Source organism: Rousettus aegyptiacus, unplaced genomic scaffold (genome assembly GCF_014176215.1).
Source record: "Rousettus aegyptiacus isolate mRouAeg1 unplaced genomic scaffold, mRouAeg1.p scaffold_m13_p_1, whole genome shotgun sequence".
Classification (NCBI taxonomy): Eukaryota; Metazoa; Chordata; class Mammalia; order Chiroptera; family Pteropodidae; genus Rousettus; species Rousettus aegyptiacus.
In genome coordinates this window covers 52,892,019-52,996,949 of record NW_023416284.1, presented here as the reverse complement: position 1 = coordinate 52,996,949, position 104,931 = coordinate 52,892,019, and the positions used below count along the sequence as shown (strand labels likewise).

The 104,931-nt window shown below is 32.3% G+C and overlaps 1 protein-coding gene across 1 annotated transcript; it reads left to right on the top strand.

Annotated features, from left to right (window-relative positions):
- Nucleotides 1-11,236: 11,236 nt before the first annotated feature.
- On the top strand, nucleotides 11,237-104,716 carry PIGK (phosphatidylinositol glycan anchor biosynthesis class K). Its single transcript, XM_016151056.2, has 11 exons — nucleotides 11,237-11,372; nucleotides 14,637-14,690; nucleotides 18,761-18,852; nucleotides 40,258-40,393; nucleotides 42,093-42,204; nucleotides 44,721-44,817; nucleotides 46,952-47,069; nucleotides 47,751-47,861; nucleotides 52,211-52,383; nucleotides 74,324-74,408; nucleotides 104,220-104,716. The coding sequence occupies exons 1-11, from the start codon at nucleotides 11,280-11,282 to the stop codon at nucleotides 104,334-104,336; spliced, it is 1,188 nt and encodes a 395-aa protein (XP_016006542.1). The 5' UTR covers nucleotides 11,237-11,279; the 3' UTR covers nucleotides 104,337-104,716.
- Nucleotides 104,717-104,931: the final 215 nt, after the last annotated feature.

The window sequence follows — 104,931 nt, the reverse complement described above, 5'->3', positions numbered from 1 at the left end:
CCTGCTCAGTGAAACCTTCCCTGACTCTTCATAATAATAATTATAACAATACTAAAAATAATGACAGCCTTTAAACTTAGTGAGTACTTACCATATGCCAACCACAGTGTTAAACATTTCACATTTATTGTCTCATTTAATCTTTTTAACGACTCTATGAGATAGGGCTAATGTTAGTCTCCATTATACAAATGGAGAAACTGGAGTTAAAGAATTGTTCATTAGAGTTAACGATTTCTCTGTACGCTGGTAGAACTTTAGATATACCTTGATTATAGCTCTAAATCCCTGTTACTCTAGTATTTATTCAAGTGACTGCTGTCTCCCTCCTGGCCTGCAGGATGAGCCTATTGCAACTAACAACTGACTGTGTTATTCATTTTTTTTTTTCTTTATCTGTGAGGCTCACTGTGATGACTGTCACATGGTAGTTAGTCAGCAAGTGCTTGAACTGTGTCTTCACTAAGGTGTCCAAAATCAGTTTTAGACAACTTTCTTTAATTATATATAGATTTTTTTAAATTCTCAAACTCGGCTTAAAATTGCCTTATTTACTTTTATTTGAAATAATTATAAATCTCCTTTAAAGAAGGAATAAGAAAATGAGAGATTCACATGGGGGCATTAATATTTGTTTTACTTATTTGAAAATCAACTTAGATCTTAAATAATAAAAAGCTTTAACTGTAAAAATAAATGTAAACAAAGCATTTATATTCATTTCATTGTACTGACACAAAAGAAGTAAAAGTACATTTTATTTTGATTAAATTTTTTGTGATACCGCTATTCCTAATGATACCTTTAAGAACTGAAGTAATTTTTGTTTTGTATTTTCTTGAAACAATAAGATGAAGCTATAGAGATTTACTGACATAATATCCCTACATATCTTTCACTGATAGGTACTCTCTATTCAAAACAATTTATCTCTGATTGGCAAGGAAGCTTTGTAACCACACATGAAAATATTGGGCTTTTTCATCAGAACTGACAGATAAAATTAGAAATTATATGAAAAATCTAGTTTATGTGAAAATTTTAGTTAATTGCCAGAATATGTCATTACAGAGAGATGTCTGGCAATGTGAATTATAACTTAACTCTATTTATTCTACTATTCCCATGGATATATATATATATATATATATATATATATATATATAACCTCAGAACTATTAAATTGAAATTTGGAAAGATTTCCTTAAAGTTATGTGAAAACCAAGAATATTGAAAATAAATTATTTTATTGAGTAAGTGAAACTTAGGAAGGCAGTGGAAGTAAATTTTGCAGCGCAGTTGCAAATCAGACGACCAGAGTAATTTTTGTCTCCACAGACCTGCAGTTTGGTGTTCTATTAATGTAAGCAGAGAACAAACTAGAGAACTTGCTGGGGGCGGGGAATGGGGTTGGCTATAGGGGAGAAGAAGAAGAAAATATTTATAACTAACATTAATTAAGTATATATTATGTATCAGACACTGAGCTAAGGCATATATATGTAATATTTCAAGAAGTAGGTATTATTATTATATCCATTTTACATATGAGAAAATCAAAGTATAGAAGAACTATATAACTTTCCCTAGGAGACATAGCTAATAATGTCTAGCTGAGACCAAAAACCAAGCAGTTCTGACTCCATTAACTACACTTTAAACCACTATGTCAACATGACAGACTCATGAGGCCACAAGGTAGGCTCTAGAGGTTCTATGTTCAGTTTAGCCTGCATGAATAGTAATTCATGGTGATTATAGGTAAGATTGTTAAGTTCAACTTAAGAAATTTGACAAATAGGAAGTTGAGAAAAGCATTTCTAGTTGAGACTGATCACTGTTGGTCCTGGGGACCTTGGAAGGGGTTCCACTTTTTAGGTATGTTCCTTAGACAAAAAGAAAATTAAATAAAGAAATAGAAAGATTAAGGTGTACATATGGAATTTGTGGCAATCGAAGAGGTCTTACTGCAAAAATCATTTATAAAGATACATTCTACAATATTCTCAAAAGTCTGCAGAAGAAGTAGTTCACAGCCTCCTAAAAAATATTATGGTCATGAATTTCTCTCTGAGGTCTAACCTAAACCTATCAAACTGAAATCTAAACCCCTAATTTCCTTAAGTATAAATGATGACTATTTGCTCATTCACATACACTCAAGGAAACTATATAAAGTGCTGAATATAACTCTGCAGGGACACAGTGACAGTTGAACAAATTCAGGGTCATTACAGAGAAGAATTTTTAAGCTAGTGGAAAATTCTGAGTCTTAAATAATTTCTCAGTTGTTGATGAATCTGTCAAGTATTGATATAGAGCTAACATTAAAGGTCTAGGTAATGATTAGCATGTGTTGATTATCTATGTCCTTTAACTTTTCCCTATGGCTGACTATCCATATAATTGTTCTTATTTGCAATTAAAATTTATCCAACTTGCTATTTATTAGCTGATGTGGTTAAAAATGTTTGTTAGTAAATTAAAACAACTCTTAAGATAAATTTATATATCATACATAGAATCGTTTTAAAATGCCCTCTTTCACTTTCTTTGACATGCCATGTCACTTTCAGATTAATTCACTGAATTTGGCCCTTGCCAATCGTCTTTCTTTGTTTTGTAACAATAATATAATCTCTTCTTTTTATTGATGTTATTTTATTTTTTTAATGGACTTTATTTCTTAGAGAAGTTTTAGGGTCACAGCAAAATAAAGTGGAAACTACAGAGTTCTCATATATACTCTGCCCCCATGCCTTATACATACAACCGCTAACACTACTGATATTCCACACCACAGTGATACATTTGTTACAACTGATAAACCTATATTAACACATCATTATTACCCAAAGTCCATAGTTTACATTAGGGTTCACTCTCAGTGTTGTACATTCTATGGATTTGGACAAATGTATAATGACATGTATCCACCATTGCAATATCATATAGAATGGTTTCACTGCTCAAAAAATCCTCCGTGCTCTGCCTATTCATCCCTCCCCCTCACCAACCCCTGCTCAGTCCTTACTACTGATCTTTTTTATAATCTCTTTAGCTTTGCCTTTTTCTGAATGTTGTAAAGTTGGAATAATTTCTTGATTGTATGTAGCTTTTTCAGATTGGCTTCTTTTAATTAATAATATACATTTAAGTTTCTTCCATGTCTTTTCATGGCTTGCTAGCGCATTTCTTTTATGTTCCATTGTCTAGATGGACCATGTCTAGATGGTTCATTTATCCACTTACCTGCTGAAGAACACAGTTGCTTCAAGTTTTGGCAATTATAAATAAAGTTGCTATAAAGATCTATATGCATGTTTTTGTGTGGACATAAGCCTTCAACCCATTTGGGTAAATACCAAGGTGCACAACTGCTGGATTACATAGTAATTTGTAAGAAACTTCCAAATTGTCTTCCTGTACCATTTTGTGTTCCCACCAGGAATATATGAGAGTTTCTGCTGCTCCACATTCTAGACAGCTTTGGTGTTGTCAGTGTTTGGATTTGGGCCATTCTAGTAGCTGCGGTGTAGTGGTAGCTTGTTATTGTTTAATTTGCATTTCCCTAATGACATACGATGTTGAACATCTTTTTATATGCTTATTTGCCATCTGTATATCTTTTTCTGGTAAGGTGTCTTTTGCATATTTTAAAAATCTGATTGTTCATTTTCTTATAGCTGAGTTTTTGAGTTCTTTGTATATTTTAGATAACACTCCTTTATCAGATGTGTCTTTTAGAAATATTTTCTATTTTATTTTTTAAAATATAAAACTTTCATGATTTCTATAGTTAGTCTTTCCCCCAGTTAGTATCCTTCATTATTTAAATTTCTTTGAAACTTCATTATTTATACATTTATTCAAAATACATTTATTGAGCACTATTTAGTATGTCCTGTCATGGGACCACGAGATGAATAAGGCATGGTCCTTGGCCTCAAAGATAACATAACAATTGCTATAATAAAAATATATATAGGGTGTAATGGCAGCAAAAGATAGTTGTGACTTCTGGAAAAGGTAGAGTCAAATGAATAACAACAAAAATAGAAATAATAAGATCTGAGATTTATTTATTAAGCACTTACTTTGTACCTGGTACTATAGACAAGAGTTTTACATCCGCAATCATATTTAAAGTTCGCAATAACCCTGTCAAGTATGTCTATTTTAATCTTATTTAATTAAGGATTTCTGTTCATTGATAGACCACATGGACAAAGTTGAAAGAACAGAAGAAGAACATGTCTGAAATATCTAAAACCAATAAAGGATTAAATATCTGTCCTTCATAAGGAACTCCTGAAAAACAAACAAGGAAAAGATAGAAAACACAACTTTATAATGGGCAAAGACAATTTATAAAAGAGGAAATCCTAAAGGTTAGCATGTGTATGAAGACATGCTCAAAAGTATTATTACTCAGAGAAATACATATTAAAACAATGAGCCATTACTTAACCCCTATTAGAATTAAAAAAACAAACAAACAAAAAAAAAGAGAAATGCCGGTCGTCGGGCATAGGAATCCTCATGCACTGCTGGTGGCAGTTTAGATAGAGCATCCATTTCAGAGAGAAATGGCTCTGTTTCATCAAATTAAATATGCATACACTTTGCCCCAGTGATTCTCTCCCTTCTTTGCTTATAGAACCCTAGCTTTTTTTTCTAAATGCAATGTTACCAGCTGGGTATGGCGAAGAGGTGCTCAGTACAAACAGTGATTGATCTTGGCTAGATTCACCAACCCTGTGCTCCTTTGTTAGGTTTGGAAATGGGCATGTGATCAAGCCCTGGACAATCATATATAAGGGGATATATGTTAGGAGGTTACTAAGATTGTCTTCTTTAATACACGATAATATGACATTTGGAGCTTCAGCAGCCATTCTGCTACCATGAGAAACAAATCAGAATCTTGAAGCCAATATGCTGAGACAGTGGAACAGGAGGACCCTTGGTCTTTGGAGACATCATCGAATTTGCAAACCAACTTCGAAACCATCTTTCAGTGGACTACTTATCTTACCAGATAATTTAATATCATTTTAGTTTAAATCACTTTTAGTTGGACTATCTGTTGTTTTTGGGGAAAATCATCTTCACTAATACTGTGCTCAAATGTTTATCGAATGAATAAATACTGATTGCTCTAATCATCACAAAACAAACTGTTCTTCATTGACTCTATTTCTCTAAGAAATTAAAGAAGTGGAAGAAATAATAAATGCTGATAGTACAATATTAAAAATATTGCTTGGTTATGAAAATAGCTACCTTCGATCCTGTATTAGTTTCCTAGGGTTACCTTAACAAATTACCACAAAATAAGTGGCTAAAACAACAGAAATTTACTCTCACGTTTTTGGAGGCTAGAAATTAGACATCGAAGTGATGGCAGGACAGTGGTTCCTCTGAAAACCCTAGGGAAGAATTCTTCCTAGCCTCTTCCTAGCTTCTGGTGGCTCCCAGCAATCCTTGATGTTCTTTGGCTTGTAGTTGTATCACTGCACTCACTATCTTATGTGACTTTCTTCTCTCTATGTGCTCTGCTCTTCTTATAAGGACAAAATTTATTAGATTTAGGGGTTCACTCTCACCTTGTATGATCTCATTTTAATCCTTATCATAATTAAATCTGAAAAACTCCTTTTCAAATAAAGTCACATTCTGAGGTTTCCGGTGTTCAAGAATTTTGGGAGGACACTATTCAATCCACTAGAGATCTCAGACATTTGATTTATTTCATCTTTAGCAGAAATATCTGAACTTTAAATCTTCCATGTTTATGATATTCTCATTGATATCTTTATATTTTCTTTCATTTGCATTTTAGCTAGTAAAAATCTTTTGCAAATAAAACTTCTCATTCTGTCATTATTATTATAAGTCAAATCTACATTGTGACACATTATTTGTTGAACATAGGCACATTTATGCTGATTCTCATTAAAAGACATTACCACTCAAAATGTTTCAGACACACAGGTATACTCAGAAGCAAGCAATCTAACAAACAAATAAAGAAAATTGATAACATTTTACTTCTTTAGCAATTTTGGTGGCAAAAGTATTTATTCTCTCTATTTTCCTTCCTTTGGGTTTTTCTCAAAGATGTTAATCCTTAACTATGAACATCAAGACATAGTTATTATAGAGATATTATTTTCCCCCTACCCATCTGTAGGTAATCGTAAATTATGGTTTAGAAAATTACTATTTATCTAGAAATTGTAACAGAAGATTCTAATATTGAGAAATTTGGAATTCTTATTTCTTATTATATAGTTATTTCATTTATAAATTCCTTTGAGAAAAATTCCTTTGGTGGTATATTCTGTGTTGATTTCAGAATAAATTTTGTCCTTTTTTCATACGTGTTCCTTAATTTTAATCTGATAAAAAGAGAACTTCAACTGGCAAAGAAACTAGGTTTTATTTCCCTCAAAGTCAATGTTAAGTGCATTTCATAAGCTCTTCTTGATAGATTGACTACCAAATGGTAATAAACCTAATAGTTTCCTAATGTAAACTTTTGACAAGAAGACTATTTAACCATTATTTTGTTTTACATTTTTGTCCAGTGACTTCAATTTATTAACTTAAATATTTCATTTAACTGAAGCATTCAAGAGAGAGAAATGTTTGATCATTAAATTAAATTTGGCTAAATCAAGCAGAGCGAGCATACCATTTCCAGTACTGAGCAGCTGCTGCTACTAGATATAAAGAGAGGGAAGAATGTCAGTTATTTCTTTAAAAAAACACTAAAAGTATTCATTACTTATGATAATAAAAGTGATATGTGCTCTTTTTAGAAAATTAAGAAAATTTATTTCTCATCTCAAATTAATCCAAAAAGGATTAATTCCCATTTATCCTTTAGTTCTAAGCTGAAGTTTCTCAGGAAAGCATTCCCTGACTAGTTAGGTCGCCCTAGTATATAACGATGTCACCTGTACTCCTTTCTTGAACTTATTGCAATATAATTAGTTAATAATTTGTGTAAATACCTACTTAATATCTGCCTTCCGATTATGTCTAATTTCCATGAGGGCAGGGATTGTGTCTATCTTATTCCCATCTGTATTCTCAGTTCCTAGCATATTCTCTAGCACAGAGTGTGTGTTCAATAAATAACTGTTGAAAATAGAATGTCCACAATCTCAATACTCAGGACTAAAAACTGATAACATTAAAAAAAAAAAACAATAAAAACTTGAAACATTCGAAATGTCCATCAACACAGTATTGGTTAGATCTATGATGGATGGTACAGCCACTAAATGAAGTGAGGGAAAGCTGACTGTGTTAAGTGTGGGTGGATTGTACTTTCCAAAAAGTGAATATTATATGCCAATATAAACATTTTTGCCTTGATGGATGAATCCAATAAACCAATGAAGATGGTAATCTTTGGGAAGAGAGGCTGTAAGTAAGGACTGAGGAGAGCTGTACATTTAATTTTATATTGTACAAAATTATTTTATTCTTTACGTATTGTATTGTATTTTTGCTTTAAAAATGTTAACTAGAATTATCTGAGTTGTGGTATAGTGCCATATTTGTTGTCCTCATCATACATTTTGTTATTAAGCCAAATAAACATTTTGTTTAAAAAACTAATAAGATTTTAGTTAGAGTCCTTCTTATTTTAGTCTATTTTTTATATGGTTGAGAAGTTACTCCATACACATTTTTCTATAGTGTCTTTTCACATAGTATTATCTACTTTTTCTTTTAATGATTATTTATTTTCACCTAAGATGATATTTAAATCCATGATAAAACAGAAAGTTGAAGTAACAATGAAGAATGGGGAATAAAGTCCTCTAAAACCAGTCTTCATTCTCAGATCTCCAGGGAACACCACTGCTACCACTGTAAGTACTCATAGAAGTTTCCAATTGCTGCTGTAACAAATTAACAACCTCAGTGGCTTAAAACAAAACAGATTATTTACAGTTCTGGAGGACAGAAGTCCAAAATGGGTTAATAGACCTGAGTTTCTTTTGAAAAGTACTAGGGAGAGAATCCAGTTCCTTGCCTTTGCCAGCTCCTTGACTGGTGGCCCCTCATCACTCTGAACACTGCTTCTGTCATCACTTCTTCTCTTCGCTCACCCTCCTCTTATAAAAACCCCTGTGATCATACGCACACCTAGATAATTCAACATAATCTCCCTAACTCAAGATCCTTAATCTCATTAGCAAAGTCTTTTTTTTTTTTTGGGGGGGGGGGTCATGTTAGGTAACACAGTCACAAGTCATGTTAGGTAACACAGTCACAAGTCATGTACCCTGCTAGCAATTTTCTATAAAACGTACAACTCCTCCATTTGCTCTACTCCATTCCAGTATTTTCCTAAGAGAGGCCTTTCAGGATGTCCTACACTTTACTAAAGATGAAATAGTTAAAATATTTATTAAATGTTCTTGAGGCTTCAGAAAATCTCACAAAATGCTTAATGAATAAAAGCAATATGCAATGAAATAAAAATCAGTTAAATACAATCAGTTGCACTTATAGGAAATTCTCAGCTCATGGAGACTTGAACTTTATCAATTAACTTTGTACCAAGAGAAGCAGTGGTTTCTTGATTGACAAGGGAGGATTACACTACTAATGAGATACAGAATTTTATATCACTAAAGCATGCAACATGACTTTCTGTCCAGGTCATAATAATATTTTAATGACAACACAAGATTTCCAAAAATCAGACTTAGAAGGGCAGTTGTTCTACTCTTGAATTGGAGCAATGTTATTATGAGTTATTTCTGAAGCTAATGAGAAGGTCGTGGGATGGAAATTGATTACAGCATAACAACTATTATTAAATGGCTCACTGGAAGAAGAGAAGAAAAATATTTGAGATCAAACGAAAATGGAATTTAAAGTGGTCCAATATCAAAATCAGTACTAGGAAATGATACAAATTCACCAGAAAGAAAGCACTTTTGCTTTAATTGCTTTTTAATTTTGTATTTTATTATATATTTAATTTCATTTTATTAAATTTTATCTTGCTCAAAGGAACATTTTGATTGTTAGATATAAAATGTTTCCTCTGTTTGCTCTTCGTTGTAGCAAACAGACTTGCCTGTAGCAATTAAACTATATAATATAAAGCAAATTGCAAAATCTCTCAGGGGCCATGTTCTGATCCTGATTAAATTTATCATTTTTACTCATTTTATTTTGTGTCAACATTTATGTAGTATTCACAAAATATTTATAATAAGTTTATCAAAGTTTGTCTTCCAAATGAGCTGGGTAAATATTTAAGCCAGACCCTGCTTGTATATAAATCCTAAATCTGCTTTAGTTCCTATGATTCTTAGATTAAAAAAAAAAAAATGGCTCTACTAAGCATTCAGTTGTACAAGTTAAATATCCGAAAGTTATCCTTGAAACTTTCCTCTCTCCTACTTCCCAAATATAATCCATCAACATGTTCTGTTGGTTGTAATCTTCAAATTCTCTTTGGTTCTCTCCATTTTTCATCATCTCTACTCTTACCACTCTGGTCCAGGCTACCATTACCTGAATTGGAGCAATGACCTTGCAAATACTCTACCTGCAGTCATTCTCCTCACTGGAGCCAGTATGAGCTTTGTCATCCTGAGGCTTCCATGACATGACGCTCAAGGCTTTGGAGGGAGGTGGCTCCTGCTTGGCAATGCACTTTCAACTCACAGCACTCTTTTGTTCTTTGAAATGGAAGCACAAAGTCATTCAAAAAGTTTCCCTAATAAGCCCACCTCCTTTCTGTTACATGTTCTTTGCAAGAGCTATTTCTTCTGCCTTGAAAACTCTTCCTTCCCCTCCATCTTTGTCTCATTAATCCACCAATTTCATCTCTATTTTCTTACAAGGTTGGGTCCACCACTAGGAACTCCCTTGTTAGACTTTGCCATCTGCTTAAATGCTTCTATTATTAGTGCTTGCCTCCCTTATTTTATAAGCTCCATGAGGACTGGACTTTTTTTGCTCTCTCTTCTTTTGCTGTGACTAGCACAATGCCTGGTACATAATTGGTGCTTAATTAATATCCACTGAGTGAATGAATATAGCACAATGGTCTTCCTGGTGCAGGAAGGAGGAGAGAGAAAAAAGAGAATGAAAAAGAAGAAATAGTAGGGGTATAGGTAAGTGGAGAGAGCAAAAATAAAGTGATCTAACAGTTAATAGAATCAATGTTATTATTTGATTGACGAACAATAATAAAAACAGCATGGAGAGACTTTATGGTGCTTATTGCGATGGTATGCATAAAAACTTTTATTAGAGAAACCACGATGTGTGTGATTTTGATCTGATAATCAAATGCTTGTTTTCTTTTTCAGTTGCTAGGTCAATTATTCACTTAATGCATAACTGAATTGAATTTTAGTCTAAATGCTGACTCTGGTTATGAAAAAAAATTATGCAAAGAAAATAATTCAACAAATGTAAAAAGCCAAGTGCACGAAGATACTCTTTATAGTATTATTTTATAGTAAAGCTTAGTAACTTTATATTGTCCAATAGAAGGGCAATTTCTTTAGCCGAGGAATCAATATGGGGTGGAATTCAATATTACCATTCAATGTTAAAATTATGAAGCTTATGAAGCAGCATAAACACGTTTATGTCATGCTATATGAAAAGCATAACTTAAAACTGAATGCATATGATGGACATAATGGAACGAATTACATGTACTTATTAAATCCTCATCATCTTTGAAATAAGCTTAGCTCCACAATTACAGAAGAAACAAAAATGTAATTTCTTCATATTCATACTTTCAATAATAGACTCCAAACCTGTTGCAGCACCCACCCATCTTCCTAGCTGCAGTCGATCAATTAATCATCTTTTTGTGCCGAAACGCTTGCTCTTCCCACACATGCTTCAAAGAATTGGCAGCACTACGCAAAAAAGGAGGTAGCTTCTGAGAGTTTATGGGGTCACAGGTATTTCTTCCTCACCTTTCAAAAAAAATTTCAACGTTATATCTACTTTACAATGAAAGAACTGAAAACGCAGTTAAAGAATTGAGGGCCTCCCTATCTTGTCCCAGCTAACCCGAAAACTGCAACTCTCCGGCAGCACTTACTTCTAAAGGCTGGCGAGATACCAGCCTCACGGAGGTGGGGCTGGCGTCGCAAAAAAAAAAAAAAACAAAAAAAAAACCCAACCAAACCGCACACGCAAAACCCGCCGCGCTGCTTTACGGCACTCGCTCCGCCCCGCCCAGGTGCAGGAAAACGAAGCCGGCAAAAATGGTCGCCACCTATATTCTGAGCCAGGGTGTGAGTGCATTTGCAGTGCTGTTGCTCTTGTCCTTCGACAGCTTGGCCACTAGCCAGATCGAGGTAGGAGTCAGGTCCTTTGAACGACAGGGCCCTGGGAGGACAGCTTTGTTGTGACTGTGAGCTCCCCAGCAGATGTCTGATGCAAAAGCGAAGGGAAGCTTGGAGTTATCAGCCTCTTACTAGTCAGACTAGTCTGTGGGGAGGGTATTACAAGGGGTCTGAATAGGACAGTTTCGGTCTGTTTCAGCCTTTTAAAATGACGAATTAAAAGAATCAAATTCCGGGACACGGAGAGGTAGGAGACCCGATCCTTTGCTCCGACAAATGTGCAGTCCCTAGCTGGTGAAATGTGAACAGAATGCAGCACTTAACTTTTCTATTATTAAATTACAACGCTTCCCTTTGATAGGAGTCAGGTGGATACGGTGTTTTATTTTTGACTTACAGCACTTTCAGGCCTTTTTAAAGCCTTTACTATCTCCTGTACTCTGATAATACCTTAGTCCAATTCAACACTGTTGATCTCTAGCATCATTTTCAGGCCTGCATATAGATCTGGCTGAGGGATCAGTATGATCCGCAGATATTTGAAAATCTGTGTCCAGAGTTTTATCTTCCATCTATCCTATCTCCTATGAGGTTGCTCCTTCGATAGAAACCTGAAGTTTTTAAAAGTAAAGCCTTTTATCCCACATTTGAATTAAAACTAAATTCTATGCTCTGAACTTTTAAAATTGATTTTACCTCTGGTTCCACTGGTTTAATGCAGGCCTGGTCATTTCTTATGTAGACTGTTGTAATAACTCATCTTGTTTCCCCGAGGTTTCTAAACTCCCTCACGTAGATGCTAGATTAGTTTTCATAAAATCTAAACCTGTTTAGTTTATTCTCTGATTGAATCTTTTCAATGCTTTTCCATTGCATACAGAATAAAGTTAACATTATGATCTAGTCTCTGCCTACTTTTCCAGTCTTCATATTGGAGTCCATTCTCCCCACCATCTCAGTAGGTTGAGCTTGGATCAGTGGACTCCGAACTTTTTGAATACACACAACACCAGTTTAAAAAAATATTGAGGAAACACTCTCTATATATTCATGAATTGCTGCTGATTTATATATTTAATATTTATAAAGTATATTTTTAGATAATGCGAATAGAAATTCTGTTTTCCTCCTTTATTCTCGTGGATTATCTTGTATACTTCGTTTTGGATATCATTTCTCTGTTTTGATCATTGCTGTGCTTTTTCACATTACCTTGTTTTATACCTCTTTGTTCTGTTTACTAAGATGCAGTAAAAGCATAACCTCTATAGAACCTTTCCCTATCTCTTTTCTTTTACTATTATAATTTGTACATTAAGCTAGCATAGCACTCATTTTATAACCATGTATGCTTTGTCCTGTTATTCCATTGTCTTTCACTTAGAGTGCAATAGCTCCCTAACTAGTCTGCCTCAAGTCATTTTTCCAGTGTTCTCCAAGCTGTATCCAGAGTAGCATTTAAAAATACAAATCTGATCATGTCACCTATATACGTCTTAATATTGCTTTAAAGATGAAGAACACAATCTTCATTCTGACCCATAAACAAGGCCCTGCATACTTTGGCCCCTGCTTACACCTCCAGTTCTCTCTTTCTTTCAAACTTTTAGTCGCGCTAATCTTTCAGTGTCTTAAAACCTTTAAGCTCCCATCTGTCATTAGGGCCCATATTTCCTCTGAAATTATCTTCCCTCTTCTTTTCATCTTTTGGATCATAACCCTAATGCCCATACCCCTCACTCCCAGATCAGGTCATTCCCCTATGTTATACTTTGTCCTTAGCTGCTTAATGTGTGTCTATCAAATTGGATAGTAACTTCTTTGAAGGCAAGTAGTATGATTGTTTTGCCCATCATTGTATTCTGAGCACTCAAGACCATGACTGGCACATGGTGCCTAATGAATGTGATGAATGAATGAATGATATATTGTAGTGTAAGTGTTTGCATGCTTATCTTCTTTATTGAACTTGGGATTCTTGAGAGAAAGCAGCATGCTTTTCAATGATTTTTGTATTACTGTACATTAGATCGTACCTGGCACTTAATAAGTTCTCTACTAACTATATTTAGAATGAATTAGTAACTTTGCAGTGCCTATATTGTCAACAAACACAAATTTCACTTAAGTCTTAATGAAAAAAGAATTTTGGAGTTGAAAGGGACATTAAAGATTATTGGGTCAACTCTTTTTCTACATGAGGAAAGTCAAGTCTAAAGAGCTAAATGACTTAACCCAGTCTCGTAGTCAGCTGACTGATATGACCTGGGCTAAAACTCAGGTCTTTAAATTCCTAAACCAGTGCTTTATCACTGTATAGTACATTGCTTTCTTAGCATCTAGGCAGCTGTTAAGGTTAAAAATATATATGTGTGTGGGTGCGGGTGTGTGGGTATATGGATGACACCCACACATTTGAGTGAATTTTTCACTTCATTTTCCCTGAGATTTTCTCGTCAGCTGAAAATTAATATAGCTAAAAATTGTTATGTAATCACTAGATTCCAGTCACCCTTCCTACATTCTGTGAGTCAGGTAATATTATCATTTCGTTGATGGGGAAATGGAGGCACAGAGAAGTTAAGCAGTTTTCCTAAATTTATACAGCTAGTAAGTAATAGAGCCCAGATTTGAATCCAGGCAGTTTGCTCTAGTAATTAATACTGCTTGGGAACAGATTTGAAGTCATTTTGGTTTATATTCATTATTTTAATATATAACCAAAATCATGTTTATTAGGTATCTGTATGGTATTGGATGCTAGGGTTTTTAATGTTCCATGTTGGCAAATATAATTCAGACTTACTTTAATAGATTAGTGAAATGGTACATGGCAGTATGTTAGGGAATGTGTTCAATAGAATATATTGGTGAGTTCAGTATAATTGGAAGCATCCAGCACAGAAAACAAACGAATGCGAATGAAATTTCAACTAGAAGGGTGTTAATTGTTAAATATAGAATCAATATATGGAATAAGTTATGAATAATTTGAAGACCGAAATTGTTCAGTCTGGAAAACTAGGAAGAACTGTCTGAGACAAAATCTTTAAGAACAAACAGCTCCTCATCAGAATAATGCCCATCCCCAACAAAAAAATAAGCTCTTTATAGTCTTTCATAAGGTTAAATACTAGAATCTTTATAAATGAACATAGTGATGATTTATTGTTATTATAACTATAAAAACTCCATGAATCTTATGTGTCTTTTATAAGTCTTTATTCTGGGAAATGTGGCTTTCTTCTAATCTTTTCGCTATTATTTGACTGACAGGATCAAACAGAACAGTTCTTTAGAAGTGGCCACACAAACAACTGGGCAGTTTTGGTAAGTATATTCTGCAAAGGAATACCATACTGTTCACCTTAGAATTGTGTCTGAGAAATTTCGTGTGAATCAAATTTTTGAAACTAAAATTTATTTTTTTATATCTTATAATAGAAATTCTGTATTTTGATATATTTTAAATTGACTATATTAACTTGTAATGTTCTTTTCCTAAAGTATATCTGTCAAGCGGCGATGTGTTAATAACTAAAATAAGAAACTAGGGGTGCTATTTTATAAAATGTAAAGTTATTTAATTGATAGAAAGTAATTGTATTTCTTGTTTATAACATTAGTTTATAGGTACTCTCTAGGCTGTTTTATTTTTCTTAAATAGTTTTTTTCTCTTTATAAAAATAGATGTTCATTGTAGAAAATTCAAATTATACAGAAACACTTAGAAGAAGGCAGAGATAAGGTTTTGTTATGTGGATTTCACCTCAGTTGAAAAAAAAAAGACAGGAAAAATGTCTTTAAGTCCCATATGCCAGAATCAACATTTTGGTGAACATTCTTCTAACCTCTCTTTTCATATGTAAGCACAAAGATATATGATTTTATATAACTGGGATCATATTATATGTGCTATTTTATATCCCCATAGCAGGATATCTTGGGGAATCTTTCCCTAAAAGTAGATATGGTGATACATGATCTTTTCCAAAGGCTATTTTGTTTTCTCTTTTATAAATGTTCTGTAATCACCAGTTATGGGCATTTAGAGTTTAATTTTTGCATTATTTTAAATAGGGCTATGTTGGACGTCCTCATACGTACGTCTTTGTGAACTTGACTCATTTTAGGATAAATTCGTAGGTATAAGGCTGTGAAGTCATGGAGCATAATTGTTCTCTAGAAATGCTGTACCTCTATTTCTAATCCCGAGTCAACTGTTTGATATTGATTTTTATCTTTTTTGCTTGACTTCTGGGCAACATATTTTGTTTTAACCTGCATTGTTTTGATTTTTAGTGAGGTTTGCTTATTGGCCCTTTCCCCCACCCCCACTTTTTCTTTGTGTTGGTGTGAATTATCATCTTTAATTTATCTGGATTCATAAATTTGTATTTATAATTCCCCAAGTAGAATACATGTAATCAATTTTGTTTTTCTCATGCTTGGAAAGTATTTGGATAATAGTTTCACTACTAGCAATTCATTTAATGATATTTATTTACAAGATTAGAAGATAAATAAATTTGACTTAAAAAATATATAAAAGGGCTATCTGGAAGAAAGGATGAGGAAATAAAGAGGCAAGAAAGGAAGCTGATTTTTGTGAAAAATGAAGGAAGCAAAGTATTTTAGTCAGTAATTCTTGTAAGAAAAGGAAGAAAATTGGGGAACATGAATTTTAAGACTAGCAGGGAATATATAGGAAGTAGGTAGAGGAATTCAACTAAAGGTGTAGAAGAAACATGTACAACTATAATTAACTTTACTAAAATTGAATGTTTGAGGACTTGTAAGTTTATTGAGAATAGTTTCATGAAAGTATATAATTATCTATGGGTTGCTAGAAGTAAATATAGAGTAATTATAGCTGCTACATGTATTTGTATTCACATAATTTTATTGTGATTAAATAGAACAGTATGACATGGGTTTATAGCTCATTTTCTTGTTCTCTAGGAAAGAACACCTTCTATATGCTACCCCTCACAAGATATCTTATGAAAGAATTGAACAAAAGCTACCCAAGATGAGACAGATTCAGTGACCACTTAAGAGTGGGGAAAACTATCGAGGCAGGCTATGATTTACCAATTTGAGAGGATAACTTGCACTACAAGAAACTAAGGGCTCTTCCATGATTAATATCTCTATGGGAATTCTTAAAACAGTAACTGCCTGTGTACAGACAACTAACTGCCAAAGGACTCATCCCTTAGAATAAGAGCTTGTTTGCTTGTACCATATACACATTAAAGCCTTCCTTTTTCTGGGACACCTCTAAGCAAGTCTCTCTCCAACATCAGTAACATGGGTTTCAGATGAGATATAGAGGTGAAAAATAATTATTACTGAGCATTTCACAATAACTGTAGTTTTCATATTTTGTACAATATTTTATACCATATGACTGGAGATAAATGAAATAACCCTTTGCTCTTTTAATATGGCTGAGAAAGCTTTTGCCACCAGAGGGAGATAGAAGGAAAATTGGATTCTATTTTAGTCTAAGAATTTACTTGGAATAAAACTTTTTTGCCTCTGTTTAATTAACAAAAGTTATAAAGATAATTCATACTCATGGTTTAAAAAAGTACAGTGTAGAAGGCTGGAAAATGAAAAGTTATCTTACTCCTTTTTGACCCCCATTTTATTCTCTATAATTACTATTACCAGTTTCTTTGTATCCTTTTAGAAATTTCCAATCCATATAATTACATTTGTGTCTACTCCTCCCTTCTTTTAAAAAGAGGAATGGATCCTACCACATGTTCATGTACAACTTGCTTTTTTTTTGTATTCCATTCAGTGAATATGTGATCACTTAAATTGGTATTTCCTTGTCTCTTTTTTCCACCTTAATATCATGTTTTGTAAATTGCTGGTGAAAATGAGGGCAGTTTCTTAGGTTTATGCTAATTAAATATTATAATAGATGACAAAAGCCTTTTGAGTATAGTAAAATACACTGAATATATTGTCTTTTATTATGACTAATTCAGACATCACTTATACTGCTCCAGTTTATAAATTTCTGCTCAAGTTAAGGAACCTGTAGATTCTTTGCTGATGGGTAGTGATTTTGTTTCTAGCTTTTGGTTTTGATTTTTGCTAATACAGGCCGTGTTATGGCGAAAATCCTCGAGTACATATTTTTGCATACTTAGATGAGCTAAATCAAAAGATGAGGACATTTTTAAACTTGACACAGGTTGCATATTACCCTCTTAGAAGGTTTATATTAATTTACATTCCCACCAGTAGGATATGAGTATTTATTCTTCTGCATTCTTGCCAATAATATGAATTGTTGGACTTTCAGATACTTATCAATTTGATTTTGTTTTTAAATTATGACAGAAGTTGAACATCTTTAAGAGTTTTATTGTCCATTTTTAATACTCTTGTTATGAAATGCTTGCTCTCATCCTTTGCTCATTTTTGAAAATTGAGTTCATCTTTTCCTTATAATTATTTTAAGTTTTTCATTTTGGTTATGATTTTGTGGTATTTGTTACATTTTATGTAGTCAGAAATTTTAGTCTTTTCCTTATTGGAGTCCAGGTTGAAAAGTCATTTTAATGAAAAATGCTGTAGTTCCTTTCTACTGTCATTATACTTAGTATCCACAGAGGCAAGTGATAGGGGATAGGAGGGTACTTGGTGGGTAAATAGTCAAGAGGGCTGACTTTTGAGGCCTGGTGTTAGATTTTCCAAGTACCTTTGATATCATTTTTAGGAATATTTTTAAAAATTCCATTTCGTGTCATTTTAGAACTTTTATTCTCTATATCAAATATAGAAAAATAATTGCAGAACATTCTGGTGAAGTTTCTTTTTGTTAAGTATAAAACTAGTTTGAAATGTTTTTAGTTTTCTATTCAGTTCAACAGCTTCTTTATAATGCATCTCTTATGTACATATAAAACTGTTTTGTATATTATGTTTTAGTCTCTATACTACATTTTTCACAACCGAAATTAGTAAGCAATCTAGAGTGAAAGGAATATTATATAACCCAAGGTAGCTAATTTTCTTTTCTGTGAAGAGATTATGGGCATCATCTTTGATTTTAAAGAATTTAATCTTTTCGAAAACAGGAAATTATAGAAACACATAAATTGAGAGTAACTAAATTGATTCAGTATTTGACTGAATTTTCGAAGGTTTGTTTTCTCTTAAGTTGAATGGTCTTTTTATTTAATACTAGTTATAAAAGACTTTCTCTAGAGAGATTGGTTTTATTGACAATTCTTTATGTACTTTACTGTTTCTAAGCCTGAATTATGGTAAATGCTTTCTTTGGGCATCTCTATAGCCTACCTAAAAAGAAATAATTGTATAACTTTGTGGCTTATCTTGATTCATAAAAGTAATATATTTGTTTTAATACTTAGGTGTGTACATCCCGATTCTGGTTTAATTATCGACATGTTGCAAATACTCTTTCTGTTTATAGAAGTGTGAAGAGGCTAGGTATTCCTGACAGGTAAGAATTCTTAATAAAGCTTAACTCTAAATCTCAAAAGTCACCCTAAGATGATTGTTATTACATTTGTTTATTTTGTGTCGCTTTTGAAAAAGATAAGGAAACCTGATTTGAAGTTTTTTTATTGTTGTTAGAACATACTGTTGTGTATAAAGCAGCTATTATTTAAGACCATAATGACAAATTTTATAAAACATCAATCAATACTAAGGTAAAAAGATTTGATAAGTATAATTTTTTAGTGTCAATTACTTAATCATAAAATGCCTCAGTCTGTGTTTTTAATTGCAGGCAACAGAAGACGATTCTGACTGATTCAAATAGAAAAGGAATTTATGGAAAGCATATTGATTAGTATACCAAACTGATGGAAGTCTGTAGCTTTAAGTAGTCAGGAGCGAGGAAGACTACGTAGCAGGGAAGACATATCTAAAAATCATGGCTTAAAACCAGTCCAATGACAATAAAGCAGCCATGAATTGCTGAAGGCTAGACTCTGTCAGGTACTGCATAGCTGTCAGGTACTGCATAGCTGCTACTGTTGCCTTTGGAATTTTTCTTTTTAAATTTATTTTTATTATGGGGACATTGGTTAATGAAATCCAGTAAATTTCAGGTGTATAGTATAACAGTAAGACATATATATATTGCATTTTGTGTTCACCACCCATAGTTAGATTTCTTTCTGTCACCACATATTTGACCCTTTTATCCCATCTTCCTCCTCCCCTCCCCCTACCCTCTGGTAACCACTAAGTCTATTGTTCATATCCATGAGTTGTCTGTGGAAACTTAATGTTGGTATTGCTGCCTGCTGCCTAAATCCAGTCTTTGCTGTCTCAGTTTCTTATTGTCTCTAGATCTTAATTTAGAGCCCTTGATGGGTTGTCATATTGGCAGAGCATAGGTTAAATTCTCTGCTGTGGTGGTGGTGGTGGGGGAGGGGTTGGGGTAGTGACAGGAAGAACTATATGTCATTGCTAGCTTCCAAATAGGAAAGTGGGCCCAGCCTTCTACGAAGACTCAAAGTGGGTTATTTCCTCATTACTTGAGGGAATTCAGGTACTAGGCAGAACCTCCACACCTTCACCCCCAGATATATGTCCTTTGGTTTGCCAGATACCATAGATCTGTTTTTATACTACCAAAGCAGTTATAGAAGAAACTGCAGTCAATTTAGTGTTTAGGTTAGATGTATTTAGTCCTATGTTCCTCTCTACCTTTGAGACAGTGTAGAGAGAGCTTTGCAGTCAAACAGATCTGAGTTTGAAATCTGGATTTAGTGGTGATTTTGGTTAAGGTACTTGGTCACACTTAGCCTGTTTTCTTAGCTATTACATTGTAATAATAGTACCTTCTTTGCAAGATTCAGGTACTTGCAATAAACAGTAAATAGAGATCTGTATAAAGTGCTGCAGGAGCAGAAAGGCAGCAGTGAATGATTTAGGAAACAAACATATTTCGTGTAAAATGATCATTGTAGCCTGAGAACTGACAAGAACTATAATTTAATTCCTGTATTTCAAATAGAAATCAAGGCAACTCAATAATATTGCCATTTAAAAAAAAATACATTAAGTCTCAGAAAGGATGATTTGTTATATCAACTATACAGATATTATTCTTATGATTAGCCAATTATTATAATTTATCAGTTGGTTCTCCTCAAATAGGTCTATATGGTTAATCCTTTGGTTTTTAACTGTCGTTGCTTCTATACCCTATGTTTTCCTCCAGGGAGCTACTTTGTTTGATCTTTAAGTTATTAGGAAATGTTTAAATGGTTTAAGTAAGATTTAGATGGACTTTTTAGAACTAGGCTATAACTATTGGATGTATTTTATATATTATAATTAGTAGATTTGTCCGTAGGTTTCTGAAGAATGTTCTTTAAAAGCTTATTCTTGTTTTAAATGATTTACAGAGTATGTCTGTTTATAAAGTATTTGTTGGGGAATGAATTGGGGATTTAAACAGTTGGTGATTTAAACCATTTGTTATTTAATAAACAAAATCAAAGAAAAGATTCTATTTTTTTTTTTTTTTTACCTTAGTATGGTTAATATTCCTCTTGTTGGTGACATGTCCCACTTTACTCCTACTTAGGATTACTTTTTTCAGAAAGTAAAAAATTATTATGAAATAACAGTTTTGAAACTTAAGATTAGTTTTCAGTTTTAAAGCTTGAATTTCAAAATATAATTTGAATTTATTTTATACATTATGGAACGTTTTTAAGCTAAGACAACATTATCATAACTTCTGCCGTATTCCAGATATGTATCCTGAGAAAAATGATTGGACATTACATTTAATAACAAGTATGGGTAGAGCTCTGGTTTAAAAAAAATTGTTTGCTTTTTTAAAGGAGCATCTTACTTTTATCTTGAAATGCCAAGTATTTGTATTTAATTTTTCTAAACGTTTCAATAAGAAATTATTAGTTCATGTTACAAATAATTTACTAAAATACATGTCACAGGTGATTGTCTTTTTGGAAGTTCACATCAATTCCATAGATCCCTTTTGAAATGTCACATTAGTTACATTACTGCTCTTGTTCTCATTTTTTTCTGCTTTCTGTCTGTATTTTACACACTCCAACCACACTAAGCTATTCTCTCTGCCTGGAATGGTTGTCTTTACTTCTAGCTCAGTGCTACCTAAACCTGGCTGTGATTCTGAATCCCTTGTACATGTTGAAAGTACTGATTTCTCAGCTTCACCTCTGGAGATTCTAATTTACTAAATCTAAAGTGAGCCGCATTCATTAGTTCTATATGTTGTTCTGATGCACAATCAAATTTAGGAAGCACAGCTTTAACTTTTACCTGACCTTTCAAATTCATCTTAATACATCTTCAAAAAAACATTTCCTGACCCACTTTTTTGCTTTTATGGTATCCTGGGTATACTTTGATTACAACATGAGAATACTAATTTAGTGTGTCTTCTTATTAGATTATAAACTGAAAGAGAACCAGGATTACATTTTATTTTTGTACTTCCGACATCTAGCATGGTACCTGGCACATAGTAGATGCTCAGTAGGTATTGGACAAACATGTGAACTGGAAATACTTTATCAATTAGGCAAAACAACACAAGTTTGTACTTTAAAAGTGAAAACAAGTATATTGCAGAAATTGTGTTAGTCTAGTTTTTAGCAAATGTTAATCTGATATAAAAGATATTTTAGTAAGTAGGGAAATTGGATTTTAATGATTGCTGGGGAAAAAAAATATGCTCATAAGACCTTCATAATTGCTCTCCAGCCTGATTATTATCATTTTCATACCTGAGTTCCATGGAGGACAGGTGTCTTGTACTTTGTGCCCATGCTTTCTGTAACCTTACCCAACCTCAGAGATTTTGTTTTTATTTGCTTGGTTTTAGCTTCCTGATACATTTCTCTATTTTTAGGAAATTTTCTGCTCTCAAATAACCACTGTTTCGCTATCTCAAATATGCTTGATATGCCTAAAATGAGAAAGAGAAAAGGCATTAGCAGGGGTTACATTTTGAAGTTAGTACGTGAGGCAAAAATTGGGCTAAAATTATTCTCAAGAGTTTCTATAATAGCACATAAAGTACGATATAGTATTGTCTTTCATCAAGTCTAATAGTCATTTTTTCTTCCAGTGCTAGAGCAGATTATTATTTTCTTTGATGGAGCACCGATGAAGTGGTTTACTTAGGATTAGGGGACATATTATATGAAAAAATCTATATATATCTTTAATACTAGAATCTTGGTGCCCATGCTGTGAGAGGTATATGGGAATTGAGACTGAGGGAATGTAGAATCATAGTTCCCATCTCATGTTTACTTTGGAAAATATACATTGAGTATTAGGGTGGGTGAGATCTGTCTGTCTGTCTCTCTTTTACTTTTTAAAATGTCTTACCTCTACTACAATTTGGGTCAATGGTAAGTTTTTGTAATTATTTCCATCTGATAAACTGTTTCTATAATTAAACCCAGCAGCTTTCTTAACTCTATTTTTTTCTTACTCTATATTTTAATTGTTATGTGAGATTAATATTCCTAATTTAAACCTTTCATTCTTTATCTCCCCTTATTCATAAACTCTAATGTATGCAGAATAAAGTTCAAATCCCTCATGCTGGTACTCAAGGCTTTTGAAGTCTGGTTCCGGATGAGTTATTTTGATCATTTAATTTCTGTCAGTTTATTTCAATCCAGTCAGTTTTTTCTTGTAAGTCCGTGTATTGGCCTTTGGCATTGCTTACACTGATCCTTCCACCTATAGTTCTTTCCTTCCTCCCTGCTTTCCAGTTTTCCTGTCTAAATTCAGTCCACGCATTCCTTAAAGCTTTCTCGGTCCTTCCTGCATAAATAATATTTTATTTACACTTCTGTCATGGCACCTTTTTGTACTGTTTGTATTCCTCACAGTGCATTCTTTGGTATATTGTGCAGAGCTGAATGAATGAATAAATGAATGAATAGTATACTAAAGACCCCTAGCTAAGTGGAACCTTGTTGGTCTAGGCTAGAAAAGAAATATTTATGAATACTGCTAATTTATATGCTTTTAAAAATCTTTCTCAAACTGCACTGAGCTAAAAGTGCTTTATAATTGATTTTATAAACTATTCCCTGATTCCTGCGTTAGTGATCCAATGGGTGGGGTGATATTATCAGGGAACTCTAAATTCACTTCTTTCTAACAGATAGAAAAAGTCCATGAGAGACTTGCATGAGACAAGTTAACTTCAACTTTACTTTTTTCCTACCTTCCTATCATCCTCAGGATGAACTTTTTTTGATTCTTTTGTCCCTTTTAACTTTTCTCAAGTAATAAATATTAGAATTAGAAGTTTGAATTCTGGTATTTAAAATTACATTGGTAATACAGCTTTTGACTATTGTTCTTTATGTTGATGTGGATTAGATCTTATTCGTAAGAGGGCATTTTCTAACATGGAGCATAAATAAAATATTTGACGAATTTTCCCGTATACTTTCTTTTACAATAATACAGAGAATGGAGTCGTTATTATGGTTCTTTGAAAATGCTTGTGGCTTTTTTTCCATGAGGTCAGCCAAAATGGACCCTTGTTTCTGGCCTCCTCATTTACTTGCCCTTAACAAATGATCAGTATCCACCATAATTCAGGCACTATGTTAGGGATTTTATAATGAATTATTTCATTTATTCTTTGAGGTCTTTATGACAGATTGTATTTTTCCTATTTTACATATTAAAAATGGTTACTCAGAATGGTTAAATGAGTTACTTAAGATCCATTAAAAGTACCATTAAATAATAGAACCAGAATTTGAATTCATATCTTTTGATTTTATGGCTGGAGCATTTCTATTATATCATAGCTATCTCCTCCTAAGAAATTAGAAGTTAGCATTTATATAGTATTTATAATTAGAGAATTCCTTTAATAATATCTCATTTTATTCTAATGGCAGTCATACAGACATTGGTATAATTTTGCATGTGGATCATTTAATACCTTATTAGATTCAAAAATGCATATCTACATGTTGAATGTAGTGTTGGGTTGTTATGAAGATAGTTAATATTAATTTAATAAATATAAGGAATGCCTCTCAATGATACCATTTTCTTATTTTTTCCATAGTTTTTACTGTTGTCTAAGTCTTCATTATTTCATGTTTCATGTACTTATGCTTCTGTACTTTATAATGTTTGTAACTGCAATACATGCTTCTGTACTCGGCAGCTTTGTAGCTGTTTATTCCATCTCTAGTCTCTTTCCCCCTCCAACTCATCCTACACACAGCTGTTCGAAATATCTTTCTCAGACACTTTCATTTTGTCACTCCCACGATCAAAAACCTGCAGTGACTCTGTTGCCTCTCGAAAAAATCCAAAATCTTCAACCAGCCTTAGGTCTTTTAACTATTGCTTTGTTAATTTCAACTTACTATGTTCATTTTTTTTTGTTATGACATCTACACAACATTTACGCTCTCTCACTTACATAAATATATATATATATATATATATATAACCATTTATTTCATCTAGAACCCTTGGAATATTCTCTGTGCTCTCCTTTTCTACCTATATATCTTTCTTTCCTTTGTATCACTATGTAGAACTTTGAAGACTACTCTGTATGGGGTGGTCACTGAGCGATTTTTTTAGACCATTACTCTTAATTTTTAACATTTTCTAAATAACTATATATTAAAAATTTTACTTTATTGCTATTTTTATTTTGTGATTTTTGCCTTATTTTTTATGAACAAAAGGACTGGAACTAGTTAATGTGCTTTGTAAATAATTTGCAATATATTATTGCAGTTATTGTCAATATTAACTCATGCTATTGAATGTTCTAATTCTTGTGTCACTTCTCAATAGTTTTTTTCTTATATATTTCATAAAAATGTAAATAATAATGTTTGACTGTGGATACTTTAGGTATTCTGAACAATCTGTCATCAGTTGTCACATTGGCAACTGATCTGTCTGCCACTCCACATGATGTTCCTAATCATTTAATATTATAAATTCAGTGTGTAATATCTTGAATAGGGAAATATTTAAAATAGTTAAGAATTTGAAATATGGGGGAGAATGATGACAAGGTAAAAGGAGCATTTTGGCCACTGCTATTATGCTCTAATGTTTAGATAACAAATAGAGCCCATTTGCAAGACTAAGAAGATGATGAAGGGTTTTAAAGAGCAAAGGGGAAATTTCTTTACAGATTTATAAATAGGCAGGAAGGTTTTGGGGTGCTGAAAAAGCCAGAGGCTTATTTCTTCATCAGTACCACAGTGTCTTCATTACCGACCGTGTCCTCATATCTGGTGACTTGTTTTCTTTATAATCGTCAGTGCTGAGCTTACCGAGAAAGGAAGGTTTCGGTGGCGAGATGTCCAGTTGGAAGAATGCACAGGGGGCCCTAATGAGAATGAAATGACAAGCACCAACTTTATTGTGGGGAGCAGCATGCTTCCATTGCAGGAAGTGCAGTTCTGTTTCAGGGAATGTTCTTCTGCTTCTGCTTCCCTCGGCTCCCCGGAGGACTGTATGGGCTCAACACATATCAGAGTACAATAGTGGCATTCAGCCACACATGTGTGATACAATAAGCTGAATTATGTTTACATATTTTAGGTGCAAGCGCCCTACTACACTAATGTAACATTCTAAATCCATGGTCCTATTCCTACCCGTGAGCCTGGATCACAGTCAGACCTGAGACCAGCCATTGTCTTGGCTCTTCTTGGGTCTCGTTTTTCTGTACTAAGTTTATAATCAGTTTGTCAAATTCCTAAAGCCTTGTTGGGATTTTGATTTGCATCACAGTAAGTTTTAAATTAATTTAGAGAGAATAGGCTTTTTTATGGTATTCAGTCTTTCAATTTATGAATAATACATATCTCTAATTATGTTTAACAGCTTTCAGCTAAGTTTTATAATTTTTAATTTTTCTCCATAAACATTTTTAGTAGAATTTTTAGTTGTCATATTTTTTGTTGATATTGTAAAAGATACTTTTTAAAATATGCATTTTCTTCTATTGTGTATGCAGTTTTGTATATTATTCTGGTAACTTGCAGATCTCTCATTAATTTTAATAATTCTCTTTTTGGCAGCCAGAAAATCTACAAACAATGATAGCTTTCTTCTCTTCAAATATTTGTACCATAAAACATTTTTGTAATTCTTCAAAAGTTCATATTTGAAAAATTTGAGATAAAAATTGTCTTTAAAGTCCTCAGAATTAGTGGTCCAGAGAAATCCTTTATTTTACACATGAGAAAAATGTGTTCCTGAGAGATAAAGTGATATTTAAGGGTAGCAGCTGTGTGGTGGCAGACTTAACGCTGGAGCCTTGGTATGACGATTATATTATACTATGTTGCCCAATTATCAGTATAAATAAGTGAATTATTAAAGAAGGCCAAGTGAAAGCAATTAATTAAAAATAAAATAAATGTCGATATACCTTATGAAGTTCATGTTTGCATGATAATATACTTGATATACTATGGTAAACAATAATCTAACAATGTTACCAGAATTATAGTAGCCTATCTTCAGAGTTTTCTCTATAATAAACTTCTTTAAAGTTGTCCATCTTTTTCAGTTTGAAGATAACTCAAAATTATTTTTATTTTCACTCTGGTACCTCCAAAAAAATGAACCTGTTAGCATTTTATATCTAGTATTTATGTCAGAATGTGCAGTAACTTCGTTTCCTGAGTATATGATGGCCTTGTTAAAAAGCCTTGTCAAATGATTATTTTGAAGTTAATTATAAACCAATTTAAATTCAGGTTGCTTCAAAGGGTTGTGTAAATGTGAGGAAATCACAATTTAGATGGAAGGTAAGTCAGCATAGTGTTTGAGTACAAGCTCTCAGTAAACCTGTCTCTATTTGAAGATGTCATGATATTATATATAGAAAATCCTAAGGACTCTACCCAAACTAGTAAATGAATTCTGTAAAGATGCAGGATGCAAAATCAATATACAAAAATATATTATTGCATTTCTATAAACTAATAAACTATCAGAAAGAGAAATTACTGTCATCAAACAATAAAATATTCCAGGACTAAATTTAACCAAGAAAGTGAAAGACTTGTGTACTGAAAACTATAAGATATTAATGAAAGAAATTGAAGACACACATAAATGTAAAGATATTCCATGTTCACGGATTTGAAAAATTACTACCCAAAGCAACCTACAGATTCAATGCAATCCCTATCAAAATCGCTAATCATCTGAGACATGTAAATCAAAACCATAGGGAGGTATCACTTCCCACTTGTTAGAATGGCTATTATCAAAAAGACAAGGTAGCAAGTGTTGGCTAGGATGTGGAGAAAAGCAAACTCTTGTGCACTCTTGGTGGAAATGGAAATTGGTGCAGCCACTGTGGAAAGCAGTGTGGAAGTTCCTCAAAAAATTAAAAATAGAACAACTATATATTCTAGCAGTTTTTACTTCTGGATATTTATATGAAGGAACTGAAAACACTAACTCAAAAAATTATATACACCCTCATGTTCATCTCAATATTATTTACAATAACCAAGACATGGAAACAACCTAAGTGTCTATAGACAGATGAATGGGTAAAGAAAATGTGAAAAAAAATGGAATATTATTCAACCATAAAAGGAAGGAATCCTGCCACTTGTGACAACATGGATGGACATCAAGGGCATTATCCTAAGTGAAATTAGTCAGAGAGAGACAATTGCTATATATATGATTTCACTTGTGTGTGGAATCTAAAAAAACTAAACTCATAGATACAGAGAATAGGTTGGTGGTTACCAGAGGCGAGGATGGGTGAAATGGGTGAAGGTGGTCAAAAGGTACAAACTTTCACTTATAAGGTTAATAGGTCCTGGAGATAAAGTGCACAGCATGGTGGCTTTACAAAGTACAAACTCTAGAGTCAGACATTAGTTTAAATCCTGATTCTGTTATTGAGTTTGACCAGACCGTAAAGTCTAGTCTAACTTCAGGAATGAACAGGAATGATGACTTGACTTTATGTTGCTTTTGCTTTATATTGCTACCAAATGAACAAAGAAGCAAAGCAAAAGATATGTGAGATAAGGATATGGGTAAGTGGCTACAGCTCCCTCCACTTCTCTCCTTTTTCACCATGTCCTTACATATTTTACTTCCTACTGCATCATCAGGCCTTTGGTAAACCTAGAAATTATCCTGAGAATGTCACTGCTAATTTTTTTTTTTTTTTAATCTTGGTCATATTTTTGAATCTCTCTTAGTTTTAGTGTCTTTGTCTATAAGATGGGGAAACAGTACTTACATGGGGTAAACCTTGTTGGTTAATCAGTCTGGTTGGGCATAATTCCCAGCTCTCTTTTCCCTTGCATCATTCCACAGTCTCTTGAATTAGCCTGTCATGTTTTCTCATTACTTTTACTGCATTGGTCCAGCATCAAGTGACTTGTCGTTTTTTAGTGATTCTAAATCTTAGTTTTATTATTACTGTGACAATTTTAATTACTAGAAGAAAGGTCATAAAAAGGTAGAGGTTTGTAAGTTGAGCTATTTTTAGTCATGAGTTGCCTGCGTATAGACTAGACAGGAGTAATATGCCTGTTAGTAGGAAAAGGAGAAAGAAGCCGATGTTTGCAATAATAGGTGAGTCATGTTAGTGACAAAACAATGGAATCCATAACGTCCCACAGATTTTTATTACTGATGTATCTGAAACTGCTTTTGAGTTCTAGTCTCTGTAAGGCTATATTCTTGAATGTCCGTAAAATTGTGTGCTATTCTAATACTCATCCTCCTTATTTAAACTAGCTTTAGTGATTCCTTGCAATTAAGAAAGGCTGACTAGAATAAGTATTATGGTTTTGATAAAGGGTTATGGAAGCCTGTTTTTTTTACAAAAGAACTTTTTTTTTCACTCTGTAACTTTGTTCCCTTGGGTGTCTGAGAAAGGTAGGCCAACATTACTTATCGTAAAAATATTCCTTTATTGATTAGATAACTGCAATGATGAGGATAAATAAAACATAAATACTTGAGGAGAAAACCTTCCTTTGAGCTTCTCTGAGTGTAGTGGTTCTTGTAACTGGGCTTTTTCCTTTTAGGGACCCTGAAAACTATGTCTATGGAGTTATCGCATAAGATATTGACTCCAATGGGGCATGAGGCTTCTAAGCCAAAAATGAGTAGAAGTCTCATTCTCTCATACCTGAGTTGTCACCCGAAGGATCAAAGAGAACAGCTTGAGAGGATCACAGACACATACATACACTCAGGCTATACTATCAGCTACAGTCTGTTAGACTTGAGAGAGAAAGGTCTGGACAGCTGTGTGTATTGCTGTATAGATTGTTGTGAGGGTACTCCTATGAAGAGGAATGCCTAATGCTGCCTGTATTAGTTTCTTATTGCTGCTGTAACAAATTGCTACAAATTTAGTGGCTTAAAATAATACCGATTAGTTCTGGAGACCATAAATCCAAAATGGTCATTGGGTCTGCATTGCTCTGAAAGCTCTAAGGGAAAATCCATTTTCTTGCCTTTTCCAGCTTCTAGAGGCTGTCTGCTTTCCTTGGTTCACACTTTTTTTTTCATTTTGAAAGCCAGCAGCATAGCAACTTCAGTGACTCTTCTGTTTGTCACATGTCTTTTTTCCCCTCTGTTTCTGCTGTCACATTGCCTTCTCCGACTCTGACCCTCTTGTCTTTTATAAGAACCCTTATGTTTACATTGGGCCTACCTAGATAATCCAGGACAATTTCCCTATCTCAAGAGTCTTAATTTAGTCACATCTGCAAAGTTCCTTTTAACCTTTAAAAGTAACAGTCACAGGTTCTGGGAATTAGGATATGGATGTCTTTGGGGACCATCTTTAAGTCTACCATGCTGTTTTGCTGGCAGATATTATTTGCTGTTCTATATCCTTCTAACTGAATTTGATGCCAGGTGTGATCATCTTTTGAGTTTGAATGTTTAATGGAGCCTGCCATATCTGCTGGGTGTGGCAGAGAAGGAGTATTTGGAATGCTGAAAAAGTGAGGAATCACGGAACCCAAGAGGAATTTAACAAGAGAATAGCCAACAATGTTAAATACAGAAATGCCATACAAGAAGTGCGCTCGGTTTCTTTGATATCAGGTAAATAAAATTGTGATTATAGTAGCTTGAAGAGTTAATGAGAAGCAAATAAATAGAAAAAAATGACTGGAGGATGTTGACTGAGAAAGAAAAAAGAAGCATAGACTGTGGAGACTTAGAACCAAGACAGATTTTTGATTTTGAGACAGAAGGAATTTATAAGTTGGGGGAAGAGATCAAAAAAGAGGAAGAGTAAAAACAGAAAAAGAGGGAATAAAATGAATTTGAGGCTTCTTAGTAACTGCATTAACTCCTCTATGATAGATTTTTTCTAAACTAGGTTGAAAAATATTAGGGAACTAAAAAAAGGAACCTGATGCATTCAAGGTCATATGACTTAGGATAGGTGCTAGGTTGGTCTGAAAAAGAAGGAAGACAATTAGTGGAGAGTGAGTAGAAAACAAACTAATTTAATTTACTTCTTTTCTTCCTTTTGTTCTCTTTTTCTTCTTTCCTTCACTTTTCCATGAATAAATATGTCCTGAGGGCCTGTGGTGTTTAGAATATACTTTCCAATTTATATAATTTCAATTGAAATGGGGATATAAGGAAGAGAAAATGTGAGGGGAGTAAATATAGTCTCCAAGAAAAAACATGAGTGCTTGGGTGGTGGCAACCTCAAAATGAGTTGGCCTCAACTTGACATTTCAACATGGAAAGTGCTGATAGGAATAAATATTTCTAAGAAAGTTCTGAGGACTTGTAATAGAGAATTGATAAAAATGATGTTGTAATTCTGTCATTTATATCTGACTGTTTTAGGGGTGTTAAAAGAAAAATGATTAACATTTTAAAATTAGTTTTATTACTTTGGGGAAAAGATATTTCACAGTGTTATATTAATAGTTCTAAGAATTTGACTTAAGTATAAATGGGCGGTTACTCAATTTATTAAAAATGTACTCTGACATTAAATCCTTATTCCCGCCCATTAACTTATATTTAAGATAATATCTATGTCCAAGGCTTCAAATTATGAAATTCAGATGTTATTTTAGAAAGCAAAATGTATATTAAGCAGAACTTAATTTATCTAAACTGTCAATTTTTCTCCACCATGCTGGAAGCAAAGGACAATCAAAGCTCAGCTGTCAATTTTTCACCACCCCACTAGAAGCAAAGGACAGTCAGATAAGATCTTATTAGGAAGCTTGTTCTACAACTATATTTTAGGGTTTATTCTGGGAAAATAAAATCTAACTTAATTTCCTGCTCTTCATCTCATTCTATCTATATTTTTATGTTAAATAAAAATAGATATCCAAGTGTTAGCTTTGATATACTGATAAAAATTGTTGTTTAGTAGATTATATTTATTCAAGAAAGTTAGATATTACCTTTTTTTTGCATTTCATTATTTTTTTAGATTTATTTAGTTAGTTTAGCTCTTGCATTACGTTTTTATAAGCTGGTGAACATTGACAAATTTATTTCTCCTAGAGAACTACAACACATTATAAGATCATATAAATATGTGGTTGAATTTACAGTGCACATGACCATTTACTCAATTATATAATAAATTATCAATTATCCCAATATTGAGTTACACAGCTCAAGAGGCAAATAAAAATTAGATATCTGATCATTTATTAGCAGGTCACTTCTTTTTTTTTTTTTTAGTTTGCAAGGGAGATTGGGAAGAGAAGGGAAAAAAAGCACACTTCAAACAAAAATAATAGCTTGTTAATAACATCTAATAGGTATGGAAAAAGAATGAGAACTTAAAAAATTTTATGATTAAGAATTGTTTTAGCTACAATAAGAAAACTTCTCTGCCTTTAAAAATTATTAAATTAAGGAGCTTTTTGTACATATTCTGCACAAGACAGAAGCAATATCTTACAACACTACTTAATAGCCCCCTCCTTCCTTTTAAGGCCCTCCCCTGTTAAGTTGCACCCAAAAGTGCAAATGTTAAATTACCTCTGAAGATTTTTTTTTTTTTTTTTGGCCTGGACATGTTAAAGATGTGCTTCTTCTGTACACTAGATTTTCAAAATAGATATTTTTCACAATAGCATAAAAGGTTTATAGAAAGACATTAATCACTTTTCAACTTGGTTGAAAAATCTAATAAAAATCAATGGTTGTGTAAACCCAATATATACTGGAATGAATGTTCTGTTTTCAGTGTTTAAAAATGACTGAAGGAATAAATCATGTAAGATCTAGAGTGTTCATAGTTCTTAAAGTTTTAGTTTTATGATACTAGAATTATACAAGTATTATACCAGATATATTGGTATTTAATCTAAATTTCTAATGTATTGATAAGATTCTGGCATGGGAATAGACTTAAAGAAGACTTTTAATTCAATACTGCATGATTTCAGTAAAGGTAAACTGGTGCAAATGATAAGCAGATTTTAAATGCTGAATGGCACGAATCTTTTGCTAAGTGTCTAAATGGATTGATTGTAACCCAAACATAGAGGTTCTGTCAATCATCTAACCTGATAAAACTGCTTTTCAGTGTAGCTATAAAAGCTTCATTAGACTTATTCACCAAGCTAATTTCTTGACTAATATGTACAAAAAAATTAGGTCATGTCTGACAACATCAGGCACCCTAGTTTTGTTGGTCATTAAAGTCTTTGCAGCACAGATACATTTTAGAGGAATACTCCCCTAAATATTAAAGTTGCTTGATGTTAAAGCTCCATGCTACTTTGGTCTTGTGATTTTGCTACATCTTTGTGTTTCATTCCACTTTTTATTAATGCTAGGGTAATAAGCATTGGAGCTCTCTCAAGGCTGCAGCATAATAAATGGCAGTACAGCAATCATGTTCTTCATAAAACTTGATTTTTTTCCAAGACTTAACCAGTCATCAGCAATCCATTTGGATGGTGGTGCACCTTTATCAAAGGCCAGTCAAGAAAATGGATGCTTCCATTTCTATAGACCAATGCCATGCATTGCCTCATATGCTCTTTCTATTGTGGTAACTCCATACTTTTTAAGTTTCTCAATAACGGTTTAAGGTCTCATTAGTTGTATTGTGCATAAAAAGAAATATCATGTATTTGAATGTAATTTCATGCAAGTTGGGTAGTTCATTCACGCCATGTTAATTTAGTTACAGAATACTAGGGTTATGCAAGAATTTAAAAATTTGGATACAGAAATGATGTAAAGAAATTTCAGCATACGCCACTTGAAATTCTCAGTGTTTGAGTATGAAGTTCAGAGTAATGGGAAATGAAATGAACCTCCTAACAAGAAGCAGATCTTCAGTCTAGTTATATTGAGCAATAAAAAGAAAGTGCACCTCATATAGGCTTACCTCATCTAGGTCAGAACTGGAAAATGCTGTGCATATTTCAATTCAATGCTTCTGTATACAGGTTAACTTCTCTTATGTGGCTTCTCGGTGGAATAGTAATGAATTTCTACAGTTCTCTTGTCCTCTTAAAGATCGTGCTGTGCTTGGCAGTAATTTTCATTGTCCTTCAGAAACTCCATAAATTTGTGATGGAAAAAAGCAATATGGGTACGCATTGAAAATTATGGCTTCATCATTCACTGGGTACCAGGGCGGCAGCGACGTAGGCGGCAGTGGCTGTGGCTACAAGACGGGTCCACGGTGACATTTGCAGGGAAGGCAGTGCAGGTATTGACAGATGCACCAGGCTGGTATTGGCTTTTGAAAGAGAATTGCTATTAGAATATTCCCTTCCCCAAGCATTCTTAGTCAGATTTTATTGCAATTAAAAAAAGATTTTAGGAAAATTTTTTAGTTTTTTTTTTAAAGGTGAAAACAGACTTAAAATCTATAGCTCTAAAATAAAATGATTTTTTAATTTAAAATTTAAGAAATATTTGTAATGAAGTTGAAAGCATAAATTTCATTGAACCATGGAAAATGGAAATACTAAGATGAGGTTTTTATGAGGAAAAGTGATGTCCTTTTAGAATTTGCTGATGTGAGTATAGAAATTATTAAAGGTTTTCTTTGGCTCTGTTCACTGCTTGGGAGTATAGTGAAAGGCAATGTATTCCATTCTGCCAAGGAATATAATAATGGATAGAAAGTGTGTGGACTCTGAAATCAAATTTCAACTCTGCTTACCAGCTGTGCAGCTTTGAGCAAATAATCAGATCTCCCTGAATTTACTTATCTTTAGAATGGAGTTAATAATAGTTTTCACAGGATTGGTTTGATTTACTGAGAATTAAGTGTCTGAGATGACTGGCACAGTGCCTGTCCCACAATAAACTCAACAAATATTTGTTTACAGCATCCTTTACCCCACCTCATTCTTTCTAGCATATTGTGGCTGCATTTTGAATACCAGTAATCACCTCTCTGTTAGAACTGGAAGAAATATTAAGTTTCTTATTCAGAACTCTGCCTTCCTTTTTATTTTTAATTTGCTTGTCTACTAAAATTCTGTATTCAAATGTTTTTGCAAGTTCTACGGTATTTTTTAACCAAAATTTAAACCAATTTTCTCTTTCACTCTCTGAAAATGAAGTATAGTAGTTAATTCTGTAATCTTACTTTGTTTCATTTTTCCATAATTTCTAATCTTTTTCCTCCATAATGTTATTGAAATGTGGAATCTAAATTTGGTAATTTGGATAAAATATTATAGTAAATGCCTGTACGCTTTAATATGGAATGGTTATATTCATGTCAATGACACAGTTATATTGCTTTAAAAAATAAATTATTGAATTACATTTAATTGAAATTTATTATTATTTTCCAGTTAATTACTCTTTCATTTTGTCTGTGAGAGTCTACATTTGATATTTTTCCTTTTATTTGTCCTAGTTGACTTTTATATGTGATATATCAAGATTTAAAAGAATTATTCTATGTATTTTGACAAAAATAGGTTACACTACATCGATAGCATTCATTAATGCAGCATTCTGTATTTTGACTCTTTCTATGAGCATTTCCAAAATGTTTGAGAAATATAGTAACTTGTAATTTTGGTAATGCACAGATTTGAATTCCAAGCTTTGAAGCTGATGTGCTTAAGTAGCTTAGTGGGAAGTTGAGCAGTAGAAAATAGGGAAAGAGAGATGAAAAACTTGTCTGTCTACACTAATTTTAGCTATCACAGCAAAGGGTGGAGCATCTCTGTCGCTTGCCACCTCCCCTGTTATAGGAAGAGTGGTTAATATTGAGGGGTGTTCAGAAGCAGTGAAGATTTAGGTATAGGCTATAGGTGAAGGTACAAATGGTCGAGAGTGAAAATGGCAGGTCGTGTGGCTGAAAAGACCTGTTGAGAGAAGGGCCAGAAGTAGGATATAATCCCAGTGCCTTTCTGTAGAAGAGCCAGGGGCTTTGGGGAATTGATTGGAGACTGTCTAGAATGCTAGTCTCTGTATTTCTTTGAAGTTCTCTTCTTAGACTTTTTTCATTTAAATGGGAACTTAACATTTTCAGTTATATCATACTATGTTTAAAGGAGAAATTATATACTCTAGTGCTTTTCTTCAATTTCAGAGTTTTTAAGGTCTCTGGATGGTTCCATTTAGAATCTCAGAGGTCTATTTTATATCAGTTATATGCCATAAATATTAAACAGTAATAATGGGTTTATGCATTGAACTTAATCATCCAAGTTGATTGAATTATCAATATAAAACAGAAACCTCATTAAATCCTTTCAGATGCCAGTTCTCATACTTTCAGGGCAATACAGAATTGTTAAAAGCCTATGCTCATGTCAGACAAACTGGGTTTGAATCCAAACTCCACTTCTTACTAGCTGTGTGACCTGGGACATGTTACTGGACTTTTGTGTGCTTCATTGTAATAACTTGTAAAATAGGGATGATGATAATATATATTTTGGAAAGTGTATGGGATATGCTAATAAAGTGCTTATTTTAACTAGTGCAGTGCTTTAGATATACCAAATGCACAATATATGTTAGTTATCATCTTATTATTCTAAACCACATGTAGCTTTAAATGTATGAGTCTGTAGCTAGTTAGCTAACTAGCTCTACCCTTATGTAACATGTCTACTGCTGTTTACTTCCTGTCTCTGCAGTTTTTTGAGTTTTATTTCTAATAATATAAGTAAAAAATACTTGGTATCATCTAGTCTAGTAATGCCAGTTGTTTGACATTTGACAGGTTGAAAGTAATTCAGAAAATCTTGATGGTGTAGCTCCTGTGGCTAACAGATTTGTTTTGATTAGTTTCATAGTGTATTAGTGGTGAGATTTATTAACTTAGAGATTCCTCAAGGCATGGGAAAACAAAAGTGACACCTATGAGCAGAAACTCTGAGATTTAAGGCCCTCAAACATCCTCATGATTCTCAAATCTGTTTTAATTTTAGCTACTATTCTATCCTGGATGGTGATAATGAAGGTAAGCATGGTGATCCTAGTTTTGGTAGCTAAAGGTGCTCTGAGGTAGTATTAGCTGATTAGTAGCATGGCTATAGAATGTATAGCAATTTTAATTTTAAGTGAACAGTTTAAAAATGTTTTAACTAAACTAATTTATTTAAATTTCATTCAGTGAGGAATTTTTATTAAGTAATATCAAGTCTACTGTAAATGAAAAGTTACGCTGTTTTGAAATTTCACACTCTAATGGTCTATGGTGGTAAATTATTATTTATCTATTTAAAATGTTTTTTTTTTTTTTTTTTAACTCATTGGTTTCTGGTTCTTGATTGGGCCAAGGAAGAATTTCAGAGAGGTGGGTAGAGGGCCTAGTGATCCTGAAGCAGGACTTACCTATTCGGTCAATGTTTGGCAAACATGATAATGGGAAAGTATTTATTTTAGGTCAGTTCCCCCCACATATATATTTTTTTTGACATTTTGAATTTTCATTTTTATATTTATGATCTTTAAAATGTATATAAGTTTGATCAAAGTATTCTCTTTACATTAAACACCAAAGGAAATATTAGCAGTTTCTTTATGTTTGTATTTTATCTAAAAAAGGGATGAAATAATGCTTCACTAATATTTATTATGTTTAAATTAGCAAATACATATAATTTAGAAATTAGTAGATATGTATGGGTGTGTCCTTATGTACTTTTTTACTGGAGTGAATGATTTAAAAATGTGAAAACTACTAAAAGAAATGTGAAAACTAATTATAAAATAACCACTGTATTGTTTGGATTCAAACCTGGTTTGAACTTTATACGAATTTAGTGCTTACTTTTCTTTCGGTTTTGTGTTGAGAGAAGGCCATATGACCATATACTTTGTTGTGTGATGTAGGTTTTGCAGGGGCTTGAATCAAGTGTGAAAGTTGAGTCATCACACATGGTAGTGTAGGTCTGCCAAACTGTAAGAATATCATATTCTTGAATTGATTGGATATATTTGAGGGATTTTTATCTTTTAATAAGATACTAAGCAACTTCCTATCATTTATAGGGATATAGTAGTGTGTCTTCAGTGTAGATTGTTTTGGTCTTAATTTCAGCAGTGATTTGATACCCATTCAGTGAATACTTAAATAATTGCCGTGATGCTAACCTGATATTCAAGAGAAAAAGACGCTTTAAGGAATCAGCAAGTTAGATCTCATGGTAACTGGTGTTGAAAGAACGTTTACTGGCAAAGCATTAGTTAAATATAAAATCTGCATTTTTTATGACATACTTTTTTGAACAGACTTTATATATCATCGAATTATATTGTGAGAATGTCAAAATATAAAAAAAAAATGAGGTATAGAGCGAGTCCTGATACTGTCTTTCTCCAGTTAAATATAAAAAATGAGGTATAGAGCGAGTCCTGATACTGTCTTTCTCCAGTTAAATATAACCATAGATTTAATTTTAGCAAAATAACATCATCCTTCAAATGTAATTAATGTTTTTGAAGTATTATTAGTTCAGTAGTTTTATTAGCATTTAATTTATAATTTTACATTTATAGTTTTACAAGAACTGTAAGCCTAAGGAGTTTACTTTCAGTTGTCTATTTAAATATCATTATACAAATAATGACCAATTGAGAATTTATTTTTCTCCATAAAACAGTTCTGAACATTTTTTAAGTTTTAGAAACAGTGAATATGTGGTTGGACTTCTAAACCTTTGAAATTCAGCCTGTTTCCTGTCCTGTTTCTCATTTATTATCCACAAATATGAATTTGTTATGCTATATTGATTATCTTAGCAGAAGGTTATAGTACTTACATTGAGGCTCAAAATTATCTGTAAGAAAACCTTAAACAACTAATATTGTGTGTCAGTTCAGTCTTGTTTAATAGTGGCTTGTAACAAAAAAAGATAAGATTAATAATAATTTAATGTAATCATCTTTATTAAAAAGAGAAGATATATTTTCCATTTTAAGAGGAATAACTTTCACCATTCTGTGAGTATGAATCACTGACAGCTGAACATCTGATCTTTGAATGAGGCAGGGTTGGAACCCTTTCAAAATAGAAATCTAGCCAATTTTCAAGAAAATCACAATGTTTCAGTTTTGAACTTTAATGTATTTGGAACATATGCAGCAGAACATTTTCTTCTTGCAATCTCCTGCCAAACTAATTACATATGCCACATTAATTTTTCCCTTATGTTTGGGAAGCTCGAGTAAATGGTAGAATAAAGAATGGCCTGATTCATGTTCAACAGTTTTAATGGTAAGATCAAGACAAGAAGTATTTAAGTGAAATTTTGTAATTTTCTCTCAAAGAAAATATGTGCAAAAATGAAAATGTTTCATTCACTCAATGAATATTTATTGAATACCTTCTACATGTCATATTCTATTACTAAGCCCAAGTGTTACAATGGTGAACTAGATAGATAAAGCCCCTGCCCTCAGAGAGAGCTTATATCCTAATGGAGGATGTGGTGGGAGTTGATGGGGATTTCAGATTTATAAATGATTCATAGAAAATAAAACTCGTAATGAGAGTAGAGTACTTTAGCTGAGATAGCTGAGATTGGAATGGTACAAATATTTGGGAGGAGAGATGTCTAAATTTCGTCAGTAGCAATAAAGTGGGAAAGGCTTGGCATATTCTTAGAACAGAAGGGGGGCCAGAATGGAAGGAACATAGTGAACATGGGTGGTAGGGGCCGAAGTAAGAGGTAAGTGGAGACCATATTAACTGAGCTTTTTAGACCATGTAAGGAGTTTCGATTTCCTTCTAATTATAATAGAGCATCTTTTTTAGTGTGAAAGTCTAATGATTTGACTTACTTAAGAAAGATCACCCTGGTGGCTATAAGGAACGTGAACTATAAAAAGGTGAGAATGGAAGCAAGAAGCTAAGTAGGGAGTCATTCTAGCATCTAGTCAAGAGATGATGGGACCTGGTGCTAGGGAGATGAAATGTAGCCAGTGAAGAGTGATCCGATTGGAGATGTGTTCCTGTAGTACTCTGATTGCATATTTTTATACTTAAGCATATGTGATTCTGAAAGTTAAATTCTTTTAATGTGTACCTTGTAAATCCTGAGAATGTAAAAATATTACTAATTTAAAAAATGTTTGGGAAGGACAGTATAGCTACTTCAGCTTCCTTTCACTATATGGGAAAAAATTTAAGTTAGTAACTTCAAATTCTGCAGATAGATTCATGCCAGATTGCTCTTATTCCTCCACTTTAAAACTTATACTACATAGAGATATGAAAAACTAAAATTCTTTTAAATATGTACTCTATTTTGAGTTACTTTTAAAGAAGAATGAATGTAATTGCTCCATGATATAAATAAAATGTATCTGTTTTTAACTTTTTGATTTTCTGTCAATAATATATTTTCTGGAATTTTTCTATTTCTAGTCACATTGTTCTGATGCTTGCAGATGATATGGCATGCAACCCTAGGAATCCCAAACCAGCTACAGTGTTTAGTCACAAGAATATGGAACTAAACGTATACGGAGATGATGTGGAAGTAGATTATAGAAGTTATGAGGTAAATTGTTTAATAGCAACATTTTTGAAATGTAGTTATTGTTGCTTTTAAGCTTTAAAATAGTGTTAGAATAAAATAGTCTTACTTTTTTCCTTTAAATATTGTACATAATTGTTACTGAAGCCTTGATATAATTTTGTCTGTGGAGTTCATATTAAGGAAACAATATTTAAGTAAAATTATCACACAACCATTTTTTATATATCTATCTAGGTTAAAACAATTTTATCTTGGTATTTATGAGTATTTTAGTGAGGTTACATATATCAAATTTCTTTTGTAGTAAATGTATTGTTTTTCATAGTTGCTCTAAATTTCAAAATTTATATTTTTAGTAAATATATTAATTGTGGAAAAATTAAAATGACTAACAAAAAACTCAACCATATTTTCACTATTTAGAGGTAACCACTTTTAATATACTTCTAGTGCTTTTAGGCATATATGATTAAAAATAAAAATGTAAATTTGAAAAATAGCATTTTACTATATTTTCTCCCTTTGAAACTTCATTTAAAATTTAATAAATTTTGACTATGTTTAAAATTTGAAGTCTTCCTTGATAATTCTCCTTTTACCCAGCCTATCAAAAGTAAGACGTAGTGTCTTGTATTCTCAGACTTGTTTAGAAGTAATTTTAAAAGCATATCTGTCTTCTCTCAGGCTGTAAGCTTTTTGAGGGTATGGCTTATATCTTTTGTATCTCATATCTAGCAGGTACCTATAGCCTTTTGAAGGCATTAAGAAATGTTTGTTCCATGATTAACTGTATATAATTATTGGACTTTTTACTCACTTATTCAGTCATAATAAAATACAGATCAAAAATTTCCCTTCCTTGTTAGCCAGCAAGAAGTCCTATTAAAACAGCATTTTGCTGTCTTATGGGAAAAATGTAAACCAGCAGTTTATATACATACACACACACCCATTTACATATTCTCAATCTAGAGAAAAGTCCAAGAAAGCTAGAGAGATTATCTGCTTTTTAAATTTAGATCTGTATAATTTAATCTTAAATTAACATTACATTCCCTGTGACTTTGAATTTGCTTTCAAAGAATCTTAGAGGTCCAGAAATTTAGGTTTGGGAAATATGGTTTAAAGTGTTAGGAATATTTTATATGTTAAAGGTACCCCTAGTGAAATTTAAGTAACAAGATGCATTAAAAATCAAAGGTAATTTGGGGATTATTTATGGACCTATAATTATAGTTTTATTTTTATGATTTATTGTGGACCTACATTTCATGGTTAAGCTAGAATTGACTAAATAATTGCACAGATTAATTGTAGTAGTTATGTAGCTGAATTTATTTACAAATTTCTGTATTTTTTTATCTTCCTAAAGAGTTGCATATGAAAACAGATCTATAATTTTTAAGTTTTGGGCAATATTTTGCATAATATCTAAAGTTTTAAATTTAGAATGAACTTTTTTTCCCCAAGGCTGTTGTTATTAATTCTTAGGTTTTTTTTTTTTTTTTTTTTTTTTTTTTTTTTAAGGGAACCAAAGTTACTTTGAGATATATATTTAAATAAATATATTTTAGTTGAGTTAAATTTCCCTTTGTGTTTTATTTTCAGTTTATGCTGATAATACATAGAGAAAGAAGACAGAATATTTTGGGAAGTTAAAAAAAATTATCGGGTTTTCCCAAGTTCTTTTTTATCTGAGTCTCTTTTTTTTTTTTTCTAGGTAACTGTGGAGAATTTTTTACGGGTATTAACTGGGAGGATCCCACCTAGTACTCCTCGGTCAAAACGTCTTCTTTCTGATGATAGGAGCAATATTCTTATTTATATGACAGGTAATTTCAGAATTTAGATATTTAATAATAGAATGTATTACTACTCTTTTCAAAAAGAAATCTGCATGAAATTTAAACACCTTATATGATATTTGGTTAATTTATTTGTTATATAGTTCTCTTTTCTCATAATATATAATTTCTTAAAATGATATTTGAAGACAGTATAACATTTTGTGTTATTCTTTAGTTTATCTCCATTCTTTTTATTATTACCCTGGTAAAGTTTATTTCCTTTTACTTAGTATCTTGCTAGAGCCTCTTTCCTTCAATTTTATCAGCCTTCTGTTAAATATCCTGCTAAGGTAGTTAATAGAAATTGAAAATCTGTGACTCATTTACTTAAAACTTTACAGTGGTTTCCCATTGATTGGATGTCAAATTTTAGCGTGCATACGGATTACCAGAATGCAAATATTTAGGCCATTTCCTAAAATTCTGATTTAATATTGGTCCAATGTTGGGCTTTTAAAATGGCACTTTAAATATACTTCTCAGATATGCATTGCAGTAGTCTTTTGTCTATACTTTAAGGACTATTGGAGATGAAGTCCTCCATAATATTTAGTATGTTATATGCAATATATAATGTATATACTTTAGTTATATTATTGCTTATTTAATTTTAGTTTATACTTTTTCCAATTCCTTTCCATGCATTTGACTGTTTCTGTCCTCCATAAGTTGATAACCAATTGCCTTTGCTTATGGACGTCTTCTCAGTTCACTTTGCTTACCTCTTTTTCCTTATCTTTTTAGTCTTAGCTCAGCAGTCACTTTCTTCAATGATTTTCCTAAGTCTAGGGTGACCTGTGTTTCCAGCTGCTTGGGACAGTCCTGGTTTATACCTTTTGTCCCAGTGTAATTATTAATAGTGCCTCCTTCCTCCCTCAGAAGTTTCCTAGTATGTATAATACATTTTATAATTGCCCTAAAACATTTCTCATCTCTTTGGCTGGTGTAGGCTCTCCTCTTTGAACTCTGATGTTAATCTGTCGTTTCTATCTTAGTATTTAACTTATTACCTTTTCATCTGGATATTCATTGACTTTGAACTCCAAGATGTCATTGATAATGTTTTTCATCTTTTTATCACCAGTGCGTGGTCTTATAGTAATATTCAGTAAATATGAATGTTTATCAAGTGATATTTAAAATTTTTTTTCAGGGGACATTTCATTCAACTAATGATAAAACGAGTGTCAATGATTCTTGGATGTCACACAGCAGGACAATTACTGACTCCTACTTAGTGATTTACTTTTATTTATCTAACATGTTGTATTTATTCACAGCTTTTGTTTTAAAATTCAATCAGCTTACAAGCTTTGTAAACTAACTCAGCAGAGTTAATGTGGTTAGATAGTTATAAGAAATTTTCAAGCTTTCAGGGCAAATAAGATGAAATAGAGTCTTATAACTAAATAGAGTCTTATAACATTTACTACCTGGCCCTTTACAGAAAAAGTTTGCTAAACCAGGGAAGAGAAAGGAAGGCTGATAATTGCGGTAATATAATAAAAATGATAATAGCTAATATTGAGACTTACTGTATATAAGGCAATATTCTAAATCACTGCGTGTAATTCATGTCATCCTCACAGCAACCCAGAGATTTAGGTGCTAATACTCAGAGCTGTCATGTGTGGTTGTGTGGGTTGTGTACTGTGCATAAGTATGTGGGTAGGGAGGTAAGTGGGAGCTAAAATCTAGTATATGTTTACACTTCACTAGACTGTGTGCCTTGCCACAGAGTTGTCTAATGGAAGGGAGAAACATTTTTAAACCCACAGAGACATAGCCACTAACCACATTTGAGCTCACAAGACTTGTATTCAGAGAGGGCATTGAAATAGATTTTCTGCTTTGCTAACTAGTGGGAAGTATCTTTTGAAAGTCTGCACAAAGGATCTATATAGGAATGCTAATGGTGGTGTAGCTGACACATTATTTTGCAGTTGAGGAAACTGAGACATAGAAAGATTAATTTGTTTAAGATAACACAGTCATTAAGTGGAAAAGCTAGCATTTGAATCCAGACAGACTGGTTCTATCATGCATTCTAAAAGTCACAATATTCTGGTCAGCTGTTTTGGGACAGTTTTGATGGTAGTAAAAACATCAATTTTTAAGTGAGAACTGCACTTCCTAGTAGTATAGCATTCCAAGTATAATACTAGCACACCATGGGACTAGCTAGTGTCTTTAACTTCTTTCTCACTTGAGAAATTTTTATCTATGGAAACTTGCTTCTGGCTTTAATGGAACCAGTAAAGAAATATGAACGATAGAACAAATTTTAAAGCAATTATATCTACTTTTTTACACAGTCTATCATTATTCTCTTTCTAATTGACATAATGGAAAATTAAATTTGTTTTCTTAACATTTTTTACTTTAGAGTATAACATAAATGATATTAAAAATTGCCATGAGTTAAGTAAATATTTACATCTGGATGTATGCCATTTACATTAAAAATGTGTCTATTTGATCTTTTTGACTCTTCCTGCAAGGACATGGTGGAAATGGTTTCTTGAAATTTCAAGATTCTGAAGAAATTACCAACATAGAGCTTGCAGATGCTTTTGAACAAATGTGGCAGAAAAGACGGTAATTAGCAAATGACTGCTTTTCATTAAGATAAATTAGTACCTAATTTTTCCATGGTTAGTAGATTTGTAGATCTCATTTTTTTGAGATTTTAACTTATTCGATTGATTTCTTCTACCCTTTTAGATTTCTTGTTCTGCTGAGGGGAATTGTTTTTAAAAGGAAAACATAAGGTTTTTAAAGAGCATGTAAAATAACTTTTTAGGATCATATTTTTTGTTATTTAACATCCTTTCTGGAGGAAATAAGAATCTTACTAACCAACTTTCCCATTATTTGGGGAGATTGTGAATATACATTTATTTTCCAACTTGTACCTATACTTATTTTTTGCATGTTTTCTGGCCCCCAATATGGTAGCAATACATTATTTATTCTTTGGAAAAAAGTGTCAAAATTACGATTAGTATAAAATTTGTAACAACTTACATTGAGGATGGTAAATTGTTAGTAATCCAATGGTAAGCACCCCTTTCATTAAAAATTGTCATATGAACTTAAGTGAATTTAAAATAGCAATATAATTGCTCTTCACTTGATTACCTACAATAAACACCTATGTGTTACCTTCTAAACATTATGGTGCAGAGAGGAATATGAGGCTTCTTCTGCCTTCAAAGAGTTTAAAGTATAGTGAAAAAGAGAAATATGTATATAACGATGCTACAAATGAAATATTATAAATATTGAACTATAAGCATAAGCAGAATGTTTGGAAGTGTTGAGGAAGATTTTTTAAGGTACTGGTTTCATCTTATTCATAGCTTACATTAATCGAATGCATGGTACTGAGCACTATGTTTTACATGTATTGTCTCATTTAATTTTAATAATTCTATGAGGTAGATACTTTAATTATTGTCAATTTTACAAATGAGTAAATTGAGGTAAACAGATTAATTAACTTGCCAGACTTTACACAGCTAGAAAGCACCAGTACTAGGCTTCATGCCCAAGTAGTACAATCCCAGAGCTTACTCTCATTGTTTTACTCTACTGCGGCTCATAACCTTAGATATTTCTGATCCTTAGGGACCTCCACAGAGTTTGTCTCTGAATAAATGTGTCTTCTATCACCTGCTCAGATATTATGGTTCAAGATTACATGTTTTGTTTTTTTTTCCCTAGGTGCATTTTTAGCTACTTTCCTAGATCCTATCCTGTGCCTGAGAAAACTTCAGGAAAACTTATCTGCTCCCTACTTTCACTTTTTCTAACCAAGCAGCTCATTCTATAATATAGAGCTTATTATGTTAATTCTTTCACTTAAAAAATACTTTTGGTAACTTCCTCAAATTTATAGGATGAGGTTCAGACTTTAAATGGGATGCTTTACAGATTGACCTCACGCTACCTTTTTGAAACTAATTTCTCTCTATTTCCCTAAATTACTCTAAATCTTAGCTATATGGTACTATTCCCTTTTTCCCAAACGTTTATATTTATTCACATTTAGGTGCCTTATTTAGTATACACTTTTTCTTTAGCTGGAATGTTCTGTTCCTTTCTTTGTCATATAAAATAACACTCACTCTTCATTGCCTATGTCAGATACCACTTTTTCCTGACCTGCCTTTCTTTACAGTTCCTTTCGTTGCTTTCTCAGTGCTCTTTGACTTTGTTAGACTCTTAAGCTCTGTGAGGGCAGGGACTGTTATATTCCCAGCTTAGTGCCAGGCACATTGTAGGCTCCAATAAATATTTGTAACACTTATTACATAGTTTATGTGTCTGTCTTCCAGTTACATTTAAATTCGTTGAGTTTGGTGACTAAATCACATATATGTATTTTTTTCTGACTACAGCTCAGTTTCTAGGACAGCATGCGTTCCAAATACATGTTTGTTGAATTCGGTATTCATTTGGATTCCCAAGGGAGGAGGAAAGAGTTGGGGCAGCCACTTTGTGGCACAACCACCACTCTCTTTTGAGGTGGTTTTCTAGGACAGGATTATGCCTTTAATAGTTCTAATGTCAAATTTGTATTGAGGATTCTACTGAAAAGTCTCAAATTTTTAACCAAAGAAATGACTAAGATATGACTTCAACATCTTATGGAAGTATTGTAAAAATGTTAGTCAGTGTATGATTAACAACATGATTCATGTCAAGGATATTACCATTTCTCTTTCAGCTACAATGAACTACTGTTTATTATTGATACATGTCAAGGGGCTTCCATGTACGAGCGATTTTATTCTCCTAACATAATGGCTTTAGCTAGTAGCCAAGTGGGAGAAGACTCACTTTCGGTAGGTGCGTTTTTCCCATTTGTAAACTGCATTGACTTTGGAATGTGTAGCTATTTCTCAAATTGTTTATGTGTTCTCTGGGTGTATCTGTTATTTCGTACTTTAAAAAATTTTTATAATGATGATATTTGTTATAGCATTGCTTGGCTTTTACAAAAAATTATTGAGGTTTACTTGACGTACAACATTATATTGGTTTTAGATATGTTTTGATATTTGTGTACATTGTGAAATGATTGCCCCAATAAGACTAGTTAACATCTGTCACCATATATAGTTTTAGAATTAGAATTTTTTCTTGGGATGAGAACTCTTAAGATGTGCTCTCTTAGCAACTTTCATAGATGCAGTGCAGTATTATTAACTATTTTTGCCATGCTGTACATTACATCCCCATGGCTTACTTATTTTTTAACGGTTTGTACCTTTTGACTCTCTTTACTCATTTGCCCACACCGCTTTCTTCAACCATCAATATAGTCTCTATATCTATTACCTCATTTTGTTTTGCTTTTTTTTTGATTCCACATATAAGTCAGATGATTTAGTATTTGTCTTTCTCTGACTTATTTTACTTAGCATAATGCCCACAGATTCCATCCATGGTGTCTCAGATGTCAAGATTTCATTCTTTTTTATGACTGAATACTATGTCATTATATATGCTTTGCTTTTTTATAGCACCAACCTGATCCTGCAGTTGGAGTTCACCTTATGGATAGATACACATTTTATGTCTTGGAATTTTTGGAAGAAATTAATCCAGCTAGCCAAACTAATATGAATGACCTTGTAAGTATTTGCTCGATTTGATTATAGCACTTAATTATGCTAATCTAAACAGATAAGCAAAAGTCTGTTATTCCTTGTACTATGAGGATACTATGCCATATGTTGAGTGGTGGCCTTTTAAAACTGTTTTGAGTCTTCCTTTACAGTGGTATCTCTTTCTTTACTATAAGAGACTTAAAGCTTTAGCCCAGTTAATTCGTTATTCCTTGAGGTACTTTTATGTTGTCATTCATTTGGTCATTTTTTTTTTTTTTTTTTACCAGAAATGTTCTTTTTCTAGATTCACATATTGAAATTCTACCTATTCCTCAGGAGTCAAATCAAAGCCTGCCTCCTCCAGGAAGTCTTCCCAAATTTTTCCCTGTTGGGATTTACGTTAAGATAAATAAAGCTTTTCAGAGCTTTTTCTTTCATACCATTTATCATAACTTGTCTTTTTTTTTTTTTTTAACTTACTAATTTAATGTCTTCCTCACTTAGTGGGAAGTTCTCGGAGGAAAGGGATCCTCTCTTCCATATTTTTGTGCATCCTACAACTTCTTATATAGTATATTCATATGGCTTGTTGAATTTAGCTCAACTTTTTTTCCTGACTCTTCTGTGCTGATTGTATCTTTTAAAATCTACTTTGAAGTTGCTGTTGAAAGTAGACATAATAAAAAGCTTGAAGCAACAATTCTAGATTGGATTATTACTGTGTATAATGACTTTTACTATTTTTCCCATTAATTTATGCCTTCATTCATTCACCAATATTTTTTGAGTTTTCGCTAAGTGCTAGGCACTCACTATATCCTAGTGAAAGAGGCAGACACTGTCATTCTGGAGCTTCAGAATGAAGGGGGAGCCGAGCAGACAGTTCTCTGGACTTTAGCACACTAGCCTAGCAGCTTTGCACTGACCTCTTGTTATATAAAAACCTTTCAGATAAATATTTATGAAAGGGGTTCTTTTGCAAAATTCTGACAACTACTGGTATAAGCTATCAAATTTGATAACAGAACTGCTTACCAATTACATTTTAAGGTTGTATATTTGATGTTTCTTAAATCTTAATAAGAATTTGAATATTAAAACAAAACTTGTGATAATGTGCTGCTTTAACTATAAGAAAATTATAGTCACCTAAATTTGAGTTACTTTAATTTTAAAATTGATTCCCGTTTTTGGATCATACATTATATATTTTATATTTTACGTAATGCATGATGTGCTTTTTCAAAAGTTTACCATAAATGCATTTCACACTTAAATGTCTAACAGATTAAAAAATACTTCTTTCATCGACATTATTTAGGAAGGACTGAGGAAACTAATGTTTTCTTATTGATCTCAACTGCTATTTGGTTTCTTTAAGTTTAGTTGGTATACAATATCATTATTAGTTTCAGGTGTATAATATAGTGATCCAACATTTTTATGGCTCACAATGTGATCACCCCACTAATTCTATTAATTATTTGTCACCATGCAAACTTATCAAAGTATTATCAGTGATGCTCCCCTTCATCTTTTTCACCCATCCCCCTGCCCTCCTCCCCAACCATCCCTTTGGTCTCTGTTTCTATGAATCTTTGTTTTGTTTGTTCATTAGTTTTGTTTTTTTTAAGGTGCCACATATAAATGAAACCATATGGTATTTATCTTTCTCTCTATCTGACTTATTTCACTTAGCATAATACCCTCTAGGTCCATCCATGTTGTTGCAAATAGCAAGATTTCATTATTTTTTATTACTGTGTAATATTTAGTTTTTAATAAACGTTCCTCACTAATATCTTATCTGACCTTCCCACTCCATTTTTAAAATTGAATTTTAATTAGATGATGATTATTTTAATCTTGTTCAGTAAGAACAACCCATTTCCTTGAATAGTGCAATGATTTGATATATCTTTAGATACTGTGTAATAATACCAACTGTATGTTGGAGTATGTGTATATAATAACATTTATTGAGTATCAGCTGTATTCAGAATACTGTATTAGGTGCTACATGAGCAAAAAAATTGGAAGACTTGATTTTTAGCCCCTTAAAAATTTACAGTGTCATTGGTTAACAGTTGAGCATATTTATAGAGTATTACTCGTTATGTGAGGTGTCTGGATCCTCCAGGTAATGTTCTTCCTCTCTGAACATATAGCTCTTGCTGTATACCTTTACCTTTTAATATTACTCTGTAAGTGTTTATAAATAATTGTGATGTTCCCTTGAGGCCTTGAGCTTCTTAAATAAGAGATATAAGCACCATGATTCATGCATCTTACTTCTCACAGAAGTTAATTATGTATAGTAACTGGTTTTACTATATAATTACTATATATACAGTAATTGTACATACAGATAGATGTTCAGTGAATATTTATTGAATGAATGAAGGACATGAGAACAATGCACACTTATATGGCTCCTTTGAATACAGTGGAATTAGTGATTAAAATTTTTCTTGGGTAAGGTGGATTTTCAGGTTTGAAAGAAGAGAAGTATAGCATACTCTAGGAAAATGGAATACCTGTAGAGGAACAGAAGTTGGATGATCCTTATCTTTGATAATAAACACGTAACCTGGCCAGAATGTGGGGATTCTGTAAGTGAAGGAGATTATTGAAAATTAAGCTAAGTAATTGCAGGATCTGTGAGTCATTTTGTTGTTGAGGTTAAGGAAATCAGATCAGTATCATAACATTCTTGAAGGAAAGAATGGCTTCATAGGAAGTGAAAATATGATTATTTTAGCAGCAAAGAAGAAGATAATATTCAGTATTTCTCAAGCTCATTTGCCTGTGCGTTTCTTGCTTTCATCTATTGGTACCTAATAAAGCCCATCAAATCACCCATACAGGAATGCCTTCAATATACCTAGGACTTCAGTCTAATTCTTGGTTTATTTTATTTTTTATTTTGTCTCTTCATCTTTTTGTCCTTCCTGTTTGGCATTTCACTTTCTTAAACTTCTCCCCCAACTTTTCCTTTCTTAGCTTTTTAATTTATATTCTGATCTCTTCTTTTTATTTTTTTAAATTGCTTTCCTGAACCAGGAAGACTGTGATGTTAGGCAAATGACTTAATCTCTTTGAGCCTTAGTTTGAAGTAGATATGATAATTTTTATAAACCTCAAAGCTATTGGTAAGTTTAAATGAGAATATCTACAGTGCTTAGCACAGTGCTTGGAACACTGTTTCATAAATTATAGCTGTTCTGCTCTTCCCCACCCCTCTATTGTCTTGTTGATTACCTATTCAGATGGTCTTGTCTCCACTGCTGGACTACTTCTGTGGGCCTTGGGCCCTTACTAGCAGGCCTGTAATGGTTTTCTTCATATATCCTGTGCTTCTGTCAAACTAGGTTATTTCCTTACACATCTCTGCAGCTGTTCCTTTTTTGGGGGATGTGCTTATTTCCCATCTGTAATCTTTCTTTTCCTTCAGAAAATAGCTTAAATCCTATTCCCTTTTTTTTAATCTTATCCTCAAACTGTGAGTTTATCCTTTTCTGAATTAGAATCTGTCACCTTTTTTTCTACCTTATTATGTTTATTCATCTCTAATTAGACTTTAAGCCTTGAGGACAGTGTCATGTCTTATCAATTTTTGTATCCTCTGGAAGGTAACAGTATGAAGTATGTGTAATAGATACTTTTTATGCTTTGCTGAGTGAATAAATATGTGTCTGTCCTTGGTAATTCACCGATGTGGAATATCAGGGGTAAGATAAAATTGTTTTGAGATCTGTGTAATGATGAAATCATGTTTTCAGACTATATCCTTTGGAGCACTGGTGTCTGGAGGTGCCTTAGGTTTATTTTCGTCATGGATAAATGAATTAAGTGATTTGTTTTATAGAATGGTGTAGATAGGTTCACAGCAGAAGAGGATATCTAATGGGGAGGCTATGCTTCAACTTCATGTGTTTCGGAGCAGTTGTTTTCATCTCTTTTACATATTGGACTACCATGTAATATTTTATTCAAATTTAAAGTTTAAATGAAGGATCAGGTTTACAAGATGTTTAAAAAACCACTCTAGTAAAACACCCCGTTAAGATGGATATAGATGTAGAAAAAAGCAATTCTTTCGTCATAGTGCTTGCATGGAATTTTTGTAGCATATTATTTTAAAAAGTGAATGTTTTTTCCCACCCTAGCCAGCTTCCCTTTTTATCACCTGTTCTAATGTCTCTTGTCTACTATGAGAATGAGTCTTTTATGTTTAGAATCAGTAGCTTCTTTGGGTTGGGAGAGCTTTAAAAATATACTACATTCTACTATATTGTATTACTGGATTTATTAAAAGTTGTGTGTGTATATGTATGCTTGTGTGTATTTATTATTGTTATGTAATTTTTTAGTTTCAGGTGTGTCCTAAAAGTCTATGTGTGTCTACTCCTGGACATCGCACTGATCTTTTTCAGAGGGATCCTAAAAATGTCCTGATAACTGATTTCTTTGGAAGTGTACGGAAAGTGGAAATTACAACAGAAACTATTAGTTTGCAACCAGATTTAGGAATCATGGAAAGCAGGTATTCATTTTAGATTATAATTTGAATAGAATATTCTAGTTTCATAATTTGTACGTGTTTGTATAACAAGAGTAAGAGATGAAAGCTGGTGTTTGTAAATGAAATTACATATTTCTACCTAACCTTCACTTTATGTACACCATATGCTTTTCAGATTTATGGGTAAAAGCTATACATATCAGTAAGAAGCTAAGATCATGATTAGGATTATATTATAACTCCAAAATACAATATTTGTAGTAGTGTGATTTGAGACTTGCTGAAAAGGACTGAAAGTTTTCTCGTAACTAGCAGTCTCAGAGCTGTACTTCTCTGTCAATAGAGGTGTATATAATGGTTCAGAAGACCTTCATGAAAAGGCAGGTATGTGAATGTTTCAGACAATACTCTAGTGAGTGTGTATGCTGTCACCTATTGCAGTAGAAACTATGGAATGATATGACATTGAAACAGAAGTTGGCAGCTGGGCAATTAGTGTGTAATAAAGGCCCTTGGAATCTGGCAGATGCTAAGCAGATAAACATGAAAAGGGGAAGTGTATGCCAAAAGAATATAGGTGCCAAATACCTACTTCAGATCATTACACAATGCTTTCATGTTCAGAATTTCTTTGGGCTCCAGAAATCTGATTCGTTGTCTGACTGCCATATATTTTGCTTCCTGAAGTCTGGGTTTTGTGAGCCAGGTTCAGTAATATCTCTTGTTTTTCTCTAGTGGGCATATATTCTTTTAATGTGGAACAGTTTACCTGGGGCTGTTGTAAACTTGGAGTGACCCTCCCTACATTGATAGGTGCCACTGTTTAGGATTTGTTTTGGGGGTTCTTGGTAATTCATAAGGGAAAGGAATGAGAGCAAGGTATGAGCCAGGTACTCCCTTCTTGGGAAGTAGATTGTGCATGAGTGGGCAGTGAGTGTGCAAGCATGTACATGTGTGTAGGGGTGTGTGTGTATACAGAGAGAGAGAGATTGAGAAAAATTGGTTGATTTGGGGGTATTTGAATTTTAGAAATATTTATAATATTCCATTTTTTCTCTGTAAACATTTTTAAAGGCAAAATACTTTGTTAATTTTAAATAGTGTCACAGTTAATAGCCACTTCCTTGAAATATGTAGATGATATGTTTCACTATGTATTAAACTTTGTTATTTGTGATTGTCTAATGCTATCTATTGGAAACTTATATTTCAGGGAACTTTTATGAATTGCCAAATGGCAACATATAAATTAGTCTTAATTTTGAAATATTCAAAGACATAATTTGTCTTATGAATGTTTTAGGAATAAATTCAAGAACTAGCTGAAAATGCAGTTCTTACAAAGATTTAAAATTGATATTATTAGTTATTTTCTATTCTGGATATTCAAGGCCTCGGATTTTTTATTTTCCAATTTCCTATAGTTATTGGCTTAAAAAAATTTTTTTTTTCCTTAAGACAGCAGATATCCTACAGATATCCTACAACAATATCACTTTTACTTATTATTTAAATACTGACTTTCAAGTTTTACATTTGTAAAATAGCTAAACTATACCTTAATACTTGGCAACTAAAATTAAAACTGAGCTATTATATGTGTTTTACCAAATTCTTTTTGTAATTTCCCTTGAAGTTCAGCCTGTAAGTGCTGATATACCTTCTTTTAACCATCTGAATACTGCATTAATTTTCTTTATAGACAAGGACCATCTTTATACTTCTGTACATATTTTTCGTTCTCTCTACCTAACAAAATATTAAATATATAATACTTGTACAATAAAAATGATTTCAGTGGAATTCTACTAAATTTTGTTATCTATTCTGGAAGTATTGAATATCGTCTCATAAATTATCTCCATTATTTCAGATGCAAAAACAGTTGGTGCTGAGGAGTATCTTAATTTACCTTTAATTGAGGAGAAAATTATTTTAAGCATCAAAGCCAGGTACCAGTCACTGTTGAATTAGAGCACCCTCTAGTGTTTGTAAATACATTTTATTAAGAATATTGCTTACAGATGGTTTCATGATTACAGGTATAAGTTATCTAATTAATTTAGAATTAAGTTCCCAGCATGCTCCAGGAATTCTTAGATGGATGCTAAAAATACTATCTCATACATAGGTGCTATTTATAGGCAATCGTGAGTGCCAATGTTTGTTTTGAGAAAAATATGAGAGATCAGATATTACAAAAACCATTTTATTAAGGAAGTTATGGGCTAGAATGTATATATCATTTTTTAGATCTTAGGTTTAAAATATCAATACAGTCACTGCTTAAAATTGGCAGTTGTGCTTTTTAAAATATCATTTTTTACATTAATTAGGGAAACAATTGACCGATTTGTTTAGACTGTTTATATTTCATATTTTGTGTACTAGAGTATACTAGACTAAAACCAGATATGATGAACTTTAGTACATAAAATCGAAGTAGCTAAATGAAATAATTGTTTTTATGTCTTCTGAAACTTAGCTATTGAGTAAGGAAAATATAGTCATATAGTTACTAACAACACTTCGTTTCTGCATAGGTCTTACTAATTGTGTTATTAATTTATTTGCAAGAACAAATGAAGTAAAATAAGGGCTGACTGTTATAATCCTGGCTTATGTAATTTGAGTATAAATTGCTTTATCCGAGTATAGATAGATTGACTTTTGATAAGTATGCAGACAAATAAACAGCCTGCCCTCCTGAAAAAGTTGGGCTTTCTAGAATCTAGTAATAAGTTTGTGTCAGAATTATTCAGATTACCAGTTTTGTGTCTTTACCGTATAGGGAAAATAGCCTTCAGCTTATAGAGGTAAAAATATAGGCACATTTTAGTATTACAAAATGTAGAAGTCTAAATTCTGCAGGCATTACCCAAGAAAAAAATGGAATCCAGTTTTTTATATATGAGTAAGCTGAGGCTGAGAAAGGTTAAGAAACCTGCCTAAAGTCACATATCTAATAAATGATAGAGCAAAGATGTGAATCTAGGAATGCCTCATACTTCTAAATGTATTATATTTATTATATTATATTATATTATATTATATTATATTATATTATATTATATTATATTATATTATATTATATATTATTCTTTTAGAATTTATCCTGAGTTACTTGGTTAGTTTTCTTTTAAAAGGATATAAAATAAAAATGATAGTTCAATGAATTATCACAAAGTAACTACTCATGTTACTGCCAGAAAGAGAAATAGAACAGTGCTGGTACCTGGAAGCTTCCCCAAGTCTTAGTTAGGCCCCTTCCCAATCTCTATCCTCTTATTCTCCCTCAAAGTTAACCACAGTTCTTTTATGGAATTTATTTTCTTGCTCATTTTAGTTATATCACCTAATTGGATATTCCTAAACATTGTTTTAATTCTTTTGCTTATATTATGATTTTGGAATACATTTATGTTTTAGTGTGCAATTTTTTATGTTGTTGTGTGGTTCAATTTTTTTGAGTCTTTAAAAATTGAGGTATAATTTACTTATAGTAAAATCACCCTTTTTAGTATACAGTTCTGAGTTTTGGAAAATGCATACACTTGGATAATCACTATGCCGATGTATCACCACCAGAAATACCCTTGTGCCCCTTTTTATCTAATTCCTCCTCCATATCCCTGGAAACCACTGATCTGTTTTCTGTCCCTATGGTTGTCATATAGATGGAATCATACATTCTGTACCCTTTAGAGTTTGGCTTCTTTTACTGGCGTAATGCATCTCAGATTCATTCCTTTTGTCACATGTATCTGTAGTTCGTTCCTCTTTATTGCTGATCATGCAATACAGTTTATCCGTTCATCGATTGAAGAATGTTTTTGTCCTCCAGTTTTTGGCAATTATAAATAAAGCCACTATAAACATTTGCATACAAACATGAGTTTTCATTTCATTCGAGTTAAATAACCGAAGAGTAGATTTGCTGGGTCATGTGGAAGTGCTTGTTTAACTTTATAAGAAACTTCCAAACCATTTCTTATAGTCATTATACCATTTTGCATTTCTAGAAATAGTTGTTCCACATCCTTAATTACACTTGGTATTGTCTTTTTAATTTTAGCTATTCTGATCATCTCATTATAATTTAAATTGTATATCCCTGATGACTACGGATGTTGAGCATTATTTCATGTGTTCATTGGCCATTCATACATGTTTCACTAAGTGTCTATTTAAGTCTTTTGCTCATTTAAAAAAATAGATTACTTCTTTCCTTACTAAATTGTAAGATTTCTTTATATATCTTGGATATAAGGTCTTTGTCAGATATATATGTTGGAAGTATTTTTTCTAAGTCTTTGTCTTGCCTTTCATTTTCTTAATGTTTTTTTTTTTAAGAATAGGTGATTTAATGTTGATAACGTTCATTTATTAGTTTTTTCTTTATACCTAATGCCCTTGTGCAAGGATTCTTAACCTTAACTCAGGGTCACCAGGACTTTCTTTTATTATCTTCTAGGAGTTTTATAGTTTTTGCTTTTATGTTTAGGTCTGTGACTTATTTTGAATTAATTTTTTAGCATAGCGTTAGGTAGGGGTTGAGGTTCATTGTTTTTCAAAATAGATATCAAGTTATTCTAGCATCATTTATTGAAAAGATTGAATTATGTCAGTGCCTTTGTCAAAAATCACGTGACCATATAAGTGTGGGTCTATTTTTGGACTCTCTTCTGATGCATTGAACTACATGTCTGTTTTTACCAGTATTACACTCTCTTGATTGGTTCTTTTGAGTATTCTAGATCCTTTGCATTTTCAGATTTTAAAATTAGCTTGTCAATTTCTAAAAAAAAAAAAGAGCCCCTGGAATTTTGATTGGGATCGAATCGACTCCATATATTAATTTGAGGCATATGTATACCTTATCAATATTGAGTCCTCTGATTCATGAACATATCTCTACATTTATTTAGATCTCCTATAATTTCTCTCTTTTTTTGTAATTTTCAGTGTACATGTCTTTTACAAGTTTCATTAAATTTATTTCTAAGTATTTTTGTTTTTGATGTTATTTTAAGTGAAATTTTAAAATTTTATTTCCCTTTTTTGCTCAAAAATAGAAGTGCACTTAATTTTTATATTGACGGTATTGTGGGATCTTATTGATTCTATTGTTGATTAATTCAATCCCAATTAAAATCTCAGCAGGCTTTTTTCTTTTCTTTTCTTTTTTTTTAGAAATTGACAAACTGATTCCAAAATTTATGTGGAAATGTAAAAGACCTACTGTAGTATTCGTTATGTTGTTGAACATAAGAATTCTAGTCTCTATTTATAATGTTTACTAAGAAATTAAATCAAAATTTGAATGTACATAATTAGTAAAAACATCTGTTTGGAGTTGGGCAAAATAGATTGTGAGAAATATGAAACTTTGTGATCAAACTATTCAGTGAAAGTCATGCATAGTAAATTGATATGTTTATGAAACTTTATGAGCCAAAGATTTACCAAAGTGGTTTTTTACAGTAGTAGATAGAATTTCTCTCCTACTAGTCTACATATTACTGTATTTTTCAAAGTGATCAATTTATTCATCATATAATTCTGTATTAAGTATCTCATTTGGCCATTTGTTTTACATTGTTATTTATAATTGTTAGTCACTTCAGTTATTTGGGTATTCAGGATTGCATTAAAGTGGACTTTCAGAGCATTAATTAGATGTGACTATTTGATTTATAAAGATACCAACACTGATAAATTATCCATTTTCTTATTTTACATACTCCTAAAGTTCTCATTGTTATAGTTTTAAAGTAATGTGTTGATCATTTCATGGGCATTTTTCTTTAAAAGCAATTTATTTCACTACCTAAAATTAACAAAAAAAATTCATTGAATTGGTTTATAACTTTTAAGAAATCAGTGTATATAAGTATAGCAGAATATAGTACTATATTCCTTTGTATAAGTAAAACCTTTCTGAATATAAATTAGTAAATATTATGTTTACCAGGAATAGTGATTTCCATCTAGTGTTTATTAATATTTAAAACTATATTAAAGCAAACTTAATTTCAATTTAAACACTAAACATGTGGAATATAAATTTTTTAAATTGTGAAAAATATAAAAATGATATAGTATTATTTATAAAATAGAATATTAGAACTTAATCTGTTGGAATTGTTAGGGAATAAAGTTTTGAATTACATGGAAAAGTAGATTATGGGACTGTTAAAGTTTCTTTTAACTCTTTGATTCTGTGTTCTGTGACTCTTGGTCTGCTTACTAATTGTAATATTATTGCTCTACTCCACTAATTTAAGCTTTAATGTTCTAAATGAGTTAAATCAATTTTATGTCTATTACTCCTCACATTACAGAGGATAGTATAGCATAATAATCAAAGTTAGGGTCATTGGAATGAACTTCTGAATTTAGAACCTCTTTCATTTACCAGTTGTGTAACTTTGGGCAAACTGCTTGACTTCTTTGCTTCTCAGTTTCCTCATCTATAAAATGAGAATGATAGTGCCATTTTATGTTATTGAGAGAATTTTTATTATTTTTATTTTAAAGCTCTTAGTTATGTGTTTCAAATATAGTAGTGCGCTCAATAAATGTTCAGCGTTATCGAGAGAACATATTATGTACTAATAAAAATTATTGCTAGAGCCCCAGTTTTATTATATTTTTGGCCATTTGCAAAATTATTATTCTGCTTTTATTAATCTAGTGTTAGAAAGTAGTTTTTTCTTATCTGGAGGTTTCTCATTTGGAATACTACCAAGAATTGGGAAATTGTATTTTACCAGAAGATGGCAGTAGAATTACATATTTGTACACATGAGACAAATCATATTTTTTTTAATGCTGAAAATTCAAAGTAGATTGTACCACCATGTAAATTATGATATTTGTTTCTTCAGGTCACTGACAGGAGAAAAAGACTTTTAATACTGAATTGTCAAGTTTAAAAAAAGGTGGTAAAAATTTCTCTATCTCTATAATTTGTTTTGCTTTAATAAACCTAATAAACTTTGATTATGAAATTGGTCAATCTACAGGATCTTTTTGAATTGCTACTCTTCAGCTATATTTTAACAAATAGTTTGCATGTTTTTAAATACTTAAGAAATTGAAGGATCAAAAAATTTTGTTTGCATGAAGATTATTTATAATTAATTAATAATAAAGATAAAGCAGTTGTTATTTATAATTTATCAGTGAGGAAAACTTGATTCAATTAAAAATTGATTCATGTACAACACTTTAGGGTTGTAACTATTAGAGAAAGCAAAAGGCAGAAGACATATTAATAATATAAATCTGTAATCCCATTTCAGAAGTTGTCTTTTTTGTGGAAATCATGGTATGCTTTGTCACCTGATTTTCAAGTATTCTATAGGTGAGGTTTTGCCAAATTGTCCCTCCTAGCGCTAGAAGGAAACTTGAAGGCAATATGGTAACAATAGAAAGAGTGTGGAGGTGAATGGATTTGCTTTAAATTTTGGTTTAGTTTCTTGCATTGTGTTTTCAGGTATATTACGTTATATCTCTGAAATTCAGATGTTGTTTCTGTAAAAGGGTGATCTACTCTCTAACTTTAGAGTTATTGTGAGGATGGGGAAATGTATATAAAATGAGCATACTTGTCAATGTGTTTTTAAGAGCATGCCATGTAAAATTCATCACATCCATACCAATGTCTCTCCTAAAATGCAAAAGGTATGCTGGGAGTGTTAACATCTTTATATGGTGTACTGCAGCTCTATTTATATAGCTTGATTTGCATTTTTATCAACCATGCCACATATTGCCCATTCTGACAGGAATTATTGTTAGTTTGGCCTTCTCATACTTACCCATGTAGTTGATTTTTTAAAAACTTGACTTCAGGACTTTATGCTTATTTCATTGTATTTTCATCTTACCAATAAATATCTTATAAGTATTAATTATTATAATCTGTCAGTCTTTTATAATACTCATTCTGATATAATGTTAGTGTTAAAACTATCTATAGATTTTATTGTAGGGGGTAAAAATGAACTGGGAAAATGACAGGGCCCGAGGTCTTTGCTAGCTGTATCCTTCCTGATTGATATCACTTTCGGGCATAGCCGTTTAAGTGTATTGGAATCCTATGGTTTTCTCAGGGCTAATCAATAATTTGAAATTTCATGACGAATTATTTTTAATAAAGCCAAACTGTACCTAAAATATCAAGCAAAGTCATTTATGTGAGTTTTCATTAGATCGATATAGTAAATTGTAATTAAAGTGTATTTTTCTACAAATGTGATAGATAAATTCTAGCAAGGGGGCAGGCAATTAAAATGCTTATTTTAAAATTAATTTTCTCATAAGAATAAAGAACAATCAGGAGACCAAAATGAATTATGTTCAACTTTGGCCATGTCCTGGTAATATAAATAGTAATTAAATATTTATACGAGAAAGGGAACATATGTTTCTTCATGAAACAAATATTTATTGACTAATTCTATTATTCTCCATCTTTCTCTGTTTGAAATTCATGTCATAAATTCTTGTCATACTCAGTAATATTCTAAGACTACATGTGATGAAATTGTCACATATTATTCTGTAAGTACTTTCACTAAGGGAAGCATACCGCTAATATTGTTATGGAATGTCTTTTTTTCAGGGAGATTGATCAACCTCATTTTAAATTAACTACAATATTAAGAGCCTGTCTTTGTTCTTCAGCTGATGGGATTAGTTTCTAATATTAATTAATATTTTCCAACATGATTTCTTAAAAGTGAAAACAAATTAAAATTAACAAAATAGAAGTATTAAAAGGATATGATCTCAAAATACCTGAATTTGTCACATGATAACTAAATGTGGATACTGGCTGAAAATTACTTTGTTTCACACTGTGATTAATGGACCCAGTTTAGATGGTCTGAAGGACTTTGCCAGAGATTCAGATACTTAGCAGTTTAAACAGTGTTGTATTAAAATTAGTACATCTAATTTTTAAAATGTTTGTTTCTTGATACTAAAGAAAGGTGTGTGTGCGTGCGTGTGTGTGTGTGTGTGTGTGTGTGTAGAGAGAGAGAGACAATGGAGGAGGAACATAGTATTTTAGGTTGTTATTAGGTGAATTAAGGATGACATACTTTATTTAGGACAATCCATTGTACTTTTGCTTTAAGGTATTGAGACTGGTAGTAATGAGCTATATGATGAGACATAGATTATGAGTACAGGCAATCTCTGGCTTAGAGCTACCACCCTCAATTTCTGCTCCTTGCAATAGAAGGAGTTGTAACTGCTCTAACTGCTTTGCCTAAACACGATGTAAACATTTAAAATCTTTAATCTAATGATCAGGAAAGCTCTAACTTAGGCTTTAAATATAACTGATGTTCATCACACTTTCTCTTTAGTATGATAAAACACTGTAATATATATCTTCTAAGTCATAGAAAATGATTAAAATATGTCTTGTATGATTTTAATGTTAAGGGTAGTTTTTCTTTCTAATTCTTTGAAAATTAAGCACAGTAAAATGATACATATTCAGAAAATTGGTAACTTTAATAATAAAGAGTACATGAAAGTTGCCAGTGAGTCGGCTGTGAATATGAGAAGTCCCATTTTTACCTTAGACGTTAAAACACAACTTGACTTTAATGTTCTTTGACATTTATAGTTTAAAATTTCATTAGAGGGAAACATTTCTGAATAAAAGAATACCCTGTAATATTCAGAGTTAGGTGTCACATTTCACTTTTTCCAGAACAAGAAATTTAAATGAGTTAGAGAGGTGGTTTGAGTTAATAATAAAGAGCAGTCAGTTGACTTCACTTTGAAATTGTTGCTGACTGGCCACCAAGAAAGTAGTTGTGTGGCGACGAACAATATATTGTTTAATGAATGGCATTTCTGGCTTTTTTCAGATGGAAATAGAAGTGGTGGCACCCCCTCATTCAGTAGAAGGGACTGCACAAGTTCAACTTCCTATAATGTGTCTAGATAGTTGCAGCTGGTGTTCCAAACATGCACCTTCCTTAAGCAGTTGGCCATAAGCTCAGATTCTTTGTCTCTGTATAAAAAGAGTATCTATGAGTGAGATCCCTTTCCTAGAGCCAGCCCATGATATGTCCAGGAGTACCTTGATCCATACATTCCTTTTTGTGGGGACTATGTACTTTATCCTGCTGTAGGCCATTTTGTCTGTGAGGCAGAAAGTATTTGCAGGAGCCCATTGCTGAACAGTGGCTCTTAATAGGAAGCTTTACTTTCCTTAATAATAGGGAAATCTCTTGGAGACAAACATATAAGGGGCTAAAACCCAAGTGGCAGGTAAACATGGAAGGCCAGGCTCCCTAAGTGATAATTATTGATACAGAAATCTAGAGTTTTGAGTTAGAATGGCTTTGTGTGAGGGCCAGGACAAAAGGCTGTGGTCCATTTGTGGGTAGTTGGGCTTAAGAAAATTACTGTCAGCTTAAAATTGGTTACCTACTTAAACTGTCATTAAAGAATAAATAAAAAATGAGGATGTTTTCAAACATACAAAAGCTGAGTGTGTTTCGAATTCGTTTACCCTTAATTAAACAATATCTAAAAGGATACACTTATTGAAGAAGGTAAAGAGTGGAAGAGAGGTTAGTATACAAGGAAGAATCCTGTGCTCTTAAATTAGTAAGATATGAGTAAGTTTAAGCAAACACTGAGTCTCTCTTATAATTATGATAATATGATGACTATGGTAATTGGGGTAATAAGATAAAGTACTAATGTATTTAATAACAGTATTATATAAGGAGAGGACATGATTGGTTTTAACATATTAGGAGTTTTTAATGTGTGGGGAAGAGTAGTAAGTTTTAATATTTTCAGACAGCATGGTATGCGTACATTTTACATTTTTAGAGTGACCATTAAATGAATAGAAGTAGAGGAAATAAGATGAAAAATGGTACAGGAGAAAAATTGGAATTAAAAAAAGTAATGAAACAGCAAATTCTTGGAATAAATAAAAATCAATGGAAATTTAAAAAATACTTAGAACTGAGTGATAATGAAAATATTAAATATTAAAAGTAGTAGGATACAGTTTCTGATTTCTGGATAAGATGAAATTGCATCCAGCTTATGATCCCACCAAGAACAACAAGAAAAACCAGACAAAAATTATATTTTAAAGACATCAGAGAAATGCAGAAGCAATAAGGATTGAGAAGCTAAAAATCCAGATTTGAGGAAACTGCATTGAGATGAGCTGAAAATCTATAGCCACTTTTCTGTGGAGTTATACTGATTCTGGGAGTAAGCCAAAAGTTGAGAATCTGGGTTTGGTTCAGGCAATAGGTCATTTCTTGTGAATAGAGAGAGAAACAAGCAAAATGTTTGACGATTATGTAATCCTAGTGCGACAGAGTAGCTACTCAACCACAAAACTGGTTTCCCTTTCAAAATATTTGCAAACTTCTAAAGCTAAAGGAAAACTAACTACTAAGCAATACTAGCTGAATTTACTGGTCTTATAATTCTGAAGAGAGAAAGATCTTCAGGCTCAGAGTCCCTGAAGAACATACCAGGCGAGAGGCAACCATCCTGGAGATGGTGGTGAACTGACACTGCCAGTTTCCAGCTGCTTTTCCCCCGAGTATGCTTACTGATTCTGGGTGCAGCTAGAACACAGATCAGCAGACTGTGGCCCATGGGCCAAATCTGGTGTGTTGCCTGTTTCTGTAAATAAAATTTTTATTGGTTAACAGCTTTGTTCATTTTTTCATTTATTTACATATTATCCATGGCTGCTTTTATGCTATGATGGCAGAGTTGGGTAGTTGTGACAGAATGTATGGCCAGAAAGCCTAAAATAGTTGTTTACTTCCATGCTAGAGGAATCTGGGTATGACTTCTGATAAAGGGTCACTAAAGGAGACAGGGTGACTTTAAAAAAAGTGCAGCTTCTGGCATGTCAGTAGGTCTTGACTGCCTAACTCTGAAGCTGTGTGGGACAACAGGACAAAAATCTAAGCCAGAAACCTTTGAAAAGTATAGTGAAAGTTACTGGTTTGTCTCTCTCTCTCTCTCTCTCTCTCTCTCTCTCTCTCTCTCTCTCTCTCTCTCTCGGCAAATTAAAGATAGAATGAGTCTTATTAAAATTGTAAGACAGTCTTGATTCAACTCAGTTCCCGATTGGCTGGGAATGATCAGACTCTGCTCTCTAACTACCCAGCAGGGAAAAGTGTGGATCTTCTCAGATGGAAAATAGTATTGTTGGTAGTTTTTAAAAAAATTTATAAATATTCCGTGTTCGATACACAATCAATCAAACATTACTGGGGACGTAACTGGTAACTGCAAGCAGGATGAATACAAAAGAAATCACGACTTGGCATGTCATAGTCAAAATACTGGAAAATCATAGACAAAGCGAAAAAACTTAAAAGCCCACCAGAGAAGTAAAGGCATATTACCTACCTTTAATACTGACATAAATCATAGGAGTCATAAAATAATAGAATGACATGTTTAAACAGCTCAAAGGAAGAAAACTTCTAACGTATAACTCTATGCACAGAAAAAATATCTTCCAAAAATGAAGGTGAAATAAATATTTTTAGATCAACAATACAGAATTTGTTGCCACTGCACCTGAACTAAAATAAAAACTAAAGAGAGTTCTTCGGCCAGAAATAAAGTGATTCTAAAGAGAAACACAAATTCAGTAAGGAATGAATATGACTGGAATAGGTAAATAATGTCATTTAAGATAATTGAATATTGAGTGGACAAAAAATAAAAACAATCTCTTTTTGAGTTAAAAAGATATTTGTAGAATCAAAGTATATGACAAAAATAATGCAAAAGGCAGAGGGATAAATGGAATCAAACTTGTAAATACTATTATTGGAGAAATAGTAAATGTGATCAGTTTAGTTAGATCAACAAGTCAAAATTAGATGTTCTATTGTCCAAGGTAACCACCATAATAATGGTAAATATATGTATAACTATCATGTTAATAGTGAAAACAAAGTTTAATAAAATATTTGGTTAATTCAAAAGAAGAAAGGAAAGAAAAAGGAACATTAAATAGAAGGGAAATGCAAAATAGTAGTTATAAATCCAGTTTTCTCAGTAATTAACTATAACTGTACCAAATATCCTGTTTGAAAGACTAAGGTAGTCCTACTAAATTAAAAACAAAACCTCAAAATGTGCTGTTTACATGAGATATCTTCAGTAGAAGGGCATAAAAATTACTTGGGAATATGGCTAAAGTAAAGTAGAGGGGATTTAGGAAAAAAGCAATTAAAAGAAATATTAAGCCATCAAGTAAAAAAAAAAAAATACTTGCTATTTTTTTTCAGTTGTAAAAAATATGTATTCTCTCCCAACAAACTGCCAACAAACAGTGGCTTAGATGATTTCTACTTCTACCTGTGATATTTACCAACCTCATGTGGGGATGATATATATATAGAAAGAATTTGAAAAGCATGTTACCAGATTCACTTGATGGAATTAGTTAATTTTGAAACCAAAACTAGGAGACTAAAAAAATATAGAGCCAACCTCATTTATGATCGCAGAGGTACAAATCTTAAATAAAACTGCAATTCACTAATGTATAAGTAAAAATACTTCAAGACCAAATAGAAGTTATCTTAAAATTGCAGGAATGATTTGAGATTAGAAAATATATTAATGTATTTCATCATATTACATTAAATAAGAAGTATTTGTAACTGTTTCAGTAGATGCAGAGAAAGCATTTGATTAAAATTCATCAATCATTAATATGAAATAAGCAACATGGCTTAGCAAACTAGAAATGAAAGCAAGCTGCCTCAACTTAATAAAAGCAATGTATCTAAAGCCAGTTGCAAACATAACCCCAATGGGTGAATCTTTAGAAATGTCTCAATGAAAGTCACACAAGATAAGGATGTATGCTATAGTTCCATCTATTCTTCATTGTATGACTAATCCCAACTAATGCAAGAAGACAAGGGAAAGGAGGTATAAGAGTCAGGAAGAGGCAAATTTTCCCTATTTTTTAATAGACCATATAGTGGAAAATCTAAGAGAATCTACCGTTTAATAATTATTAAACAATAAGAGTAGAAAATAGAGTAGGAAAAGATGTCATGCTACCCAAAGCATAGCAAATAAAAGATTGATAAAGTTTACTGCAACAAAATTAAAGTATCATACAAGGCAAAAAAAACCCCAAAAAAACAAAAAAACTGCAGTTTTGAGAAAGTCTAGGTGAAATCATTTGCAACATGAATGTAGAAGAATTTTTGTCCAGATTATATGTTATTCTGCACATGGGTTAAAAAAAAAAAAGACAACACAATAGAAATATGACCAAAGGAAATATAGTTTGGAAAAGAGGAAAGAGGAAACGAAAATTAAAATAATGAGATCCCGTTTTTGTAGAAAATTAAGTGGTGATAATGGGCAGAAATGGGAACTTCCACATTTCTGGTGATGCTGTAAATTACAGCCCCTTTGGATAGCAGTTTGGTTGCTTAAAATGTGCATAAGTTATAGCCCAGCACGTCCGCATCTAAATAATTATTCTAGCACAGGAGTTGGCAGACTTTTTCTGTGAAAGGCCATGTAGTAAATATTTTAGCCTTTGTAGGTCACTGGTCTGGGCTGCAAAGATTCTGTTGTAGTACAAAAGCAGTCACAGACAGTACATTAACAAATGAATGACTGTGTTCAAATAAAGTTTATTTACAGACACTAAGATTTGAATTTTATGTGCCTTTCATTTGTCATGCAATATTATTCTCATTTTTATATATTTTTCAGCCATTAAAAATAGGAAAACCATTCTTAGCTCATAGAACATACAGAAACAGGCCAGATTTGGCCTGTGGGCTATATAGTTTGCCCCTGTTGTAGAATATTCATTGCACATGTAGATGAAATAGACTGGAGGGATATATATTGCAACATTGTTTCTAATAATAAATAAGATGTGTATCAATATTGGAATGTCTAAATAAAATGGAGCATTTTCATATTATATAGCTATTAGCAGTAATGAACAAAAGTTGAAAATCTTACTGACATACTTGGATCTCAAAAACAATATTAAATGAAAAAAGTGGCTGAATTATACATAGAATGTAATTTATTAATGGCACTATTTATGGATATTCTACATGTTTTTCATGTATATATGGATATGTATGTAAAAGCAAAATAAAATGACTAGAACGATACACTTATAACTTTAGTTACACGTACCTAGTAGAGTGCCTAGAACAGAGTAAGCGCTCAATAATTTTGACGGGCTTTTTTTCTGACCACCTCTTACTACTGTTATTTTAGAATCGCCTTTGACTCTGCAATTATGTATACATAATTCCTTATGTATACAAGTTAGCCGGTATAGTGAACTTTCAGAAAGCCTGCCTACAGCTTCTATCAGATAAGAGGTTACTTCTAAATTCCTTCAGTGAGAACTAGAGCTTGATTTTCTGGGATTTTGTTATAACTGCTTTGCTTAGTTGCTTGGGGTAACATTGGTTAATACAATTACATAATTTTCAGGTGTACATTATAATTTGACATCTGTATATTCTATTGTGTGTTTACCACCCAAAGTCCAGTTTCCTTCAGCTACCATATATTTGATCCCCTTTACCCGTGTACCTACCCCCACCTCCCCTACCCTTTGCTCTCTGGTAACCACTAGTCTATAGTCCATGTCCATGAGTCTCTGTTTGTTTGTCTGTTCATTTGTTGCTTTTAGGTTTATATCCCACATATAAGTGATATCAGGTGATTTTCAACTTTTTCTGTCTGGCTTATTTCGCTTAGCATAATTATCTGGATGTCCATCTATGTTGTCACAAATGGCAATATTTCATCTCTTCTTAAGGCTGAGTAATATTCCATTGTATATATGTACCACAGCTTCTTTAGCAGGTTGTCTATCGTAGGACACTTCTGTTGCTTCCAGGTCCTGGCCACTGTGAACAATGCTGCTGTGAACATTGGTGTGCAAATATCTTTTTGGATATGGGTTTTCAAGTGTTTGGGGTAAATACTCAGTAGAGGGATTGCTAGATCATATGGTAGATCAATTCTTAGTTTTTGAGGAACCTCCAGGAGGTATTCTTTTTTAACTAGTATGTGCAGTTTTATACCACACTGCAATCTGACAATAAATAAGATGCATTTCAATAGCTGGGCCATAAGTTAATGTAACCTTAGTTCTCTTAGGAGTTAGATTTCTGTTCTCCACCTCAAATTATGCCTTTCTCCTGGCTTGTCATCTTGCTTGTGCTTCGTCAAAGTAGGTAATGGCCAAGGTTATGTTTTAATATCTTCTCTCACAAGTTTTTAGTTTGATAATTATAAGAATAGTTATGCTCTAAGTTTTAGGAGGGGGATCTCTTTTCAGGGAAGATGATGCATTAGATTGTTGTCTCACAAAAATAATCTTTAGTGACTCTTGGAGTTGTGATAGAATTTTCTGTGTGTCTCTACTCACCAAGAAAATTGAATTTTCTTCTCCCTTATAGTGTCTTCAAACTTTCAGGAATGTCATAGGGTCCTGGGTTTGTGAAATATATCTTGCACAACAAGCAGTATGTGTTGTCACTTATATGAATGCTTAGTCATTTTTTTAAATACAGTTTAGGAGTGAAAATTTTTCTTTTTTTTTTTTCAACAAGATTGATTTAAATTAATTTGGTTTCTTTATGTGCTTTTAGTTTCAAGTTATTCTTTATAACTGTCAATTTGAGAGGTTAAACTAACTTTTGAGCTGTTGTGTTTAAGAGGTTATACTAAACTATCTTCCTGTTTTTGCTTTTGATATGTTTAGAGAATTTCTTAATGATTTCGGATTACCCTAGATGATGTCTTGAATTATTTATTGATCTTCTTCATTTTTAGTTTGTATTTGGCATAGCACAATGTCTCTGCTTTCCTGTTCTTTTTGTTGGGTATGTTTCTAGTGTTTAAAAAGATGCTTTGGCCTTCTGCACACAATAAGCTATGTCATTTTACACATGAATAATCTAATCTCAAAGTTGAAATATAGAATAATAAAAGTTCATCTGTTTCTGAATCAAAGATGGCCTTATATGTGGGCACAGTAAGTAATTTTACATTGTTATTTCAGGAGTGCTTGGATAGCACAGAGGAGAGAATTTTGAGGGCACTGGGTATCTATAAAAGTAAATAACACAAAAGACATCAACGCTTATAAAGACTAACTTTATAAGGTTTCAGAATTTTGCCGGCAGTATTTTATTTACTTATGCCGAGGATTTGGACAATATTGCAATCGCATTTTAATTTGAGATGGTGGTATCACTCTATTAGATTCAAAATCTTTTCATAGTATGAACAAATTTGATTTATTATTATTTCCTACAAAAACACAGTTTTAAAAAAACAGTAAAAAAAAGATACATATCTTTTTCCATGGAGAAATTACTCTCTTATTAAATTATTTAACTAGATATTCTTAGTGAAGGATCTTGAAAACAGATAATATAAAAAGTCTTCCCTTTTAAGAGGGCCTTGAAATGTTAAAAAGAAGAAGCAATAATGGCTGGTTTTAAGAAAGAAAACACTACCATTTTGTGAGAGAAAATTCCAGGTTCCCTTAGGGTGGTAGCTATATGTAAATTTAAATTAACATTTGTGGTCTTCTCAGTTTCTGAATTATACTATAAGCATGGACTACTTGATCAGAGCCCTGGCTACTGAGGATTTGAGAGAAGGGGCTTAGAAAGTGGGAAAGCACTAATTCTGAGAGAATGAAAGGTACCTTGCAAGAAGGGAGGGGCTGTTCCTTGGAGGCTTAGTGGTGAAGGGAAACAAATAAGCAAGTGAAGATAAGAGTACAAAGGAAATAAGATAAACGAACAAACAAAATAAAAAAATTTTGTTCCCACCACTACCACAAAAGTACCATTTATTAAAGAAACTCCACTTTATTGTATCCACAGAGGAGGGTGCTCTTGAACTGGGAAATCTAATATGCCAACTTATCTTCCTTCTTCCCCCATCACAAGGTAAATTGCTATTGCTGACCCCGAAGGGGAAAAATAAATAAATAAATAAATAAATAAATGAATGAATAAATAAATAAATAAATATAAATATATATATATATATATATATATATATATATAAAATCTTCCACAGTGAAATAAGGAAGCATCCATCTGTACAAAGTTACTAGAGAGAGAGAGAGAGAGAGAGTGAAAGGAAAAATAAAAAGGAAAGAAAAACCACAAAACAGGAAAACTGAGACACAGCATTTGAACATGAATAACCTGTATTAAACAAGCATTATGAATCAGCACCACAAATCAGACACTGCAAAACTTACAATTGAAACGGATAAATAGGAAGATGTATGAAACAGGAGCTGACTGAAGTCTAGAATGAAATTGATGGGAAAAGACAAAAATCATTTCAGAAATGAAAACTAAATTACAAGGTACCCAATGGAAGATAGGTATTACCCAAAGTTCAGTAAAAGACAAAAAAATAGAAGTAAAAAAGTCAAGAAAATGAAACTGAAATAAAGAGAGTTTAAAGGATCAAAGAGAAAGTGATAGAGAAAATCCATATATTTAGTTCAAGAACTTGAACTAGAAAAACAAAGTAAGTATGAACAGAAATAATGTTTCAAATTATAATAAAACTTTTCTGAACTAAAAGGTCCTAGTTTGCACATTGAAAGGACTCCTGTGTGTCTGAGAGAATTGATCTTGAACAACTGAGTTTTAACTGTATCTTATATTCTAAAATAAGAACAAAAAAATAAAACACTTGAACCTCTGAGCCAATAATAAAACACAAATACTTTAAAATTTTTAAATAAATTAAAAATGAAGATAATTAAAGTAGAAATAAAATTAGCTTGAAATCACACTTCTAGCAATATATAAAGCAAGAAAATGATAGGAAAACATTTTTAAGATGTTAAACATCATTAATAATTTTTGTAAAACATTGAATAAGTAAAAAGCTCCTAAGCCCATACTGATACCCAAGATTACTTGTGAATTGGACTTTGAGTGACTTTTTAAAAGTTTTGTCATTATTAAGAAAATTTTCAAACCTATGTTTGGTTGTTGCATGCCAAAGTGTTTAGGTATGAACTATTGTGATATCTGCAAAAAAAATATATATATATATATATATGTATATAGAAACATGTTTGGATTTTATCATAACAGCTACTTGGCATTTAAAAAATGTCACTATAGTCAATAATATTGTAATAACTATATGTGGTGCCAAGTGGGTTCTAGACTAATTGAGGGAATCACTTTGTAAGTTATATAAATGTCTAACCACTATGTGAAACTAATATAAAATAATATCGAATGTCAACTGTAATTGAGAAAAAAACAAAATTAAAATTAAAAAAAGAATAACTGCACTCAACTATAAACTAGAAAAAAAGTCACTTAAAACAAATTGCTAGATTTCTAACATTTTTGTATCTTTTATATATTGACCAGGAGATTTTTTTGAGTTATTTAAATTATTCCATTTTACACATTGTTACTTTAGATTTCGGGAATGAACAACCAAGAGTGTTGTTTTCATATTTCTGTATATTCTTAGAATCACTTCAATGCTTTAATCTTAATTTTTTTCAGCAGATATCTATTGAAGCTGCTGGTGCCTTAGTATGAATCAAGGCACTGGCACCAAATGGTACTGAGTAGTCATTGTGTTCTTCTCCACCGCAGATGTATAGTAAACAAGATACGGACAAACACAGATATGCCAGTTTCACTTAGAAATAACCTTGATGAGGAAGCAAAAATTTAAATTGGGGTATTTAGCTTTTTATCATTGAGTTGAAATAGTTATTTATATATTCTTGGTATAACTCCTTTTTTGGGTATATGATTTACAAAATTTTTTCCTATTCTGTGAGTTTTTTTTTTTTTTAACTTTCTTGGTAGTGTCCTTTGAAGCACAAGACTGTTAAATTTTGATGATATTCAATATAGCTGTTTTCTTTTATGACTTGATGTGTGTTTTTTATACCTAAAAATATAGATATAGATAGACTTTTGAAATGTAAATTGTGAAATGTCTTAAAATAATGTTTTTTTTTTTAATCAGTGAATATTTTATTTTTAATTGTGGTAAAATCTACTGTCTTAGTTTTCAGGAGCTGCCATAACAAAATACCATAGCTTAAACAACAGAAATTTACTTCCTTGTAATTCTGGAGGCTAGAAGTCCAAGATCATGGTTTGCAGGATTGGTTGGTTTTTCCTAAGGCCTCTGTCTTTGACTTGCAGATGGTTAAGTCTTGTCTTAGTGTCTTCATATGACCTTTACTCCTCCTCTGTGTCCCAATCTCTTTTTATAAGGACACTATCGTACTAGATTAGGGTCCACCCTAAATATCTTCATTTTAACTTTAATTACCTCTTTAAAGACCCTATCTCTAAATACAGTCGCATTCTGAGGTACTCAAGGTTAGGGCTTCAACATACAAATTTTGTAGGGAGCGACACAATTTAGCCTATAATATTTACATAACAAAATTTACCATTCTAACCATTTTTAAAGTGTATATAGTTCAGTGCAGTAAGTACATTAACATTATCACGTAACACTCACCACCATCCATGTCCATAATTTTTTTCATCTTTCAGTGTAGAAACTCTAACCATTAAATAGTGACTCTCCATTCTCCCTTCCTTTGCCTCTGGCAACCACCATTCTACTTTTTTTCTGTTCCTGCAGAACAATGTTTTACAACAGTTTTTTTCATCATTAATGAAACTCTTCAGAGTTCTCCAAATTAATTATTTTTATGCTAATTCTTCATGCACAGATTTTTACCTAGCTGAGGTTCTTTAAGCTCTCAAATCATATCAAAAATTTTGTCCTTATTTATATTTCTGCCTTTTCTTGGGAGATAGTCCAGATTTCTCATTATCAGGTTTCTTAACTACAGCCCTAGAGACTTAGACCAGTCTTGACTGATTATTTTTCAAAATAATTCAGAGTTTCAATTTTTAAAATTTAATTTTTAAATTGATAAGTTAATGTGTAATTTAGAGAGGAAAAATGTAAAAGGAAGTTTAAATATGTTTAGGTCTTATTGTTTTAAAATATAAGATTTATTTGCTATTTTGATTTTTTAAAAGTTTTTCTAATTTTTTTACTCAAGGAGATTTTATTTTAATTTCTAATCTGAATTTTACTATTTCATACTATATTAGGTATGTATTATGTTAACTTCGCATTGCATTGTAAATGTAGATATTAAAGAAAATATTTTCCATATAAAATAACCTTTGGAAGAGTTACTGTTTTCTTTATTTTATTCATATAATCATTCAGCAAACATTTACTGAGTCATTATTATATGGTAAACATCAGATGTACCAAGAAGAATAAGATACGGTTTTTGTGTTCAGAGAAGTGAAAGTATACTTAGATGGGTCTAAATAAATTGTTATATTTGAAAGAAGAGTAAACAAAGAAGGTTGGTCTAAGCAGAAAACAGAATGGAGAAAGTCAGAGTCATTGAGCTTCAAGGTGCGTTGGTGCATAACTGGTAGTAATTGGATATGGCTGAAACGATAGATTGGTACGTAGAGAAGGAGTTGCTAGAGATGAAGTTTGTACATGGTTGGTTAGAGCACAGGTTTTGCAGTCCTTTAAATGCTATAATAAATAGCACACCCTATGAACAGGGAGTTCTTAAACATTTTTAAGTCTTAGAGTGAAAGACAGGACCTGAGAATATTAGGTGATGTTAGCTAATCTTACTACATAGTAATTAAATGCAACCTGAATGCATTTATAGTTATAGCATTTAAAAATTATCATTAGAGGCGTTTTCATAGATTATTGATAAATACTGATTATTTCAAAAACATTAAATACATATTTTAATATATTTCATATTTGGCATATTGAAATATTTAGAAATAGTATTTACCTTAGCTTTTTAATTCCTTTTTTCCAGCTATAAGGAAGACTGGATGGATGAGGAAATAATGGAACCACTGAAATATGCTGAACAACTTCCTGTAGCTCAGATAATACACCAGGTTTGCTTTCTATTTTATTCTTTTGAAAGAAACAAGATTTTTAATCTCTGAAAAGTAATTGGCCTTTGTTAGGTTTTTCAGAATCAATGTACTATAGCTGAAAGACTTTCCAGGCCTTCTAACCCTGTTTAGACTCCACCTATTACAGTTTGACGTCTCATTCAAAGCATAATATTAAAAGGCTACTTGCTGTGTAACAGTGGAATTCTTATTTATATAAAATACAGGGTAAATCAGAATTATCTTTTGTATATTACTTAACAAGACTTAATTTCAGAAAACTTTCGTTTGAACTGTTATATACAGTACTTGTTAGTGACAGGAAAAAGCTGGAAAAATATCATTTGGTGTAATTTTTTGAGTAGCTACAACGAGAAAACAATCTTTCCCTACTTTTTCCACCCCACCCCATTATCAGCTCTTGTAAAGTCATGTGGGCAATTTTTTCATTTCCAATTATAATGACTCTATCATTTGTTCTATATAACTGTAATCTTAGAGAAGGCAGTGTGGTAGGTATTTAAACTTAGATTTTGTACCATGATTTTGACAGCATAAAGAGCCCTGCTGGGCCAGAATCTAAGAATTTTAAATGGTCTGTTGATGAGAATTATAGCCTTTTAGACCTTCTAGATTTTTTAGACTCTATAGATTACAGGAGATATTAAAAGTCCTTAAAGGTCAAAATTTCTTAGAATTTTAATGAATGTTAGTTATTCTTATGTCTTTCTATATATCTGTGTCAATCAAAAGGATTTTTATTTATCTGTTACCTGTCGATTAGAAAAAGTGCAATTTGAGCTTATTAAAAGAAACAAGATTTTACTTTAAAATGTTGGCTATATAGATCTTTTCATTGCATTAAAATTTAATATTAAAATTCTATTAGAAATTACAAAAAAAAAAAAAGATAAAAGGCCAGAAATTTGCCCCTTTGGGAAGCCTGTCTGTGTTTCGTTATCAGGTCCAGTTTATATGTCAGGAATTCCCTAGTGTTGTCAGAGCCTAAATGACCTAACAGCCTGCAAATGTCACATTTAAAATTCTTTCTTCATGCCTGACTCTCAGCATAAATGAATTAAACAGCAGAGCAGGGAGCAAGTCAATATGTTCTTAACAGTAAGAGTGAGCAATGAAACAGTTTGTGGTTTGTTCAGAATAGGTAAATAGAATCTGCCCAGAACAGTTCACCTAGAATAAAATCTGAAACAGGAAACAAGAATTAACCTTTAAGATGGTTGACCAGATGAAATGTCAGTCATTTTTTTTTTTATAGCAGGAATGATCCTATAAACTACAGTTTATGTAATAGCTGCATTTTGCTATTATACAGTGTATGAATTCAAAGACGACACTGATGAAAATTTTATTTTGATATTTTTGGCAGTAGAAAAAGCTGTATTTAAACAATGAATTATGAACATTGTAATTAACATTCTGTAGTACCTGAAGTTATAAAATTTTGATTTTTAAAGAAATTTGCATGATAGATATTTATCTTTTTGTTCTTATTGAATAAAATTAATTCTGTTCTCAAGGAGTAATCAGGAAAGGTCACTGTTGAACCAGACTCTTATTTATTCCTTTTATTACTTCCTTTTCTGACAATACTACAACTTTGGAACTGTTACCATTGTCTGTCCAAATGATCTTTAAGAAACATGAAATATGTAGCTAGAAGTTCACTCCTAAATGGATTATTTGAAAGCAATATTTCCCATAAAAGAATAGTAATACATATGATAATTAGATTCATCCAATCCCACAAAAGCTTTTTAATCTGTAATATATCTAAATTACAGTTTTGTAGTGTATATCTAACTTCCGCCTGTAATTATTTTTATACTGAAGTAACTGTTTTTCCTCTAATTTTGAATCACGATTTATCTGTGCCTATTTTGGAGCATGTATCATTTCTATTTAAAATAATGTTTTTATTCATGTTCTATGTCTCCTATTCGATTGTCTTTTTGGACATTCTTGATTTCTTGATATTCTTTTTAGCCATCTTGCCTTGCTTGTATTATGTCTGCATATATCTGAATGGATGGATATGTATTTTTAATGGTACACTAAGAGCCAGGAGCATCTCCTTTCCCTGATACTCAGACAGTTGAAGTCAGGGCCTCTCACTGGTAGCACAGTTTAGAACCTGCAGGAAAGGAGGAGCAGTGACAGGGACTATAACATGAGGAGCAACTTGAGAAATAGAAGAGAGAAATAGGTCTCAGTCATTTGAGTAATTAATTTCTTCTCTGTGTTACTCAAACTGCATTTTATAATTGGGAGCTAGGCAAGATTCTCAGTACTGCCGTTTTACACTGCCAAATTACCGTTTTTTAAGGGGTCCTAGCAAATATGATTGTAGATCTAGGAAACCCAAAAGACTCAAATTATGAACAACAGAATTAATAAAAGAATCTGTTGAGATAGCCAGATATAAGATAAGTAAAACTGATAGCTTCTCTATATTTGAAATAAGTACACAGAATGGAAATGGGAAAATTTTTATTTCACAATAGTGGAAAGAACTATAAAAAACTTAGGAGTAGGTTTAACAAGGGGACCATAGGACCTATATTATAAGAATCATGGAAACATACCATGTTTCATAAACTGAAAGATATACCAAATATTTAATGGAGTGGGGAACTTAATACCATGAAGGTGTACTTTTTCCCAAATTAATAGAAGTAAGTACTTTGTGTGTGTGTGGTTTTTTTTTTTTAATATTAAGGAAAAATAGCCACATAGTTTATGTGGAAGAACAAATAGTCAGTAATAGCCAAAGAAAGAGAGATGCACCAGATATCAGAACCCAGCCACTATAGTTAGTAAATATGGTTGGACAAAGCAAAGGAATATACCAATGGATTAATGGAACACAGTGGAAGAGTGGATTTCCAATTTTATTTATTGTAATTCACAATAATAATACATTTTACATACATAATTATGCTTGGTGTATGTATTCGTATGTGTGTACAGAAAATAGAAATAAAAATTTCATAATACATATTTATCCTCATTATGTGTGATGCACACCAGTATTTTCTTTTTCTATTTTCTATTTTTAAAAATCAAATAAAACCTATAAATTGATTTCAAAAGCAACAAGTAATCCTGACCTGTGGCTTGCAAGGCACTCAAATAGAGAATCCAGAGGAAAAAGTCATTATATTTGATCATTTAAAATATCAATAAGAAGATATGTCAGCAGGAAAAGCATCAGACTTCCATTTCATTCTATATGTAAAGTAAATTTTGTATAGATTAAAGACTTAAAGTAAAATAAATAAATAAAAATTTTAGAAGAAAGTAGGGAAGAACTTCTTAATGAACATAAAAACTGAGAAGATATGTTTAGTTCCATAAAAATGGAATATTTTACATGACACAAGATACAGCAACATTAAAAGACTAATGTTAGAGTCAAGACAAAATGTATACAAAGGATATACAACAGTGAATCGGTTAATATCTAAAATATACAGGGAATTCTTGGAAGTTTTTAAAAGGCAAACAAAGTAACTCAGAAAAAAGGGCAAAAGAGATGAAAAGCAGTTCAGAAAAAAAAAAACAAATGGCCAATAAATGAAAGAAAAGGGCTTCAAACTCAGTAAGGGAGTGCACATAACAAATTCAGCTAAATTATTTTATACCGTACAGACTGGCAAAAATTAAAATTACAGTTTGTTCTTCAAAAGGTTAACATAGTGATATCATATGATTCAACAATTCCAATGTGGTGTAAAAAAATAGGCATCCACACAAAAATCTATTCATGAATAATCATGTAAGCATTATTCTAAATAACCAATAATTAGAAACAACCAAAATGTCCATTGACTGATGAATGGCTAAATAAAATATATCTGTACATTGGAATATTATTTGGTTAAAAGAGAATGAAGTACTAATACATGTTAGAAAATGGATGAACCTTGAAGACAGTATGTTAAATAAAAGAAGCCAGTCACAAAAGACCACATATTCGATAGTTCCATTTATATGAAATCCCCCAAATAGATAAAACTATAGAAACAGAAAGTGATTAGTGGTTGCCTAGGTCTGAGTTTAATGGGGAAGTGGGACTGACTTCTAAATGGGTGCAGGTTCTTTTTTTTTAAGAGTGGTAAAAATGTTCTAAAACTACATAGTGGTGATCATTGCATAGCTCTGTGAATATACTAAAGCTACTGAATTGTATACTTTAATGGCTGAATTTTATTGTATATGAGTTATATTCCTATAAAAATATTTTAAAAATTAAAATCATCCATTTCTGGAAGAAATGCTTGGAAGAAGTACCTGTATACCTGGTTCGTAGATATCTGAATTATTTTTACCTCTTTAGAGGGCATCTTACAACATCCCTTCAATACGGTATATATCTATATATATCTATATCTATCTATATATTGTCATCCTGACTATATATATAGATATATATTGTCATCCTGACTATATATATAGATATATATTGTCATCCTGACTATATATATATCTATCTATAGATATAGATTGTCATCCTGACTATATATATCTATAGATAGATAGATAGATAGATATATCTATATCTATAGATATATCTATACATATATATTGTCATCCTGACTATCTATATCTATAGATATATATATAGATATAGATATATATTGTCATCCTGACTATATATATATCTATCTATAGATATATATTGTCATCCTGACTATATAGATAGATAGATAGATAGATAGATAGATAGATATAGATATATATCGTATTGAAGGGATGTTGTAAGATGCCCTCTAAAGAGGTAAAAATAATTCATATACATATACATGTATAGATATAGATATATATAGATAGATAGAGATATATATCCTTAAACCCAGTGGTTCCACTTATGAGAATCTAGCACATATTACTAATATATAAATAAGAGTACTAATAGATGAGATTCTCAGTACAATGATGTTCATATCAGCCTTACTGTGGTCACAGCAGATTGGAAACTATGTGAATGTGAATGCCTCTCAGCATAGTTGATACAGTGTGTATGATTTTTCAGAAGCCACAATTTAGTAGAGCAAATATATCTTTTTCTGTATGATCTTGTAATCGGGTTTATTTTTTTTTCTACCTACCCTTTCCGCCTCTTATTTCTGCCTAATGGTAGAAAATTTAATATAGTCATTCACACCCAGGATTTTTTCTCTCTTCCACTCCTTCCTAGGATGATAGATTCGTAGCTTAGGTAATTGGGATAGTTGATATGGTTTCATGGCACTGAGAGATTAAAGGTGTTTCTTAACTGAATATATTGTTACATTATATACTTTTGTACTGGAATCCATCTCTTTTGGTAATTATTGAGAGAGCTGGTATGCAGAGCACATCTGTTAATATTGAACATACCTGTCCACGTGGTTGTATAGCGTTAGCAATGTTAGAGGAAGAGAACAGAGTAAGTAGGTAGTGAGAAAGACCAGCTCCTTGTTTAATGTCATTCCTTCTCATTTTCTCCCTCTTCTGTCTTTCTCACTTTTCTTTCTTGCCTCATTCCCCCATATCTCCTTCTATTTCATTCCCATAAGCTAAAGTTATATGAATTCTTCCCAAACGTTGGTGAACTTTGTTAGTATTTTCATTGGAAAGTGAATTAAATGCAGTATTGGATGCATTGTGGATAAGTATGGTGATCATTGATTGCTGAATTTAGGGGTCTTTGTCATCCTGATTAGGAATCACAGTTAAGAGATCCCTAAAGGTCACACAGAGCTTGTTGATAAACCTATTTATGATACTTAGGTTTCTTTATAGCCAACAGTGGTAGTATTTATTAAGCATTTCTGAGTAGGTATGCAAATTATAGGATTCATTATATTAATATTTTAGGCAGCCTTGTGGTCCTGCAACAAAGTAAAGTGCAAATCATGGGAAAGCGTAAAATGCAATTACTGATGTAAGGGGCATTACTAAATATGAAAGTATGACCAATCTCTTTAAGGATTTTTGGAGTCTGTTAGGTCTTAGAATATTATGAAGAAACAGAAAAACACACAGAAAGAAATTAGTTGATTAACCTAGCATTCTTATCTTTATAAACATAAAGGAGCAAAGAACTTATACAGACATTCCTTAAAAGTAAAATTAAAAATGGCTAGTAAACCAATGAAAACAATATTCATTAATAATCTAAGAATTGTTCATTTTAACCATAGAGTACCATTTTAAAAAATCTCAGATTAGCAAAGATTTGAAAAGTAGTAATACTCTGTAATGACAAGACACACACTACTGGAGAGGAGTATAAATTGTACCAATTGATAATAATCTGGTAATTTGTACCAAAATTTGTAAATATGTTTATGAAATATTTAAACATGGTCAATTGAATACACATTTATTCTCCTTCCTGAAAAACCATACTAAAATGATGGTAAAGACATAACAATATATAAACCCCAAAGGACAAAGAAAATGAAAGAAGAGAAGAGAGCAGATGAGAAGCAACAAAAATTAGAAGAAGAAAAGTAGTAGAAGAAATGGTAACCAACATAGTGGAGTGGAAAAGCTGAACCCTAACTTTCATCATGGGGGAGACCTGTAAGAATGAGCCAGATTTTACAGCAGAACCCTGGGAAAGCAGGCACCAGGCGTCTCAAAGCTGTGTTTAAAGAGGAACTCCCTGTTTAGTTCTCAGAACACTGGCATCCTGGCTGATATAGTATCAGGCCATTGATTGGAGAATTCCTCCCTGAAGATACTGCCTAATAGAAAAATAATAGACATTTTGACATTTGCAGGTTCCCAGGTGGATAGCCAGGCCTCAGGCTATTCATCCCACTTGGAATCCTGTTGTTTGATAAGTGCTGCTAACGCATAATGATCTTATGAACTGTGTTTTATTTCCTCATTCTTTTGAAGATAAAACCAAAGATCACGAGGCTTTTAGGGAATGTCTTTGTTATGAAAGACAAAGATCAAAATAAATAAATGGGAAAAGAGAACTTAGCAAATACAGATAATGCCAGGAACAGAAGAAAACATCATCATCATCATCATCATCAAAACCACCACCATCATCACTATCGCCTCAGAAAGAAATGAAAAAATACTTTATCTATGACATAGGATACTATATAAAACAGGAATATTCAGAAAACAAGGAAGAGCTCTTGGAAATTAAAGTTCTGAAAGTAGAAATAAACAAAATATTAGCAAATCGAATCCAGCAATATATAGAAAGGGTGATGATTAAATATAGAGGGCAATCTGTTGATGGCCAGAGGGGAGGGGAGTTAGGGGTCTGGGGTGAAGGATTAAAGAAGTACAAATTAGGAGTTGGTAGATGGTCACTGAGATGGGGAACACCGCATAGGAAAAACAGTCAGCAGTGATGTAATGACTAAATGTAGAGCCAGAGGAGAAAAAGAGCAAGAAGGGAGATCATTTCATAAACTCTTTAAATGTCTAACCAATGTACTATGTGCTTGAAACTAATAATAAAATAAAATTTAAAAAAATTTTCAATAGAAAGGTTTGAGGCAAAGTTGGGGAAATCTCTCAAAGAGGACAGAAAGACAGAGAAGGAAAATTGGAGGAATAGTCTCTTCTGATTCTAGAGTCATATCTTATGAACAGAAGTACTAACAGGCTTTTGTTCTAGATTATTTTGTCAAAGATGTGTGTCTTCTTTCAGGGCAAAGGTTAGACAGATTTGTTGCAACCTTTTATAAAAGATTTGGGACTCCCTATCTGTTACATAAACCTACTATGCACGTAGCATCTACCTAGATTTGCCACTGCATTGTTCTCATGTGTCTTGGAGGCAAGGAGACTAGCACAACCATGAAGCTCGTGCCCCCATGAATAATAAAGTTCTTTGTCTCTGAAAGTGTTTCAGGCCAACTTGTTACCTAGGAAGCAGGGTAAAATTTCAGGCCCTTCACAGTTGTAGACAGTAACTGATGAGGTCCAACATCTGACTAATAAAAGTACTAGAAAAATAGGACAGAAAAAGTAGAGGGGAGGATATATTAAATAATACAAGAAAAACTTTCCAGAACTCAGTGGTTTACTAAGTGTTCAATGATATGAAGCAAATAGACCCCTTACCAAGGATCATCATTTTGAAATTTCAGAACAGTAAAAAGTTAAAAGGCCCTGAAAACCAACAGAATGAAAAAAAAGCCACAATCAGAAGCACAAGAATCAGAATGTCATCACATTTCTCAGTAGCAACATTTAAAATGAGAACGTAAACATGTCATTAAAATTATGTGAGAAAATAATTTCCAGTTTAAGATTTTATTTGTTGTTAAATTATCCTTCACATATCATGCTATAGGAAAGATATTCAAAGTCTCAATACATATTTTTCCCAATCCTTTCTTGAGTTTCTAGAGGTATGATTTATTGAACCTGAAAACATATTATCTAAGACACAAGCGATTGATCCATCAAGGTGACATGCTAGTGAAATTCCCAGATTGATGGCTTAAAGGGAAGTCTCGGAGTGACAGCTTTGTAGAAGGTTAAAGAGTAAAGACTACTCAATAATATCTCAATAAAACTGGGAGGAGGGAGTACAAACCCACATTTGCTTTAAAAAACAACTTACTCAAGTATTACATATCAAAGACTACTTTGCCTTGACACTTTTTTTTTTTTTACTGTGTTCTTATCTATATTCCAGGCTTTCTCTGGATCCCCTATTTCAATTATAAGACTTCTTACACATCCTATAATATTTCTATAACATTAGTAGATTGCAAGATCTGTTTTTTTTTTTAATGCGTGCCTGCACAGTGTTCATAATGATGATAAAGTGTAACCTTACTATTCTCTTTCATTCAGACAAGCTGCTCAGAATATTACTATTACAGCTATGTATCCATTAAAGATTCAGTTTATTGGAGAGAAGCATTAGAGAGTATCCCAACAGACCCTGGTTTAAAACATAGAAGGTTATTTTGAACAATGTAGGTTTAAAACATAGAAAGTTATCTTGAAAAGTTATACTTTGTTATTCCTTTTTAATCCTAAAGATAATTTTTGTTCAGTACAACCAATCTATATGGTTTCCCGGTACGTCCATTGCTTCTCTTTGGAGGTACTCTTGGCATTTGAGTGGGAGAGTTCTTTCATTTTGCAAGACTGGTCTCTGCATCACAGGATGTTGTTTGGTTTCCTGGTTCTTCCAAACAATGGTTGCCGTTGGCACTCCTCAGTCTTTGTGTCTGGACTCCACCCCTCCCATGGAAGACAGTACTACCTCAGGTTGAGGACCTCAGCAGGTTAATTGCAGAACCTTTTATTTGTATCGTTCAGTCTTTTAATATTATAATTGTGACATTTAAAACTATGTTTCCAGATGTTCCTTACCTACAGTGAGTTTCTTCCTAATAAACCCCTCATAAATTGAAAATACATTTAATACGCCTAACCTACCAAACATTGAAGCTTAGCTTATACTTTCATTAGCCTACATTTGGGCAGAATCATATCGCTGCTGCTTACCATCACGAGAGAGTATCATACCACAGCTAGCCGTGGAAGAGATCAAAATTCAAAATTTGAAGTATAGTTTCAACCGAATGCGTATCACTTTTATACCATTATAAAGCTGAAAAACCTTAAGTTGAACTATCCTAAGTCAGGGACCCTCTGTAATTGAGAATCTCTTCTCACTTTTCTACATTCTGAGATGTTGTCTTGGATGCTGCACTCTAGCTCTGTCATTACATGACGTGGATTTGGATAATTTTTCAGTTCTTCTGTCCTTGTTTATGGTAACTCTTCATCTTGTTTTACTGTAGCTATTTTGGCATTTTAATGTTTTCCTATTCCAGTAATGCCTACCTCATTATAGTTAAAGGTTGACTGAAATGTCTTTCAAGTAGAAAATCTCTGACACCTTTTTAAAATGTGCCTATTGAATTATCGATATCTGGAAACTCATCAAAAGGTTGCTGGATCCATATCACTCCCCTGCCTAGGGACTGACTTAGATTGCTTTAAAATCTTACAGAGCTTTCCCTAATCATAGCATCTTTAAAACTGAAGACTAGTGAAAAGTAATATTACTGTTCATTTATTTTTATTCCAATTAAAAGGCATGTAATTAAACTGCTTAAAGCCCAGTGCTATTTTTTTAATATCAACTGGGATATGATTTTAAATTTATATAAATTAACCTCAACTTTCATATTGTAACTAGTGAGTCAATTCTAAAAATGTCATTTTTTTCAAGGAATAAATGAAACCAATGCTATTTGAAAATAGTGATCAATATTTTAATATTTCATCAACTTTATATAAGTTTGAAAAATTTTGTCCATCTATAAATTTGTCATAGTTTTTGATAAATTTCCATATTAGAATTGTAAAGTGTTAGCTTCAATAGTCATTAAGTATTCCAAAACAAAAACAAAAACATACTGGTTTTCACCAGATTTTTAGAGATTGAAAAAATAAGAATAGTTGATGTTGGTGAAGAGGCAGTGAGATGGGCACGCTTATAAATTGATGATAGGAATGAAAGTTAAACAGCCTTTCTTAAAAGTAGTTCGTTAGTGGGTGTGTATTTATAAATAATAATAGTAATTCTACCTCTAGGATTTTATTCAGAAGAATTAGAATAGGACAGAACAATTTATTTTTAAAACTGTTATGTTCATTATAGCATTTCTTTGGAAACAGCATAATGTACAGTGAACTGGAATAAAATCCAAGCTTCACTATTTAATGACTGTCTGGTTTTCAGGTAAGTCTCTTAGTCTTTCTTTCACAAGTTATACTTTGGAAATATATCATATGATAATGGTGATGACAATAACAGTGAAGATGGTGACTGTTTCACCCGGGATAATGTTGCTGAATATATCTAGTTAGGTCTCTTTCCAGTTTTCCATAGCAGATATTTCAAATATTTGCTATAGTTTTTATACTTCTGCCTCACTTCTATCCCCTTTTGTGATTACCTTATGATTTAACTTCTTAAGTTTAGAGAAAATGTGGGTCTTTAGGAAAAAATACCTTCAGTATATCTTCTGTGTGTCTTCAAACATATTTCTATTCTCTTCAGTCTTTATCTTTTCTGTTCATCTCGAAGGGAAAAGTATGTAAATTGTATCAGAGATAAGCTTACTTACACAGTTAGGAACCTTGTATCATTAATTATGTGTTTTTCTTGTCTTTACATGCTCCACTGCTGACTCAGGTATTTTTAGTCCTTATAAAAGTCTTCCTGGGTCTTGCTTTTCCTTCCAGCTTCACTTTTTCTCCTTTCTCTCTTGTTGATGTTTTAAAAATAAACTAGCTCAACACCAGAAAAACACTCAATTAAAAAATGAGCAAAGGACTTGAGTAGATCTTTCTCCAAAGATATACAGATGGCCAATATGCACATGAAAAGCTGCTCAACATTACTAATCAATAGGGAAATGCAAATCAGAATCACAATGAGATACCTCTTCACATCCATTAGGATGGATTTTATAAAAAATAAAAATAAAAACAAAATAACGAGTATTGGTGAGGATGTGGAGAAATTGGAACTCTTGTGCACTGCTGGTGGAAATATAAAATGGTAGTACAAACACTAAGGAAAACAGTATGGTAGTTTCTCAAAAAATTAAAACAATTACTATATGATCCAGCAATTCCATTTATGAGTACATATACAAAAGAATTAAAAGCAGGGTATCCAACAGATATTTGTACCCCTGTGTTCATAGCAACATTATTCACAGTAGCCAGATGGCAAAAACAACCCAAATGTCTATCAAAAAATAAATGGATAAACAAAACATGGCATGTACACACAGTGGAATGTTATTCAGCTTTAAAAAAAGGAAATTGTGGACATATGCTTGAACTTTCTAAGATGTTATACTAAGTAGAATAAGCCAGACACAAAAGTGCAAATATTGTATGATTTGACCTAGGGTAGTCAAATTCATAGACACAGCAAATAGAATGGTGAGTGCTAGGAGCTGAAGGAGGAGAGATTGTGGAGTTATTGTTTAATGGGTACAGAGTTTCAGTTTGGGAAGATGAAAAATTTCTGGGGATAGATGTGGTGATGGTTGCACAACAGTGTGAATGTACCTAATGACACTGAACTGTACGCTCAGAAATGATTAATGTGTAAATTTTGTATTATGTATATTTTACCACAATAAAAGAAGTAAACTAGCTCTCTTCATTTCTTCACTCCCATTTTCCCACCTCAATCCACTTTATTCTAGTTTGTATGCCAGCAGCTGCTCTGTAACTATTCCTACAAAGTTTACTAAAATTTCCCAAACTTTACATCATCCTAATCCTTGACTTCTTTGTGGTACTGAGCTCTGTTAGTTAAACTCTCTGAAACCTTTTTTCTTTGCTCATGGACCATCACCATATACTGGTTTTCCTCTTATCTCTCTGATCACTTCCTTTGAAAATCTTTTGCTGATCTTTTCCTAGACCTATCTTTAGGATCCTGTTTTACAAATTCCTACTGAACATGAACTCCCTACTATTGTATCTACCATAATGGTTTTCAAATGTCACATATGCCAGTGACTCCAAATTTTCTCCTCTCCTTATTGAGTTGAAGAACAGTATTTTATTTTATGGATAGTTCCACTTGGATCTCCAACACTTGTCTAAAGCAGAATTCACTCCTTTCCTAAATGGTTCTGTTATGTTTTACATCTTAATGCCACTATGTCCTCAATAATGTTAGCTCAGATTCTTGAACTTTTTTCTTCTCTGTCTCTCCTTGCTCCTTGAGTTCTTTCCTCCCTCTCTCCATTCCTTCCCTCTCTTCATTCTTTCCTCCTTCTCACAATATTCATATATAATTTTTAAGTTCCTTTTTATTCTGTCCCTTAAATGGTTTTCACATTTATCTGCTTTCATATTTCATAATCATAATCATTATCAGAAAGTAATTATTACCATTGAATAAATTATTACTCCTATTTCGTGCATAGATAAACTGAGGTTCATAATGGTGTAAGTAACTTTCCTAAGATCTTTTATCTTGTAAGTAGCAAAAACAGAATTTGTAGGTCTAACTTTAAAGCCCTACCTTATAACTACTGTGCAATATTTTCTCCAATAACGTTATAAAGTTTTTATGAAGGAACTTGTCCCCAGGAAATTTGATGAATGCGGTGTCAACAGATGTAATACATGTTATAGTTAATTGAAACCATATTTTAAAACTAAATATCAACAGAGTTAGTTCAATATTTAGCACATGCATATTCATTTATTTAGAAACTGGCCCAAAGATAGTCACCTTTTTTATAATTCTATTCCTGATTTCCTTTTCCATCCCAATTGTCCTTGACTCCCCAGTGAGGGCTCGCCACAATATAGAGATCTGAAGGAATGAGGGCAGAAAAAGTGATTGGAGAGGGTACTAAAAGTTACTTTACTTAATTAAAATTTTACCAGTAGCTAACTCACTCAAATCAAGAGAAATGTTTCTTCTATGTGGTCACTTTATCTGAGGATCCATATTTAGTTCAGATAGTTCATCAACATAAAGGATTTAATAGGCTTTTGTGAACTATCCTGATAATCTAACAACTGTTTATAACATGATTTCAAAAGATGAAATAGCACATTTGGAATAAAACTCATTCACTGTTTGCCTGTCCTAATTTTTAATCTGTTTTCCACCATCAAGGGCAGCCTAATAGATAGTGATTTGTCCAAAGCTGTGAGTAAAATGAGTGTCAAAGAGCCCTGATGATCTCTAACTTGTATGAGTGGACTTTGACTACTTGAGAATTAGCTACACACAACTAAAATAAACAATCAGTAATTAAAAACAACTAGACAAAAACACATTGCTTTCATAAGTCAAAGTAATTTAGAGTTCATCACATTTAGAAAGTAAATATCCCTAATGAATATTAGACATTTGACTCTTTGTGTTGCTTTGAATATTAAGATCTTGGTAGTAATTAACTTTACTCCCTTTATATACAGCTTCATCATCTTAGTTACTAAGACAAAAGGCTTTCAGAATAGTTTTTGGTACTTCATAGAAAATATATTTAAAAATTTTAATTTTAACATATTTTGTATATATAGTAGACTTGCTAAATTATATTTTATAGTGGATTTTTATTTTTTTAACAGATACCATGATATAATCATAATGACAGTTCTAAATTGAGTTTGGTCTTATAAAATTCACTGCGATTTCATAAATTGTAAAATATGAAAGATATTTTCATTTTCTGTATTCTGTTATATTGACATGTATCACATAGCTTCTGATATATTCTTAGGTTTTCTGACTGATTTGTCTTAAGGATTAAGTATAGAGCATAATATTAGGAACATAAGTGGTGTTTGGTGGAGTATTATTTTGGTGTTTGAATAAATGTTGACTTTCTGGGGATCGAGGCAAACAGTGCTAGAAGTGAGGAGAGGACCTCTTTTCCAGATCCTGGAAATGGAAAAGTAATGTGCTCTTTGGCTAGTTCCCTAGCTATATATTTGTACCTACTTTTAAGATATAGAATTTGTAAAAGGAAGAAAAAAGTACATCACTCAGTGAAGAAAATAGAACCAGATCACATATGCCCAATGCATCCTGTCCTTCTAGTAGGAAGGTTTTAAATTATAATGCAATAAGGTAAGTTACCATTTTAAAGAAAAAAAGGGAAGGAAATACATTATTGTTTTTATCAATTGGCCGTCATTGTTATATGTCTGTCCTCATAAACTTGACAGCAGTTAAAACCTAAGGATCCACCAAAGGCAGTTTTGGAAATAACCATAGCTGGGGGGAAAAAGAAAAGAAAACCCAAAAGGATTTCTTCTCATATAGATCTAGAACTGGCTGTTTAATTGCAGACATATTAAGATACAGTACCCTTCAGTTTTATGCTTTATACTTGGTAGTAGTTAAATACTCACTAGCAACAAATCAAAATAGTGTAACTAAGAGTTATCTAATCTGTCACCTAAATTGACCTGGAATCACCTTAATGTGCTTCTCGATGAGTTGAAATTATCATTTACTTTAAAACTGATTTTTGCATGTTAGAAAAATCATATTTTACAATAAAGGAATCAACATCTTTAGTTACAGATTTTTAACATTCAGGATTAACTATCATTGTACTAATCTTGTTTGGTGGGTAATTACTGCAGCATATTTCAATTATAGTTTCTAATAACTTTTAGATAAGCACAGATTTCTCTCAAAGGTTATTTTTACTTTGATATACATTTATATATATTAGTGTCTGATCAAGGTATTTGTTTGTTTTTGTTTGTGTATTCTTTTTATTTACCAGTTCTGTCCCCAAAGTTATTAATACCTTGTGAAAACATAAAAAAAAAGATATCCATGTCACCTAACTTTGATCAATTAAGAGATTTCTAGTTTAAAATGTGCCAGTAGATATTTTGATCTTCTGGAATAAACATTTACTTTTAGGTAGTGTTACTAAATCTATAACATTTCTAGAGACAAGTAATAATTAAATATGGAAATCTCAACATTAATTAATTTTTCCCTGCTAAATAGTTCTATTTACTATACCTAAAATTGTTAAAATTTGCAATAGAGTAGATTTAACTGACCTTTTGACAATTTTTAGGAGTTTTCAGACTTCTTACCTCTTTCCTAGCTGGCAGTGTCGTTCAGACCATCTAAACTAGGTCCACTACGCACAGGGTGGTACAAAGTAATTTTCAGCCAGCATCCACATCTAGTGGATTCAGATATTCAGAGATCATATCTTTTGAATTCTTGTGTTTTGTTAATTTTAGTTTTCACTCTTTGGCTGTTTCTGCCAAAAATAAAATAAAATAGTAGTTGTGATAGACTATAAACCTTAGCCTGCTGTCTTCAACTAGTATAGAAGTCGAAAAAAAGCTGTTTTACAATATTGGCATTGATTAAACCATATAGAGGGCCATTTCTATGGGGAAGATCATTACAAGTAGAGTATAGGAAAAATAATTATAAGATTTGTTTTTGTGCAAATATGTTAAACATTTTTATGACTATCTCACTAAAGTGACTACTTTTGTTAAAAATACTTTGTCAGACATTAGATAATTTATTTTAAAAGAAATTTAGTTTATAATCTTTTTAGATATAAGCAAATGGTGTTCCAAAAAAATATTAGGTTGACTAAAATTAACTTGCATCTCCAAAGAATGGCTTCAGTTGAGCACAGGAGGAGGGCTTCCTGATTTGTTTTCAGACTATATATTTCAAAAGAAAAACATTGTGATAATTCTTTGGGGAGACCACAGTCAAGAAGTTATAAAAATTCTGCCTAAAAACAGGGAGTTGCAAGTTAACTTTTTCTTAAACAGGAAGGTAACAAAAATAGTCATTTTAATTTTTTTCCTTAACTACCATACATTTAGAAATAGTTATATAACTGCAGATAAGAATATTCATTATTGGTATATTAGTGAAGTTTTTGGTTTTTGAATTTTTTGGTACAGCATGAAATATAATTTAAATGTCCTTTTTGGATTTTTAGGTGGAATAAGTTGTGATAACTAACTGTTTTTCATATCAGAGCAAGGAAGTTTTCCTAGTGGATTGAAATCATGAAATAATCTAATTGTATACTGATTTCTCACTGCTTTCATAGAATCTCATTATCTCAATGTTAGAAGATCTTCTAGACTTAAAAATCTGTCCAATCCTTTCATCTCTTAGGTGTTGTCCCACCAAAAGGTTGTCTAGTAAAGGACAGATCAAGATAACTCTAGATGATGGATCAGTCCTCTCATAATACCCCTCAGAGCAACTCAGTATTTCTCTGAACTCATTGGAAAATTATCTTATATCGAATTGAAAACAATCTCTCATACTTTCTGCTCCTTCATTTTAGTTCTAGCATAAGGACTACCTACATAAAGCAAGTCTAATCTTGATTCCGTCTGCTAACCGTTGTTAGAAAATTGAAAGGTTATTAATTTTCTCCTAAGCTTTCTAAGATTCCATCTCAAGGAAGACATTATGGAGTAGCGAGTGGAAAGGCCATGGTCTTTGGAATGAGTCAGGACGAGGCTCGCACCAAGGCTTGCTAATGAACAGTTTTGTTTCCATTGGCAATATACTAACCTCTTTTAGTGTAATCCTTCATATACAAAATGGAGTTAATAGTACCTTCAGTGAAGAAGTGTTAGGAGATAATGTATATAGAACAGCAGGTACATTCTTGAAGTAAATATCTATTCCTCTTCCTTCTCTCTCCTTTCCATCGCCCTCCCCCTCCATATTTAGGAGAATGTATTTAAGAGCACAGTTTTATTATTGGGGCAGAGAATGAGGAAACAACAAGAATCAATTAGTTACTCACTAACTAATGGAAGGAAAGAATAGGTCAACCAACACTTACACCTTTCCCTATTTCCATTAAGTTTGATTGAATGAGTAAACCATTGATCCATGTATCTGATTAATAAAACGGGGTATACATGTAGAAAATTTTATTTAACAAGAATACAACTAGTTGGTATACATAAATACTTAGAAATTTTTGTAGTGTGCACCTGTTTCATTCTGTTTATGTCAAAGATACAAATAGCAAGCAAACAAGCTGATAAAAGGAATCTAGGCACAAAATACCCAGTTTCTTGTATATATTGTATATTTACTAAACAATTTAAATTCATATTTATATTTGTAGCCATGGAATTAACATTTGCTCAACTCTTGAGTTTACAATAGTATTTTCCTAAAGCACTTGTTCTACAGGATGTTAAAAAAAAAAAGTTTTATAGTATAAGTTAGTGAAATGCTTAAATAAAAAATTATATATATTTCTTTACTGTAGGACTTGTGATTATCTTTAATAAACTGATATAAGCTGTGAAGTTATCAGAGACTTAAACATTTTATCTTCTTTTGAGTATGTGCTTTATTCTTATATTTTTTGGTCATTATGAATAATATAAAAACACAGGCTGAAAACCACTATATATGATTAGGAGAGGAAAATCTTCCTTCTCCTCTCTTAGCTTTTGTGGTTGAGCCTGAGAATTAAACTGACACAAGACAGATTAATAGGACAAAAACACACATTTTATTTAATATTTTATGTGCACATGGCAGTCTTCATAAGGAAAATGAAGACCCAAAGGAGCAGTTAGGACTGGGAGCTTATATACTTTAATAAAGAAACAATAAAGGGCTTGGGCTAGGGGTGGTAAATTGTGGGAAAATGACAAGGAAATATATGGGGGCAACTAATGGAAGACGAAGGTTATTTTAATAGGTTAGTTTGTATAGATTCATTTTGGCACTGAGTCTCAGTCTCTGGTGATGAGAATGTTCTCTTTCTGGTTGAGGGAGGGGACCTTTCTCATAGGAAACTTTATGATTTTTTTTTAGTTAGAAAGGTGGAGAGAGCCTTTCCTGTATCTGCTGTTTTTTAAGTGCCTTCAGTTCAAAATAATCAGTATGCCAAAATGGCGTATTTTGGGGTGGCATATTCTGAACCCATTCAATAGCAGTTCTTTAGAGCATGGGTTGGCAAACCTTGGCCCCAGGATCAAATCCAGCCTGCCAGCTGTTTTCGTAAGGAATTCTGTAGTTTAGTAGCATTGTGTAGTGGTTAAGAGCTCTGACTTGGAAGTCACACTAAACCTCGTATGAATCCTAGCAAAACTACTTATTAAAGCTTCTAGTTTATAACTCGTCTCGTTACTCAATCAGTGTTCTTATATTTAAAATAATAATTATGTCCCAGTGCTGTTATAAGGATTAAATTTGATAATGTATATGAAGTTTTTGTAACAGGATGGAGCCTTTGGTCAGTACTTCATAAGTGATAATCATGATTTTAGATAGTAGTGGTAGCTTTTGTAACAGTTGTTATTTTTCCTCATCTGTAAAATAGGGTAATAATGTTAGCTAACTTAAGGGCACTGTGTTAACACATGTAAAATTCTTAGTGGTTACCAGGGGGATGGGGGGCGGGGGTTCTATAAGGGTAAAATATATGATGATGAAAGGAGATTTGACTTCAGGTGGTGATCGCACAATGCAGTATATAGATAATGTCTTATTGAAATGTACATTTGAAACCTATATTATCGTATTAACCAATGTCACCCAATAAATTTAATTTTTAATAAAGCATTAAGTATGTGAAATAGGGAAAAATTTGGCAAAGATTTGCAAGACCTGTACCTTGAAAACTAAAGAAAAATTTAAAGAAGTCCTAAATAAATGGAAAAATATTTTAAAAAATAAAATTCTTAAAATAATGCATTGCATAAGATAAACATTTAGAAAGTGGTAGACATTATTATCTGCAATTGCTGCTTGAATCTTGGGTTCTTCCTTAGGCATTGTTACCAGTACAGATCCCTTTTGTTTTGCACTCTGGCTGGAAATTTCATTGCTCTTTCTAGACTGAGTCTCACTTTTCCAAATCTGTAAGGGATATGGAAATTTTTGTAGATTCTTCTCTTTACTGTCTGGCTTAAAACTGGATAAAATGATAGTTTGTATTTTTTTTAAGGCATAATTTGTCCAATTTATTGCCATACAATTATTTTTATATTCTCTTATTATCTTTCAAGTGTCTGTATAGTTTATAGTGATGTTCCCTCTTTCAGTCTTCTTATTTTTTTAAAAAAAACAATTATTTTAGAAGTTTATCAATTTATTGAACTTTTCAAAGAAGTATATTTTGGTAATTGATATTTTCTCTTTTTTTCCCCCCCTTTATTGAATTTCATTCGTTTTCATTTTCTTTTTTCTGCTTACTTTGGATTTCATTTGTTCTTTTTCTGATTTTTTTTCAAGTAGAATCTTAGATTAGTGATTTTATAAATTTGTTTTTTCTAATGTAAGCATTTAAAGGATACATATTTCTATACGTTTTATTTGTATCCCACATATTTTGAAATTTATTTTCATTTTCATTCAATTAAAAGTATTTTCTAATTTCCCTTGTGATTTCTTCTTGTGTCATTTAGAAATGTATTGCTTTATATCCAAATATTTGGAGATTTTTCCAAGTATCTTTTCTGTTGCTGATTTCTAGTTTAATTCCATTCTGTGGAATATTCTATGTGATTTTTAGTTCTTTTAAATTTATTGAGACTATGTATAGACCACAATTTGGTCTATCATGGTATACATGTAAAGAATTTATAATCTGTTGTTACTTGGTGGAATAAAATAAATATCAACATCACTGGTTAACATTGTTCAAATTTTCTGTATTACTGATCTTTTACTTATTCTGAGATTGTGCTGAAATATATAATTATACCTTTTCCTTTCAGTTGTCAGTTTTTGCTTCATGTGTTTGATGCTCTGTTTAGGTAATAAACATTTAGAATTGTTATGTCTTTTTAAGAATCAGTCAGCATAAGTTCTTTTTTATCCCTATAATATTCCTTGTTCTGAAGTTTATTTTGTTCTGAAATTAATATAGCCTGCCCAGCTTTCTTTTTCCATAATGGTATGTCTTTTTCCATGTGTTTACTTATAATCCATCTGTGTCTTAAATTTAAAGTAGGTTTCTTATAGGCAGAGTATCATTGTTTTATGTTTTTATTCAACCTGATAATCTACATTTTAATTGGAGTGTTAAAAGCCTTTCACTTAATATAATTATCAGTATTTAAATTGGATTTATATTGACCATATTGCTATTTGTTTTCTATTTGCTCCAGCTGTTTGTAGTTTTTTCTCTTCTAGCCTCATTTGTATTGAGTATTTTATATGATCCCATTTTATCTTCACTTTTGGTTTATTAGTGAATCCACTTTGTTTTTAGTGTTAATAATATGCATATTTAAATAGTCTACATTAAATAATATTATTTCATGTATAACCTAAGAACTTTATAATGATATATTCTCCACTTTTTCTTACCATCCTTTGTGCTGCGGTCATTTTATGTTTTGATTCTACATATATTACAAACCCCACAATACATTATTATCATTTTTGCTGTTAACAGTGAATTATCTTGTAAAGAAATTTTAAAATGAAAAATATTTTATTATTTATCTACTTATCATTTACCTCTCATTTCTTGGTGTAAGTCTGCATTTCCATCTGGTATAATTTTCTTTCTGCCTGAAGAACTTCTCTTAACATTTCTTGCTGTAGGATAGGTTTGTTGAATTCTCAAAGCTTTTGTTTTACTGAAAGATGTTTTATTTTACCTTTATCCTTGAAAGATTTTTTTCACTTGGTACATTTTCCCGAGATTTCTAGTTAATAGTTGAGTTTTTTTCAGTACTTTAAAGCTGTCTTTTCATTGTCTTTTGGCCTCCATGGTTTCTGACAGCATATCTTCAATCATTCTTATCTTTGTTCCTCTGTAGCAAGGATCTCTCTACTTTTTCTTAAAGGGCCAGACAGTAAGTATTTTAGGCATGTGAGTCTTTGTTGCAACTACTCAACTTTGGTGTAGTGTGAAAGCAGCAACAGACAGTATGCAAATGAGTGAGTGTGGCTGTATTCCAGTCAAACTTTATAAACTCATGTGGCTGGCTCTTGCTATAGTTTGCTGAACAATGCTCGGTAAAAACAAGTAAATCTCTTTTTATCTGACTGCTTTTAAGATGTTCTCTTCATCATTGTTTTTATTCGTTTTGATTATGATGTTCCTTTGTCTGTCTGGTTTCTCTATGTCTCTTATGCTTGGTGTTGATTTTTGTGACTCATAGTTTTTATGAAATTTGGAAAAATTTCAGTCATTATTTGAGATGTTCTTCTCCCTCACCACCTGGGACTCCACTTGCACAAATGTAATACTGCTTGGTATTATGCCATAGCTTTCTTAGGCTCTGTTTATTCTTTTCCACTCTTTTTCTTTCCATGCTTCATATTGAATAATATCTATTGCTCTCTTAATAGTTCTCTGCTAATTCTTCTGTAGTGTCAATCTGCTGTTAATTCCATCCAGTGTATTTTTCATTTCATATGTCATTTTTTTTCATCCCTAGGAATCCTATTTATGGGGCTTATTTATATATTCTATCTCTCTCCTCCTATGTTCGTGTTTTCCTTTACATCCTATATTTTATAGCTGTCTTAAGAGCCCTGTCTGCTAAATCCATCATCTCTTTCATTTATGGGTCTGTTTCATTTGATTGATTTTTTTCCTGGCTATGGGTCATTTTCCTTTTTTCCATTCCTGTTGTTGTTATTGTAGTTGTTGTTGTTGGCTGCTTGGTTTTGGATTTTTGTTTTATTCGTGTACTGATTGTTAGATTTTATTCCAGGATCAGTTTGATCGCTATAGGATTGTTTTAACGTTGTTTAGGCAGATCTAGAGCCCTTTTCTTTTCTTTTCATTCTTTTTTCTTCTTTCTCTCTTTCTTTCTCTCTTTCTTCTTTCTTTCTTTCTGTTCTTTCTTTCTTTCTTTCTTTCTTTCTTTCTTTCTTTCTTTCTTTCTTTCTTTCTTTCTTTCTTTCTTTCTTTCTTTCTTTCTTCTTTCTCTTTTTTCTTTCCTTCCTTCCTTCCTTCCTTCCTTCCTTCCTTCCTTCCTTCCTTCCTTCCTTCCTTCCTTCCTTCCTTCCTTCCTTCCTTCTTTTCTTTCTCTTTTTTTTAGATAACCCTTCTATCTCTGAATTATTCTGATGTAGTTCCCACTATAAACTGTGACCCAATGCTCTGCAAAGTATGAGTGCTGGTGATTGTTTGGCCTGTGGCTTTTGATGTTTTGTATATTTTGTCTTTCTCTACCAGCTTCTTGTTATCCATGCACAAATTAGAACTTTGCCAGAGACTCAAGGAGACCGCTCTGCAGATCTCTGGAGCTCCATGTCTCTGTGCAGCTACTCGCCTCTCCAGTAGTCTACTCTGCAAATTCTAGTCCCCAAATTTCCTGAATTCCAATCTGTGTCTCCTTAACTTCACAAGATTGTCAGGCTGTTTGAGTCTTCCCTCCTTGTCCTAAAGTTTGGAAACTGCCCCCAGGCAATAAGCTTGGGCATTTGAAAGATGAGTTTAGTTTTTCAAATTTTATCCCATTCTTTCAAGAACCAGAAAACCAGATGCAAATTGTCCAATATCTGAAAACCATCATTTCTTATCTTTTGCATGAAAATCTAATTGTTCAGAAAGGGCAGGCAATTCCTGTAGCATGTAATGCTACATTGGCAGAAACAGAACTCTGATTACCTCTTAATAGATGCACGTAGTTACTATTTGATATTTCAGTGAGACTGACAGTAGAGCATCTCATCTGCTTCTGATGGATCTCTCTCTGACTTCTATCTCTGATATCTAGACCCTATTTTAAAGTGCTCACCCGATTAGGTCAGCCCCTCCCTTTAGGGTAATTTCCCTTTTGAGTAACTAAAAGTCCGCTGATTAGGGACCTTCATTACATCTTCAGAACCCTTTCATCTTTGCTCTTATAATGTAACCTAGTCGTAGGAGTAATATCTCATCATATTTATAAGTCCTATCCACACTCAAGAGGAATGGATTTTACAAGGTCAGAATACCAGGGAGAGGGTATCTTGGGGGCTGTCTTAGAATTCTGCTGACAATAGTTTGATTTATACTATTAATATAATTCGAAGAGCACAAATTATATTTTATAGAGAGGATCAACATCCTCTCTATAAAACTGGAAATACTAATATGCAGTCACTGATTAAACAGTTGAAAATAAATAGCTGTTTTCTAAAGTAATTATTAGATTGTTTTTTTCCCTTTCCTTAAAGTATAGTTTAACTGAGCTGATATGTTTATTGTATTTTAAGAAGAGAATCTTATTGAAGCCTTGGAAATTTTTCATTTGCTTGCCAATAAACATATACCATTATGAAAATCTCAGTTTCTTTTTCCATAATTTTAATACTTAGATCTGTGCTTTGTTAATTATTTTAAAGTTCTGTGGTAATGTTCTCTTAGCCACATCAAAGGGGAGACTGATGACTATTCACAATTGGCAGTGCAGTGTTGCTTAACTACCTATCTTTTTAATTTGAGATATTAGGCATTTAAATAGTATTTAGCCCTTAAGCTTTTAAGTGTTTGCTCATGACACATTGCAGTGCTTTATTTATGTTTTTCACCTTTGTATTATAGCTGTTACTGTGAAAGGTTAAAAAAAGAGAAGTGTATTTAACAGCAGTCAGTAGAGAACCTTAACAATGTACAATTAGAGCTAGAGAAGCTCTAATATGAACACAAATGAAATTATAAGCTATACTTTAATATGAGCTTACTTCAGATGCTGTACTACAAAATGCAATAATCATACCAATCTGTCATTTGATTGTAAGTAAAATCATTGTACAATGTCTAAAATATTACCTACAGTTGTTTTAAAAATAGCAATATTATTATACTCAAGGAATGTCATTAAATACATACTGGAAAAGCACTTTATTATATTATGTTGCTGTCATGTTATTCACGTTACTTTTTTAAAAAGTGGAATATCAAGTACTAAGTAGTATCATAGTATTATTTTCTAATTTGGAAAAAATGAATAGATGTAGATTCTTCTAGGCAGACTATTATTTTAATACAGAGTTTTCCTGTATATTCCTCTCCACTCGCCCACCCAAAATAAAGACATACATACATATATACACACACACACACACACACACACACATATGTACATTATAGAAAACATAGATAAGTATAAAGAAGAAATTAAAATCACCTCTAATTCTGTTTCTCCTAGAGAAACACTATTAAAACTTCATTATTTTTCCTTTCTTTGAATACTGTTATAGAAATGAAGATCATATTTTATACTTAATTTTCATCTTGCTTTTATTTTTCTATTATTACAGTATAAGCATCTTTCCAAATCATTAAAATTGCTTGAAAACATTTTTATGACTTTAATTATGTGGATGTGCAATATTTCCCATATTATTTATATATGTTGTTTCTTTTTTTTTCTTTAAGTGTAAATAACACTGAGAAAAAAATCTTTGTATAAAATCTTTGTCAGCATTTCTGAGTTCCTTAATATAGATCCTAGTTAAGAGTGTAACAGATCCTAGGATTGAAAAGATAATGAACATTTTAAAGATTTCTGAACATGTTAATAGATTACTTTCCTGTAAAGTAAACTATCCTTATTAACATTTACCAGTTTAATTTTAAAAAGAGAAAGAAATAGTTAATATATTTTTAAAATTTGTTTTTATGATCAAGAAAATCGTATTTTTCAATAGTTAGTCATTTGTAATTTATTTTTTTGTGAAATTTTTCATTTTCCTGTCCCATTTATTGATAAATCCTTGTGTCTTTTCTTACTGATTTTTGGAACATTTCATATGCTAAATTCATCCCCCTGTCTGTCATGTTTTCTCATTTATTTGCCTTTTACGTTGATTTATACACTTTGCAAAATACAGATTTTCAAAAAATGTTTTAAAAAACTCTCCACCTTATTTTCATTCATTGCTTTTAGACTTTATAAATCTCTTTATTATGCAAATTATCTTACATTTTATCTCCTTTTTACCCTGTTCACCTCTAGTGGGTGCTAGCTCAAGTTCTCAGAGCCTTCACATTGTCTCAAATCCCAACAACAACTGGACATTCACAGAATGACTCTCTCTGGCCCTCTCATTGGCTATTCCCATACTTGCTACTTCTTTCAACAGGGTTTCTGCAGTCAACAAAGCAGATGCACATCTCTATCCTGCGAAGCTTTCATCACCTTCTTCCCCTCCGCCAGGCTAGAGCATCACCCTTTTTCCAGTGCCTGACTTTTCTCATCACCATGACTTTGTTCCATGTGCCACTGCTTGGGTGCCATCCCTCCTCTCCATAAGCCCAATTATGACACCTTGTTCAAGGGCCAGCTCCCTCAAGTCCTTTCCAAGTAGCCGCCTACCTGACAGTCTTCTCACCTTGTTGGCACTTACTTGCATTTATGGGTTCTGCTCTCCACATGAGTTCTTTTGTAACTGCTCTTCCCTAGTACTCTTACTATAGCTACCATTATGATGGGTCCCTAGGTGCTACTTTACAAAAATAATTTAAACCATTTTTCCAGATAATATTTTAACATCTAATTCCAAAACATGTAAAGTGTATTTAGTTTATAGTGTTAGGTTAGAAACAAAACTGATTTTTTTCAAATGTTAATCCATCATTAGAGTACCAATAAGAATATTTTTTTGCCCATTGTAAATTTTAGTGTACACTAAATCTTTTTGGATGCTGGGCTGATTGCCTAATTTCTATTCTGTTTCATTGATCTATTTTGCATCAGAACAACATTATAGATTGGCTTTACCATATTCATTTTGATATTCTGGACTGTTTACCCCTTTCTATAGAATAATACAGGTTGTTTACCTTACATCTCACACTATGGGTATTATTAGTTATTTTATTTTTTTTATTGCTATCATGAATGTAATTTTTTTTCCTATTAGATTTTCCACCCATTTTTACTGGCGTATTGGAAGGGTTTTGCATTTTTTTTCCCTATAGTTATCTCAAATCTGAGTTCTTTAGTCTCAGTAATTATGTCAGTTTTGTAAAGTTTGTAGCTATCTAATCATACTATTTGCAAATAATGAAAATTTGCTTCTCTTCCTTCCTAAATGTTACATCTAGATTGGCTGGAAATTCCAGAGCAATATTAACTAATAATGTTAATAATGGGAATTCTTATCACAGAAAAAATAAATAATGGTTAAGGAAAAATTATGGCCAACTTTCTGTTAAAAATAAAAGGATAGTTAAAAACAAATCATTTTAATAGCTTAGATTAGATTAATTGCTTTGCAAATTTACCATGGGTAGGATGCATCAAGATCCTGGGAGATGTTCATTTCTCTAGAAGGGGAGGGAACAGCTGATTAACACTAATTGCCAACTTCAAAAGGAAAGGAACTAGACTTTAGATCTGGATTGCAGTTGGGAGGAAGAAGGCTAGAGGGAAACTAGGGGAGTTAGTCTCTAGATTCCCTTACTTTGTTTCCTTGAGAGCAGTTCTTGGCATAGTGACAAGTGGAGTCAGTCTGTTTCCAGGAAGACTATAAGAGAGAGCTAGAAGTGAGCATCACTGCAGCTCTTAAAGTGGAGGGGGGTGGGGATGTGGCAAAGAACTTTCATGAAATTTACCTTTAGGAGACAGTATAGTAGGTATTTCTCTTGGATAGCTTTATCAGAGTCTGGCTGTAAATAATGTAACCACTGTACACAGTATTGTCAGTTCGGTTCAAACATTTCCTTAAAAATTCCTAAAACTCTAGCATTATGATCCAGATGAAAACATTAGGCAGATTTCTTTCCTGTTAGGCTGACAAGTTAATTTTGAATTGGTGAATGTTATACAAATTAAAATAATTAAAATCAGATTTTTTCAAACATCGTTCCTCATAACTGGCAAACACAAATGAAAGTCATCTAAAAAGTACTTTGAGTTTCACATCATCACTTTTCTAGGTAGGAATGAGTAGTTATAGACTAACTTTTCAAAAACATATCATTGCAATAATTGTGCATTCATTCATTTCTAGGAAGTTTGTGTTACTATGCCCATTTCAAAGATTCAGAAATTCGGAGTAGAGAAGTGGCTTGGTAGGAAACATGGGCTTTAAGTATTAAATCTAAAGTTTGAACCCAAGACAGTTGATTCTAGATACCATGCTCTTTGAACCAACCACACCACACCCTGATTTTTAAATTAATTTTTTTAAATTATAAAAACAATGTGTGCTTAAGGCAAACAATACATACATATGAGGGATACACACACACACACACATATGTGTGTACACATATACATATATATATTTGCATTTTAGATAGATATGTCTAACAGTAATATGGTTGATAGATGGAAAAGAGAGGACACCTTGGAAGAAGAGAAACTAGTTAGCAAACTATTTCAGTAATTCCGATAAGAAATGATAAGAATAGAATTAAGTGACACTGACAATAGAAAACTTATAAAGGACAGATATAAGAATTAACTCATTGAAATGAGAAGGTCTGAGAGATGAGGGAACTAAGAATGGCTTCCAGGTTTTTCACTTGGGCAACATGGTGATGGAGAAATGGAGAACCAGAAAGGAAAAGAATTGGTTAAAGGGGTCAGGAATGAGTTTAGTGTTGGCTATAGCAAAATTTGTGATCCCTTTGGAATATCCAGGTGGAGATATCTGTTAATTATACATGAATCTAGGGTTTAATGTAAAGTTCCAGGTTAGTGACATAAATTTGGGAGTCATAAGCCTGTTGATAGAGGTTGAAATCAGAGTACAGGTGTCACCCAGAGATATTATAGAAAAGGAGAGAGTAATTGGCTGAAAGCAGAGCTCTAGAGAACAGTAGCATTTAAGGATCAAAGAAGACTGTAAAGGAATGGCTAGAGAAGTGGAGTAAAAACTTGGCCAAAATATTACTGATGCTAAGGGAGGAGAATTTTAGATGAAAAGGAAAAATATGCAGAAAGAGCATCTAATTGACAATCTGGCATTTCTCTAGATTAACTTCTCAATTAATGAAATTAACTGAAAATAGAATTTCATTTTATCAAAATATTCTTTGGAATTTTGTTAGTGAATATAATATTTTATATGTTAGGTAACTATGTAATATTTTAAGGCATAGATAATAAACATAAGTAACTACAATGTGGCAGTGAATGTATATTACTGACATGGCTTTTACTGATGAAGTGTGGTCCATTTTACTTGATTTGTTTTATTTTTTGAGCTTTCTTCTCACTTTCTCTCTCTTCTTTGTTTGAGTTGAGGATTAAGGGAAGAGCATTAGATGTCCTGGTTATATAAAGGAAAAACAAATTATAGATGCAGATTCATCTAAGAGATTTATGAATTTTTCTTGCATCTAGTTTACATGATGACTAAAGCAAATTTCAGAACATAGTTTCTGTTCACTCTACTCTAAAATACAATTATTTTATCATAACCTTATAATCTTGGCCGGTAATTTAGGAAGTAGGACTTATAAAGAGATCATAGTCACAGACCTCCAATTTCAGGGCCATAATGTAGCTTTTGAAATGACAACATGTGAGAAGACTAGCTAGTATGCCTTTCCTTGCTGGGCAAAGAACTGTACAAGACCCTTGGCTGAGTGTCCAGGGGTAGGAACTGGAGAACAGGATATAAAATGGACTCAGCCAGACTTCACCCCCTGGTAGTTTTCAGATTGATAAGCAATAAAGATAACTAAAAAGTAGATGGAAGTAAAAGTAGAAGTAACTACAGATTCAAAGAAAAGAATATATCAGCTGGGAAGATCTGGAGGAGTTGACATTTGAGTTAGTGAGTTTTGAATAGACAGAATGGAGTGTGGCGCGTTCTACCTCAGGGCGGTAACATGACCAAAGGAACTGGCCCCCAAACAAGTATTTTTTTGAATGTCTGAATAAATGGAATTGGGTAGCTTTTGTTTTTCCACTAATTTGCTCAGTATAATGTACGAATGTCTCCTATTGTGCAAGGATGTGGAGGGAATGTAACAAGATGACCCTCATATAGCTATAGTCTAATAGAGACAGATAAAAACAAATTAATGAATATGTAAATTCAAAGTGAAGACTGGTAGGCTACTGAATAACTTGGGTAAAGAGAGAGAGTTGGTTAGGGTAGTCAGGGACGGCCCCTTTGAGAGAATAAAACATATGAAACTGATCTTTGTAAGAACCACTTGGAGATATTTGTCTTGATGTCTTTACCATTGTTGCTATCCCAATACATTTAATGTGGGTAAATTACCACCCCCCCTTAAAACACAACTTGTGAAATTCTATTTTTAATCAGTATTGGCTTTGCCCATTGTTGAATTATTCACCCATTGTTAAATTTATCATGTCGTCTTTATTTTGCAGAAACCGAAGCCGAAAGATTGGCATCCTCCTGGGGGTTTTATTCTGGGATTGTGGGCACTCATTATCATGGTTTTCTTTAAAACTTATGGAATCAAGCATATGAAGTTCATTTTCTAGACGCGATGATGTAAAGAAGACTGCATGGAAGACTACAACCTTGGATAAAAATTTATGTCATTAAATTTTTCAAAAAAATACATTGCTCTTGTGTGAATTGACAAAAATAGAAGTAAACTAAATTGACAAACTTATTTTATAACTAAAAGAAAAATAATTGTTAATGATAATACTAAATATATTTATTTTTCCTTTTGTCTTTATTAAAAAGATTGAACAAAGATCAGATCATTGACTTTTTTTAATAATAAGTATTTTCCCTTATCCCCTTTTCATTTGGGAAAAAAAGGTGAAGACATTAAATTCTCACTGGTAGAGGTAACTTTATTTAGTACTTTTGTATATGTTCTTCCAGTCTTTTTTTCCTATGTACATATTTTTTTCTAAAATAGAGATCATATAGAATATATCAGTTTGTAACCTCACTTTTCATTTTACAGTATGTTAACCCTTTTTCTCTCCTTGATATTCTTCAAGAACACTTTGAGAATGGCAGCAGAGTACCCATTTTATGAATGGACTGTCATTTATTTAACAGCCTTCTATTGTTGGACCACTTCAATTTTTTCGTTCCCCAAATTTTTCTTTGGGTTAT

Excerpts from the sequence above, each read along its gene's own strand:
- PIGK (XM_016151056.2), top strand. The coding sequence starts at position 11,280 with ATGGTCGCCACCTATATTCTGAGCCAGGGTGTGAGTGCATTTGCAGTG. Across the intron at positions 18,853-40,257 it reads AGGCTAGGTATTCCTGACAG|TCACATTGTTCTGATGCTTG; the intron begins GTAAGAATTCTT and ends TTCTATTTCTAG. Across the intron at positions 42,205-44,720 it reads TATTCTTATTTATATGACAG|GACATGGTGGAAATGGTTTC; the intron begins GTAATTTCAGAA and ends TCTTCCTGCAAG.